Here is a 143,875-nt window from a genome sequence, read left to right on the forward strand (position 1 = left end):
AGGGAAGCCAGAGAAGAACTAGGGAAACAGGAGAGGTTGGCCAGGTTTGGGGGCTCAAGGATCTTGTCTCTCAGAAAGCCCACTCCAGCTCTGTTCAGATTTTAGAGAATGAGGGGCTGGAGACAAAGGAGGCCCAGGACATGTTAGAAACATCAATATTCCCAGTCTGGCCTGCATGTCTCTTCCTGAACCCTGCTTTCTTCCATTCTCTGCTTTGCGCTCAAGCTCAATCTCTCTCTCTCTCTCTCTCACCTTCCCAAAGCACTCACCTTGGCAATGGAACTGTGAAAGAGGAGGCTGGCTATTCCATTCTCCCAAGCTCAGCCTCTCTGACCCCCATGCAAAGCCAAGTCCTGCCCAGAAATGGAGGAATGTGGCCACTCCTCAGTATCAGATGCACAGAATTCTGAGATGGACAGGTTCACATAAGCAGGCCTTGGAGCACCAAAAACTGGAAAGCTGTCCCTTTGGACATGGAACCTGTCAAGGCTAACTGGCCCCAAGGATCTTTAATAATGGATTTAGGACCAGGTGAGTTGTCACTGGGGAAAGGAAAGGAGAGTTCAGAAACATGCAGAGCATCAACACTGGAGGGACCTGGATTACAAAGCAGAATCTCTTCTCATTGGTCAGAAAAGTGACACCCCCCCTTCTAAAGGTTTCAAGTGGAGCAAAGGGGGCCGCTTCACTGGAAAGTTCCTATCCTACACTCTACTGCCACCAAGAGCAGCCATTTCTCCCCAAGCTGGACAGATAGAGCCCCCTTAGCACAGCCTGACACATAGTAAGTGTTCAATAAATATTAGCTGTTGTGAATAGCCACATAATTTCCAGATAGCAAGTCTCTGAGGCTGGTCCCTACAGAGAAGGCTGAACCTCTAGGGCCCTGGGAGTCAGGAAGGGTGGAAGCCAGTGGAAAGCAGGTTTGGTGCCAAGATGCTCAGCTGGAAGACCAAGGAGTCTGGGACCCTGGCCTCCATCATGGCCTCTCATTCCCCTGCCCTGGCCTCCCAGGACCTCTGTCATCCCCTGCGGGAGTCCTCCCTGTGTCCCAGGCAGGCCCAGTGACCTCTCACTCAAGTCTACAAATACATTCTTGGCGAGTCTTGGAAATGAAATTGTGCTCAACATTTGTATGGGGCTTTTCTGCCGCCCAGCCCTTTACAGACATTAGCTAATTAAATGGAGGAGGAACAGAAGGAGGAGGGCCTGGCCTCTGTAGTTGGGACTCTAGGCCCTCCTGACCTGAGCAGCTCCAGTCTCATTCCTCCCTCCTTCTTTCCCTTCAAGGTTGGACTTAGTTTAAAGGGGAAGCAACTCCTGGGGAGCTGGCCACTGAGGAAGAAAGCAAGGTTGGAGGGAGTTTGGCAATATACTGAGTAGGTTGGTGTCTTCCTGAGGTCATCGTGTCCCACTGCCAGCCAGATCCAGCAACCGGCTGGGTCTGAAAGTGCAGTTATACATCTGCCATGAATGGGTCAGCCACTTTCTCCCCCTTTGGAGGAGGGCATGAGGACAGACAGACAGTACTTAGAGCCAGAGTAGATTGTCAGAGATCCTTCCCAGAGGGCTAAGGGATGCAGGGCACACAGATGTTCGGCCTGGTCTAGGGACAGGACAGGCCACTCAGACGACCTGGGAGTCACGAAACTGTACATCAGATCGTACCCTGGAGAGAAGCCCATAAACCTCTGCCCCCTCATTCCCTGCTCTTGCTTTCCCTGAGGGTTGGAGGGGAGCCATCCCAGTTTCAGTGGAATTTCTTGCACTGTCTACTCCCCATCGCAGACCCTACCTGTGCCAGAAGTAAAACCCATGAGGGAGCTGCCTTCCAGTGGACAGCAAGTCTATTCCCACCTGGGAAGGAGAGAAGGGGAGAGAGAGAGAGAGAGAGAGAGAGAGAGAGATAAAGAGACACACAGAGATAGAGATAGAGATATTGATCCTGGACTAGGACAGAGGGAGAAAGACCAAGAGAGAAAGAGAGATCAGTTATAGAGACTGGCCAAATAAAGATGCCATATTTCAGACTCAGACTATAGGAGAAAAGAAAGGAAGAAGCCCAAAACAGAGAGGGGGGCGGGGGGAGAAACAGTTCCACAGGTGACAATGGTGTCAAGATTAAGGATTTCTTGGCACAGCCAGGGGCAGCCCCATGTAGGAATCCCTTAGGAAGCCTAAGAGAGCTGCCAGAGGCCCCTGGAAGGAGAGCCACACCTCTCTGTCTCTCTCACCCAAGGACAGCATCTGCAGGTACCCACCTCAACTATGTGCCAGGTGTGCATTCGCCTCCTTGATCCCATCACAGGGACTACAAGCCTGAAGGCTTGGCTCCTTGTCCCATGGTGAGTATATCCAGGCCCCTCCCCAATGCCTAGGCCTGCTCCTGCCCACCCAGATCCCATCAGTCTGCCTGGGTGCTGACTGGGGAGTCAGGAGTACTGGAGGCCCCGCAAAGTCCAGCAGAGGAGGGCCTGACCTCCCCTTACCATAAAATGCTCCTCTCCGCCCTGCCCCCCACTCAGGCCCGGCCTCAAAAGCTACGAAGCTCCTGTGGAGGCAACAGAAGAGGCTGAGGTAAAACCCAAGGAAGGACTGTCTGTGTGGCTGGTAGGGGCAGCAAACACGGGGCTAGTTTCTTCCCTTTTATGATCGGCAGCCCAGCAGAGCCTCATTCCTCCCTCCACAGCCCTCTCTGGTTTTAGAAAGCCTCAAGAGCTTCCCAGCAAGTTACCAAGGCAACGACAGCCCAGCAGGATTCACAGTGACAATGGAGAGAAAGCAGAGACTGACAACAGCCCCACATCTCAGGGTGAGCAGGGAGGCAGAGGCTTTGGACCAGAGCAAACATCCTCTGCATCCCTGTTCAAGGAACTGTTTTCCTGCAGTTTGTGAGTTTACACGGCCCATTACCAGGTGGGTGAGAAGACGGCATTAAAGCTTCCCTCACTGCCCAGTGGGAAGGGGCGGTGTCTCTCCCACAGCTTCCCATAATGGCAGATTTTGTAGCTCCTGGCCCAGCTCATAAGCCAGGGTACCTCTGCTTTTAAAGGCCAATGGGATTCTCTTCCATAACCTCCTGTCCTCGCCATGATGGCCCCCTTGGGAGGTTGCTAAGGAATTGTGGCTTCAGGCTGCTTTGGAATCAAACAGAAGCGAGTTTGGCTCTTGGCTCGGTCACTTTCTGAAATCCAGTGACCTCAGGCAAATCACTTCCCTCAGTCTGTTTCCTTAGCTGAAAATGGGAGTAATATGATGAACTGTCAGGACTTGATATCATACATATATAATATGCTTGCACAGGGCCTGGCACTGGATCAGTGTAAAAAACATTAAAGCTGTTAAATTTTTCTCATTAATATTACTATTTTAATTTTTATTATGATTAAGTGGGTGCCTAGTTTACTCATCTATAAAAGAGGGATCACAATTCAGTGAGTCGTTTGAAGATTACACAAGGCAAAGCATGTGAAATGCTTAGACCAACACTTTATCTATAGAAAGTGCTCAATGAACAGGAGTTGTTATTTTTTTTTTTAATTTTTTTTTCAACGTTTTTTATTTATTTTTTTGGGACAGAGAGAGACAGAGCATGAACGGGGAAGGGGCAGAGAGAGAGGGAGACACACAGAATTGGAAACAGGCTCCAGGCTCCGAGCCATCAGCCCAGAGCCTGACGCGGGGCTCGAACTCACAGACCGCGAGATCGTGACCTGGCTGAAGTCGGACGCTTAACCGACTGCGCCACCCAGGCGCCCCCAGGAGTTGTTATTTTTGATTCCTGTATCCCTCTTCCCCTAAAGCCTCAGATTATATATCAAGGAGCCATTACTGAGATGGCCCAAACTCCTAGTTCCTTAAGCAGTAGGGGCCTTGAAAATGAGGCTTCTGGAATCACAAGGGTTGGAGTGGTCCTTCCCAGTGGCCATGCCAGTGAATGCTCAACTTGCTTCTGGACCAGGAATGACTTTGACTTCTGCACTCCTTCATTTCCATCTCAGGAGCCTGAGCTTCTGTGAGCAGGCTGATGTCCAGCTAATGCCTAGCATCCTGCAGAAAAGGGGTAAAGGGTCATTTAGAATGGAAAAAGGTTTTATCTCCACACAGAGGGTCAGATGCCAGGCTAGGGGAGGGGACACCAGAGAATGGATGAGAGGACCATGTGGGTGGGGCTACAATCCCTCTTAAAGGCATCTGTCTTTTGTCCATTGATCCACCTGAGATCTCACTTCCGTGAGTTCTTGGATATGGCTGAGTCAACTGCAGACTGATAACCAAACTCTCAGATCTTCCTCCCTGACCAATATCAATGGCCTTCGGGGGCCAGTCACACTTCTGACCTTTGAGACCAATGAATAAGGATAATTTGTGATGCAGTCTTCTTCCTGTCAGCCTGCTTCACACATCTGTGCCTCACTTGTCCAACAGTGTGAATTGCACAGGTGGGTGTCCCAGGGGTCTCCAAGGTGTGCCACAAGCTAAAGGGTGGGCTAAGACTGCAAATGGAAGAACTTCACGTGAAATCTCAGAGAGTGTCCTAGTTGGCAGAGTTGGGAGACATAGGGAAAAGGCTACATGCAAACTACAGATTTTGCTTCTCTGCAGATTTCCAATCAAAGAAGATCCCATCCCTAATCTCAACTGCCCTGGAGAGCTTGAGAGTGAATGACTCCATGGGGGTGGGGTGGAGCTGTGGGGTGGAGCTGCTCAGGACCCCTAAGATATTAAGGAAAGTGAAGTACTTCTCATGCTGGACCCAGCCAGGGCCCCCAAAACTGTCTTTGTCTTTCCCTTCCTCTTATCCCCTTCCTCCGTATCCTGGAAGACCTAATGCTTTAATGTTCACAGCACCCCTGAGGCCTTGTGGGATGAGGTGGGGCTCCTGCAGAGCCAGACTCTAGAGAGAACCAGTGATTCTGGGTTCTGATGTTAGAAACCAGGTCTGAGGATGACTCAGTCATGTCCTTCCCCAGAATAAATTCACAGATTTGGGCCTGTGTCCTCAGCTCTGCTGGCAACAAAGCCTTTGTTTCCAGCCCAGAGATCCTATCTTCCACACCAGCCACCATGCCCTGGACTCTCCCCTCATTATTTGAACAGAGAAAACTTGGAGGTGCTAGAAACTAAAGGCCAGGCTTTTCTTCTGGGGCTGTGTAACATGATACAGGTGTCACCCTCCCTGTGCCCATACATCAGTGCCCACACAGGCCCTGTTACTAGACAGGACGAACTCTTGAGGGCCAGTGGCTTTGGGATGACTAAGTAGGGATAAGGAAGACTGAGGGACACATGGAAAAGAAGCAGGAGCTTGGCCTTGGGAAGCTGCCCCCTTCCAAGGTTTCCCTGAGAAAAGTGGTTGCCCAGAAAGCCCCTGGTATGTCACCTTCAGGTCAGAAATGTACCACACCCTGCTCAGCACTCCCTGCTTCACCCCACCTCTGACTCCTAGATATGTCCAAGAGGACAGATCTGAAAGAGAAAAAGGTTGTTTGTTTTGTTTCTGTTTTTTTTTTTTCCTTGATGAAGAACCTAGTAGGCAGGGCATGGGCAAGAGCAACACAGATTAGGGGCGCCTGGGTGGCTCAGTTGGTTAAGCGTCTGACTTCGGCTCAGGTCACGGTCTTGCAGTTGGTGAACTCAAGTCCCACGTCTGGCTCTGTGCCAACACAGCTCAAAGCCTGGAGCCGGCTTCAGATTCTGTGTCTCCCTCTCTCTCTGCCCCTCTCCCACTCGTGCTCTGTCTCTCTCTCTCTTTCGCTCAAAAATAAACATTAAAAAAAATTTTTTTTAATTAAAAAAAAAATGGCAACACAGATTAATCTTGAAGTCATTGAGAAGAAAATTCAGCCCCCCAAAGATGGCCAAACCAGGGACTATCTGGCTTGGGACTGCTAGGGACTGGCTGCTAGGGACTACCAAGAGGCCAGGAATTACACTGTTCCCAAACTGGGACCCACCTGGGCTTGGCCATGGTTCCTAGATGGAGATTTGCCCTACAAGCTGACCTCCTAGGGGCAGTTTCCTTCCAGCCCAAGGAGTCTCAGGGACAAGCTAGAAAGGCCTCTTTCTCAAGCTTCTCTCTCTGTTTGCCAAAAAAAGATTGCTTCCAGTTCCCAAAGGGCCTGCCCTGCTCACCCTCAGATTGACAAGTGGACAGACAAAATTTCCAGTGTTCTCAGAGTCTAGGCTAAAGACAGCAGCCCAGAATCCTCTCCTTGGGATGACCCAGCAGCGACCCCTGCTGTCTGACTTGGCTGAAGCCAGTTCAGGGCTAGAGGAAGGAAGGAGTGTTAAAGCAGATCATACTTGTCCCAACAGAAGGGGCCATGCTTTATGTTGCCTCCCCTATACAATGCCAGAGCCTGAATCAGAGCTAGAATTCCCTAGGGGCCACTGAGGAGAGGAATGAGCAGAGAGTTGTTGACCTGGGGGAAAGACACAATGGGACCCTGTAGGGTCCCCCCCGGCTGTGGCCTAGGCTAGGGCCTCTGGGCACATGCACAGTGCTCTGAGGAAGGTGTCCAGTTTGCAGATGTTTCTGGCTTCAAGAGACAATTCATGTTCTGGAGCAAAATCAGTTGCCTCATCTGAGCCTCAAGAGAGAAAAGGCTGTGCCACACTCAGAGAATCATCTCAGTCAGTGTATGGTTGGACTGGGGCGGGGTGGGGGGTCTCTGCCAGCCTTGGGGAAGACAGGAGAGTTCTCCCCAACAACTCCCCCAGGTGCCAGTGTGACACATCCAAATTTACTATTGATTATACAGATCAATAGCTGTTTCCCAGAAGACCTCTGGCTCTATGTCTGTAAGCTCAGGAGAGACTTGAAGATTCTTCAGGTCTCTGTGGAGCTCCAACATTCTATGAGCCTATAGGATTCTACAGCCAATCCCTAGTGGTTGTCTTCTGTCCCAACCACACACTACTCCCTGCTCCCAGTTCTTTTTTTAATCGGATTTAAACCCATCTTGCTGCATCCTAAATAGTGGCAGCCAGGAGACAGGGGCTTCTTCCAACACTTCCCATTTTCAAGATCAGAGATGGAAAGACGGGGGAAAGAGACAGGACTTGGAGAAACTGACGAAAGAGGCAGAAGCAAGATTAAGGAGTGGAGAGATGACCAAGTAAGACCCAGCAAATATTTGAAAGAAACAAGTGACAGGCTGGCGAGGTGGGGAACAAGCCGCAACATTATGTCCAGTCATTCTCCCTCTAACAGTTCATAGCTGCATCTCTGTGCACATGCGAAATGTAGGTGTAAGTATACTCATGTGAACACTCACACACACACTCACTCATGTACTCGCTCACCCTTACATTGTAAGGAAGGCCTGGCTGGGTGTGGGGTCAGAGGGGGTAGCAGTCCTCTCTTGCCCCACCTGCATAATTATCTTCCCCTCTTCTCATCCCCCCTGCCTCCCAGCCTCCAAGCTTTACAGCACTAGGTCTTTGTGCTTTCAAAAGAGCTCCCTGCCTGAATGCCACCTCCAGGAAGTGCTGAGGGGGAGGATGGGAATGGAAGGGAGGAGAGCTAGTTCTCTTCCTTCCAGAGCACCACCCCATCAAACATTCCCCCTCTACCTCCCCTCCTCTCCACCTCTTTCATAACTGCCAACAACAGCTGCAAAAACAGCCCTCCTCACCCTGAGCGGTGGGCTGCAGGGGTTTGTCTACTTCCCAGGGCAGGAGACAGCTGGGGGCTGGGGTGGGGGGGTCTGGAGTAGCAGCATTCTCCGCAATGCCAATACTCTCTGCCTCCCTTCCCCCCATAAATTAAAGAACAAAAGGGAAAGAAAGCACTCCCAGTCAATCCCTCAGACACTTTGCACTTTGTGGTCATCCCTGTGGCCCCAAATCCCTACTCAGCCTGCTACAACCCTGCCCTCCCAAGGTAGCCTTTATTCTCCAGACCTTGGAAAGTCACTCTAGGATATCTCGCCCAGAAAGACAGATCTGCTCTTGGAATGCAGGGAGACAGTGATGAATTCACCCGCACACTAGCAACCTACTTCCATTAACTCTTATGTCCAAATAATTTCTTTAAATCACCAAGGATGAGGCTGGGGGAGGGGAAGGCAAGTCTGTGACATCAATCTTCAGTGGGGATTCCTCCTTCAAACCCAGCCAGAGCCAGGCAGGAGAAAAACCTAGCACACACACACTCTGGGGCCTCCAGGGCAAAACAATGGAAATGAGACCTCAGCTCCCCACCCTACCCCCGCCCCCCCCCCAAGGCCTTCCCTGACCTAAATTCTTCCCAACCATCCTCTCTACCTCATCCTTAGAAAAACAAAACAGATAGGGGCTCACAGTAATTAATCCTTCCTGGAAGTTTCAGGGCTCTGGCTGCTCCTAGGCAGGATGCGGCTGCCTCCTAGGAGCATCCTGACCCCTCAGGCAGACAAGAGAGCATCTCCTGTGTGACCAGTATCCTGGGGGATCTAAAGGGACAGGGCATGAGAAGGATAACTAAGATCTGTGCTGCAGTTTCCAGTTTATCACTCATTCTCAAATTACCCTACTTAATGCCTTTATTTTACAGAAAAGGAAGTGGAGACCCAGAGGGGTCAATTTGCCAAAACTAGCAGCTAAAAAAGGGACAGATCTGAGTTAAGCACAAGTCTTCCAAGTCTACAGACGGCTTCAGGCAGATTATGTCCTGGTAGAAAAGGGAGCCAGGAAGCAGATGACATTTCAGTTGCTAAGTGTGCCTACCCTACCCTTGGCTCTAGAACACAGGATCATCAGCTCAGACCTACGATTCTAGCCCCTGCCCTGCTTATAATGCCTGCCTTGTGCAAGCCAGCCTCCAGCTGGGAGGTTCATATCTTGGGAATGGGCCAGGTGGGGCCCCAAAGGCAGAGGGTCAGAAAAGAGAAATGCTGGCATTTCTCCAGGTCCCAGGAGCAGGAGAAAGGATGAGAGCTGGGCAGACTGGCCTGGGCAGGCCATGTGGGAAGGCTGGGCTGTGGGAAAAGCGTACGTACAAGTGGCCTGGCAGAAACATGGCTCTGCCCAATTGGTGACTTGAGCACTTGTTCTTTCATCCATTCTCCCCATTGCTTTCCAAACTGCCTGCTTCAGATGTGATTCTTTCCAAATGGGCCCCCCTCCCCCGATGAAGGGACTGGCATGTAGGGGGATGCTGTGGACTGATTCTAACATCATAGTCTTCTTCCAGCAGCAGCAGCAGGCTGGAGAGCTGGCGGCCCAGACCACAACAGGAGCAGCTTGTGATGTTCTGTTCCAGCAGATTGGAGAGGGTTCCCCATGGCTCAGACCTGAGGCTGAGGAGCCAGGATGGAAATAGTGAAAAAGAGGAGGCTCCCAAGCTCTTGGCCAACCAGCTAGTTAACTGGTGGCCTGAAATACAGGCGCCTGTATGAGCTCTCCGTGCCTAGAAGGAGAAAAGTCAGCATTATCTATCCCTGTGATTCTGATGGCTATTGGGGCTCAGTGTTGGGGTTCCCATTAAAAATGTTCAGGGGTACCTGGGTGGCTGAGTCTGTTAAGCGTCTGACTGGGTCTCAGGTCATGATCTCATAACTTCTGAGTTCAGGCCTCACATCTGGCTCTGTGCTAACAGCTCAGAGCCTGGAGCCTGCGTCAGATTCTGTGCCACAGTCTCTCTCTGCCCCTCCCCCACTTGCACTCTGTCTCTCTCTCTCTCTCTCCCCCCTCCCTCTCTCTCTCACAAATAAACATTAAAAAAAAAAAAGAAAGAAAGAAAAAAAATGTTTAATCTGTTTTAGCCCCTGAAGTTTGGAGAAATGAGGAGAGGGTGAACATGAAGCAGTCAATGGCACTTGCTGGCTCCCTTCATGCCTCTTAATAACGGAGACTCATGGGGCAGCTGGGCGGCCCAGTAGGTTGAGCGCCCAACTTCAGCTCAGATCATGATCTCGCGGTTCGTGAGTTTGAGCCCCACATTAGGCTCACTGCTGTCAGGGCAGAGCCGGCTTCAGATTCTCCACCCCTCTCTCTCTGCCCCTCTCCCACTTGTGCTCTCTCAAAAATAAATAAAACATAAAAAAAATAACAGAGACCCACCCCTGTTTCAAGTGCTTCATTGAAGGGGTGTGTGTTGATGGGCCAGGGGTGGTATCTTTGCCTCCTAGCATTTTATGGAGCTGCCAGTAGTTTGAGTTATCTAGTAGGACCAAAAACATCATGAGATGTCAAAGAGGAGCAAGAGAAAAATACTTTGAGAATGGATTCAAGTCTGGCCTCCTGGCTGGGATCTGGTCACCCTTAAATGAAGGTACTCCAAATATTCCCTCTGTAGATCAAAGCCACAGAACCCAAACTCTTCAAGAGTGTCTGTAGAAGAAGCAGCAATATAGAACCACAGAGTCTTAGAGTTAAATGATTCTCAGGGATCCCCTAGATTCTAGGCCAAAGGCCCTCATCACCTACGTGGTGACAGAACAAAATAAGGGTTTTTGGATTTTGAAGGGGGAAGTGGGTAATGCAGAAGAGAGACTTTCATTCATAGGAGTACTCAATGAATGCTGAATGAAGGCCCCTGATGCAGGAATATGTTTCCAAAGGAGCCTATTATCCTCGAATGTGAAGACAGAGAAGGCTGGAGTAGGACTGAGGGGTCTTGCTATTTCAGCCAACGTTATCAGAGGGCATACTATGGCATGTGTACCAAAATGGAGGCAGGAGGTTGGATTACTATTACATGGGCTCCCAACATTGGCATGAATCATTCTCAGGACACCTCTGAGTCTATCTGGGCCTTAATCTTTGTCTAGACACTTCCTCTCCAGCTGAGGCTGGGAAGTTGGTGCAGACACTCACAGTGTCACTCTTCAGAGCCCTGCCATTAAGGAGCCTGATTAGCAGAACCCCATGCCGGGCAGCTAATGGGTTGGAGACATTAAGCATAAATGGTTTCCCAGACATTGGCATGAGCCAGAGCCCAGGAAGAAACAAATATTTTAATCTGAAAGAAACAGAAGTGTGGGAGGGGAGTTCCCTCTGCTTACTCCACATCAGTTGTTCTCCCAGCCTTCACCTGTAACAGTTTCTGCTATTCTCAGGTCTTGGGATTCCCTGTCTGAGGAGGGTGAATTTATGGCAGGAGGGGAACAGACATTCACTCACCCCGACACATGGCAATGGAAGAAATTCTCAAAGATTTACAGGGAGGGAGATTCCTGGGTCTGACTTGGCCACAACCCTATTGGTCAGGAAATCCTTGAGTTAATCTTGTGACAACTCAAGGCCAATCTCTCTGTGGCTGGAGAATGGGGGGAAATGACTGGAACAGACTATCAGGGATGAGGTACCTTGAGACCCAAATTAGTTGCTCTAGTCCAGTGGTTCTCCCAACATGGTTGGGACTAGCAACATCAATATCATCTGAGAACTTGCTATAAATATAAATTTTCAGTCTCTATCCCAGATCTACTGAATGAGTAAACTCTGGATGTGACAAGATTGTGTTAAAAAAAATTTTTTTTAAGGTTTTATTTATTTTTGAGACAGAGAGAGACAGAGCATGAGCAGGGGAGGGGCAGAGAGAGAGGGAGACACAGAATCCAAAGCAGGCTCCAGGCTCCGAGCTGTCAGCACAGAGCCTGACACAGGGCTCGAACTCACAAACCGCGAGATCATGACCTGAGCCAAAGTTGGACACTTAACTGACTGAGCCACCCAGGCACCCCGACAAGATTGTGTTAAAACAACATTGTTTTAACAAGCCCTCCAAGTAGTTGCAATGTGTGTTTAAGTTTGAGAACCACTGCTTTTGGCTCTAGTTCAATGGAAGGGGAATGTCAAGAGAAAGAAAAATTAGGAGAGGATGCAACAAGCAGCCTCATTAAAAGGAAAAAAAAAATCAATTCCCAGTGTGGAAAGCCAAACCTAGGCCACCTTCCTCTGATCTTCTTGGGCTATAAATGTCATAGCAATGTCTAAGCGGCCCTGCACGAAGGAGTCTGGGGAAAATAACTAACCCTGATCCTTTGCATTTTGCCAAGGGCAGGAAAGGATAATGGACAATCATCTCATGTAATATATCTCCTACTCAACTTCTCTGAGCTACCTTTTCATCCAGCTGGGCCTCCTCAAGACTCTCATCCCTCCCCTCCATCTCCCTACCCTTCTGGCTACCCCATTCATCTCATGTCTCTTTCCTCATCCACTGAATGATAACTGGTTCAAACAGTTTCTTAAGCATGTGAGTAGTGAGGCCCTATTCCTCAGGGAGTAAGAGGAAAAAGCCCACCATAAACTACAACTATAACCTATAAGGGGGCAGCCTTTCTTCATACCCTCTCCTCTTTCCCCATTCAGGTCACACCAGTTCATGGTGCTGCCATAAAAAAAGAGAGGAGCCACTTTTTCCATGACTTTTTATACCATACCTGAATAGGTACCTTTAGACCTTGCAAAGAAAAAAAAAAAAAAAAAAAAAAAAAAGGACAAAACTTAGGCTCCTAACCAGTCTGTAAGTTTCCTGAGGGCCAGATCTGGTCTATAGCTTATTCTCCTTTTATATCTACCATACTAGATACCCTAACACACGAGATGCCTAATGAATATTTGATAAATTGAACCAAAGGAAGTGCCCAGAAGTAAGACACTAATGAGTCTCTGCTGTCACACTAGAAATACAAGAGAGATCAAGAAATGGGTCCTCTCTGAAATGATTAGGAAGGAAACCCTGTCCTGCCATCTTTCTGCCCAGGCACTGCTATCTTCATCCATTCACTCATTCAACAAGCACACCTGCTCTATGTGGACCCTAGATCTTGTGTTCTAGTGGGGAGAAACAAATGTAAAGTAGGTAAACATATAATATTTCAGGTGGTGTCAATTGTCTTGGTAAAAACAAAGTAGTGTGAGGGGGCTATGGGCAGTGGGAATTGGAGTCAAGAAAAGCTGCTGTGAGAGGCGGCATTTGAGCAGATACCAGAAGCGAGTGAAGCAGCTACACTGGCAGCTATCTGGGAGAAGAGTGCTCCAGGCGAAGGGAACAGCAACTGCCAAAGCTCTGAGGTGGGGGCATTTTGCAAGGAGTCAGCCCGGCAGGAGTGGAGTGAGCAAGGGGGAGAGAGGCAGGAGATGAGATCAGAAAGAAATTGGTGCCTAGGGGCACCTGGGTGGCTCAGTCAGTAAAGCGGTTAAGCGTCCAAATTCGGCTCAGGTCATGATTTTGCAGTCTGAGTTAGAGTCCCGCGTCGGGCTCTGTGCTGACAGCTCAGAGCCTGGAGCCTGCTTAGGATTCTGTGTCTCCCTCTCTCTCTGCCCCTCCCCTGCTCGCACTGTCTCTTTCTCTCAAAAATAAACATTAAAAATTAAAAAAAAAAAAAAAGAAAAGAAATTGGTGTTCAAATTTCATAGGGCCTTGCAGATAATAATAAGGATTTTAGATTTCATTATGAGAAAAAAAGTCATTAGAAAGTCCTGCACAGAGGAGTGACCTGTTCTCATGGTACAGGACTATTTTGGTTGTTTTGAGGACAACCTACAGGGGGTAGAGCAAAAGCAGGGAAACTACTTAGGAAGCTATGGCAGAGCCTATACATTTTTGCCCCAAATTCATTCTCTTTCCACATTTTAGCTGAGCACAAGGCTTCTCACAAAGAGAACTACATTTCCCAACCCCTCATGCAGCTAAGTGTGGCCATATGACAAAATGCTGGTTGATGGAATGTGAGCAGAGGGATAGGTGCAACTTTTGGGTCATGTTCTTAAAGGAAGAGGGCTGCCCTCCACTTCTTCCCTCTCCCCTCTCCACAGGCTGAAACCTCATGGGCACAATAGTGCCAGGTGGACCAGCTATCTTGTGCCACAAGATAGAAGTCACATGATGAAGATGACAGAGCCTCAAGCCCTGAGAAGCTACGGTCCCTGAGAGTGTGGAAGGACTGTATCAACCTGGCTATTATGCACAGGTTCACACTGGAGAAAGAAGAAATCTTCTATCTTGTATAAAACCCTGTGTTTCAGAGACCCTGAAACAGCCTAATCTATACTGAAACCAATTCAGAAGCGATTGCAATTGTCTAGGCAAGTAATGATGGTGGCTCTGATGAGGGTAAGAGTGGTGTATCTAGAGATTAGTGACAGGATTGTGGCATAATTTAAAGGGCAGAACTTATACCATTTTCTGAGGAATTGGATAAGGGGGCACTAAAGGAAGAGAAGAACCAGGAATGACTTTGAAGTTTGGGGCCTGGTAGAATAGAGTTGCATTTATCACAAGGCAGAAGACTGGGGGACCAGTGAGTCTGAGAGGTCCATGAGTGACATTTACATGGAAATTTCAAGTAGCAGCTGGATATGAGTCTACAGTTCAGGGGAGAAGTAGGGGCTGAAGATAGTCATTTGGGATTCATCAACATACAGCTGGCTTTAATGCCCTGAGATAGATGTAATTACTTAGGGAGTGAGAGTGGATAAGGGAGAGTGCCAGGGTGGAGAGGGGGTGGTGGTGGTGATGACAGTCCCAGGTCATCGTGGAGATGTGGAAGATGCTATGGAGCCAGCACAGGAGACCATGGAGGTAGGAGAACGGAGGTAGGAGAACGGAGGTAGGAGAGGTGTCGTGGAAGCCAAATGAAGAGGGTGTTTTAGGAAGGAACGAGCAACCATCCATGTCAAGGTGGCTGCCAGAAAGACTAAGAGATGACCATGACTGCTGAAATTGGCAACAGGGAAGTCATGGGTCACACTGACAAGAAAATTTTCAGAGGAGCACTGAGGACAAGAGAGAGAGGAAGAACGGAAGTGAGACAACTCTGAATTCCTGGCAGGTAGAAATCATCCCAGCAACCTAACTTCCACCCTTCCTATCACAGTTGCAAACATTCTGAAGTACATGAGGACCCCTAGCAACCCTACCCAGCTCTCCCTCCCCACATGTCTGAATGACCCTCCTGTCTCTCATCTCCCAGAGTCCTCAGGTTCTGGAGCCTAGGCCTCCCTCAGCTCTGCCTCTGCCCTGCCGGCTCCCAAGGCTGCTCTCAAGGACTGCCTGGGTAAGCTAGGCAGCCAGGCCTGACTCTCCTGGATCATAATTAGTGCTGCTGCTGAGGATGTTTGGCCCCTGTGGAATAGCAACCTGGGAAATTCTGATACTTCCAATTTTCCCCCTCAGTGCTTTCCCGGATACAATTTCCCAGCCAGAGCCTGTGCTCCAGCCCTGGGCCCTGGCTGCCTGCTCATCAGGGAGAGTTAAGACAGTGCCCTGGATGCCATTCCAGAGGGCTTAATCAGATAGCTGAAGCCATCTCCTGGCCATTATCACAGCATCATCATATTAACACAGGCACCGACTTTGGGGGAGGTAGGGGTGGGGGTTTCTGTGAGGAAGGGGTGGGGGCAGCTCCACAGAGCACACAATGAGTATCGCTAGTGATGTGATCAGAAAACTGATGGCTAGGAGAAAGAAGGCCTCCCAGAAGAGCTCTGGAATTTCCAGCAGAGATTCACTCTTTCCTGGCAAGGAGACCCCCTCCCCGGTGCTCCTCTATCTAGAGAGAGAGCCTCAGCAGTCAGAGCTCTGGACACTGCCCCATGGCCCAGCATCCCCAGGCGGGGCCTGCTCAAATCTCCAACCCAGCTCCGCTCTGCCCCAGCAGCCTCAAGAACTGGCCTCTTGCCCTGGGAAGTGCTCAGCTCAAAACAGTCCTATCTCCCAGGTCTGGACACTTTATTTCAGGGCGTCAGGCTCTCTAGGGCAGGGAGCTGGGCAGGCAGAGGGGAGCATGCCTCAGGGCCTTGGTAGAGAGCTAATGAGTTGCCTTGGATTAAGGGCACTGGGATTAATTGGACCTTGGCTTCTGCTACAGAGGATAAAGACAGAAACTAGCATTTATAAGGCCCTGCTACATGGGAGATCAACATAAAGTCTTTATTCTTTCATGTAAAAAACATATAACATAAAATTTGCCATTTTTAAGCATGCAGTTCTGAGGCATTAAGTGCATTCATGTTGTGCAACCATCACCACCATTCCTCTCTAGAACTTTTTTGTCTTCCCCAACTGAAATTGTGTCCATTAAACACTAACTCCCCTTGATGTAGGGTCTTACATATTTATCTCTGGTAATCCTTATTGTGGAATAAGAATTATCTCCATTTTTACCCAGGAGGACACTGAGGAAAAGTAGTGCTGCTTTTCTCAAGCACAGACAGGCAAGGAGAAGACTTGAATCCCAGTCTGCTCAGTCCGAATGTGTGCCTTCTGTGCTTCCCAACCTGAACTACCCAGGATGGGAATGGCATCAATGAATGACGTCACTGATGACTAGTGACTTCATACATGATGTCGCACACCAAACTATGGCTGGCAGTGCGAGGGCTTCTAGCCCGTGTGGTTTGTACTTCTCAGAAGGATTCTCAAAGCAAGGCCAGGCACTATTCATCAGTCTTTTGATGACCTCACAGCACCCAGCAGGAGAGGGTCTCTGACATATCCTTCTTTAAACTGGTAGCTCCCTCCAAAGTTGACTTTGTTCATTTCCAGGGTGTTGGGCCCCTGACACTCTTTAGGGCCTTCCCGGCTGCAGTGTGAAATAATGAAAGGAGCTCAGGGTGTGTAGTCAGATGGGCTTCAATTGGGATTCTGACTCTGTTACTCTATAACCATTTGAGTCTAACTCTTATGGACAAAGAGACCCCCTCAAGTTAACTCAAGCATATAAGGTTCATGTCAGTGTGTATGAGGAACCAATGGGGCCTCTCTGAACACTCCAGGGGCAGATGCTGAAGTTGGGAAAGAATCTAGATTCAAGACTCCTTGTTGGCTGGAGATCCTGGCTCTTCCTTGTCAGGCCCTACCCACCCTTAATGTGATTCAGCTACACTGGGCAGGTCGGCTTCTCTTCCAGCCTCTGGATGCTCCTGGGTTACTCTATGCTTTAGACTCTGAATCTGATTGGCCTAGATTGTCTTTTTTATATCAGGCCATAAATTAGAGGCAATTGGCCAGCCCATAAAATGACTGACCTTGGATCAGAACTTCCTCTGGTCCAATCACTTAGGGCAGAAGAGGGTAGAGGTGGGTAAATGGAGGTTTAAGCAGGGGTTGGGGGGAGGTGTCATGTAGTATATAATATGGCCTACAGCCAAGTTTTGGCCAGTACAGAAGCTCTTAAAGAGGGCTGTGGAATGGGTAAGTAAACAGATCTAATATACTATATTAAGTGTGTAAGTTACTTAACCTCTCTGGGTCTCTGTTGTTTCCTCATTTATACAAATGGGACAATAATTCTTACCTCATATTGCTGTTGCGAAGACTAAAGTAGAGAACAAATCTCAAAGTGCCTGACATGGGTCAATAAATGCTTGTTTCCCTTTCTTCTTTCAGGAAAGGCCACTTCCAGTGCTATATTGACCTCAGCTGAAAAGGACTCCAAGAAGTGGTCCTGTCTCCTGCAGCAGATTGAATTCTCCCTGAGGACAAACATCATGACTCATTCTCTTTTTATTTTCCTCTTGGCACCTCCACTTGATATATTTTATTCTCTCTTGCTGAAGTGGGCCTCCCAGCCAATCATCTAGTTGGGGAAGAGATGAGGAATCGTCTTTTCTATTCCTGAAGGGCCAGTATTGCTAGCTAACCCTCTCCAAGAACCATGGGCAGCATGAGTGATGGAGAACAAAAAGGGCTCCTATGTCAAAAGGAAGATGAATGTGCCCCTGTGATTAGGAGGACATTTTGATGGAAAGCATTGGACAAGACAGCATTTTTCTTTGAAATGCTAGGAGACAATAAAAATAAAAATGGGTCTTCCCCCAACTCAAGGGCCTGGGGCAAAAGATTTAATTTTTCAGGGGTTAATCTATGTTCAGAGGAATTGTCCTAGGCCTCATTCCATCTTGGACTCAGCAAATATTTACAGAACGTCTGCTCTCATCGAACTTACAATCTCATCAGGGAGAGACACTAATCAAACAATCCTGCATGAATATATAAGTACAAACCAAACTATGATGAGCATTATTAAGGATAAGAATCTTTTCAGTAGAGCATATACCAAAGAACCTGACCTAGTTTGGGGAGTTAGACATATTAAAGATCTTGATCTTTGTCTTGAGAGCAATGGGAGGTCAAAGCAGGGTTTTGCATGATTAGATTTGTGTTTTAAAAAGATCACTCACTACAATAAAGGGGGACCAGTGTGGTAATTCCAGCAAGAGATAATGATGTCTTTGACTTTGGTAGTGGTGGTAATGATGGCTATAGAGAGAAGTTATGGACTAAAAAGATATTTAGGAGGTAAAATTAGCAGAACTTGATGATAGACTGGATATGGGGGTAGAGCGAATGTGGTCAGGATGAGAATTCCAGCTTGTATAACTGTATAGAAGACAACATGGAAGAACACCACAAGTTCTTAGACAGGGTGCCCTTGGGGAACTTTTGTGATGTCCAATACCAATGTTAAATTGGCAGCTGGATACATGGGTCTGGAGCCTAAGGAGAAGTCAGGGCTAGAAAAATAAATGTGTGGGTCATTTGCATAGAGGTAGTTCAAAGACAGTAGAGGAATTCACCCAAGGAGAGTAAAGAGTGAGAAGAAAAGAAGATCCAGGGGCAAATCCTAAGAAAGTCAGACATGTCATTTAGAGCTGTGGTTCTCAAAATATAATCCATGGACCCTTTGGTGGTTCTCAAGACCCTAAGCATCCACAAGGTCAGAGCTATTTTCATAACACCATTAAGACATTATTTGCCTTTTTCACTGTGTTGACATTTGCACTGATAGTACACAAACAATAGGGGGTAAAATAGTTTATACCTTAGCAGAAATCAAAGCATGGCACAAGTACTAACAGTCCTTGTATTCTTCACTGCCATGCACATTCAGTAAAAAAATAAATAAAAATAAAAATAAAAATAATAAAATAAATTTACTGTCACTTAGGAATGTCCTTGATAAAACAGTAAATATTAATTTTTACTAAATCTGAACTCATTTTTTTCTTAGCAGGCTCTATGCTCAACATAGGGCTTGACTTCATAACCCTGAGATCAAGAGTTACATGCTCTCCAGACTAAGCTAGCCAGGGGCCCCTAAATCTCAAATCTTTTTTTTTTTAAGTTTATTTATTTATTTTGTGAGAGAGAGAGAGAGAATATGCACATGAACACACCTGAGCAGGGAAAGGGCAGAGAGAGAGAGAGGGAGAGAGAGAGAGAGAGAGAGAGAGAGAGAGAGAATCTCAAGTAGGCTCAGCTGTGAGTGCAGAGCCCAATGTGGGGCTTGAACCCAGTAACTGTGAGATCATGACCTGAGCCAAAATCAAGAGTTGGACACTAAACCAACTGAGCCATCCAGGTGCCCCCTAGATCTCAACTCTTGAGTATATCTTTCTAACATTCTGGCTGCAGAAATACCAAGTACACATAAACCACTTCTGCTGTAACCCAAGTACAGTGGCTGTCTCCAGGGAAATCACTTCTGCAACTGTTTCAGTTTCAAGCTCAACTAGCCTCTTTTCTCATGGAACATCATTTTTACTTGAAAGAATGACTGAAAGACAAACTAAGATTATTCAGATAGGAGTGTATGGCAGACAGTTTCCCCAAAATGAACAAAGTAAGCCTGTCACTTCAAGGAAAACAACCAACAGTATTTGTTGCCAATGATAAAATGTAGGCTTTCAAGCAAAAATGAGAATTTTGGAACACTTGTATCTGCCACAAGGAGCTTGAGAGTTCCCAATGCTTAAAGGTTTCTCTGATGAGATGATGGTGGTAGAATGAATATGATTTTTAAAATATTATATAATGAAATGTATTAACATTTGGAAGATCTGTGTAACTCAAAGGATCTATATTTTCCAAATGACCAATGTGTGATGTTGAAAAATCTACTCAAAGCATAAGCCAATGGATTTTACTGTAATAGAGTAGGAATTATTTGATATGGTTCGGTTCCACATCACAAGTAACCCTTAAGAAACTGCCATGTGTTGAGTTTTGGTGTAGTATCAAAGAAAACGATCCACCATTATGTGAAAGCTAAAATATTCCTGTTTTCAACTCTTCATATACTTCAACCAAAACAACAGACTGAAACTAAAAGAATGCAGAAGCAGAAATAAGAATCCAGGTATTAAAAAGATTTGCAAAAATGCAAAACATGCCAATCTTACCACTAATGTTTTTGGTTTTAAAAATTATAGTTCTGGGGCACCTAAGTGGCTCAGTCAGTTAAGTGTCCGACTTTGGCTCAGGTCATGATCTCATGGTTTGTGAGATTGAGCCCTGCATCAGGTTCTGTGCTCACATCCTGGAGCCTGCTTCAGATTCTGTGTTTCCTTCTCTCTCTGCCCCTTCCCCACTTGAGCTCTGTCTCTCTCTGTCTCTCAAAAATAAATAAATGCAAAATAAATAAATAAATAAAATAATTTTTTAAAAATATAGTTCTTTTCAACAAAATGTGTTATTTATTTTAACATATAATGGGTTTTTGTTATTTTTAAATGGATTAATATTCTTTTAATTTCTGGGTTTTAATTTTTTTCAACTTTTTAAAAGTTTATTTCTTTATTATTTTTTTAATATTTATGTATTTTGGGGAGAATGCAAGTAGGAAAGGGGCAGAGAGAGGGGGACAGAGGATCCAAAGCGGGCTTTATAGACAGCAGCGAACCGGATATGGGGCTCAAACTAACGAACTGTGAGATCATGACCTGAGCCAAAGTGGGACACTCAACCAACTGAGCCACCCAGGCTCCCCATTAAGTTTACTTGTTTTGGAGAGAGAGAGAGACAGAGAGACAGAGAGAGAGACAGAGACAGAGACAGAGAGAGAGGGAGGGAGTGCACATGTGAGCAGGGGAGGGGCAGAGAAAGAGGGAGAGAGAAAATCCCAAGCAGGCTCCATGCTGTCAGCATGGAGCCAGATGTGGGGATCAACCCCATGAACCATAAGATCATAATCTGAGCCAAATCAAGAGTTGGAAACCTAACCAACTGAGCCACCCAGGCCCCCCTGGGGTTTTGATTTTTAATACAGCAAATGTCAGTGGATATAACCCACATCAACAAAAGCTCTGGGAGACCCTCAGTAATTTTTAAGAGTGTGAAGGAGGGGCGCCTGGGTGGCGCAGTCGGTTAAGCGTCCGACTTCAGCCAGGTCACGATCTCGCGGTCCGTGAGTTCGAGCCCCGCGTCAGGCTCTGGGCTGATGGCTCAGAGCCTGGAGCCTGTTTCCGATTCTGTGTCTCCCTCTCTCTCTGCCCCTCCCCCGTTCATGCTCTGTCTCTCTCTGTCCCAAAAATAAATAAAAAACGTTGAAAAAAAAAATTAAAAAAAAAAAAAAAAGAGTGTGAAGGAATCTTAAGACCAAAAAATTTGAGAACTGCTGACTTACAAACTGCAATCCCCTCATTTTAAGAGGTCATTTTATACAACTCCATGAACAAACTGCTTGGAATAAGGTGTATCTCCTAATTCGTAAATATCTCTAGGGAAGAAGAAACACCACAATTCGTACATAGGCACAATGTTTTGGAGCTGCAGAGATGGGCCTTGCCAGGTTTCGAAAGGGACCAGGAAAAGCCCCCCATCAGAAACCCCCCACCCTGTCCCTCTCTCTTCCCTGGAAAGGTAACGGCTCAAGTGGTAAGTCAAATTTAATATCTTACTCTATAGTGCCACCACCTCTTCCCACCAGCACATCTAATCCTTGATTTTTCAATCTAAGGCTGGTGGAGGCAGGTGCTAAGAGGAAGGGAACATGAAGGGGCAGATAGGGTCAGATGTGTTTCTGAAATGCCAGCACATTCAATTTGTTGGGTATTTTGCGTGAATTTCCTCTTGAGTTCACAGGCTCCTAACTCAGCAGAATTAAAATGGAATGAAGTAATTAGAGCAGCAGACTGCAAGGATGTTCTGGGCCTGGCACACACAGGAAATGTGGGGCAGAGAGAAAGGAAAGAGAGAAGAGGGCCTTAAAGCAGAGGGCTATGCAAGAGACCCATCCCAAGAGCCAGCTTCTTAAGAAAGCCTCCCCCTACCTCTCTAGTCCCTGGACCAGCAGCTCTTTCCTTAGCTGTGCTTCCTGAGAAGCTACTCCTGGCCTGGCTCCTCTTAACCAGGCCCCAACCTTCCTCTCTAACACCCTTTTCAGACACTCCCACCAGATACACCTTCCTACTACTCCTACTAAACTCATCACTCTCCTCCTACAACATGGTTCTTTGTGCCTTTGGACATGCATTTATTACACTGCACTGAAATAATTGCTCACATGTCTGAGTCTCCCATGAGAGCAGTGCCTCTCCAACCTCTGGATGTCAAGCAAGCATTGCATCCTATTCACTAAACCACCCTCCACCTCAAAATAAGACTTTCTATGCTGATTCCTAAATTAGTTTAAACCGACAAGCCTTACGTTTTATAAACAGGATGATGTGGCTTTGCTACAGCATGGTGGGTTGAGCTTAGGTGCTAATGCTTCCTTGCTAGCCAGTGTGATTGGCTAGGTGATAGGACTGCAGGGATTGATGTATGAGTTATTTACATCTGGGTCATGAAAACCTCGAACGCCTGGCTAATTGTGATAAAAACTTGACCATTCCATTATACCATAAGAGACAGGGCCAGAGGCCCCCTACTCTGAGGCATCCCATTTCTAGTTCACCAGCTTTTCCTGTTAAACTTGCTGGATCCGTCTATAGAATTGCTGCCCTTTTCTCAGCCAGATGAGATGAACTCGGAACTCCTGAGCCTATAGGCTCCTGGAACATCAGACATACCCTCTTTCTTCTGTCAGGAAAAGCAACTGCTCTCAAGAGAGGAAATTCCTGAATCCTGACTCTCTTGCAACCAGGGACTCTCCCTCCCCACCCCACCCCCCCCATTCCTGACTCTACAGTGGGTGGGAAATGGCAGGAGAGTCCACTTTTGTCTCAGTCATTTCTGGTAAATCTATGTTCCCTTCATAGGTTTACTCCTTTGGATGAAAAAGGCCTTCTCTTAGTCCTACCATGGTAATGAGGAACTAAACCCTTAACCAGTAAATTTCCCTCATGTACACAATTTTTGAGATATGACAAAATACTGCTGACTTTCCATTTTGCCAAGTAAACATAAAACAAAGCAAAACGGAACCCTTTTTCATCTTTTCAAGGAAATATGCACATATGAATATAACCTCCCATTAGAAAGGAAAGGTATCATATGGAATATATTTAGCTTTATTTAAAGACTCACTACATTGCCCTCGTTTTTTCCTCAATTCACCATGGTAGTGAAATGGACTCAGGAATACTCTAGTATGGTGTTTGGGAAAACTAAGCCAGACTGTGAGCTCCTCTGAGCAGAGAGTGGTTTTTCTTCATTTGTGTTTTCCCAGGACCTAACTCAGAGCCTGGCTTCTGATAGGTGCTTACCGCATTTCTGTGGAATAAAGAAGAGAGGAACAGAGGAAGGAAAGAATTCCCCAGTTGGTGCACCACGACAGGAGAGAGATGTTAAGACCTATTGTACATGGGACTCTGGAACAAATGGTCTCCACCCCAACTCTGCTCTGTGACCTCTTTATAGAGTGAATAGCTGATTATCCCACTCCCTTGTTTAAGTCTTCACTAGCTCCCCACTGATATGTGATAAAGTCCAGTCCATCCTTAGGAGAGTACACCAGTCACCTCATAGTTGGTCTCCAACTTCTCATTCTAGTCCTCTTTTCAGACACTCTCATGGAACATCCCTTACCTCTACTCATATGAAACTCACTATTCTCCCCCTTCCCCTTCACTGTGCTCCTTTGTACCTTTGTAATTCCTGTACCCTCTGCCTGGAATCTGTTTTCTCCCTCCTTTCAGATTGGCCAACTCCCATCTCATCCTTTAAAAATATGAAGTTTAAGTGCTTCTTTCCCTCCCTCTTTCTTTTTTTTTTTTTTTTTAATTTTTTTTCAACGTTTTTTATTTATTTTTGGGACAGAGAGAGACAGAGCATGAACGGGGGAGGGGCAGAGAGAGAGGGAGACACAGAATCGGAAACAGGCTCCAGGCTCCGAGCCATCAGCCCAGAGCCTGACGCGGGGCTCGAACTCACGGACCGCGAGATCGTGACCTGGCTGAAGTCGGACGCTTAACCGACGGCGCCACCCAGGCGCCCCACCTCCCTCTTTCATGTTAGCTGTTCCCTCCTCCCAGATCCCATGTTACCTGTACAGTAGCAATTAGCAACCTGGATTATGATTATTTCTATTCCTATGCCTATATCCTCTACAAGAATGCCTCTTAGAGGACAGGGACCATGAATTTCCATTCTCACATCTCCAGTGTCTGGCACTGTTTGTGAAAAAATGAATGAATGGGGAAAAAACAATGAACTAACCAGCTAACCTCCCTTTCTTGCTGGGCAGTCTAGAGTTAGAGTCAACTGTGGATCAGGGTAGTAAATTCAAGTTCCTTCTCTCATAGAGTATGAAAAGCCATCTGAGACATTCTCAGTCCCTGACCCAAACCCCACTGCATCCTTCATTACCTTTAGTACCTGAGGAATTGCTAAGGCTAAGCAAAGTCCCACAAAGTCACTTACACAAACCCATTCAACTCTCCCTTGAAGTTACTAATGCCAAGAGCAACCATTAGGTTGATAAGGGAGCATAAGGCAAGCAGAGGGCAAAGTACAGGATAACAGCACCCGTCTGCCCAGGTGGGATATATATGATAATCCCCAGACAATCCTGGCTGCCCAAGAACAGGGGAAAGGAAAGAAAGCAAATGGTTGACTGATAGAGATCACAGTCATGCAGGACAGGAGTCTCCTTCAGTTTATAGATAACTTAGTAAACTGCAAGAAAAAGTCAATCTTATCCATAGCCTAATCTCCAGAAACCTATAGACTCTGTTTCCTGGAGCCCTAATTTCACCCTAATCAAGATGTAAGGGGGTTTAAGTGCTTGCCATGGTGATATGGGCAACAAAGGCAAATGAAAAATCAAATTCCCTAACTGCCTACAGCCCATTGACAAGTCCTTGAAATCAGCAGAATGACCTTCCTCTAGGAGCTCAGCCACCTCGATGATGACACTTTGCTAGGAGCAAAAGGGAATCTTGGCTTAACATTATCCTGACCTCCCAGGATCTTGTGAATCTCCTTAAACACATAAAAACTCCTTTGCAAACCTCCTTTATCTTTAACTCCCTAATATATGTTGGCAATTATACTCCAAGCATATGGCCCCTGATATACATCTGAAGAGTCTCATGACTGAGGTTTTACTAAACAGTAAACAGGAAATTATATTTTCCTAACAACAGCTAGCCCCTCAAGGTCCTGGAAACCTTGCTTCCAAATTCCTTAGAGACTCATGCTGTCCCTAACCTGAAGGTCTACAATCAGTCACTCTTTACAACCCTAGGGTGGCTCTTTCTGACCACAGGTCCTGTCCCTGTGCTTTAATAAAGTCACTTTTTTGGGGGTGCCTGGGTGGCTCAGTTGGTTAAGTGTCCAACTTCAGCTCAGGTCATGATCTCGCAGTCAGTGGTTTGAGCTCCACGTCGGGCTCTGTGCTGACAGCTCAAAGCCTGGAGCCTGCTTCAGATTCTGCGTCTCCCTCTCTCTCTGCTCTTCCCCTACTCATGCTCTGTCTCTCTCTCTCTGTCTCACAAAAATGATTAAATATTTTTAAAATTTTTTAAATAAATAAAATAAAATCACTTTTTTGCACCAAAGATGTCTTCAAGAATTGTTTCTTGGCCATTGCCTCATAGCCCCCATCACCCCAAAACCCCATTAAGGGAACTTGATGCTCCATAAAGGAAAAGTGAGTCTGGGTTGAGGGCTTCAAATTTAGGTTTTTTTGAAACTGAAGGTGTAGCTGAAGAGTGAATGAAGTCTGGGTATGCTGATTATGCTCAAATACACCCCCCCCCCCAAAAACTACCCTTTCCTATATGGTCTTTCTTGCTTGTTCCTAATTATGATTCTAATTTTAGTGATTCACAGTCCCATCAATTTCACAATAACCTGTTCCATGTCTTTTAGCCATTGTACTTAAGAAGTGGGGGCAGGATGTACTTCTTCACTCATATGTTTAGTATAACTTGGGCAGAGCTAAGACTCCTCTGACCCAGGCTCTACTTGCCTCTAACAGATTAGTTCATTCAAACAATTTCTAAATTTGGGGAAATCAGGGATACCTCTGCCGTCCAGGTGCAGGTACACTTGCAGGATGACAGAATTTTAACCTCCCCTGGAGCCCTGGAGCAGGCTGAAGCCAACAGAGGAGCCTGCTTATCAGCATCCCAGGGCAAGAAGGAAGTTGACAACACCAGGAGGTAAAATACACAAGGGTTAGGGAAGACCAAGTGGGTCTTTTGAGAATAAAGATATTCAGAGAGGAAAATGACCAAAGACAGGGACAAAAGGGCCAGAAAATAAAGAGGACAAGAAAAAGAGGAGGGAGAACATATAGACAGGAAGGATCACACAGGTGAAAACAGTGAAGAGGGGAAGGGCTGAAGGGCTGGAGAAGGGCCAATCCCATCTGTCCACATGCTAATTTGCTTGAGAGGAGGGGCATTCTCATACTTTTTTACTCCTCATATAGCCCCCCTTCAAAGTGCTCAATAAATACTTATTAATTCTAGCATTGTTAATGGACAAAGCTTTCAAGAATCCAAGTGTCTGGTTGGTCATAAACCTGGGCCTGGTTCTGGCCTTCATAGCACTGTCTCATTTTTCTTTCCATCCTAGGCTCTCAAATGTGTCTGTTAGAGGCAGGATTTCAGGCTGTGGTAGATTTGGAGTCAGCAGGGTCTACAAAGGAGCAAAACGGCTTTCTGTGCTGGGCCCATGCACCACAAAGGAGGCCACAGACAATGGCTAATTCATCGAGTTATGATATTCCCCCACTTCTCCCAACTCAAAATAAATAATTCCCTTTGGCTGGATGCAGAGGAGATTGAAATGAAGAATTGTTCACAAGGATGCCTGGTCTCCACTTTGTCTCCCCTTGCAGAGAGGGCGTCTTCACTAGAACTCCACATCAATTTCAATACAAGGGGCTACTACCCCAGGCTATGTCCTTGATCCAGCCTCTCTCTCTCTCTGTCCCCTTCAGGTAGCTAGTGGCTTCACTGTCTCTTCCCTGCTCTCTGGCTTGGCTTCTTCTAAGGGAAATTAGGAATGCTCCAGATATTATCTGCTCTGCTAGGCTTCTCAGTGGCTTGGTGAAGTTTCCAACTCTTTCCCTTGTAGTTCCCCACACCTACCTACCCCTTGTGTTATGTTATGTTGGTAGAGATCTCCTTTTTAATAAATTCTTATTTGCTCTCCTTTCAGTTCTGTAGTGAAATCCAGGGCTAATAGTGAAATAAGACATGTAAAAAAAGTCCTTCATAGTCTAGATGACTAGTCCCCAACTTCCAGCCCTCTTTTCTCCTAACTAAAATATCCTAGAGCCTCTGAGTTTTCAGTATAGGCCCCATTGTAACCTCTTTGAGTTCTGCCATCTATCTCTGGAAAAGCACTGAATATAGCAAGAGGCTACGAGCATGCTGACATCTGCTCGTCAGCAAGCCAGAAATGATGGCTTCAATTTCCTTTCTCATTTCATTTATTCCCAGGCTGCTCCCTCCCCACCTTCATAGGCGAATTCTTATTCCAAACAATCAGAGTAATAAAACTATTCTCCATCATTCATCAAGTTGCACGCTTCCTCCCCATCACACATGCCTTCATGCCCTCTCTTCGCCTCTTCCCATCACCTTCCTTTTTTCCCTTTGCCTCCTCTCCCTCACTCCTTCCAGAGGGAATTCACGGTTATTGCCCTTCCTCAAAGTCCTACACTCTTAACATTGGCGATCACAATGCTAAATACACTCTTTATGATATGCTTTGCATTTACTGATTTCCTCATGCCAATGTCTCAGGCTATATATCTATCAGCCCTACAAAACCTGCTGTCCCAGGGTGGACTGAAAAATCCCAAGGGCATTCATGAGCCATAACCCAGTTGGGTTTATCCTCCCCCATTCCAACAATAGGAATTATCATTTCTGAGCTTGGCTAACCCCAAATGCCAAATCATTCACCCTATAGACTGAGTCTATATCAGAAGCCAAGAATTTTGTGAGGAGAGACCTTCTGTAGGTACCTATGTAATCATTCCTCTTGTCAGCAAGCCTTGACATCCTTGGGCAGTAAATATAAAGAGATGGAATTCAGCATGTGGGGTAAGGCATAGCGCTTGGAGTCAAAACCCATATTTAAGTTCTTCCCTGACACTTATTACCTGCATGAACTTGGTTAAGCTATTTAACTTCTCTATGCCTTAGTTGTAAGAGTAATACCTCCCTGGTTGTAAGGACTATATAAGAATATGTATGTGTGTAAAGCATCTAATGCAGTGCCTGGGACGTGATGGCCACCCAAAAAATGTTAGAAATTATTATGATCATTAATAAACATGAAGAAGTCAGATAAACTGTTCAAACACATTATAGACTCTTAAATACAGCCTCACTTTTTTCTTTCAGTATTGACTTCAGGAGTTGCTTTAATGAATTGCTAGAAAGGAGTGATTTATAAGTACCATATTGTTGCAATGCAAATCAATACTTCAAAGAAGTGAAAAGTAACTTGTTTTCTTGAGCGGGGATAAACATTCCCCTTAGGATCTTGTTTACAAACTCAACCATTTTGTAAGCAAATAGCACTAAGATGAACTCCAGCTCTTATTTAGGTGAAATGATCACAAAATTATATTCCTGAACTCTTGACTAAATGAGGGTCTTACCCTATCAAAAAAGGAGCCATTGTTCACTGAAATGCCCTAATTTCAAAAGTACAAGAAAAAATGACAATCTTGAGGTTTTTCCTTTTATATATCTTTATTTTAATCTTGCAAAATTGGGGCAATGGCCAGACTATTACACAAAAGCTGTCAATTTTAAGTTGTTCATGTGTGAGTTATCCAAGGCAGATACCTAACCACCTTGTGTTTGCTTGTTTCTGTTTTATCTGCCCTTTATCTTTAGTGTTCCTCAAGTGCGCACACACACACACACACACACACACACCCCAAAGCAAAAGGAGCCCAGAACTGCCTATTCTTGTAGCTATAGAAGAAGATGTTAATCCCTGGGAAAAGTATCTTTATTCCTTTCCCCCACCTAGCTCCAGGTCTCCCTTTCCTGAATACCACGCAGGGAAGGAAGAGAAAGCAGGAGGAAGGAAGGAAAGGAAATCATGGTATATGTACCCCAGCCCAGTAGTGCAGGCTGTGAGAAACAGAAGGCTCCTTCTCCCTGTGTGCTGGCATCTCTCTTGCCATTTTACTGAAACTTTGGGTGTTTTTCTCTCTGCAGCACCCACGCTCCCTCCCTTTCTGCCAAACCTCCTTGTTGTGACAGAATGAGAGGCTGGTGGGTTGGGGGAAGGGGAATGAAGCTAGGTAGCCTGAGGGCTGAGTTACAGCTCCCCCTCCAGGAATAGGGTACGGGGGATTGAGCTACAGACAAATCCTAGACGCCCTCTAGGGCTGAACCTCAAACATACCTAGAGCATCTGTATACACACAGAGCTGTGCACACCCCCAAATCACCAGCCCCTCGCCCAGAACTGGAACTCAGCCTGCAAGGCCATGCATTCAATTACACTTACTCAACCCTCTCCTCAAGAGTCTCCACTCAGGGCACCCAAGGGATCCTTTCCAGGGCTCCAGAAGCACATAGACATAAGCCCTGGGAAGTGTGCTGGGCCTCCTTGTTCCCCTCAGGCTCAGCTAATGTCCAGGGCTTGTCTGAGGGAAAGGCCCCTCTATATGAACAAAGGAGAAAGGATTCGAGTTCCTATCAAAGCTCTCTCAAAGCTCCAGAAGAACCAGCCTATGAAATACAGGGGATGCATCTGAAATCTAGGCTGAAGTAAAGAGGACCCAACATTGCCAGGCTAAGATCCTAATCAGGAAAATCAAAAGGACATTCTCAACTGTTTGCAATGAGTCTATACAAGTTCTACTTCTAGGAGTCAGTCTAAGATGGACCCAATCTTCCTTCCTAGCCGCTGCTAGGCAAGTGTACTACCTTCCTGCCTCCCTAAATCCTTCTCTTTATTATGCATCTACACTATTCCTTGTACTTTATGCTTTTTTTTTTTTTTTTTAAGTAATCTCTATGTCCATCACGGAGCCTGAACTCACAATCGTGAGATCAAGAGTCACATGCTCTCCAGAAGAGCCAGCCAGGTACCCCATTATTCTATTTTACTTCAAATAACTCCACAAGGTGCTATTGTAGAGAAAGGTGAGAAAGTTTAAGGCTCAAGCTTGAGGGATTTTTCATGCTCCAAATTAAGCAGCTAGCAAGTGAAAGAGCCAGTATTCACCCCCATGCCTGGCTAACTCCAAAACCTTTGCCCTTTCTACTGCTTCTCCAGACCATTCCACTGGGGAGCCCTCTCACCTGCCTCTGAGTCAATGTGAGGCCACCATCAGGTGGTGAAGATAGTGTTGGAATAGGTAGAAGAAGAACCTGCTTGTTGACATTCTTCTAAGAAAGAAAAAAGGTAGTACAGCTTGGATCTGCTGACCTTCTGCTTGACCTCCAAACATTATAGGATGGGGTCAGCTCCTTTGGATCAGGGCCCTGCCCAGGGTAGGCAGTAGTACCCAGTGTCAATGGGTGGTTCACTAACGGCTATTTCTCCTTCAGGACCCCACATTTTCTGGGCTGGTATATGCTGCATGGCTGTAAAAAGCCAAGCCCCGGACATGCAAAGAATGTGTTGATTCAGAAACATTTAAAAAATTAATCAGCACATGGTGATGCAGGCTGTTTGTTCAGGGCAATGTGCCACCTAAGCTGCAATGTGCCAAACTCCCTCCTTTCCTTTTCCCCAGCTCCTCCTCCTCCCCAGGTCCTGGCTGTTACTCATGTCATTCTGGCAGTCAGAGTCCTGTTCCCTCATCTCCTCAGGGGTGACTATTTGCAAAACTCAACCTGCCAACTCAGCAGCTTCTCCAGGTAGGGGTGGGGGGGGGGAGGGGGGAATGGGGGGAGTGTGTCTTCTTCTTAAACTGACAAGTGGTGAATCCATTGCTTTCACTACCTTCTGGAACAGGTCTTAGGAGGACAGGTATTCAGTTTTGCATCTGCTTTCAGGAAGCAGGCATGAGCGGCAATCCTTGAGGCAAGAACTACAGATTGGGCTTTGTGGAGGATGACCAAACTAGACATTATTCCTTCTGGAGGGGCTGCCATCAAAAGTTTATCTCATCTTATCTCCTTCCAAATAAGGGTGCTTTTCCCTTCAGCCCAAACACAATTCATTCAACTACTCAGTTATTCAACAAGTATTTATTGAGCACCTAAGTATTTATGAGACAGAAACTGTTCCAAGTGCAGGGATATGCTGGTAAAAGACAGAAAAGCATCATGCTTTCATGGCACTTGCATTCTAGTGGGAGAAGGCAGATAAGAAATGAGTAAACCAATAATCAGTGCCAGGATGAATATCAAATAAGAGGATATTATAGAGCAGGGATTCGATCAGCAAACTATGGCCTGCTTCCAGTTTTGTAAATAAAATTTATAAAGTAAATAAAGAATGCTCAGCAGGGGCCTACTTTATTTTCTCTCTTTTTCTTTGTATTTTTAAATTAATTTTTGAATAGATAATATATTCAATGAGTCTAAATTTAAACGAAAAAATAGAAAACGATATGCAGAGAAGCCTCTCTACCAGCTCTGTTTCCTAGCTCTCCAGTTTCCCTCCCTATAAACAACGAATGTTAATTTCTTGTGCACCCTTCCAGAGAAATTTATCATATAAAAAGCAAATACATGTGTATAGTCTATATTTTCACCCCATGGAAGCTATTTTAAACTGGGAGATCAGGAAAGACTTAGAATTTAGTTTAAGACTCAAATGATACAAAGGTGGCAGCCAGGCAAAGATCTCAGAGCAGCAGCTCCCAGGGTTCTGGAATAGCTAATACAAAAGCCCTGAAGCTAGAACGGACTTGGCAGGTCCAAAGATGAGAAAGGAGGCTAATGTGTTTGGGGCACACTGGGCCAGAGGGCAGTGAACTGAGATAAGTTGGAGAGAAATTAGGAAGCAGAACAAGTCTCCTTTTTAAAAAAAAAAAAAAAAAAGTTTTTAATGTTTATTTTTGAGACAGGGAGAGAGACAGAGTGAGCATGGGGAGGGGCAGAAGGAGAGGGAGACACAGAATCCGAAGCAGGCTCCAGGCTCCGAGCTGTCAGCACAGAGCCCAATGTAGGGCTCAAAACCATGGACCATGAGATCATGACCTAAGCCGAAGTCGGACGCTTAACTGACTGTGCCACCCAGGTGCCCCCTTTTAAGGGTGCTTTAGTGTCCTTATATAACCCTCTGAGTTTCCACACTGGGGTGAGAGGCAAGTCGCTCCTGACATCTAACTCTAGTCTTCTTTGCATCCTCTTGTGCCTTAAAAGGGAACCACTCTGTCTTTTAATAACAGAATTCATCTGTATCTGCTGCATACATCTGTATGAGCATGGAGAAAGGTATGGTGCAGGACAAGCATATGGAAGGGGGTGCAGGGCTAACATGATTAGTGTTTCTAGAAGCAGGTCTTGCAATCAAAATTCTCAATCTAGGGGCTTGGTAAGGCTCTGTAAAGATGATGATTATCAATCTGAATTGAGCAGATGGGTCCTTTCCTGGTGGTGAAGACAAAGAGTAATAACTCTCCACCCAAAGCTCTGCTTTGCACAAAGCAGGGAATTTTCAACTTATGTGATAGTTACATGACCACAAAGTTTCAGTCTCAGGTTTTCTGGAACACCTGCCATGTGTTTGATATTTTAGGAAAATCAATTGAAGTAGAGAACCTAGTCCCTAAACTGAAGGAGTTTATAATCCAGCTGGGGAAAGAGAACTTGAACTTGAGAAACAATAGTACATTAACCTAGAGGGTGCCTCCTAGTTCAGAAAAGCTAGAAACCAACATGATCAAGAACTGTCAAAGAAGCCCTCATGTGAAGGTGAATTAAGAGCTGAGTCTTAAGGGCGAGAGCAGATATGAATAAAAATAATGATATCTTTAATGTTTATTTATTTTGAGAGAGATAGAGAGCCTGCACAATGGTGAGGGAGGGGCAGAGAGAGAGAGAGAAGGAGAGAGGGAATCCCAAGCAGGCTCCACATTGTCAGTGCAGAGCCCAACGTGGGGCTCCATCTCGTGAACCATGAGATCATGTCCTGAACCAAAATTAAGAGCAGCACACTTAACCGACTGAGTCACCCAAGGGCCCGTTTGAGAAATGATATCTTGATTAAAAGGAGATCATATGAATAAAGAGACAGCAATTGGTACAGTAATGCTCAATAACTGGAAGCCGCTGCTGCTTCTTCTTCCTATTATTGCTACTTACAGTTTATAAAACACTTGCTAATATGTCACTTCATCTTATATTTACAATAACACTGTGATTGGGTAGGGCAGGTGTTACTGTTTCCATTTTACAGGTGAAGAAAATGAGGCTCAGGATGATTAAATACATTGCCCAAGTCCCAAAACAGAAACTAAAACCCAGGTGCTTTGAGTTTAATAGCACAAGATTTCTTTATTGTGGGGAGGAGAGCAGCAGGAAATTTAAGCAGGAAGAACAGGAGGAACCAGAGAAAGAAGCAGGGTGCCTTGCTACACTGAATTACATGTCATTTGCACCAGGAGCTCTCACTCTGTCTCTCTTCAAAGGAGCCTACAATCTCTCTGCCTTCTCCCCTCCATTGGCCCCATTTTCCCAGATCACAAGTCCCAGCTCAGGAAAAGGAGAGACTTATTGGTGGGCAAGCTCAAGAGAGTAGGAACACTGAGCAAGAGAAATTCACCACTTCTACAATCTCATTAGCACTGCAGACATACACACACATGCCATCACATCTGCAAGTTGTCAATGGTAAGTTATTAAGCCTGAGGCCTGAAGTAAATTAGGCCATGTCTCACAGAAACAGGTTATGTTACTCATATTAAGTATTTGTGTGGATTAAAATGCCATCTACTGTTTTGTGAGTCTTGTCTCAGGATCCTGCTGAGTGGCTGGAAGGGCTATCTTCCACACCCTGGCTCCAACCTACCTGAGCACATTGGCCGATGCTCCCAGAGGGGACTGGCTGAGATGAGCTACCCACCACTGTCTACCAGAGTCAGGCTATAAGGCCCCGGGGCAAGGGGCTTCAGTGGCTGCCTTTGGAATGAGGCTGCCTTCCAGGGTTGCCCCTGGCAACCAAACTGCTCCAGTAGCAGTTCATTTCTTAGAGGAGACTTGGGACCTGGAGGAGGTCGCTAACCTACAGGATGCAGGGAGTATATCAGTCGCGGTCCTCCTTTCCTCCTCCCAATCTGAGTTCCCACTCCCATGAAGAGTGTAAGTGCTTTCCCTTTACCTGTCTACCTCAGCTCAACAGGATCAGCCTGAGATTCTCCCTGAGGACAGGGAGAATCTCAAACCAGTCTGGTTTGCCCTGCAGCAGAGATCTGGGTACCCGACACATCCTTGGCCAATTCCTGCCATACACCACATGCCCTCAAATGACTAACACCTTTTCACAGTTTCACTCTTTCTCCAGGAAGCCTACCTTGACTTGCCCCCTGGGCCCCAGGCAGGGGGATAGGTGCCCACCCCCACCTCCCCGGCCCCACCGTGAAAGCTTAAGCATCACTCTACCATAGCACACATCACTCTGTGTATTTATCTATTTTTATTAGCTCCTTAAGATCAAGGTACTGTGTCTTATCCTAGCAGAGGGCCTGGCATACAGGAGGCAGAAATAAATACTTCTTGAATGGAAAAATGAATGAATGAGAACACAAGATTCTGACAGAGGGAAACAGGGGAGGTGGGCAGGCGCTTTTCAAGCACTGGCTGCATCATATACAGAGCACAGAGGGGCTTTAGAATGATTCAGCTTCATCTAGAATGTAGGACATGAGGAAGGAGCAATGAAGGTAGATCAGGACCATGCAGGACAGTCTTGAAAACTGAATTAAACATTTGGGACAGGAGAGTGGCAAGCTCGAAGCAGTGTTTTAAGAAGACATATCTGGGGGCGCCTGGGTGGCACAGTCAGTTAAGCGTCCGACTTCAGCCAGGTCACGATCTCACGGCCCGTGAGTTCGAGCCCCGCGTCAGGCCCTGGGCTGATGGCTCGGAGCCTGGAGCCTGTTTCCGATTCTGTGTCTCCCTCTCTCTCTGCCCCTCCCCCGTTCATGCTCTGTCTCTCTCTGTCCCAAAAATAAATAAAAAACGTTGAAAAAAAAAATTAAAAAAAAAAAAAAAAAGAAGACATATCTGGCCAGGTGTGCAGGATAGACCTCAGGGGAGAGCCAGCTGGGCAGGGAGACTGGTCAGACGGCTGTTCTGACAGTCCAGATTTGACATGTAAAGGGTCTAGACAAGAGGAGGCTTGGGAGCCGGAGGGCGTCACTTGTCACTACAAGGGAAAATGTAAGCAAGAAATAAACCACCTAGCCCTGGTGGATGGCTTCTTCATGATGCCTAGGAACGTCAGCAACTGCCTGACCTTGCTTAATTAGCATCATGTGGTTGCCATCTGAGCAGACTGGCCACTGAGCACTTTGCTCTCTGCAGAAATCTTAGCTGCCATCCTAAGTGCTGCTGTTACTTGAAGGGCACTTAGTGATAGTGGGGTGGAGGGGAAGTTGAGGAGAGCATTTTCCAAACCAGTAGTCCTGGAACCGTGGTCCACTGTATATTAGTAGGCATCTTGCAAAGAAAACAATTGAGTTCTCTGCTCAGGTAATTTTGGGAGACTCCGGATTCAACAAAAGGCAAAGGTGTTTCTTTCCTCTAATATCTCAAGGGGGCCATATGCCCCCTCCCTGCACCTCATCTTTATTGACTTACATGGCAGTAGAGCCTTTTCCGTGCCACACCCATTTGCAGCCCCTAAAGGAACATCACAAAACAGCTGAAGACTCTGAAATCAAATTGGTTGGCTTGCCTCCCGAAAGATGCTTCTGGACTACATATGTAGAGCACACTGCCCGCGTGCCCACAGCCCTGGCTTAGAAGAGTAATTTCACCTACCGCCCTACCTCAGAAGCCCTACAAAATCTGCTTACTAGCTGTGGCTCTGAAGCCACTCTGCCTGGATTCAAATACTAGCTCTACCATTTACTAGCTATGCAGCCTCGCTGTGCTTCAGTTTCCTTATCTACACAATGGGGAAAATAGAACCAACTTCAGTGGGGTTGTTTGGAGGATTATATTAGTGAGATAAGCCCTGAAGAGCATGTAGCACTGTGCTTGGTGCATAGTAATCCCTCAGTAAATGTTAGGTGCTCTTTTTATCTTAGGAAGCCAAGTATCCTGTGATGACAGCCCAAGCCCTCCAGCCATAGCTCTGAAGTGAGGCATCCTAGTAAGGCCTGTTGCAAACAAGAGAGGGGGGGGGGGGGTCGTCTCATCCTCTCTTTGCAGAAGCAGGAAGGGAACATAGGGCTATATGACTAACAGGGGAGTGAAATCATAGAACCAGGATATATGGCTGGGCCTGAAGAGTCACAGCAAACAAAGGGGTTCACAATCTGTGTCTCCCTCTGCATGCCAAGATTCCCACCTTCTGGTGTCCCAGGTTGCCCTTCTTTACCAGAGAAGCATCAGACCCTCAGGTATTTCAAGCCAGTGGCTTCCCAGCTGGAGTACTATGACCAAGATCTGTTTCTACGGACAGAACATTCCAACATCAAAGGAGTGTTTTTCCTTACACCAACAACCAGTTCTCCAACTCTCTGGACACCAGCCAACTGTCCTAAACTTAATTCTGATACTACCTGGAGTTAGCCTCAGATCTCACAAGGGCTCAGTCTCATAAGACTGCCCCCACTTCAAATGCCAATCACAAATCTCTGGCCACCTCTACTTCTGACCAACCAGTTACAAATTGGGGGTTCCTACAGCCCCCTCTCCAGATGCAATACTTTGCTATAACAGCTCACAGAACTAAGGAAAGCACTTTACTTACCTTTACTGGTTTATTAACAGAGGACATTATAAAGGATACAATGAACAGACAGATGAAGAGGTACACAGGGTGAGGTCCAGAAGGGTCCTGAGCATAGGAGCTTCTGTCCCCATGGATTTGGGGTCCATCATCCTCCTGATACAAGGGTGCATTCACCAAACTGGAAGCTCTCTGAACCTTTTCATTTAGGAGCTTTAATAGAGGTTTCATTACATAGGCATGATAGATTACTCAATCTCCAGCTCCTCCTCCCTCTTCAGAGGTTGGGTGGAGTACGGATGAAAGTTCTAGGCCTCTAACTGAGGCTTAGTCCTTCTGGTGGCTAGCCCCATCCTGAAGCTATCTAAAGTCCCACTAAGAGTTGCCTCATTAGAACAAAAGAGGCTCCTGTCACTCTGGAAATTCCAAGCAATTTAGGAGCACTGTGTCGGAAACAAAAAATGCTGCTATAACCCCCATCAGTCAGGAAATTACAAGGGTTTTAGGAGCTCTTTGTCAGGAATTGGGGACAATGATCAAATATATGTTTCTTATTATGCCACAAACTTAAGGTACAAACTTAAGAGGTGTTTACACACTCTGTGTGGGTAAGAAGTTCATGTCACATCCTCCATGACTACAGGAGACACCACTTCACTGCGTCTTTTACTCTCCCTTCATCTCTCCTTGCCCTCACCACACAATATCTTTCCAGTGTTTAACTTGAACCCAACAGCTTTCACACATTCCAAGGAGACGCCTTTGGATTTGGAAGGCAGAATGAAGGAATAGGGAAGTAATTCTTTCTACCAATTTAGCCTTTTACAAAGGGCTTTTTTTTTTTAAGAGAGAGAGAGAGTGGACGTGTGAGCAGAGGAGGGGGGCAGAGGGGGGAGGGAGGGAGGGGGAGAGAGAGAGACAGAGAGAGAGAGATTGAAAATCTCAAGTAGGCTCCACGCCCAGTGTGGATCCCAAAGTAGGGCTGGATCCCAAGACCCTGAGATCATGACCTGAGCCAAAATTAAGAGTCAGGAGGCTTAACCAACTGAGCTACCCAGGTGCCCCTACAAAGTGCTTTTATGCACATTACCTGATTTTGATAATAGCCCTCTGATAAAGGTGTTATTATTCCCATTTTAGAAGTAAAACACTGAAGTTTAAATAATGTCAAATAATGGGACACCTGGGTGGCTCAGTCAGTTAAGCGTCCAACTCTGGTTCAGGTCATGATCTCACATTCCATGAGTTAGAGCCCCGCATCAGTTTCTGTACTGTCAGCACAGAGCCTGGAACTGTTTCAGATTCTGTGTCTCCCTCTCTCTCTGCCCCTCCTTCACTTGCACTCTGTCTCTCTGTCTCAAAAATAAACATTAAAAAAATAAAATAAAGAACTAAATAATAGCCCAAGGTCACACAGCTATATGAAGTAGAATCAGGACCTGACCCCAGCACTTTAGACCTCTAAGCTAGGGAACTGTTCACTATACCCTCCAATGTGGCCTCCCCCCCATATTCAAGAAGCACGGCCTTGATCTGACTGAGACCTTGTCTCTGGGCAGGTCACATTCAGTTCTGTGGATTTGTGGGGGTGCAGCACCCCCAAATACCTCGCTCTGGCTCCAGAAATGACTTTTGAGAGGAGGTGAGCTGGTGAAGGCATTCAGGGATGCCAGAAGCAAAGTCTTGGATCAGAGCTGCTTTGTTCCCTCTTGTAGCACATTCTCCTCTGGGGAAATCTCCAGCAGCTGTGATATGGTTGGGTTCAATATTCTGCCCTGATGTGGTCTGACAAGCAGCTAAAAAGCTGGAGTGGGAAAATGCTAAGACTGAAAATCCCTCTGTGGAAATGTGGTTACTTGTTACTACCCTCTGTGTTCTGTGTACCAGGGACTCAGGAAGTCCCAGGCAGGACTATCTGATAGGTTCTGAATCTCATTCATAAGCCACAGTAAGAGGCATGCACCCTTCTCTAGCCTTCAGAGCGGTGAACCCAAATGCCCTCAGGCAAAAGATGGCTGTCTGCTTCCTTTGTTTTCATCTTTAGATATGTCCCTCCTCTCCTCCTACAGTGGGGACCAGTTTCTTCTCACTCAGGAACCAGCTTCTAAATCCTGAGACTCACTTTCTTTCTCCCCTCACCTCTCCTCAACTACCAGCTTTGTCACAGAATCTCTCAGAGGGATCCCCAAATCCCTGTTTTTATCCTCTGAATTCCAGGACCTACAATTTCTTCATTACAGTGAGAGAGGATAGATTCCTTCTCATCTTGCTTATGCTGTGGGGATGAGAAGACAAGTCGTTTGAGCCCTCACTCTACCTTACCCATATTACTACCCTTTACAGCTCTACCTCAGCTGTCAAAGCCTGTGATGGCACACAGACTAAGGGAAACACACAAGTTCCCCCAAGGGACATGGAGGAAAGCTCCAAGCTTTTTACATTTCTCCCAACACACATACACATTCAACTCTCCCTCTCTCTCCCTCACTCCCTCCCTACAAGGAGATGTTAATGGAGTCGTCTATTGAATGCAGCAGCTGCCAGAAATGTTAGGCTGACTGGGCAGAGGGCCTGAACCCATTTATTCCAAACTACAGCCCCCATCACATATCTCATGTTTTTATCTTTTAATTTCCACATTGTGCCTCAGCCACGTCACTGAATGCTAACTCCTGGTATGAGAGCCCACATGTTTCCCTGGAGTATACACTGATGTCTGCCTGTCTACCAGCCACAAAAGTAGTGCATGAAGATGTGGGAGGGAGGATGGGAGGAAGGGTAAGTCCACACACATCTCCCAAAGTCCATTCATATCCAAGAAAATGTTCCTTAAAAAGCCCCAATTGTGGAACCTTTCTTTGACATTTGTCTATAATTGTGACAATTTACTAAAATGTCAAAAAGTCTAAAAGCCACTCTCAAGGAAACACTGCCTGTTTCTGAAGACTCTGAACCTGAGACCAGCCAGCACCCACCAGTCATTGCCACCTCGTAGCTGCCTTGTCCTCCATCTTGAGTTATTTGAAAGTCATACATTTTATCAGCTGTTCAGAATAAAGACAACAAAACAATTTTAATTACAGGATGGGAAAATCCTAGAATATTAGCTGTGTATAATCTGGCAAATTATGGGAACATGACTTGGTCACGGGCGGAACTCTTGCTTAACACAGGAATGTGCTTCAGCTCTTGGTTCTTCTTTCTCCCAGCTTTTTCTTTGACCTACAATTCTCAGAGGATCTATTCCACAGATATAACTCAGTGCCACTATGTTCCAGCCTGCTCCTCCTGGCACAGCCCTTGGATTCAAGATAAGATTACCTCTTCCTTGTGGTTTTTCTGACACTCCCAGCTGATTCCCTGGATACTGTGGTCAGAGGCTCCTCAAACCAGCTAGACTGACGGGAGCCTTTCTTCAATCTGAGCTTGCCTTTCTTCACACCTGAGTCTACAAAGTGCTGTTCACAACTGACTGCTGAATCCATAATCTGTGTTTCATAAGAAATTTCATTTGAATGAGCTAGATGTACTCTACAGTTAAAAGGAGAATGGACAATACACACTGTAATGGGCACAGATTCCCAAGCATCACTTCCTTAGGGAATCAGTCTCTCCCATTCCCTAGTTATTCTAAGACCACATTATTCTGGAGGGACAAGACGCTTCCTACAACTCCAGGGGTAAGGACACAATCCACACCTAGCCCATTAAATTACTTTGCAGCCAAAAAAAAAAATTACTTTGCAGCAACTGGTTCAGAGAAGGATATACGACCCAGACCACACTAATCATAGTCTTTTCTGTGTTTTTGCAGGAGCTATGGGAAATGATACATGCTTTCTCCCTCTAGAATGGTGAGTTCTAAGGATAGCACTGTTTTGGGGCTGCTGGTGGCCATATGGCTGCCACATGTAGAGAACCTGCCTAAGAGTAAAGCTATGCAGGAGTAAGCAAAGCTAAGTGATGGAAGTAGTCTACACCTTGATGCACCATTTAAACTCATGGATTTAGTCTTCCTGAAGCAAGTCTACTCTTTGCTGGAGATGTTTGGGAAAAAGGCAGATAGCTGCCTTTCACTCATCTGTTATTGGGTCCCTAACTACCTCGGTTTTATTCCCTCTCACAAAATATATTAGGAGAAAAGTTATGGAAATGGATGAGAGTTGTCAAAAATTGCCCCCTTTACCTCCATATCTAAACACAAGATCCCAGATCTCTTGAGAACAAGAATGAGGAGCCACTTTCATTCTAAAAATACTGAGTCAACTCAGTATTTGAGGCATGTCCCTAAATCAGTGGGAATATCTGGAGAGAAGGATTTACTGTGCTCTCACATTTTCCTTTGGCCACTATCAATGTAGATGGGTCAAGATATGGCACACCAGGACTCAGTGATATGTCAGAGAGTTCGCTGCTCCTTTGCCAACTCCATCCCTTCCTATCCTCTCTGTTAATGTGAAGGAAGTTAAGTTCTAAGGGGTTACCAGAAGCAGTTAAATAACTGTTTTGTAGAGGCTTCCTTGGAAGAATCTAAGAATTCACCCTTATTCTCGCAAGAGGGAGCCAGTCCCAAATCTCACAGACTCTGATGATGAAGCCTGGACTTGGAGAAGAAAGCAGGGAGTACAGAAGGAAGAAAGAGGGAAACCAAAGAGAACAATTACCAAAAAAGAGTGAAAAAGAATCTCCCAAGCACAAAATAGCAACAAGGAGAAGCCAACAGATTGAGTGAAATGTACCAGAACCCGAGCACCTAAAGCCCCCACAACAGCAGGCAGTTCCTGGGCAGGTGCTGAGCTTCTCCTTTCAGATGATTCTGGACCCTGCTCTGGGGAGGTGAAGCCTGGCCAGCTCCCAAACAGAGCACAGACCTGCACAATTGACTAGCTGTCTAGTCATGGCTCCAGGGTTCTTGCAATCAAGATGCTTCCATAATTGGTTAAATGCGTGGAACCTCAGCCTGTGGTTCTGAGCTAACAAGGCTACTTAAATCCTTGCTGGCACCACTGTCTGCCAGATGCCTGCTGAAGAAGCCACCTATTGCTAGAACACATCCTCATCTTCTCTCAGCGGACCTCTACTCATCTATACTTTTTGGACAGAGGAATAGAGGGTATTGTTCCCAATGTTCATAATCATTGGGCATTAATCATCATCACTAAAATCACAAAGTTATTTGGGTTACTCAATACTCTACCACTTGGGAGAGGTGCTGTCTTAAGTTTGGTTCCCTAGAAGCAGAGCTCAAGAGAGGATTCAGGTAATATGATTTATTGAGGTGTGCCCTTAGGAGAAAGAATGAAAAAAGCAGGAGATGGCAGGAAAGAAGAATGTGGTTGCAGCTTTGTTTGGCTTCTGCCTGATCCCACAGGGGAGCTCAAGAACATAAATAACACCAAAGAATTGATCCTTCCTTGAGGTGAAGGGGGTGAAAGCGATAGGGAAGTACAGATAGGGTCTCCCATCCACCAAGCAATTTTCTTGAGAAGGGGGCATCTGTGAGCTACTTAGAACCCAATACAGCAGCTGGAGACATGATACTCTGATGTGGTAAAGATGCATTCTGGCAGGAGTACTGACAGTATCCACCAGGGCTCCTGTATTAGTCAGCTCTGGCTGACATCACAAATTATCATAGAGTGTGTGGCTTCAATTTATTTTCTCATAGTTCTGGAGGCTGGAAATCTGAGGTCAGGGTATCAGTGTGGCTAAGTTCTTACAAGGGCTTTCTTCCTGGTTTGCACATGTCCACCTTCTTGGTGTGTGCTCACAAGGGGCCTGGGGAGGTGAGTTAAACAACAAGCCCTCTGATGTCTCTTCTTATAAGGGCACTCATTCCATCATGAGAGCCCCACCCTCATAACCTCTAAACAACACCATCTAAACCTAAATACCTCTCAAAGGCCCTTCCCCAAATACCATCACATGGGGGGTTAGGGCTTTAATCATCTGAATTTTAGGGGAATACAATCCAGTCCATAGCAGCTACCATTCTGTAAACAGGGAAAAGAGACAAGAGTTAGCCAGATTTGTTCCAGAAGAGCCATTTCCCTTGCACCTAAGTTCTTCTGGAACCCCATCTATGGACTGACGCAGAAGAAAGAAGTTAAATCTTGACGGGCTGAGCCAGGCCTAGGATCTCCCAACAGCTTCTTTTGTCAGCAGGTGCTGTTTCCTGTCCTGTGATTGTCTGCAAGCCTTAGTCCTTGGTAAGTATTCTGTAGGTGACAGCAGAAGCATCTGTGTGCCATCCTATCTAACTTAGTCTTTGAAGCTCCCAAGCAGAGCCATTAATATTCTCTTCAGTCACAGACAGTTCTCTTCAGCCTTTGTTAGTCTCATTTTCTTCCCTTCAGACTTTCTCATCAAGAGCAGAAGCTTCCTTGTTCTTAAAACCTTTTCTTCTCTTCAAAGAGCTCTGGGCTCCAGGGAGGCCTGTGGCCAACTTGCCAGACACCTCTGGATTCCCAATGAAGAACAGATTGCCTCCTGCTCTGCAGCTCAGGACCCAAGCACTTCTGACTCCCTTCACCTAAGGATTGAGCAAAGGACCAAGTAGGATGCCCCCTTCCCTCTAGGTAGTCCTCTAGGTAGGATTAGGCATTGGGTTATTGAGGCTATCCTGCTTAGTTCCCCAGTCTACCACTACTTCTGGATTTGGGTTATTCAGACAGAGGAATTCAGCAGGAAGTATCACTAGCCCTGCCCTTGAGAGTAGGAATCCATCCACTGGCCACCCTCCATTTTGGAGCCCCTTTCCATTCATTTGGGAGGAGATGGGGAGGACCCTCCATTTCACAGATGGAGCCCTATAGGGGCAGAAAAGAGTTCTCAATGAGAATGCCATTCATGCCTCTTGTATTTATTAAGAGCTATCACACACACAGCTGTGTGGTGGGTTCCTAGAAAAGTAAAGAAGTAATCTCAGGGAAGCTTAAATGCTACTACTGGCCCCAAAGTAAATTTCCTTAGCAATCTACAGATTTTAATAAGAGGGACTCAGGTGCTGGCAGTTCACTCAGAGATGAGTAAGTCAGGCAGACAGTAATTCAGTTTCGTTGTTGAAACTCTCCTTTGAAGGCTTCTCTTTCCTTCCAAGAACTACTGGTTGTATTCCTTTATCTTCCCCAAGGTTTTCCAGGATGAGAGGACTGTGACATATTCCCCCACTGCCCAGGACTTGATTCTGACATTTCTACATCTTTCCTTCACTTATGCCCTGCAGTTGTCTCAAGCATACAAGCACTCACTCCTTACAACTGCTTCTGCAGTAATTCCAGAGAGGCACATGAAAACAACTTTCCCAGGATTATATTTTACTAAATTCCTCTGCAGACAAATGGTTATAGCAATAGGGTGCAATCATTTGTATTCATTTCACTGTCCCAGTGGATCCAGCATCACTGGGCATACCAGCCCAGGTGGACACAGAGGCACACAGAAAAGGTCTGTGACTCCATCTGCTGGCTTGCCAGCAGCTCGGGGTGCAGCCTTTGAATTCCTTGCAAGACAGGCTCTGGCTCTGAACCAGGAGACCAAGATGTCTTTTCATCATGATAGAATACAGATATTCAGCCATTTTATCAAAAGTGATGACATCTACCCTTCCAAACTTAAACCCACAGACACAGACAACAAATACAGCTGGAAAACACAGAGCCAAGGAATATTGATCTAATAGGAGCTGCCTCTGCTCTGAGAAGCATTGCTTTGCGGCTATAACAGGGACCTGCATCGAACAAGAAGACAGCTCCAAACCAAGGGGGGGTGGGAGGGGTTAGGATGGAGTTGACAAAAACACCGATGAAATTGGGCATTTTCTTTTCTTCTTTCCATCAAGCCCTTCATCTCTACTTGCCTTGTGTATGAAAAATGCTGCTTCTGCAGATTATTTAACTATTCCCCGGGGCCTGTGATCTATCCAGAGTCATCTTTTATCCTCACAATTTCTAGTTTATCTATCTTACTGTGAGGTAGGGAAAAGATGGGGGTCCATTTTATTTTATTATTTTTTTAAGTTTTATTTATTTATTTTGAGAGAATGAGCATGAGTCGGGGAGAGGGGCAGCGGTGGGAGGACAGGGAGAGAGAGAGAGAATGAATCCCAAGCAGGCTCCACGCTCAGCACAGAGCCTGATAGAGGTCTTGATCCCATGACACTGGGATCATAACCTGAGCCAAAATCAAGAGATGGATGCCTAACTGACTGAGCCACCCAGGTGCCCTGATGGGAGTCCATCTTACAGATAAGGACAATTAAGCTTCCTTAACAGAAGACAGAAAGAGAAAACGATATTACCTACCATTACTCAAAAATTAATTACTTGGTTCTTGGGGCACCTGGGTGGCCCAGTCTGTTGAGCGTCCAGCTTTTGATTTCAGTTCAGGTCTTGATCTTAAGGTTGTGAGTTCAAGCCCTCAATTGGGTTCCACATTGAGTGTGGAGCCTATCAGAAAGAAAGAAAGAAAGAAAGAAAGAAAGAAAGAAAGAAAGAAAGAAAGAAAGAAAGAAAGAAAGAAAGGAAGGAAGGAAGGAAGGAAGGAAGGAAGGAAGGAAGGAAGGAAGGAAGGAAGGAAGGAAGGAAGGGAGAAAGAAAGAAAGAGAAGGGGGAAAAAAGAAAGAAATTATGCACTTGGTTCTTGATATCCCTACATGGTATTATGTATTTGCAAGTTTCAACAGAGACTCTACTCTGCAGTATCCATGTCATAGTAAAGTGAAGTGCCAGCAAAGATTCTGGCAAATTCTATAAATTTTCATACAAAACAGTTGAAAGGCAGTTACGAAACTCTAAAACCTTCACCCAAATCAAGGGTAAAAAAAGTTGTTGGATATTAAGAGAAAGTGTTTTTTTTTTTTTAAATGTTTATTTATTTAGAGAGAGTGTGCAATCACGAAAGAGCAAGTTTGTTAATAAGGGAGGGGTTAGAGAAAGAGAGGTGGAGAGAGATTCCTAAGCAGGCCCCTCGCTGTCAGCACAGAGCCCAACGTGGGGCTTGATCTCACGAATCATGAGATCATGACCTGAGCCTAAATCAAGAGTCAGACGCTTAACCAACTGAGCTACCCAGGCACCCCAAAAGAAAGTTTTTGAAAAAGATGTATTTGGTGAGAAATTTTGGTGTCCTGTGGGTACTCCTCTCCAAAGAAAGAGGGGTACCTGCATTTCACCACAAGCCTAATGAGAAGGGCCTCAAGGGGACCCCTCAGAGAGCTTGCTATGTGTCTCTGTCAATTAGAGGGGCAGAATGGACTAATTTCTGACTCCAGCCCAAGAAATACAGGGACCACTATATGGGCTGGCAGCTGCTTTGTCATGCTGGGATCTGCCCATAGTCACAGGGCTTGAGTGAGCAAAGAACCTGTTTCTCATGTAAAAACTGGAAATGGAATGTTGAATTATTAGGGGCTATAGAGGAAGAAAGCAACTGAGAGAGGACAGTGTAAAAAAAAAAGCAGTGTCGCATACTTGTCCAGGTCAAGCGTGTATGTGCATATGTGTGGAGGGGACTTCAGATCTCTGAAGAACCCACAAGAGTACCCCAAGAAAATGCCTGATTTAAACTTTGGCCCCTCCTACACCTGTTGGGATGAGCACGGGGTGTTGTATGGAAACCAATTTGACAATAAATTTCATATTAAAAAAAAACACCTTTGGCCCCTCCTGGCTTTAAAAAAAAGCCAGCTTCAACAACATGAAATAAGTACAAAATTTCTTGCCACCTCTTACTTTCTTGCTGTAGTCCTGAATGGCTCAGAAATTTCAGGGAAGTAACAAGGACCATACTTCCTCTCTTCACTGTCATCAAGCCCCAGATTGGGGAGCACAAATAACTTAATCTTGAAGAAATCTGCAAACACTGACAGTACCTGGGCTGAACATGTTAAGTACGTAACTAGATCATGTTTTACTGCATAAAGTCACTATAGGGCTTCCTGATTACCTGCAAGAAAAGCATTTGTTCAGAAGTGGAATTAGGACCATCAATGCAGAGCAGTTTTAAAGTAACAGTGGGAACCAAAAACAAAGTTTCTTTTATGATTATACCTTATGAGTCCTACTTGTCATTGTTCCAATTACAATTGTAAAAGCTGTTCCTCCACCTTTCCCCCACCCTCAACCTTACCTTTACTATAAAAATAATAAGTGTGCCTGGGAGGCTCTGTTTTAAGTGTCTGTCTCCTGATTTAGGATCAGGTCATGATCTCATGGTTCCTGAGATCGGGCCCCACATTGGCAGCACAGAGCCTGCTTGGGATTCTTTCTCCCTCTCTCTCTCTCCCCTCCTGCACTTGTACTGTGCTCTCTCTCTCTCCCCCTCACTCTCAAAAAAAAAAAAAAAGTAATAAAAACACCACCAAAGGGGTCATAACAAGAGGAGCTATTGTCAGAACTAATAATTCTCTTTGACTTAACAGCACTCTTAATGTCTTTGTGGAAAAGGAGGCCTATGGACTCGAGTTCTGCCTACTTCTCCATTTCTTCTTAATTTCCCAAGCATCCCCTATTCCTTTCTGTCACTCCACAGTATGTACCACAGTTTTGAGGGAGACTACTTCTACTTCTTCTTTTTTTTAAGTAAGCTCTACACCCAAAGTGGGGCTTGAACTCATGACTCTGAGATCAAGAGTCACATGCTCTACCGACTGAGCCAGCCAGGCACCCCTGAGGGAAACTACTTTTAACAGTGTCCTAAAATTTCCTGTGTTGTCACAGTCCTGCCCCACATCCTGCCCATCCTCAGGGATAACACAAAGGTCAGAAGATATGATGACAGCTTCACACCCTCTTCCATGACAACATTTATCTTCTCAATTTTCCCCAAGAGTCCACAGTGGATGAGATACATACACATACACCCACATACAAAAATTGTATACATGAATTCTCTGCCCTCCAGGGAAGTAAAACTTAAGACAGCTAACATTAAACACACACGCATAAATGTATAAATATGTATAAATAACAGAAAACAAATACATGAACAGCAGGGGTAATGCATGATTGAGATGGGAAGCAGAATCCGCCAGTCAACAAATGTTTTACTGAACAGTTACTAGATGTTAGACATTGAGCTAGGTTCTGGTAATACAATTTTGAACAGAAAAGACACATTCCCTGCACAGACATGGAGCTTTCAAAATGCCAGAGAAAATAAACACTAAACAACTATTTACTAAAAAGTAGGTTAATGAATGAATAAAAGTGTATGAGGTGCTGTGTAAGATAATACATGGGACTGGCCTGAGCATTAGGAACCTAATCTAGTGGGGGTTTGAGAAGCTTGCCTACACCAGTGACATTTCAAATGGGTCCTGGAAGCTGAGTAGGGTTAGACAGATGGCTGGTGGGGAGAAGAGAGACCTAGGAGAAGAAAGGGCAAATGGGAAGGCAGAAGCTACACATTCAAGGAACTGAAAGAAGGCCTGTGTGGCTAGACTGGGTCTTTCTATGAAGCAGCGGGAAAGGGGCCAAGTAAGAAGACTGAAGAGATCAGCAGGAAGCTGGGGATTTTCAGTGTTGATTCAGAACAAAGCAGGTGAAAATTATAGGATAAAAGATTCAAAGGACTGGAAGGAACTTTAAAGGTTATCTAGTCCAACCACCCAGATGCTGCTGGAATCCTGTCTGCCCATTCCCTACCTCTGGATCAACATGAATGGAGGCCAGAAAGGGCCTACATGGGATCACAGGAGACTGGTGTCAGGGAGCAAGTGAAATACCCATGGAGCCCCAAAGGCTGAGGCAGAAGGGTTCTTGGCTTCATTTCTCTGTCCCCAGAGTAGGAGTTGGAGCTGCCAGGTTCATCGGTCTATCTGTGTGAAGACACCCTGACAGCATTAGCCAAAGTGAAGCGGATGGCAGCCATTCATGTTTATTAACCACAGCTTGGTGGGCGGAGAATTACTCTGAGCAGGTGTCAGGGAGGTTGGTTTGTTCAAGAGAGTTTGGCTAGTTTGCACTCACAACAGAGAACCCTATTGTGGAGGGCCAGGCAAGGCAGCCTATAGTAATGCCAAAGGAGAGCAAAACCAGTGTGCCCATCACCCAGAGGAGTTCTGGCCTATTCACTCTAATACTGGAATTTGTTCATCACTGCTAGGGTGCATGTTTCTTGTGCTAGAGGCAGGACATGGAGGCTACTCCTTCATGGTACAAAGCAATTAAACATTCATGTTTCCATGGTAGTAGTGAAGCCTGCTCCCCCCACCCCCACCATTTCCCTTCCTTTTCCTGCTTCTCACTATATGGCAGGGTTTGGTATGCTCAGTAAGGGTCCCATGTCCTTGCCATCATCGTCACTAATCAGCATTTAGTAAGCACTCTACACTATGAAGAGCTTCATGGTGGCTCGGGATACAGGAAAGTAGAGGTCTCTATACTTAAGAGGCTCATAAATCTAGATGAGGAAGGCATAAACATGCACCAGAAGATGAACCATAACCTCAAGTACCAAATGGATATAGAAGGAAAAAACGAGGCTTTATGGAAAACTAGATGGCTGTAGAATCACTATGGAACTAGATCACTTGATAATCCCCAAGCTCTCTGAAGGAGCTGGCACTTGATCTGGGTCTGACATCAAAGTCAGGTGTGGTGAGGAGGTGGGAAAGCATGTGTGTGTTGAAGGAGGGATGGGAGGCACGGGGATAGAGGGACAGGGTTAGACCAGGGGTTTCTGACAGAGTAGTAATGGGAAGTCAGATTTGAAAGGTGAAGAAAATCATGAGAAGCCCTAATGGTAGAATAAAGTGGTTGGAGCTTTGCTTTTATTCTGGAGATAATGAGACACCACTAGAGTTTTGGGGCAGAAGTTTTAGAACAACTCTGGTGATTGGAATGTGCAAAATAATTTGAATGGAGAAGAGGGGGAAAAAAGGCAAGGAACCCAGTTTCAGATCAGCATATGGCAGAATTTGATAACTTTTAGTTTTTTTTCTATTGCTTAAAGAACTGGATGACAGACATTTCCCTTAACCTCCCACTGAAATTAAAGAAAAAGAGATGAAAGTTTTGGTTGCAGTGATATGGGTTTGGGATTTATAAAACCATTAAGATTCCCGTAAAAGAGTAAGATAGAAGCAAGAGCTTGAAGAAACTGGCCTCAGAGCAGCATGATGCAGGGAAGTGCTCCAAGCAGATTAGAAAAAGATTCTCCTGGGTTGCAGATGAAGATGAGTTTGTAGGACCTGGAAGGGACCTAAGACCCTAAGTCTTGCTCCCTGGAAGCACCTGAGCAGGGAGCATGACCCTTGAGAAGATGGGCCACATGAAGCAACTGGGAGACAGGACTCTAGACAGCAGGATTCACAGCCTTACAAGAATCCTGTGAGTCAATGATGAAGAGCAGACACTCATTCCCTGGACCTGAAGGGAAGGTCCAAATGATGGGACAACAGATGTGTCAGGAATAACCAGCAACTCAGAACCCTCTCTAGTCTGATGGCAAAATATAAGATCCTGGAACCACAATTCAAACCTGAAGATGAGAAATAGGTGAGGTTAAATTTCCCACCATTAAGGTGGGATAGGAGCATAAAACTGGAGTGTATCTTTATTTAAGATTATAAATAAATGTGATACTTCCCCCACACAGGAATTTATAAACTGAGAGTCATACCTGCTATAAACGTTGCAGTTCAAGTGTGAAGGGATGACACCTAGATTAGAATGATTGCGAAGAAAAGACAAAAGACATAAAAGTCCTAGATGTATTATGCAGGAATAAAGAACAGGACTTGATCTGCCCAGAATCTACAGAAAATCCCACGGCATGTTGAGAATGCAGGAAGTTTCTCCTTGCCTCTGTCACTCTCTACCCTTAGGCATTCCTATAGGGGACTCAAGTAAATGCTTTATGAGTTAGTCCTAGCATCCATAAATTATGATGAAATGTAACTTAAAAAAGCTTTGTGTTCTCCCAAGGCTGTTAGTGCTCGGGTAATAAAAAAAATATGAGATTTAGTCACTGAGTTTCCACTTTGTATCAGATATGGAGAGCACCAGTAATACCTAGATTAACATTACTCTGTTCTCATCCTTGAGATGCTCACAATCTAGTGGAAGGATGGACATGCTGTCCCTTGTGTGTGTCACAGCAGAGCTGGGTAAATCTAGCAGGATCAAGTGACAACCTACGCTTCAGGAAGCCAGAGAGGGCTTTACAGAGAAGCTGAGATTTAAGTGGGTTTTACAGGAGGAGTAGGAGCTCAACATTTTGGTAAGGAAAAGAAGAGCACTCTGGGTAGTACACACAAGGCATGGAGGAATAAAGAAATCAGGAGCTTGCAGTGGGGACCGGTGAGAAGGGATGAAAAAGAACTTGGAAGAATGAGCCCCCCAATATTTTCACAAGACTAATGAAGTTATAAAGATCACATAAGTGATTTTGCAAATTCACTAGTAGGTTAGGACCTATATTCTAAGCCTGTGAGTTGGGACTCACAGAGCTAAGTGGGATTATCATAACAAAGAACAAAATTCAACTGCATTCAGTGAAAAAGATGTTCTACCTAGAAATGGATCCTACAATCTTTAACCAAGGGTAGGCTACCCACATGATGGACACAGGAGGAGCAGCTATTAACATATTCACCCCAAAAGGACTTCTGAGATACACAAAGTCATGTGTCATCTGGTATATGGCCCTATGCTGGATACTACACAAAGGGATATGGACATTTAACTACCCTTAGAGAACCTAACAGCCTGAGACCAAACTTCATTTGTCTCTCTGAGGACATGTCACCAAAATTACTAGCATGTTTTCCTTCCTCATTAATCTCTAACCTCATAGCCTTCATCTACCACACGAGCAACTTTTACAAACACTTTATCTTAGTATCCATATTCCAGGAGTCTGGATAAAGCCTGGGAACTTAGAGGGGCCCATCATACTGCACAGCTTCAAGCTTTCTGTCTTGGGGGTCACTGTTAGGCCACTTCTCTTTAGGCACTACTCCTTCCCCACCTTTGTCCTTCACGATAAAGACAGTGTCAAAGAGGGCTATGCTTGCCTGCAATCCATGGTAGCTTCATTTGAAATATGGCACAAGAAGAAAACACCCCTCAAAACTTGAGAGAGTTTTTTTCCTAATAATGTGTCTGAAGATTTATTGAAACATCTGAAGCTCATTTTCAGCACATTAAAGATCTGAATTGCAAATGTACAGGTTATATATTTTGCAATGTATTTCTGATAGAATTCAGGAATCAGGGGAGAAAAGATATTATTGACACATTGTTTGAGAGTGACGGGGGGATCTTAAAAAAGTGACTTCAACTAAAAAAAGAAAAAAAATCTGGTTTTACCCTTCAAATAAAAAGTGCATTTGATTTTGAAAAACAATCATCGAGACTCACATTTTTGTGTTTAACAACCACCTTGAAATTGCTCTCCCTCAGAGGACAGCATGATTCTGGGCCACCTTCGCATGAATGATTTATGACATTCATGAACTTGGCAACTACATCAGTTTTTCTAAACCTGGCATCCAACACCAGCTGCATGTTAAGTGAAGATTTATGATTTATAAAACTTACCTCATTATGCAGAGGTACATGAATTGTCTTATGTGTGCAGTCTATAACTCCCAAGACAGATAAGGAGGCAGCTATGTCACAGAATTTATGGCTCCTTCTTGCTAAAGCTGAAGTTTTGAAGAAAAACTAAAAAAAAAAAAAAACAAAAAAAAACTGGCCCTTTGGAGAAAAATAGCTTTAGCTAACCATTACACTCCCACATGATAAACTGGCCATAGCTCACTACTATATCTTACGAGAACAAAGAGGCTAACAGTGAAAGTCACTTTAATCACAGCACTGAACTATGTCTCCATTTTGAACACTGCAGTAATAGACAGAACTTAAATGACTCTTTGGAAATATCAAGCAGTTTGTCAGCTTAATTTCCCCCAGTTTGGTGTGTGAGATCTCTTGCTGAGATTTCTCAAGTAGTCCAGCCAGAACCACAGACATGGACTTCAGAGAAGAGTATTCAACACGTTGGTGTGCCCAGTGGCTTCCTGTATGTACCTTCAACATGAGGAAGAGTAAATGTTGGCGTTGGTTATGAAATACAGCTTGTTTTCAAAGATATTTTAGAAATGCAGCAAATCTCTCCCCATATCCTGCTAAAAAGTGGGAGCACAGAGGATTCTGTGAATCTCAAGAAAGAATAAGATTGTATAGACAGTCATCAAAAATGACAAGTATAGGGGCACCTCGGTGGCTCAGTTAAGTGTCTGACTTTGGCTTAAGTCATGATCTCGCAGTTTGTGAGTTCGAGCCCCGCATCAAGCTCTGTGCTGACAGCTCGAACCCTGGAGCCTGCTTCAGATTCTGTGTCTCCTTCTCTCTCTGCCCCTCCCCCACTTGTGCTCTGTCTCTGTCTCTATCAAAAATAAATAAATGTAAAAAAAAAAAAAAAAAAAAAAAAGACAAGTACATGGGACCAGGTTGAGAAGCAGATCTCTTTAGACAAGATAAACACAAAAAGCAGAATATGAAAATGGTAAGCACACATGATGACAGGGAAAAGGCAAAGGGATGGAAAAAAGGATGTTTCCAGCCTAGAGATTTTCAATAGTATAAAATGAAGAGAAAAACAATGAAATTCGTAATAAAGTATTTTCAAATATGCCTATGAATATACCTATAGAGATATACACATGGTTGTTAATGTCCCTGAATGCAAGAAGTATGCCCTCTGTCTCTCCTCTGCAGAAGTCTCTAAACAGTGTTCTACCCTTCCTGGCCTTCGACAGTATAGAAGACCAGCACTCAAATACCTGAGGCAATGGAAGAAAGCTGAAAATGTAAAAAGTCTCCAAGGAAGGGTAAGAAAATTACTTGGACAAAGGAATGTGAGGAACCCATTTCCAACTTTAATAACTAATTATTAAGTCACTTGATTTTTGAAATGTGTCTGGTATTTCAGTGTACTGGATGCACTGAAATGTGTCCAGTTCTTAGTAACACCTTATCTGCTCATTGAAATGCAGTTACTCTAACTCAGTTAAATGATGCTCTTCACACAAAACGGTGCCCTGGATCACCTGGGTGGCTCAGTTGGTTAAGCATCTGACTCTTGATTTCCTTCGGATCAGGTCATGATCTCACAGTTCCTGAGATTAAGCCCCATGTCGGGGGCTCTGCAATGGCAGCAAAGAGCTTGCTTGGGATTCTCTTTCTTTCTCTCTGTCTCTCCACCCCCCCCCCTCCTGCCCGCCCAACTACATAAATAAACTTTAGGAAAAAAACCAAAAGAACAAAAACTGGAGCACCTGGGTGGCTCAGTCAGTTGAGCATCTGACTCTTGATTTTGGCCCAGGTCATGATCTTGCTGTTTGTGGAATCAAGTCCGGCATTGGGCTCTGTGCTGATGGTGTGGAGCTTGCTTGGGATTCTCTCTCTCTCTCTCTCTATCTCTCTCTCTCTGCCCCTCCCTCGCTCACACTCTCTTTTTCTCTCTCAAAATAAATAAATATTTTTTAAAAAGTTAAAAAAACAAAAACAAAATTATGTCCTAGGGTAAGAGAACAGTATCAAAGAACCACAAATGCATTAATTAAGGTAAAGCCTCTTTGGCCACTGGGAGTATATCCAAGAGCAGAGTATGTGTACAGGGAAGAATTTCATTTGAGTTCAGAGACTCATTTACTACTTCTCATTAAGCTACCTATAGATTTGACCACTCAAACACAGGTGCTGTTCTCCAGGGCTCTGGGTCCTGGCATTCTGTTGACTGCCTGTAATCCTGAGAACTACCTCCCAAGCTCAAGCCAGGGAGTCATGCTCTAAATGGAATGAGAGAGAAGTGGGCAAGCACCATACACACGTACACAACATATACATATACAACAGCCCAAGGCAGACCAAACTTCCTTCTTGGAAGCCACACAAAGCTGGGGAGAACACACATACATGGTGGTCTGAATCGCAGCCTCTGTAGAGTTGCCTTTGTACTTTGCCACGCTCAGTAGCAGTTTGTTATTCTATGGTGGAAGACAGGTGTTCATGAACCCCCCAGCAACTATCATGCTCACAGATTCCCCTTTCCCCTAAAGAATGGGTCACAGGGCTCTTCCCAGGCAAACCAGCTTGCTTCACATCATGTCACATACATAGTCACCACCCCCACCCTACCCTCAATTGCTAAATAAAACAAGGAATTGGCACCTAAACCAAAGGTCTACAAACTGACCCAGTGACCCTTGAGACAATTTGGCACTTTTCTGTGCCTTTACACAATAACAGAACTCCCTGTGGATGACTAGTTCAAGCCACGTAGGAAGGTAGCCAGGATGGTGCAAGCAGCCCCAGGAATACACTGGGGTACAGGAAGAAAATATTCAAATATATTTACATTTTTTTTTCTTTTCTACTTTTATTTTGAATTTGAAATATGTTTAATAATAGTACTAGATATATGTAAGTGTATAGTTTATAAATACATAAATATATACATAATTGAGGTGTGTGCTCAAATATTTTTCTAATAGGAATGTGTAACAAAAAAGTTTGGAGACCAGAGGACACTATGGTGCTTGGGGGTATTTCTAAGTAAGATGTGGGTCCTTAAGCCCCACCCCACCCCCATCAGAATTCCCTGTGGAACTTAAACACACAGATTCCTTGACCCACCTCAGACCTACAGGACTAGAATCTCTAGGAGTGGGATGCTTAGAGCTTCCTACTGATGTTTGGGAACTAGAACAATAGAAGAATTAGAGAAGCAGGCATGAAGAAGCTGAGCCACAAAAAGGGCCGAATCAGTACAAATGGGAATGTCAGAAGCCCATTTCTTTCTTTCTTTCTTTTTTAAGAGTGGGTTTTTGTTAAATATTTATTTTGGAGAGAGAGAAAGAGAGAGAGAGAGAGGGAGCTTGCGTGTGCATGAGCACGAGCTGGGAGGGGCAGAAAGAGAGAGAGAGAGAGAGAGAGAGAGAGAGAGAGAGAATCCCAAGCAGGCTCCAGGCTGTCAATGCAGAGCCCCACATGGAGCTCGATCCCACAACTGTGAGATCATGACCTGAGTTAACATCAAGAGTCAGATGCTCAACCGACTTAGCCACCCAGACATCCCCCAAAAGCCCATTTCTGAGGGAGGACCAATAACTGGTTGCTATAGGCCAGGTCCTCCTGTGGCCTAAGGAAGAGTAGTCACCCTCCTTGTTCTTCCAAAACTCTAGCTTTATGGATACTGAACAATGCGTGTATTTCCCCAAGTAGCCTTCAATTAAATCTTCATCACCTAAGGAAACCTGGGCACATCCTCTCCTGATGGCTGGGGAGCAGCAGTAGGGAAACTTAGAAACCAACAGCCCCTCACATAGAGAGCCTGTAATCCAGGGAAACTGAAAAAATAGTGGACATAATCTCCCTAACTCAGTACTTTCAGGAATGAGGACAAGATAAGATAAAGAATATACAAGCCAGAGTTGTCTGTAAGATTTTGAAAAAGGTTCTGTACTGATTGAACATTTAATTTGAAATCATGTGGGTGATTTCTAAAAACCATACCAAGTAAAAAGAGAGGCTATGGAGCAGAAGCTAACACTGTCTGTGTGACCTTGGGCAACACAGTTGTTCTTTATCTTCCTCATCTATTAAATGAAAGGTTAGACTTTAAAAGAGATCTTAAGCTCCTTTCCGTGTTTCTACAACCCAAGTTCAGATTCAACTTCTAGCTCAAGGGTCCTTTCACTATACCATGCTAATGAAGAGTAATTAAAATTAAAACCCTTTAAGCTAGAAAATTCAGAAAGGCCTTCTTTACCTTTAAAAATTAACTATTAAATGGCTCATCATGAAAAGCAAATCTCTGCTTTTGGTGACCCTCTTCCCTCCCCAAATAGGTGCTTCAAAACATTGGTTCTGGACCTATCCAAGAGCCAATTGTTTTCCAAACCTGAATGAAAATCCAGAGTGAGGCTGATTTTTATCCTGTGCAATGAGACTGCAGTATCAATGGAATGCAAATGTCCTATCTAAACAGAGTGACACTTTATTTTCATTTATTGCTGGCTTACTCTTCTTTCAGGGTCATCCTCTATTTTTCTTTTCTCTTTTTGGAAGGAGGGCAGGTTGGTGGGTTACCCAGGCTTTCAATATAAAATGAAACCTAGTAATTGTCACCTCTGGGCACAGAGACATCACCTGACATAATACTTCCTACGCTTCACTGGGGCAAGTTCTGTTGAATCAAACTTGAATGGAGTGACACCATGTAATATGCTCCAATATAGTGTAGCTAATGCCAGCATGGAGAAGTGCAAACTGGCTCCTGAGACCTGCTACAGGTACATGAAAAATTCCAAGGAGAACAAAAGTGAAAAAAAAATTCCAAAACTGACAAAAGTGACAAGGAGAACAAAAGTGACAAAAGTATGCCACATTTTTATTTCATGAAGATGGAAGGTGCCACAGCAGGATATTCGTCTTTGGGAAAAGTGAATAAAACATCATCTGAGTTACCAAGTTAAAGACATTTTGCTTTAAAAATATAAACTTGATTCTATGAGTTCTATTATAGATTATACTTTACAGTTTGTTCTGCAATCTTAACTACACAAAATTTTTAAAAAATATTTCGAACTCTTCTATTCCACTGACTAAAATAACTGTTGTTAATACTGGATTAGGCTGATATTATAAAATTGAACTTCTGCATGTATGTGGAGGTAAAAGATGAGGCCCATTTCGGCAGCAGGGCCTAGTGGGAAGCAACAAAGGTTCTGGAGTCAGATAATCTAGCTTCAAATTCTGACTTTACCAGTCAGTTGTTATGTGAGCCATATAACACATCAACCATTCTAAACCCTAGTTTCCACATGCAAAATGGGAATATTGATAGTATTCTACTTAAAACCACTGTGGTAAGCCTTCATTAGACAATGTATATAAAGCATTTAGGACAATATGTGGCATTTAAGTAAACAGTTAACAAGTATTAGTGATTACTATCTAATAACAATTCCTATTAACTGCTGGGAGTTAAATACTTAACAATTGAAACTAGTTTTCAATCTTCAAATATGCCAAAAAAAAAAAAAACCCTTAATCATACTAATTAGAATATAATTTAAAATATAGTATGCACAGGTATTGGGACAGCTGCCTGTTCTGTCTGGGAAACATTTACCCACATGCAACTCGTGTACTGGCTCCTTTCACTTTCCTGTGTGACACTGAGATGACAGCAGAGAAATGAAATACAGTACTGTGCTGTATGGTGAAGAATTATATCACCTGGCTGTGGATCTAACTGTCCATTCTTATTCATTTGCATCCTATTTCTTTTTAGACTCAGGCTCATTTCTTCAAGCCTTCAGGCTATAGGCCATGTTAATTTCCAAGCAGTCCAAAAACCTGTCCTTCACACTGGCAAATACAATACAGCCCCATTCTCAGGGTCTAGCTTTGAGTATCTAGAGCTTACCACATCCCCCTTGTGGTCATGGAAAATATTTGCCAGGCTCTTGGGGAAACCACCAGGAACCTCTATCATCCACAGTAACATTGTCTCAGACACTCTAAAGATAACACCATTTGATTCCAGGATTCTTTTGATTAATACTTTGTGGACTTTAGAAATATGCAACAACAATAACAACAACAACAATAACAACAACAAACTCTTAAGAGAACCAGTTGATAAAAGAAGGAAAAGAGGAGACTATAGTTACTCCAATTATTGCACTTGAACTCTTCCCTCCCCAACGTACACAACACAAAGATGCAAAATTATCAATTACTACTTTGTTTCAATGTTTAATACCATTCCTCCTTCCCCTCTACTGATGTGGGGAACAAAACCAGAAAGAGATGTAGATAAAATTAAGTTTCCTTCTAACCCACAGCTCACCGGCAAATATTTGCAACAGGCAGAATATGACATTCCTCCAGGAAATCCCAACTGTCTTAATGTTAATGCTTTACTAGAGAGAAAAGCAATCTTAGCTTGACGATAGCTGGGCCTCCAGGATCCTGTGAATCTTTAGCACACAAAAATCCTTTTGGAAACTTCCCTGGTCTTTTGCTTTCCCCAACTCCCAAGCATATCATCAGTCACCCTTCACAACACCAGTGCAGCTCTTTCTGCCCACGAGTCCTGTCCCTGTGCTTTGATAAAACCTTTATGCACCGAAAACATCTCAATAACTCTCTCTTGGGCGCTGGCTCCAAACCCCAGCATTTTCCACATCATCTACATTCTTTTCCATCAGTACATTGTTTTAGAATACAAATCCCTACCAACAGGGGTCAAAAGTCTACCTCTCAGGGAATTAAAAAAACCGAAGAAATGAGGGTATTAAGCAGACTAGTAACAATTAAAAAATAATAGTTAAGACTTAGATAAGAGTGTAACTTTTATTACAATGTTTCATCTGTTATGACCAATGTTATGTTTGCCTTTTCTGTTTCTCACTCCCACTTCCATCCTCCTTACAATGTACACTCTTTAGTTATCTTCTTTCTCTCCCAAACTTCCCCCGACATTTCCTTCACAATTCCTCACACAACTGTGATAGCCTAAGAGGAAAGCACCTCCTTCGAAATAGGACTTAAAAGCCAAGTTGCTTCATCTTCAAAATCCAGGACACTGTCAACTCATTAGTGAATTCACGTTTTGCTTTCACTATATTTCCACCACTTAAAACAGTGCTTGACACATGGTAGGCACTCCAGTACCTGTTTGTTTCATCAGAGACTCCTACCTCTTTGCAAAACTGAAACTGATCACGGTGCAGTGGCCACTGACATCTCGTTACAGAGCCCACAGTTTCTGTTCCTGGAAACCAGCAGGTTTGAGACGGGATTGAGGAGCTTCAGTGAGGCCTAGCAAAGCAGAGGCGGCGAGGGGAGGGCGGGACGGGGGCGCAGGCAAAGAACCTAAGGTCAAGTACTTTTTTATTTTGAGGGTCTGAACGATAATTAGCTCAATTCAACCCAATTCTCTGAACAAAAGGCTGCGTTAGTAGCTCAAAACCAGAGATCCCCGTGGTAAACGGCATGAATTTGAGATCTGCACATCCAGGTGTAGTTCAAATGACGGCCAACAGGTAACCAAAAGACGAACAACAGACGGAGCAGACCAACAAATCTGCTCTGAGCCACAGATTTTCAATGAACAAACGCCCAGGATAAGATGGCGCCGTTACTCAAAAAATTAGAGTGCGGGAAACGACCACCCTAGCGGATGCTGCACGCGCCCGCGCTCGCCCCGGGATACAAGCTGAGCCGAACTCACGTGCGCTGAAGCATCCAATGAGTGCTGTAGTACCTCGGTTTCCACCACGCCTTGCGCACATGCGCCTTAGGCGTGCGGCAGGATGCTAGCTGCGCAGGCGCAGCAGGCTCCTCCTCTCACGCAACTGACGCAAGGCCTCTGTAATCGGTTCGCAATTTATCCGTGTGACCTTGAGTCTTTCCTGTTTTCCAGGACCGGGGCTGCCCAAAGTGCTGCCTTTAAACCTCTCCTAGCCCTCTCGCCACTTACTGAGCCCAGACCTGCTGCAGCCGGAACGAAAGGTCATACTTTTTCCAGCCATCATGCTGCGATGCGTATTAGCCATGTGCTCTAACCCAGGGAGTAGGGGTCCCATACTCTCTGGTCAGGCAACCCGGGCGACGCTTCAGCGGAAGAGTGGTCCTCCAGGCGTCAGCAACTAGCCCCCACCCCCCCCACCCCACGTGGTTGGAGGTTTCCAGAAGCGCTACCACTACTGCGCCGCGCTGCTCCCGCCGTCCGAGCGCATTTGCTGCTTCGTACTTCCACCATCTAGCCGCCATGATAAGTGCCAGCCGGGCCGCAGCAGCTCGTCTCGTCGGCGCCGCGGTCTCCCGGGGCCCCACAGCCGCCCGCCACAAGGTGAGGGACTGCTGGGCCTCCTCCGGGGGGGCTCACGGCCTTGACCTGCTACGGTAGGCCTAGCCGTTCGGGGACAGAATTGTGCAGCAGAGATCAGGATGGGGAGAAGGTAACTGGCCTTGAGTAATCTCTGTTACGGATTCAGGGCCTAACTCAGGGTTTTCTCCTTCCATGTCTCGGGCTCTGCTGAGTCACACCTCTTGCGAGAGAATAGTTTTATTCTAGGAAGTAACGGGTAGTGGTCCTGACGGCCCGTTCACTTGCTGATTCGACGGGTTTGGCCTTGGGGCGAGGGACGCAATTTTAGTTGGGAGGGAACCGATATTTTAGCCATTACTTACATATACAAGTCGAAGGACGAGTGTTCGCCTCCTCTAAAATACAGCGTGTGCAAGGACCCCGTAATCATGAAAAGGAGGATGAAAAGCCATTTCAGTAAATCAGAAGTTAGGTGCAGATTTTCTTGCTTAGGAACATTTGTATGTAGTTCTCTAAGAGTCTTTGGCGTACGGTTGGTTGTACTATTTGTTATTTCCATGTGCCAACAATGGAGTGGTTGGTCATTATCCAAACATATCTTTGGAGAGCGGGAACTGTGTCTCTGCACTCAGCATGGGGTTAAAAAGAAGACTTGGAAGTATCCTGAGATTAGATTTGATCCTGAGATTAGATTTGATCCTGGTTGGAGGCAACTTCTGAATTTTTTTCTCTAAACTGACTGTCCAAGATTGCCAGTCTTAGTCCCCTTAAATCATTTGGTTGACAAACTCTGGAAATGTTTCTGAATGATTTAAATCTGGAGCTACAATACATACCTGTGTGGGGCTTTGGTACCTGTACACTGCTGCTGACAGTGAAATTAAGAAATATCTGAATAGTGTTTTGTACTGTTGATTCTCAACCAGGAACAGTTTTGCCTCCTGAGGGTATATTTGGTAATATCTGGAGATAATTTGTTACACCTTGGGGAACCTCCTGGCTTCTAGCAGGAGAGACACAGGACACTGCTAAAAGTCCTACAGTAAACAGAACAGTGCCCCACAACAGATTTGGTTCAGAAATCCATAGGGCCAAGGTTGAGGAACCCTGTTACAATGTAATTCAAGACAATTTTATGTGTACTTTTTTCTCCTGGGTCCTTTGGAAATTTCATACTTGATTAAATTTGTTTGGTGTTTAAGTGGCACAGTATCTCTTATACGTAAGATCTTGTTTTACATATACCGTTACCAGAATGAAACTTCGTATTCTTCAGAAGAATAATGGGAACAGGCTCTGGTTTTAATGTTGGTTGATTTTTTTTTTTTTTTTTAGGATGGCTGGAATGGCCTTAGTCATGAGGCTTTTAGAATTGTTTCAAGGCGGGACTATGCGTAAGTCTAACTTTATTTTCTGTAAGAGATAATAAATGTTAAACCCTACAGTGATGGTCTCTAAATTTGTGACTAACTCTTACACTGAGAAAAAAGTGATGTTTCTGCTTTAATTTATAGATTCTGTAGTGTGCCATGCTTGCTTCGGCAGTACATACACTAAAATTGGAACGATTCTGTAGTATGCCATTATTCCCACAATATCAAGTATTATTTATTTTTGCAAGCATTCTGGAAACCACTATTATGGTAAAAATAACCATAGCATTATTTTATATGTGTTGCAGATCAGAAGCAATCAAGGGAGCAGTTGTTGGTATTGATTTGGGCACTACCAACTCTTGTGTGGCAGTTATGGAAGGTAAACAAGCAAAGGTGAGCACTATTGGAAGTTCTGGATCGTATATTAGTAGTCAGTAGTCTATCTGGCTTTCTCGGCCCTGTGGCTTAGATAAGGGGTATTTTAAAAGCTGCATTTAAGTTCTTAAGATTGTTTTATGCTTAATTGCAATGTGCTGTAAAGTGAATGGATTTGACTTATCAGGATTTAAATGTGTCCTAGTATAAAGACTATTAAGTTACTATTAGCACCAATTGGTATGACTTGCGTTGTTGATTATTTCTGTAATCAGAGTCCTACATTTCTGTAAGTCAGTTGAACCATGGTTAGAGGTACAGGAAGAGTCTAGAAGCAAGTGAAGCTCCACATAACACATAGGCTGCATCTTAGAAGCTCTTGCTATGGTAGAGGTTGTTCCCCTGAAGGACCTCCTTAGTTCACAAAACAGTTTATTCCCACTGGGTTCTTCTCAAGATTTAGAGTTGGGATTTCTGAATGGTTTCTTGGCAGTTTCTTTTACCTATGCATGAAACTTGTAACCAGCACAAAAAAATTTAGAAGTAGATTTAATTCCCCCATATGGAAAGAAGGATGATCTGGTTTCAATATCTTAGTATGAAAGGTGTGATTTATATTATCTTTCCATTTTTTTGTTTTTAGTTGTAACTTGTTTCAAAGTGAAGGACTAAAAATACTTTAAACATCTACATCTGTCTCCAGTAGTAGGTACTTGCTATATCAGCATTCACAGAGCAGAAAAGCATGGTTATTAGTGCTGTACTTGAACGTTTGTTTTGTGATTTGGCAGCAGTTTTGTGTCTTTAAATGATTGATAAAAAAAAAAAGTGGTGGTGACTAGAACCTCATTCTTTGTCTTACTTTGGGAGTTTTAGGTGCTAGAGAATGCTGAAGGTGCCAGAACCACCCCTTCAGTTGTGGCCTTTACAGCAGATGGTGAGCGACTTGTTGGCATGCCAGCCAAGCGACAGGCTGTCACCAACCCAAACAACACATTCTATGCCACCAAGCGTCTCATTGGCCGGCGATATGATGACCCTGAAGTACAGAAAGACATGTAAGTAATAGGAAAAGCATAGTTATTTCCAGAGGCCACACATAGGAATGGTTTCAGCAAAATCCTTGGAGCATCTGACCTTAGTAATTGTACATATTGTCCCTAGAGGCATGTCCTGCCCTACTGAAAGGATACCTCCTTCAAAAACATTAGCTTCTGCCTTCACATATTAGGTCTTTTCCATGTATTGATGTGACATGAAGATTTGGCTAGTCATTTTTGGACCATGTAAATTGGTGTTAAATTCATAAGGCCACATCATGTGCGAATCAGCTGTTTTCAGAGTCTTTCCGTGCTAAAACACCTATCCCTGCTTTATTCCTTTTCATGGCCAACAACTTGTATGAACATACAGTTGATCCTTGAACAACACAGGAGATAGTGGTGCCAACCTTTTATACAGTTGAACATCTGTGTATAACTTCTGACTTCCCAGAAACTTAGCGACTAAAAGCCTACTGTTGACCAGAGCCTTACTGATGACATAAGGAGTTAATTAACACTCATTTTGTGTGTTGTGTATGTTATATATCATATTACAACAAAGTACATTAGAGAAAAATCATAAGGAAGAGGAAATATGTTTATAATACTTTATATAGATTCAAAAATATCCACATATAAGTGGACTGGTGGAGTTAGAACCTCTGTTAAGGGTCAGTTGTATACAGCATTTTGTTTGTCAGTTAATGAGCATTTGAGGGCTATTAAGAATACTACCATAGGGGTACCCAGCTGACTCAGAAGAGCATGCAACTCTTGATCTTGGGATTGTGGGTTCAAGCTCTATCTTGGGTGTGGAGATTACTGAAAAGAATAAATAAACTTAAAGAATACTGTTATAAATTCATGTACAGGTTTTTGTAAGGATGTGTTTTCATTTCTTTTTTTCTTGGTAGATTCTTAGTAATGGACTTGCTGGGTCATTGGTAACTCTTAATAATTTCCAAAGCAGGGGCACAAATCTTTAGTTTGGTGGAAAGAATCTTCAGGTGTAACCAGGATGTTTTTAGATGTTAATGATTGCTTTCTAAACGTTTTCATTAAATGGATTTCTTAAGTCGTCATTTTTTGGCCATGGATCTCTTGGGATGAAAGATGGACATTCATGGTATATGGTAGCCTTGTCATGGTAGGTTGCACTGGCACATTTTTATCAAATAAAATTTTTGTGTCTTTCAGTAAAAATGTGCCCTTTAAAATTGTCCGTGCCTCCAATGGAGATGCCTGGGTCGAAGCTCATGGAAAACTCTATTCTCCAAGTCAGATTGGAGCATTTGTGTTGATGAAAATGAAAGAGACTGCAGGTGAGAAGGTTTGGTTCCTATCTGTCAAGTTTGAAGAACTGGATGGTTCCTAACTTATATACTCCAGTGTCCCTTGTGTGAGTCTGGGGTGAATATTATGCAGAAAACCTAGAATTGGCAAAATTTTGTTACTCTTCACATTTTCCCTACATACTGAATTTGTCCTCAAAGTTTTCCTAACAGGGCTTATTTATCTTCTCCAATATAGAGGAGTGGTGTTCTGTATTGAAAGCTGAAAGACTACATATTAACCTTTTGGCTCTCTTGGTAAAACTTCGTATTTGGAGAAATTCGTGGCTATTTTAAGTCTAAGAATAGGTCGTTATAGCTGCTGAACCTTCACTATAATGTTAAAGGTGAGATCTTGGGTTTTCAACCATTGATTTAATTGGAGCATTTTCCTACAGGGTTTCTCTGTGTTAGGTCACATGCAGAAAAAAACTGATGAGCGCTGTCTGTGGCTCCAGGATGACGACCCAGGTTGTTAGGCTCCATTAGTAATTCTTTTTTTTTTAATTATTTTTAATTGTTTTTTTATGTTTATTTATTTTTGAGAGAGAAGGAGAGACAGAGTGTGAGCGGGGGAGGGGCAGAGAGAGAGGGAGACAAAGAATCCGAAACAGGCTCCAAGCTCTGAGCTGTCAGCACAGAGCCTGACAACGGGGCTCGAACTCATGAACCGCGAGATCATGACCTGAGCCGAAGTTGGACGCTCAGCCGACTAAACCACCCAGGCGCCCCTACATTAGTAATTCTTTTACCTGTTTCATAGGACAGAATGCCATGAATGTATTTCATTTTTTTATTCTTTTCTAGAAAATTACTTGGGGCATACAGCAAAAAATGCTGTGATCACAGTTCCAGCTTATTTCAATGACTCCCAGAGACAGGTGAGTTCATTTGACATTCTGAAAATATCAAGACTGTATTGATGATATTTAGGACACAAGGTGGAAAATGCTTTTTTTCTTTTTTTTTAGGCCACTAAAGATGCTGGCCAGATATCTGGACTAAACGTGCTTCGGGTAATTAATGAACCTACAGCTGCTGCTCTGGCTTATGGTCTAGACAAATCAGAAGATAAAATGTAAGTTTGTGCAGTAAACTCCACCCAGGTTTGTGGGACTTCACCTATGGAAGTACTGGGCTGTGATCATTTTTCCCCCCTTAGCATGCATATTGGCAAGTATTTGTTCAAAAGTATGGTTTTGGGAATGTCTGGCTGGACCATTTGGTTGGGCATGCGACTCTTGATCTTGAGGGTGTGAGTTTAAGCCCAACACTGGGCATGGAGCCTACTTTAAGGAAAAAGTGATTGAATATCGTCAATTTTGCTTTATTTTTTTAATGTTTATGTTTTTTGAGAGCACGCAGGAGCGGGGAAGGAACAGAGAGAGAGGGAGACACAAAATCCGAAGCAGGCTCCAGGCTCTGAGCTGTCAGCACAGAGTCCATTGCAGGGCTTGAACTCACAGACCCTGAGATCATGACTTGGGCCAAAGTCGGACGCTTAACCGAGCCACCCAGGCACCCCAGTTTTAAAATGTATTTCAGCTCTATATTTTACAGTTAGCTATTCGTGCCACATGTTCATATACCTGTCACTTAGGCAGTTATCCAATTTTATAATTAACTATACTACAGGGAAAATAATCAGGTTTATGTTCCTTTGGTTGTTAAAATTTATACCCTAGTGATAGGTGTTCTCCCTTAAGACCACCTCTTTTGTCTTTCTAGAATTGCTGTATATGATTTAGGTGGTGGAACTTTTGATATTTCTATCCTGGAAATTCAGAAAGGAGTGTTTGAGGTGAAGTCTACCAATGGAGACACGTTCTTAGGTGGTGAAGACTTTGACCAGGCCTTGCTGCGACACATTGTGAGGGAGTTCAAGAGAGAGGTTGGTTACCAGTATAGTTCAAATGTAGACATTGGGATGGTGAGAATTTCTTTATTCAGATGACTGTTTGCTTTATGACTTTTTGCCCTTAATAGAACATGGAACAGCACTGAAAGAATTGCGTTTCAGTTTCACGGGTAGACTGAACCATTCTGGTTGTTGTAGCTTTAGCTTGGGAATCCACAACAGGTTGAAGAGGGTATGGTACTCTGTATAATATTGGAAGAGGAATTCTGGGCACTCCTATTTGGATCCAGAACCCAATGGCTCGAAAGAACTAAGATTAGATCAGCCCTCTGGCTCCAGACACAATTTGAAGAATAAGATTTCTTTTTCCTACAGATTTTTAAGGGCAGCGAGTGATTCATGTTTGTTTATAAAGACAGGGCTTTACTTTAAGTTATCATACCTTATCGTTGTAATCTAAATAGTATTCGTCACCTCATTAACGTTAGTATTACGTGTTTTCATTTTGTAGACGGGGGTTGATTTGACCAAAGACAACATGGCACTTCAGAGGGTTCGGGAAGCTGCTGAGAAGGCTAAGTGTGAACTCTCCTCATCTGTGCAGGTGGGAAGTGGATGAGTCCCAACAGTCTTAATGTTTCCAGCCTTAGTTTATTTGAATAGCATATTCTTGGTGCAATTTCTATCTAATCTTTTATAGTTTTCTAGGTGGCAGTAAAAGCCTGTCCGTGAACAGAGGAACAGTGTATTTTTGTTTGGTTTTGGTTTTGGTTTTTGTTAGAAGTTTATTCTTAGTACACAATCACAGGACGGGGGGAGAGAGAATCCCATGCAGGCTCCACACTCACTGCAGAGCTCGACATGGGATCGATCTCAACATCATGAGATGCAGGGCTTGAACCCATGAGCCATGAGATACAACCTAAGTCTAAGTGGGACACTCAACCTACTGAACTACCCATGTACCCCTAAAGATACTGATTTAAAAAAAATTTTTTTTTTACATTTATTGATTTTTGAGAGAGAAACACAGAACACAAGCATGGGAGGAGCAGAGAGAGAAAGAGGGAGACACAGAATCTGAAGCAGGCTCCAGGCTCCAAGCTGTCAGCGCACAGCCTGATGTAGGGCTTGAATTCACGTACTGTGAGATAATTACCTGAGCTGAAGTCGGATGCTTAACCACCTGAGCCACCCAGGCACCCCAAGATTCTGATTTTAAAATCTAGATTTAGTAGTGTGCAAAATGGGAATCACTAGCCTAGAAATAATAGGTTTCTCTCATAATTGCTAATGTCTTCACTTAAGACATGTCTTTGTGTGAGTCTCCAATTGTCTCATTTAATTATTTGGATCAGCAATCCAGAAAGTGAGCTATGAAACCTGGCTGAAGGCTGGGGTATATACACTTGGGCACATTTATTTCTGTTAGCATTAGAGTTGCTCAGCATCTGTTTAAGTGTTAGGCTGTGTTGCTCCAGTTCTGAGAGGTGAAGCTTCACTTTGCCTTAGGCATTAATAATAGAACTATATGAACATGGTAGTTGAAAGGCAAATTTGTTTCTGGTTTCTCAAGTGACAGCAGGAAAGCGGAGCATGTCACTCCTTGAGTTGATGATTTGATCACCCATACTGAGTGATCCAATGTGGAAAAACTTGGTTTTTGTTTTTTGGGTTTTTTTCTTTTGAACCTGGATTTTTTTTTTTTTTACGTTAAAAAAATTTTTTTTTCTTTCAATTTGTTTTGAGAGAGTGGAAGCAGGGGAGGGGCAGAGAGAGAATCCCAAGCAGGCTTCTTTCAGAGCAGAGCCCGATAAAAGGCTCATACTTAAGAACCACAAGATCATGACCTGAGCCAAAATCAACACTTGGACACAACTGACTGAGCCACTCAAGTGCACCTTAAAGAAATGTTTTTTAAAGTAGCTATGACGAGTTAAACAAGAGTTATCCATGGTGTTAATGGTGTTACTTTATCCCTGCCGTCATACAGAGTGGCAGAACTTTGCAACATACAATGGTTAGGATTAGAATTAAACTATGGGATGCCAGAAGATAGCTTAAAATTCGTCCCAGGAGTTGACAATTTGTGGAGGGTGACGTTGGTTTTTACTGTGACTGTATCTTACTGGTAGAGTTTGGATTGTTTTCCAGCATTTTGATATTACAACAAAGTTTGTTCAGCATTCTTGTATGTTAATATTTGTGCATGTGTAATTGTAAATCTCCAGAATAAATTCTTAGAAGCATTACCTCTGTGGGTTTACAGTGTGGTGTGGAGAGATAGGTATTAATTAGGACGTGAGATTAACAACAAACCAGAAGTAATGTGATAGGTTAAGAGTGGCTCCCTAGGCAGACTGCTGGGATTCAAGTCCTATTTCATCACTTACTATCTGTGGCCTTAGGTAAATTATTTAACGTTTCTGTTTTCTTACCTACAAAATGAGAATAATAGTGCCAGTTTCTCTCTTTGATTTGTGAGGATTACTAAATTGAAACGTGTTTAGGACATGTTATAAATAGTATTCTATAGTAAGTTACTAATGTGGTAAAAAAACAAAGTTTGGTTTCTAATTGTAAGAGAAAGCTGACAGAGGTGTTTGACCTCACAAGGAGTGCTCGGTGAGATGAGTTGATCAGGAAAAGATACTAGGACAAGTAAGTATGAGGCTCTGAGAAAAGGCTAGTGTGTTCGAAGAGCAGATAGGCAGGGTAAGTGCAGAACCTGAGGGTAGAGGCTTGATAGATTTGGGATCTGGGTCCATTCTGAGAAGAGGGAATATAAACCAGTGAAAACTTTTTTTTTTTTTCTTTTTTTAAGTAGTGCCTACATCCAACGTGGGGCTCAAACCCACAACCCCAAGATCAAGAGTCGTATGATCCGCCTACTGAGCCACCCAGGCACCCTAGTGAAAACCTAAATTAAGGGCAGTAACATGGCCAGATATGGGTTTGTGAAAAGTGCTCTGGCAGAGGTGGAGTGGAAATTTGTTTGGGGTCAGGAGGGGTCCTGTAGCAGAGGTAGCCTGAGTGGAAGTGGGAGAACATTGGGAGGCTGTAGCACATGGTCAGGTGGTGGTGAGAGGAAGGACTTGGACTGGAGTGAAATAGAGGTAGTGTTGAATTTGAGAAGCGACAAAGCTTAGTGACAACCTGGGTTTTGAGGATTGAGAGTCCTGGAATTGTTCAGATTGTCATTAACATACAGCATATAGAATTGCATTGATACAATGTCCGTGTGTGGGCTTTTACAATTAAATAAAAATTTAAAATTGCATTCCTCAGTTGTATTGCCTGTATTTCAAATGCTGAGCCATACGTGGCTAGTGGCTGCTGAATTGAACAGCACAAATACAGAACATTTCCATTGCCACAGAAAGTTCTGTTGGATTTCATTGGTTTAAAGTTTGCTTGGTTGTTTTTTTTGTTTTGAGAAAGCACAAGTGAGTGAGGGGCAGAGAGAGAGAGAATCCCGAAGCAGGGCTCTAGCTCACCCGATGTGGGGCTGGAACTCATGAACGCTGAGACCATGACCTGACCTGAAGTCAGATGCTTAACCAACTGAGCCATCCAGGCACCCCCTGGATTGAATTAGTTTAGCTAATTTAATTGTTTTTGATTTAGTTTATTAATAATGTTGCAAAGAAAGAAGGAAATCGTCAGTGGTGTTCTTTACGCTTGAGCTTAGCCAAAAGGCTGAGAAGTGATGGATGGTGTTCTTTAAAGCAATACTCAGTAGCACTGTTCCTACAAAAGATGTGTTAACTCGTTCACTATTTATTAAGCATTTAAATGCCAAAAGTAGTTTACCTGATGAGAGATGGTAATGGGTTTGCTCCCTTTCAGTCTGTTTCCTGCCAGCCTTACTTCAGCCTTGCTTTGACATGAAATTGGAGGGGAGGTACAATTTTGTTCCTGAGGGTCCACGTTGAGACGTGTTTCCGCATGTTTAGTGAGGAGTTTGGTTAGTCTAAATAGTCTGAATGTAGGCCCTATTAGGATACCTTTATTATGGTATGGCTATAGCAGCGTTTGCTGCTTTCCATGAATGTGATGGCAGTAAAGTCAATCTTGGTGTAGGTATCTTTAGTATTTCTATAGCTTCCTTACCATCTTCCTGAAACTTAGAAAGCCTTGGCTTGAGGCAAGTTATTTGGTTCAGAGCATGCTTTTGACTTACTTTTTGTGTGTGTACATTTTTAAGTTTATTTTGAGAGCGAGAGAAAGCGTGAGCAAGGGAGGGTCAGAGAGAATCTCAAGCAGGCTCCACACTGTCAGTGCAGAGGCCAGCATGGAGCTCGAACCCACAAACTGTGAGATCATGACCTTAGCCAAAGTTAAGGGTCATAGATACTTAACCGACTCAGCCATTGAGGTGTCCCACTATTTCATTCTTCATTGTTGATAACAGATTCTAAAATTTTTGCCTCTGGGAAGATCATAGGTTGAATCTTTTTAATTTTGAAAAGGAGGGGTGGTGTAAATGAGCAAGGCGCAGTGAGAGAATCCCAGGCACAGAGCCAGGCGCAGGGCTCGACCTCCTGAACTCTGAGATCATGACCTGAGCAGGAGTTGAATCTTAAAGAGTCATTGTGTTTGTGGCTGTTCCTTCAAAGTGGGTTTACTCTCTCTATAGCTTTCAAAGTCTTCCTCGTGAGGGTATGGTCTTATTTTAATTGAAGTAATAAAGAAACGTCACCAGTATTGCTTTCCCTGCTACCTTTGCAGACCGACATCAATTTGCCATATCTTACGATGGATGCTTCTGGACCCAAGCATTTGAATATGAAGCTGACCCGGGCTCAATTTGAAGGGATTGTTATGGATCTAATCAAGAGGACAATTGCCCCATGTCAGAAAGCCATGCAAGATGCAGAAGTCAGCAAGAGTGACATAGGAGAAGTGATTCTTGTTGGTGGCATGACTAGGATGCCCAAGGTATGGACCCATGGAATCCTTGGCATGGAAAGCAGAGAGGGCAAGCACATAATGTTTTCTCTGGATAGATGATTTGTGTAGGAACATGAGTACATGGCCTTTCTGCCACAGTGACCTGAAGGGATCTTTGAACGCAATTTATGCCCTCACTAGAGGTCTTTTGTGGCCTCTTTTTAAAAGGGTTTCAGAAAAAGGATCAGGAAGGGCAAAATGTCTTTGGGTGGTAGCATGGAAGATCCTGAACTTCATTCTTGGGATATTTTTATAAACCAAGTATTTCTCAAAGTTGGAGATCAGAGATAGCTTAAAACCTTGGTACTATCTAGTCTCTACATGCAGTTTTGGATACATGTGTTTACAGCATAATATTTTGGGTTTCTAACTGCATCACCTGAACAGAGATTTGTGCGATGATGCATATTATTTATCAACACATCATTCTGATAAGATAGGTGTGTGGAAAACTAATGACTGAGCACAACCTGTTGAAGGTGTCATTTTTGCTGTATAGCTTGAATAGAATAGTAATTTCCTTTGGAGTTCATGGGCTTAGGAAAATCTGCACAGAGTAAACATGGAGAAAAAAATGGAGGCTTTGGACCAGGAAAATATCTTTATGTTAACAAATTACCCCAGATGCTGTTTAAGTAGCAGTTTTTTCTAACATTAGTAAAATAAGCTGGAGAGAAGAACATGCCTCACATTAGCAACAATGTTGAATTATTGAATTAGCACTGCTCTTTTAAGGTGGTTTTTAGTTGATCTGTAGAAGGGGAATTGAACTATATCTAAGTCTTGATGTCTTGCAGCCTGTATTTCTAATTTAATATGTTGTATAGGAAACCCAGTAACAAAAGTTAAGCAGCTCCTTCTCAAATTTAAAAGGACAAAATGGGGCGCATGGGTGGCTCAGTCCGTTTTGCGTCTGACTCTTGATTACAGCTCAGGTTATGATCCCAGTGTCGTGGGATTGAGCCCCGCCTCATACTCCACGCTGAGCATGGAGCCTACTTGAGATTCTCTCTCTGCTCCTCTACCCTGGTTGAACTGTCTAAAAATAAATAAAAAATTTTTAAAAAGGGCTATGACTGATGCTCAAGTAAAGGATATGAGTGTTGCCCGTATTTGACACACTGAGGTCATTAAGAAGAACTCAAATATGAAATAGTAACGTGAGTGAACATTCTTGGATCTGAAGCAGCTTATCCTGAGATTTGTTGTGGTCTTGGGACACATGTGCTCTTTTACCCTTCCCAAGGGTAGCTGCCCTTGGTAGTGGGTGACGGGTTCTTTTTTCTTGGTGGCTTAGGTTCAGCAGACTGTACAAGATCTCTTTGGCCGAGCCCCAAGCAAAGCAGTCAATCCTGATGAGGCTGTGGCCATTGGAGCTGCCATTCAGGGAGGTGTGTTAGCTGGTGATGTCACAGATGTGCTGCTCCTGGATGTCACTCCCCTGTCTCTGGGTATTGAGACTCTGGGAGGTGTTTTTACCAAACTTATCAACAGAAACACCACTATTCCAACCAAGAAAAGCCAGGTAAGAGTCACCTACTCCTCCGTTGTCACAGAGAATATAGGTTCTGTGAGGGACATGATTATACCCACTTTTTTTAGTTTTTCCTAGGACATTTTGCTTTTTGTTTTTGAGTCCATACTAGGTGAATGTGGGTGCTAAGAATCTTGCTTTTTGTTCGCTTTTTTTGTTGGTTCCTGAATATGTTCTCCTTACCTGTTAGCTAGCAGTAATTTTAGGGAAGGTATCAGTGGTGTCCTTCACCGTATTAAAATAACTTTCCAAAAGGAGCTTCATCGTTTGGGACTAGTTTCCTTGTTTTCTTCTGTTCTCAAAGGCAATAAAAAGAATGGCCTGGCCAAGATTAGGGGAGGGTGCTTGTCTTATGGGTGAATGATGGAGATGCTGAGATACCAAGCCAGGGCTATCTGGACAATGGCTTGCTTAGTCTTAGATTCTGAATTGTTTACTGACTTTCCCAATTTGTTTTTCTGAAAAGCTGTTATAGCTAATGGCTGTTGCTATTTGTTCAGTGATGTATTGCCAATACATCATTCTGAAGAAAACTATGTGGTGACTTCCTGTGACTGAGCATAAAATACATGTCATGTCTCTGACCTCTTTCCTCAAATGAGCATGTTTCAACATCCCATTTTCTTTAGCTCCTTTTGAGGACGCCTTTGCTAATGCTGCATCTTTGTTTAGTGCATTTGCTTAGCTGAAACAATAGCTACTGTATACTCTTTGGCTGTACTAATCCTATTCCCCTGCAAAAACAAAAGCCTTTGTTCTGAACACGGGATTCTTAAGTGTTGAGATGGGAATTTCTTTCTTTGGCTTGCACTTTTCTAAGGGGAGTAGCCTAAACAGACTGCCAACCCAGAGTTTTTTTTCTCTCTTAGGTGTTTTCTACAGCTGCTGATGGTCAGACTCAAGTGGAGATTAAAGTGTGTCAGGGTGAGAGAGAGATGGCTGGAGACAACAAACTTCTTGGACAGTTTACTTTGGTAGGTATCAGGAATCCTGAGTACTTTGCTTTTTCTATAAACTTAGACTAAATTATAATTCTTAATAACATTACCAAAACTAAAACACAGGGACCTTGTCTGTGTTACCTTAGTTCAGTGTACAGATGCATTTTGCAACTGGATACCCATGGCTTCAGTTTTTCCTGAAAGTTTTGCTTGTTCCTGATGCCTTAGGAAGTTGGTAACTATAAGAGCTAGGGAAATAGAATGTTAGTTAGGAAAAATTCCCCAATTATTAATTTAAGGCATTTGATATTGGCTCCTAGTGAGCATTGTTTATTGGTTCTTAGTGAACAATGATGGACAGTTTTCCTCTCATTCAGCGTGTCCCTTAGGTATACACGGTCATTATGGTTACTTGCTGTAGCCAACTTCACTGGCTTAAGCCCTGGTTCTTTCAGGTAGTAATGAAACTACTATTCTTATTTATAAATGTGTGTTTTTATACATTTAAAAATTTTTTTTTTTAACGTTTTTATTTTATTTTTGAGACAGAGAGAGACAGAGCATGAATGGGGGAGGGGCAGAGAGAGAGGGAGACACAGAATCAGAAGCAGGCTCCAGGCTCTGAGCCATCAGCCCAGAGCCCGACGCAGGGCTCGAACTCACAGACCGTGAGATCGTGGCCTGAGCCGAAGTCGGACGCTTAACCGACTAAGCCACCCAGGCGCCCCGGTTGTTTTTTTTTTTTTTTTTTTTTTTAACGTTTTTATTTTATTTTTGAGACAGAGAGAGACAGAGCATGAATGGGGGAGGGGCAGAGAGAGAGGGAGACACAGAATCAGAAGCAGGCTCCAGGCTCTGAGCCATCAGCCCAGAGCCCATGTTTTTATACATTTTAAGTATTGTTTGTTGCTCCCAGGAACAAGTTACTTTACCCAGAGACTGTATATATAGGTTTGGAAATAGGGCACCGGACCTCTTGTGAGAGGAGCTTTTAATGCTGCATATTTCTCTATTTTAGATTGGAATTCCCCCAGCCCCTCGTGGAGTCCCTCAGATTGAAGTTACATTTGACATTGATGCCAATGGGATTGTACATGTTTCAGCCAAAGATAAGGGCACAGGACGTGAGCAGCAGAGTAAGTGTTCTTATTTATCAGACTCTAAGAGACAAGGGACCTTGAAGTTCCTCTGAGAACTAGACCTTCTAGATTGTGCGTGTGTTTTCTCCCAGCCTCGGGGGGATTGGGGGAGGCAATGAGTCCTTTTTGCCCCTTTTCTCCTTGGTCATCAGATTCACATTAACAGATGTATTTATTACCACAAATGGGCAAGCACTGGGCTTCTGGATTGCTGAAGTTTTGGTAGGCAGGCAGAACAAATGGTCTTTGTGGATTTCAGATCCTTGGTTTCCTTCTGTTTGTTATAGGACAATGGTATTTCTCTTATTCGTAATATATATATATAATACTTCATCATCATACATCAAGATTGGCTACTCTGAACAGGAATATTTTTTTTAAGTTTTGGTGGGGTTTTGTTGTTGTTTTTTAAGTTTATTTGAGAGAGTGCAAGCTCCAATGTGCAGAGCCTGACATGGGGCTCGAGGTTCCATTATGACCTGATCGGAAATCAAGAGTCGGATGCTTAACCAGCTGAACCATTAGGTGCCCCAGGAGTGTTCTTTTTCTTAATACAGAGAAAGAGGCAGATAATTTTATCTGGGAAGTAACAAGATGCTTTTATTTCACTCTAGTTGTGATCCAGTCTTCTGGTGGGTTAAGCAAAGATGATATTGAAAATATGGTTAAAAATGCAGAAAAGTATGCTGAGGAAGACCGACGAAAGAAGGTAACTATTTTCTGTCTCTGCAACTGGGAGGTGAAAGTGGGAGTTTGGACATGTATTATTGATTTTCTAGTCTGTCTTTGAATCTGTCCTTGCTCTCTTTTTGTTCCTAACTTTTGTGTGGAATGCTTTTCTTACTCTCATTTCCACATCAAAATTTTTGTGTTATACAATAAGATAAAATCACTTACAGACATCCTAGACTACTTCAGACCACAGTAATTTGTCTTTATTATGTAATTATGTATCAGCATGTTCTAACTGGTTGGTTGGGAAGTCTTCATACTAAATTTATAATTTCTCCTAGGAACGAGTTGAAGCAGTTAATATGGCTGAAGGAATCATTCATGACACAGAAACAAAAATGGAAGAATTCAAGGACCAGTTGCCTGCTGATGAAGTGAGTCCTCTCTTAAAATAGTTCAAGAAGTTAGGCATTGTCACCAGTGTCAATGAAGTTTGTTTTTCTGTGTGAATCTTGATAGGAATCTAGTGGTGTTTTTGTTTCTCGGGCTTTTTATTCACATTTTTCAAACAGACTTCAGTTGGGGCCATTTGATAAATAAGGAAATTGAGATACACTTTGAAAGAGGAGTTCTGTCAAGGATAGAAATTTGTTTTTTAATGTTTCTGAGTATTACTGTACATAAAATGGGATAAGAAACCCAGAGAAAGAGTTTGGTTTTGTTTTTAAGTGCAACAAGCTAAAAGAAGAGATTTCCAAAATGAGGGAACTTCTGGCTCGAAAAGACAGTGAAACGGGAGAAAACATAAGGCAGGCAGCATCTTCCCTTCAGCAAGCATCACTGAAGCTCTTCGAAATGGCATACAAAAAGGTACAAGGACATTTTGTTGAGTGAATTTGTGCCTAACTTCATCTTCAACGTTTTTTGTTTTTTTTTTTTTTTTATTTATTTTTGGGACAGAGAGAGACAGAGCATGAACGGGGGAGGGGCAAAGAGAGAGGGAGACACAGAATCGGAAACAGGCTCCAGGCTCCGAGCCATCAGCCCAGAGCCTGACGCGGGGCTCGAACTCACGGACCGCGAGATCGTGACCTGGCTGAAGTCGGACGCTTAACCGACTGCGCCACCCAGGCGCCCCAAACTTCATCTGAATAGAACTGCTGTTAATTACTGTCATTGGTGGCACTCTACATGGCCGTTTATAGAACTGGGAATATTGGAGTTGGAAATACTCTGGCTTTCTTGACTCTGCTTTGGGAGGGGGCGGTGATGGCAGTCAAAGGGAGGGACTCACAGAAACCATCAATAGAGTACAAGAAGGGAGGGAGAGTAGAATAGGCAGGATATGCCCCCTTTTTTAGTTTATCAAAGAGCAAACTGTCCACTTTAAATGAGTTGCTCTCCAATATTTTCTTAACAGATGGCATCTGAGCGAGAAGGCTCTGGAAGTTCTGGCACTGGGGAACAAAAGGAAGATCAAAAGGAGGAGAAACAGTAATACCAATAAACTTTGGAGTCAAATTATGACGCTTGGGAGTGAAGAAACTTCCTGAGCAGAAATGGGCAAATTTCAGTCTTTTACTGTGTTTTTGCAGTATTCTATATATAATTTCCTTAATATGTAAATTCAGCAACCATTAGCTAATGATCATTTAATGAGAATTCCAACCATACAAAGTTCACAGTACTCTGTCCCTAGTTAATTTTCAACTGCATGTAAAGGGAGGGGAAGATGATTTATTGATCATTATAAAAACACTGTTTTGTGCTTTAGTAGCCATATTTTCAAGAGGTGAAACCATCTCAATAAAGAAGGCACTTACCCATAAACCTGGAATGCCCTCTCAGACCATATGGGGATGAGATCCTTCCAGTCAGTTGAAACTGCTAAACCAGCCTATGTGTATGAGGGATTCTTCAACTGAGGCCTTGCAAGGCAAGCCAGCTGTGCCATGTTGGGAGGTAGGGCAGGAGAAGGTAGATCAATGGGAAAATAGATGTTAGGTGCAGCTTTAAAAAAGGTAGTAATAGGGCTCCCTAACTTTCCTAAGGCATACTTTTCTAGCTACCCTCTGGCCTGTGTCTGGCACCTGTATCCTTGATTGCTTTTTTGATCCAGTATGGATTTTTAAAAATAAATGAAAAGCATCTTGATCTCTTATTTATGAGAAGTGAGGTTCTGAGATTTAGCTTCAGGAAAAGGACATGAATCGTATTTCCCAATTCCCTGACCTAAAGCCATTCAACAATCTTTTTGTCTAGCATCGAAACTAGGGCTACTATTTTCAGGTTGCAAGAAGCATGTCCAATAGTAAGCCCTAGGATTTCAGTGGTTTGATAACATCAGGAACTGATTAGTGTTAAGATTCATTTCCTAACCAGTGGTCTTCCAGCGGACTCCCCCCTCCTTTCATGGATTACTGCCCTCTACCATGCCCAAAGGAATGTCAGTTGAGAACATGGGCTTAGACTTCATCAGGTGTAATACCTCCTTTTATTTTGTGATTATCTAGAAGTGAAATTCGTGTATACTTAAGTCAATATGATGTTCTAATGTAGATTGTTTATACAACCACTACATTCCTGGAAAATTAAGTGTTCCTAACACCCATGTAAACACTTCTGGGGATTCATTTGAAAAATAAATTCTAGGCTCAAGTTTTCAGCTACACGAATACTTGCGAACCTTATGGGATTATATTCTTTGTGAAGGATTGTTTTATGGCATATTGGAAGATACTTAGCACCTTTGTCAGCCCTTGCCCACTGAATGCTTCTGGAGTCTCCTAATCATTGTGATACTAAGCCCCTCAAGGACTTCTAAAGCACCCCTTAAGAACTAGTGGCTTTTTATTAAAGATTTATCCTTGGCATCAGGTTAAAGCAGTGCTTGAAAAGACACTGCCTCAGCTACCCCTTGTATATTGAACACCTAGAGCAGTATTTCAATTCCTACCAGTAAAACTGATGGTGCAAACCTTCAAAGACAAAAGGTTTTTTATTTTGCAAATAGTCTCCTTTTTGTGGTGACAACTGCTTGATAGGTTCCAAAAGAAACTTGTGGTTTCCCTTCCTAAGGGATCTTACCAATTATCCTAAATGTGCTTCTTAATTATCCTAATGTGCTTCTTGCCTAATCTAAAAAAGTCAAATTTTAATGACCATCAAAGTACATCCAGAACCACCTTATCCACTTCTACCACTTAGTATAATTTACTAGTTGGATTCTTCTAAGTAGTTTTCCCAACTGAAAATCACATCTTTGCCATTTTGGTGATTTCCCGGAGTAGTCAGCAATCAAAAATCACATGTGGCATTCGTCAGGGGTTACATTTCATTTTAGCTAGGAATAGTTACTTTGCCATATCTTTTTAGGACACTGCCATTTTTGAAGAGTATTGGCCATTTCATTTACAGAATAGCCTTTGTTTGGATTCACCTGATGATTTCCTTGAGTCCTGTACATATTACTGGTAGAAAGAAAGGCCACACATGTATTAGGTCTATTAATGCATCAATTACCAGGGAGATTAAGATGCTGTGCTCCACACTTCATTATGAAGACACTTTCAATAAGTAATTTATGGATGTGGCTTAATTTTAGATATAACCTAGAGATTACATAGCAAGAAAGATAAAAGCAAATTCTTCTAGATGGTATATGAGAAGATTAGAAGTGAAGAGACAGCCTAGACCTTGGAAATACGCTGATTCAGGCAAAGGCACTTCACTGTTTCACAGACACTTCAACTGACTCCATATAAGGGCTGTATTTCTTTTTTGTCCTCTAGTTATCAGGATGGTAAAATGGGTGAAAACTTCAGATAGAGGAAACTATAGGGTGACCTACATTTGCTGTACATCTGTGTACAGCATGAAGGTAATTTAGCAATCCCAGAAAGAACCACTGAAAGCCATTTCAGTTGGTCAGCAACAGTTGAGTATCAGCAATTTGAAATGGTTAAACCTAATACAAAGCACAATCACCAACCCATTTCTGCTGCAGCAGGTCAGGAAACCGAAATCTTGACCCTAAAAAGGACATTGCAGTTGAACCAACATTCAATAATTCTGAACTTCAACTCTGAGATCAGGAAACAAGCAAATAAGATGCTCTGCCCAAGGGCATCTGGTTTGCTCAGTGGTGAAGCATGGGACTCTCAATCTCAGGGTCTTGAATTCAAGCCCCACGCTGCATGTGGAGCCTACTTTAAAAAATTTTAAAGTTCCATCTAAATCACAGGCTCTTAGGTTCTTAGAGCACCTGTCCCAGAGGGTGGAAATTTGGAACAATAGGGGAGTGGGGAGTCCACATGAGCAATTTCAGGAGGTCCATAAAACATAAAATGCAAGACTTAATTTTTCTGGAAAAAAAAGTCCATTTAGTTACTGCTTTTTTGAAGGAATCTGACCAAAAGAGGATTAAGAAACAGCTTTCCTAAATGGCAACTGCCTCTACCTTCCTGGTGTAGCTTAAATTCAAGTCCTACCCTTCTAGTCCCTGTCTACCTTGCTATTTGCCAGTGCATATTATGCCTTTTTATTTCTCAAACATCCTTGATTTACCCTCTCCATGAAGCCATTCCCACTGATGGTTTCACTTAGAATTTTACTCTAACATTTCAATGTTTTCTAAAAGGATTATTTTGTGGTATATAACAATATCATGATCACATAAAAAAGGGCAACTCCTGGGGTGCCTCAGTCGGTTAAGCATCTGAACATGCCCCTCTCCCTGCATATTCTCTCTCAAACAAACTTTTTTAAAAGTGAGCATTTCATTAATAGCAAACAGATGTCCAAATTTTCCCACTTGTTTTTAAGATTTTACTTAAAAAAAAATTTATTTGGGGCAACTGGGTGGCTCTGTGGGTTCAACATTCAACTTAAGCTCAGATCATGGTCTTGCTGCTATCATCGTGGAGCCCACTTTGAATACTCTGTCCCCCTCTATGCCCCTCCCCAGCTCTCTCACTCTAAAATAAATTAAAAAAAAAAAGGGTTGAGAGAGTGAGCACTTGCGCGTGCACAAGAAGGGGATGGGCAGAGAGAATCCCAAACAGGCCCTGCACTGTCTACAGCAGAGCCCGACATGGGGATCAAACTCACAAACCATAAGATTGTGATGAGCTGAAATCAAGAATCGGATGCTTAACTGAGCCACCCAGATGCCCCCAAGTTCAGTTTCTTTTTTTTTTTTTTTTTCCAACGTTTTTTTTTTTTTTTTGGGACAGAGAGAGACAGAGCATGAACGGGGGAGGGGCAGAGAGAGAGGGAGACACAGAATCGGAAACAGGCTCCAGGCTCCGAGCCATCAGCCCAGAGCCCGACGCGGGGCTCGAACTCACAGACCGCGAGATCGTGACCTGGCTGAAGTCGGACGCTTAACCGACTGCGCCACCCAGGCGCCCCTCCCAAGTTCAGTTTCTTGATGAGAGCAGTTGGTATATACATCCATCCAATGGTACGTAATTCTACTTGGCTCATTTGTGATGTTAGCAACCGCTAATGATCATTGCCTACATCTCTTAATTTCATTAATACTTGTCTGTTCTTCACTTTTTACTTGGAATACCTCTGTAGAGAAAAGCTTTCCCTCATAAGTACCTAGTTACCCTGAGGTACAGTTCATACAGAAAAGGATTCTTCATGTACTGCTTTTATAATGAGTTGGTTTTGTAATATTAATCAAAGGTTAAACCAATGAGGTTTCTTAGGGGTCACTGTGAGGTCACAGATTTTTAATATTTTTTTTATGTATTGAGAGAGACAGAGACAGCGTGAGTGGGGGAGGGGAAGAGAGAGAATCCCAAGCAGGCTCGGCACGCTCAGCACAGAGCCCAGTGCAGGGCTCAAACTCATGAAATCGTGAGATCTTGACCCGAGCCAAAACCAAGACAGATGCTCAATCGACTGAGACACCCAGGCACCCAGTGTGAGCTTATGGATTTGTGTGTGTGTGCGCGTGCATGTTTTAATATAATTTATTGTCAATTTGGTTTCCATACAACACCCAGTTGAGCTCATAGATTTTTTTTAACTTCTGTGTTTCAATTCATTGTAGTTCTTAATGATGCTCAAGTTGTTCTATTTTTCGCCTGTGGAAACTCTTCCTGTTGGCTCTTAAGTTCTTTTGACAAGACCCTCATAGTCCAGAATAGTCTCTTTAATAAATGGTGTTGGGAAAACTGGACAGCCACATGCAAAAGACAAACTGTACCACTATCTTACACCTTATACAAAAATCAACACAAATGGATTAAAAACTTGCATGTAAGACTGGAAACCATAAACACCTAGAAGAAAATACAAGTGGTAAGCTCCTTGACATTGGTCTTGGTGATGATTTTTGGTTTTGACACCAAAAACAAAGTCAACAAAAGCAAAACAAAACAAGTGGGACTACATCAAACCAAAAAGCTTATGCACAGCAAAGGAAGTTAACAAAATAAAAAGGCAACCTACCTGAGAAGGGATTAATATTCAAAATATATTAAAAACTCATACAGCTGAATAGTTTTTAAAAAAATCCAAAAAGGGCAAAGAATCTGAACATTTTTCCAATGACAGATGGCCAACAGGTACATGAAAAGGTGTTCAACACCACTAATTATCAGGGAAATGCAAGTCAAAAACAATGGGATATTATCTCATACCTGTCAGAAAGGCTATTATCAAAAGGACAAGAAATAACAAGTGTTCGCAAGGATTTGGAGAAATGGGAACCTTTGTGCGTTGTTGGTAGGAATGTACGTTGGTGCAGCTACTTCAGTATGGAGGTTCCTCAAAAAATTAAAAACAAAACTACCATACAATCTAGCAATTCCACTTCTGGGTATCTATCCAAAGAAAATGAAAACACTTAATTCAAAAGAATACGTGCATCCCTGTGTTCACTGCAGCATTATTAACAATAGCTAAGCTATGGAAACTGTCAAGATGGATGAATAAAGATAAGTGATGCACGAGTATGCACACAAAGATACACACATATATACAATAAAATATAGCCATAAAAAAGAAGGAAATCTTGCCATCTGTGATAACATGGATAGTTCCCAAGGGCATTATGCTAAGTCAAATAAGTAAGAGAAAAGCAAATACTATATGATCTCACTTACATGTGGAATCATAAAAACAAAGTCCCAAGCTCATACATATAAACAACAGATTGCTGGTTGCTAGAGGCAGAGGTGAGAAATGAGGGGGGATGAGAAGAGGGGGTGGCTGACATAAGTGTTAGAGGTCAAAAGTTAAAGTAAGTCTTGGGGATGAAATGTACAGCATGGTGACTATAGTTAATGCTATATGGCATATTTGAAAGTTGCCATAAAGCAATGTTAAAGTTCTCATCACAAGAAAAATAAATGTTAAAGTTCTCATCACAAGAAAAAAAATGGTAACTACTCACTATGGTGACAGATGTTAACTAAACTTACTGTGGTGATCATTTCACAATATATACAAATATTGAATCATTATGTTGTACATATGAAAATATGTCAATTATACCTCAATAAAGAAAAGTCTATTAGGATGTTACAAGTACTCATACAAGGAAAAAAAAAAAAAAGACCCAGTAGTCTTTAATTTCCTTTCTTACTCATATAAAAGTGTGTTCAAATCTATTCTTGTTCATTTCTGCCTGTCCTGTGAACAGCAACTTTTTATACTGTTATATATTTAACATTTCTTTGGGTTTTTTTCCCCCTTAAAAAGACTGCACATGTAAGGACTACACTATATCTAAACTTGTTCAGCACATAGCCTGGTGTGAGAAAATTGGTATCCAGTAAGTATTTATGGAATTGAACTAAAAGATTGTCATCTGTCTCACTATTCTACAAGTGTCTATTGAGTCAAAAAAAAAAAAAAAAAAAGGCACCACTGGAAATATTAAGCACTTACCTTTCCCCAAATGATCCAAGGGCATTGTTCAATCTCACCTTCCTAACTATTCTTTCATGTTACTGGAAGACCTACTTCAGCTAGTGAGTGTTCTTTGGAAAAGGGATTCTAAAAAATAAAAAAAATAAAAATTCTAGAATAAAATGAGAAAAAATTCTCTTGAATTTTTTTAATGCTTTTAAAAAAATTTTTTTTAATGTTTTTATTTATTTTTGAGACAGAGAGAGACAGAGCATGAGCAGGGGAGGGAGAGAGAGAGAGAGGGAGACACAGAATCTGAAGCAGGCTCCAGGCTCTGAGCTGTCAGTACAGAGCCCGATGCAGGGCTCAAACCCACAGACTGTGAGATCATGACCTGAGCTGAAGTCGGACACTTAACTGACTGAGCCACCCAGGCGCCCCTTTAATGCTTATTTTTTAGAGAAAGAGAGAATGCAAGCAGTAGAGGGGCAGAAAGAGGGGGACAGGATCTGAAGCAGGGTCCGTGCTGACAGCAGAGAGCCTGATGCAGGGCTCAAACTCATGAACCGTGAGATCATGACCTGAGCCGAAGTCGGACACTTAACTGAGCCACCCAGGCACCCTGTATGTGCATTTTTTTTCTTAAGGCTGAAAATCTTTATAAGGTAAAGAATATAATGGTAGGGGCGCCTGGGTGGCGCAGTCGGTTAAGCGTCCGACTTCCGCCAGGTCACGATCTCGCGGTCCGTGAGTTCGAGCCCCGCGTCGGGCTCTGGGCTGATGGCTCGGAGCCTGGAGCCTGTTTCCAATTCTGTGTCTCCCTCTCTCTCTGCCCCTCCCCCGTTCATGCTCTGTCTCTCTCTGTCCCAAAAATAAAATAAAAAACGTTGAAAAAAAAAAATTAAAAAAAAAAAAAAGAATATAATGGTAAATGCCTGCTTAATTTAACAAAACTACAAATTCATGTACAGATGTTTGGTCATTTATAGAAAAAAACTGTCATTCCTTAGTTGTAGTCCCCCACTCTCACTAGGTTACATTGCACCCCCTGTATCCACAGGGGAGTAAATGATACTTTGCATTTGACCATTTCAAGCCACTTTCACACAGTGTACTCCACAGTTAAACAACTGTGTCTTTTATCAATTTACACAAATCTTAAGAGTTTCATATTACACCACTATGGCTTAGGTTTTCTTCATTGGTTTTTACTTACTGTAAGATTTCTTCATTTATTTAAGAATGGAATGGGTAGAACTGCATTCCTCAAACTCATTATGCTTAAGTACATCCAAGAACTTGAGGACAGAGTAGATATTCCTTTACTGGTGTTTACCTACATTATGCAGTTGTAAGCACTTCAAAGACAGCCTAACCCAGAGATTATTTTTAACTATTTTTAATTGGTTTTTTTAGGCATAGAAATAGGTTTTTTTCCTTTTTTAAAGAAAATATCTTGGGGGCGCCTGGGTGGCGCAGTCGGTTAAGCGTCCGACTTCAGCCAGGTCACGATCTCGCGGTCTGTGAGTTTGAGCCCCGCGTCAGGCTCTGGGCTGATGGCTCGGAGCCTGGAGCCTGTTTCCGATTCTGTGTCTCCCTCTCTCTCTCTGCCCCTCCCCCGTTCATGCTCTGTCTCTCTCTGTCCCAAAAATAAATAAAAAACGTTGAAAAAAAAAATTTTAAAGAAAAAATCTGGGGGACCTGGGTGGCTCAGTCGGTTTTTGTGTTTACAAGTCTTCATCTCACAGTTTGTGAGGTCGACCCCCGCATGAGGCTCTGTGCTGAGAGCACAGAGCCTGCTTGGGAGTCTCTCTCCTTAAGGAAGGAAGGAAAGAAGGAAGGAAGGAAGGAAGGAAGAAAGGAAGGAAGGAAGGAAGAGAAATAAAGAGAAGAAAGAAAGAAAGAAAGAAAGAAAGAAAAAGAAAGAAAGAGAAAGAAAAAAAAGAAAGAAAGAAAAGAAAGAAAGAAGAAAGAAAGAAAGAAAGAAAGAAAGAAAGAAAGAAAGAAAGAAAGAAAGAGAAAGAAAGAAATTAAAAGAAACAGGAAAGAAAAAGAAAAAATTAACTTGAATAGTTTCCATTTAAAGTAAGAACAAATCAGGGGCACCTGGGCGGCTCAGTCAGCTAGGCATCCGACTTCCCGCTCAGGTCACGATCTTACGGTGATGAGTTCCAGCTCTGAGTCAGGTTGTGTCCTGACAGCTTAAAGCCTGGGGCCTGCTTTGAATTGTGTCTCCCTCTCTCTCCGCCCCTCCCCTGCTCACACTGTCTGTCTGTCTCTCTCTCTCTCTTTCTCTCTCTCTCTCAAAAAGAAACATTAAAGAAAAAAAATTTTTAATAAAATAAAAACACATCATATAAAAATCTTGCTACAAAGGAACAACATACTTGTGATCTCATGTCCACAGACTGGAAAGGGAGGCATTACCCAATGACTATCAGATGTTGACCAGCCCAAGGCCCAATTTCTAGGCCCTAAACCAACACACACACACAACCTTGGCACCCACACAACCTTCCCCATATAAATATCCAATATTTTAAACTCCCAACTGTGCAAAGTTCCGAATTTCTAACAATTATTAACACACCAGCCACTGAAACGGGGAAAGATCCCACAGGCCATTTTACTGTCTCCCTCTTTCCAGCAGGAGAAAAAAAAGTCCCTTAAGAATTGTAATTTGGACATGCTCTACCTTTAGGCTCTCAACTTTATTTTCTGCCGGAAGTAGTCTAACAGGTCAACAGATGGATAGTGAAAACAATGGAAGAGGACAGAACAAATTAGGAGAAACTAAAAGAGAATCAACATTGTTGACACGGGCACTGTAAATGGTACTAGGCACTTTGCACTAATTTTTTTTTTTTTTAACGTTTATTTATTTTTGAGACAGAGAGACAGAGCATGAACAGGGGAGGGGCAGAGAGAGAGGGAGACACAGAACCGGAAGCAGGCTCCAGGCTCTGAGCCATCAGCCCAGAGCCCGACGCGGGGCTCGAACTCACGGAAAAGATCATGACCTGAGCTGAAGTCAGACGCTTAACCGACTGAGCCACCCAGGTGCCCCAGCACTAATTATTTAAACCAACAATAGACCTACAAAACAGGCAGTATCCCCATTTTATAGATAAAAAACATATTCTGCAAGATTTAAATGACTTGCCCAAGGTAAGAAGCAAACTCAGGGTTCAACCCTAAGGCTACCTAGCTACAGAGGGTTTTCCTTTAACAACCCTACTGACTTCCTTAAGAGTCAAAGGATACAGCCCTTAGTATGTTTCCACAGCCATTCCTTCCCTGCTTTCTTTACCTTGGCTACTCTTAAAACTGGCCTCCATGGGGCATGTGGATGGATCAGTTAAGCTTAAGCCTCTTGGTTTCTGCTCAGGGCAAGACCTAAGGAGAAATCAAGCCCCAAGTCAGGCTCCACGCTGACAGTATTGAGCCTTCTTGGGATTCTCTTTCCCTCTCCCTGCCCCTCCCCTACTCACACACTCTCAAAATAAAACAATAAACTTAGGGGGAAAAAAAAAAAACTAGCCTCCATCTTAGCAACCAAGTACCTCATTACATACCTAACACCACTGTGCTGTCAAGTTGCTATTGGTGTTTTCAACAACATCAAAACAATCCATCTCTCTCCTTCCCTCCCCTACCTCTACCCATTAACTAGAAATGTCATCTATACCCCAATATTTAGCTTTATTATCTAACATTAGATCTGGAGAAGTAGTCTGAGGTCAAGTACAAATCCTTCATTTTTCAGAAAAGGACAACCTGTGCCTAGAAAGGTTATATTTTGAAAAAATCTGTATCTTCTAATCGCAGTAAGTTCTTCCTGGACACTGATGGTCATGGCTGCATTTAAAAAGCTTCCTCTCAGGGTGCCTGGCTGGCTCAGTCGGTTAAGCTTCCAACTTCGGCTCAGGTCATGATCTCATGATTAAAGCCTCACATCGGCTCTCTGCTGTCAGGACGGAGGCTGCTTTGAATCCTCTGTCCTCTTCTCTCTCTGCCCTTCCCCTGCTCATTCTCTCTCTCAAAATAAATAAATAAACTTAAAAAAAAATTTTTTAGGGGCGCCTGGGTGGCGCAGTCGGTTAAGCGTCCGACTTCAGCCAGGTCACGATCTCGCGGTCTGTGAGTTCGAGCCCCGCGTCAGGCTCTGGGCTGATGGCTCGGAGCCTGGAGCCTGTTTCCGATTCTGTGTCTCCCTCTGTCTCTGCCCCTCCCCCGTTCATGCTCTGTCTCTCTCTGTCCCAAAAATAAATAAAAAACGTTGAAAAGAAAAAAAAAAATTAAAAAAAAAAAAAAATTTTTTAAAGCCACGTCTTTGCTGAAGATAATAGCATTCTATTCCATTCTCAAATCTGTTCTATTCTCAAATCTCTTCTGCTAGAGATCAATGCCAGGATTTGCTTCTAAGACACATATTTTCAATTCTAAATGCAGAGATCGTGAATTTATAGCAACTAAGCAAGTAAGCTTTGGGAGCTATAGTTAAACTGCCTGGGACTAGAATATTCTAAGAAACAAGTTACATTATCTCAATAACCACAAGTCTGAAGGATTCAAAGGCTGACAAATAGCAGTTCTGAGAGGTTACCAATTTATTTCAGGATGAATCACACAGAAAAGCAAGCCTGTGAGGTGGTCTAGAAAGCCTGTAAAGTCATGAAACATGGACCTGTAGCAAGACTATAAACATAAAAATGAAGTCAGGTCCATCAAGGCAACCAAGTGAAGAAAGTAGAGATTGGGGCAAGAGGAATGAAGTGGGGAAAAGCTTGGGACCTGGTACACACCTCATCCGTAGCAGTGTTTATGACTATTTAAAAAGGTCCATTACTAAACACAGTGAATAGCACACAGAAGTACAGTATTATGTAATGAATGAACATATGCGGCCAATTACGAAATGGTACAAAAGAACACCCTGGGAACTCAAAATTTGCTGGGAGAGAGACCCGTCCTGTAGAAAATGTGTCCTCATGCTATGGAAACAGGAGTTCATGGGATTGCTGTATAACAAACTGCACTGGACACTGAACATGGACTCTGGAAGCCATACACTAGCTGTGTTATTCTGAGCAAGCCCCTTTCACCTTTCTTTGGTTCAGTTTCCCACTCTCAAAAGGTGTGGGCAAAGTTGAGATAACATGCAAAAAGGATTCAAAGCTGACACAAATTCAACTGCCTGAGTAACATCACCTCTTGCAAGTCTCATAAGCAATCTCAAATTTAATAGGCCCAAGAAGACATTTTCAATCATCCCCCAAAACCTGCTCATCTTTCCTGTCTCAGTTTCCATACTCTAGAAGCATTCTTGCTTTCTCCACATCCAATTCATCTCCCAGTCCTATACATTCTGACCCCCATATATCATTCACTTTTACCTGCACTGTCATCACCCTAGTTTAAACCACAATTATCTCTCACATGAATGACTGGAGCAGCCAAAATGATCCCTAGGCTTCCACTTCAGCTCTCTCAAATACAAACAGAACCATATTCTTAAAAACGTAACTGTACTTTCATGTCATTTCCCATCTAAACCCTGTAAGCTGTCCACTGTTCTCTAGAGAAAGAGGTCAAACTCCTAAACCTGGTTTTCAAGGCTCTAAATGATCTGCCCTCTGTCTCAAGCCACTTTCCCCATTCCTGATCTTGCTCCAGCACATTGGCTTTTATGCAGTCACTCGAAAGTGTTATGCTCCCTCCCGACAAACTCCTCATTCTTTGGGGTTCATTCCTAAATTAGGCTCTTTTTTTACACGCTTTTATTACATTCTCACAGCATTCCGAAGTACCTACGTTATTTATGCAATTATTATACAAAAGTGTACAATAACAAATGGTTATAAACCCAACGAAACTAAAATCTTCATGAAGGTAGGCACTATTCTATCCGGTTCACCTCAGCATCCTCAGGTAAACTGGATCTGGCACACAGCTCGGGCCTAAATATTTGAATAAATCCACTGAGGTGAAGAGGGGCATAGTCAACCAAAAATCTCAATTAAAAAAAAAATAAAGTTCTAACTTATACAGTTGCCCATTTTGCTTCAACGCTCCCACCTCCGTTCTCAAAAGCTCAGACCAAAATCAAATACTTCAAGGTTTCCAACCTCCCGTAACCCCGGCTTTCTCCTCCCATCACCATAAAGTTCCACGTCCAAAATGAACCCATCCTAGCACTGAGACGAGCTGGAACCTGCTCCCTGCCCCTGCGGGTGGCGGGGACATGGTCGACCCGGGGAAAGTTTCCTAATCCAGACACCCGGGCTGGGAGCCTGAACACTAGTCCGCGCAGCAGTGACGCACGTCGGCAGAAGCACTTCGTCAGCTACGAAGCCACGAAGCCTAAGTTGTTTCCTTCAGACTTCTCAGACGCAATTCAAGTCGTGCGTCCCAGCCTGAGCGGTTGGCCGCGCGTCGCAGACCTTCAGACGCCCACCAGAATCACGAAGGAAGGACTGAAAAGACGACGACCCTTGCGCCTCGCCCTTTAAAAAACACCCCCAATCAAGGCTGGCCGGGAGCTGAGTAAATCCTCGCGAGAATCACCGGCTTCCGCCCGCTTCCTCCACCCGGCTCGCGGGACCGGAAGGAAGGCGCCACTTCCCCGCCCCGGGACCTACCTCACAAGGCAGCGCGAACCCAGCCGTGACCAATCAGAGGACTCATTGTAGGCCGCGGCGCGGAGGGCCAATGGAAAGTCGCGACGCGCGCAGAGCTTCCCCTCTTCCGCACCGGCCCCCTCCCTTCCGCCCGCCGACTTCCACTTAGCCTCTGGCGGAGGAAGTGATGTCACAGGCCCCATGTGAGCGGATTGCAACACATGCAGCTGCCTGGAGAGAGGGAGCCGGTGTTCTACGTCAGAGCCGCCGCCGCGGAGCCGCCGCCGGGGAGGAGCAGCCGCTGCCGCCCAGGACTGGGCCCTTAGGTAAGCCGAGGGAGGGAAAAGCCAGCGACCGCCGCGGCGGGCTGCGCGGGGCAGGAAGAAGAGGGCCTCTCGGGGGTGGCAAGGAAGGGGGCCGCTCTGCCCCAGCGGCGGCGCTAACTCTGTGGTCTTGGTGTCTCCGGGCCCCGCCGGGCCGCTCTAGGGAGGAGGAGGCGAGAAGATGGCGGACGACCCCAGTGCTGCCGATAGGAACGTGGAGATCTGGAAGATCAAGAAGCTCATCAAGAGCTTGGAGGCGGCCCGCGGGTGAGCGCCGCGTCCGGCCCCCCCGTGCCCTCTTGGTTCCCGGACCCCTCAGGATGGCCGCCCCCGCGCCGCATGGCCGGATGAGGAGAACCAGGCACTAGTCAACTCCCGCCTTCCGGATCTCTGGGTAGTAGCCCCCGACCCAGGGGCGAGGGTCTGCGCGGTTGGCCCGAGAAAGGATCCTTCCCCTGCTTCGGGGCATAAGGGGCCCCGCTCCCGGGTCTCGGACCACTTAACCCCTTACGTGAGAGGTCATTGCTACTATTGAATCTCTCCCAGGCACTTGAATCCAACACTTCCCTGTTCGACTCCAGGTGCTGCCCCCCTACTCGGGTACTTGGGGAGAAAGGGCTCGGCCTTCCTTCCTTTCCGAACGCTCTTCCCTGATTTCCTTTCTTCTTCCTTCATGTTTCTCAGCCATACCTTATTAAAATGGCCTCTCCCTCCTGTTTTTCTGAGACCCGAGTGGGTGAAGTTTGGATGGGACAGGACGGAGACGTGGTCAGGGACAACCTCTTTCTGACTTCCTCTGACTCTGGGTCTTCCAGCTCTTCCCAGATGACTTCCCCCAAGTCCTCTAATTACCCCCGGAGCTTCCTGGTTTTAGCTGTTAAAGTACCCGCCTATAAATTGAAAATGCCAACATATGCGGGGTCGGATAGAAGGGACATTTTGGTTGCCTGGGTCTGTATATCCAGGAGAAATCCGGATTATGGGGCAGTTGATGTGAACTGTTAACAGGGTCATTTTTCTCCTCTCTCTGGAACTTTCAGGGATAGAGGTTCCTGATGTACTAGTGCTTGTTGAAATTCAGAACTGAATTAGATGGGCTTTGGGTCTCCTTTTGTAAATTTTGTGGATGTGCACTATGGAAATGTTATATTGAAACTGGGTATATATGCTCCTTTTAGGTTAACAAAGAATTACTTGGTGAAGTTGTGTCAGAGGTACCCCCCTTTTTCTCACTTTATTTTGTTCTTTTCCCAGTTGTAGGAACTTTTTGGTTACAGGAAGTGGCCCAAAAAAGCATTTGGAACATGACATATTTGTATGCTTGAGCATTCTTAGAATAGCAGAGTGCCTTGCCCCAGGCCATTTTGAAGGTTTGTTTTCAGCACAAGAATTGTGCATTCTGGTTTCCAGTCCAGGTTTGTCTTTGATTGGTTGGCTTACAATGATAGGGTTAATTAAGCTTTTAATTGTTACCATGTGAAATAAGGTGTACTCAGTTACACCAAAGACCTAGGGTTGATAATTGGTTTTGCCATTGTGTCTTGTTCTTACTAAGTTAGTGACATTTCTGCTTGAAATGAAGCTTCTGAAAGTTTGGCTCAGTTCAGTGACTTGGGCTTTTGCTAACTCTTTCCCTGATGGAAATTGAAGGTGGCAGCTTATTTTTTATTTAATTTTGTTTCTTTGAACTTAATAAAATACTCAGACCTATATAATAATCTTACAGGAACTTGAACCCAGATGGTTCTGTGCCATATGGTAAATTGAATAATTATTCCCCAAGTGTGAGCACATTAGTACAGGAGGGGTAATACAGGTCCTGACCCATTATGTCTGATGCATTACTAGGAATTAGCTAGCCAGGTTCTTTCATTTCACTGGGATCTTCTGTTGTGTTACTTTCAATTGAGTATGGCTTTTATGCATCATTGATGCAGTGTTTAAAGTTGGATATGACCTGTAGATTTGTTCTCTTACTACTTTAATTTGGAGGCAGGTTCACACATTAGAATCTGCATACGTTATATTCTCTTAGGAAGTCTAAAATAAATTAACGATTATAATTTATTGTCTGAGTGTAGTAACATTAAAAATAAAACACTGCAGGGGCGCCTGGGTGGCGCAGTCGGTTAAGCGTCCGACTTCAGCCAGGTCACGATCTCGCGGTCCGTGAGTTCGAGCCCCGCGTCAGGCTCTGGGCTGATGGCTCAGAGCCTGGAGCCTGTTTCCGATTCTGTGTCTCCCTCTCTCTCTGCCCCTCCCCAGTTCATGCTCTGTCTCTCTCTGTCCCAAAAATAAAACAAACAAAAAAAAACGTTGAAAAAAAAAATAATGAAACGCTGCATGTAATAGCATTTCTTTCTACGGCTTGATGAAGGAAGTTAATTCTTACATTTGTCCCTTGCCATGTTACCTAGCCACTTGAAACCTTTAAGCTCCTCTTTACAGCTTTTAAAGGCTTTATCCCTTTGATTAGCAAAGTTCAGTAAAGTTTAAAGCTCACCAAAAAATGAGGTTCTTAGTGACTACTTTTTAGTGATGAAGTTAGTTTGGACATTTTAGACCAGAATTAAAGCTTTCTCAAATAGCTGGGAGTAGTCTTCCTTTAAACAAATTATGTGGTTGATAATCATTTCCTACTTTGCTTTTATTCAGGATTTGATTGCATCTTGATCCCATGAAAATTTTAAATCTTGGCTACTTCTGGGTATTAGTAAAGAGTCAACAAGTGTATTCAGCTTGCTTCATAAGTTTCCCAGTACATACCAATTTCTTTTCAGGAATAGCAAGATTTCATGTTCATGGCTGAACTGTATTAAAGTCTGACTCAGATTATCTTAGTGTATGTACAGTGAGAAATGTTTTCTTAACACTAAGATATTTTAAGAAGTGTAATGACATTTAAAGGCAAACTGAATGACCAAATGAATCTATACGTACTGGTGTTGGGCAGCCTGTGGATTTAAGGAGAAAACTGAAAATGTTCAAGCATGGTTATTAGCACTAGACAGTGAAATTTACTGGTGGATAATAGAATTGTTTTTGAAACAAATTTTTCCCCCTCCCAGTAGTGTAGAATTCTGGGCATGAAAATCAGATTGGTTTGTTTTTAACAGCTATAAAGTATGGTGTGATAAGAGTAATTTTGAAATTGAGTCAATTTGTGATTATCTTTCGATAATATTACGCATATTTAGCTTTAAAAGGGAACTGCTGCAAAATGGACTCACTAATTAAGTACATCTGAACAGAGTGAAGTTTCTAAGCACATACTTTATGGAGTAGTTAGTATGTTCTAGACACGGTTAAGCAGTACGCTACTTCATTAATCCTGGCAGAAAGTGTTGACACCATTTGATAGCCAAGGCAATGGGGGCCGAGAGGTTAAATAACTTGGTATCTGAAGTGTAGCAGAGCCCAGGGCTTGAACTAGTGTGTAACAGAGTGCAGTGGGTATATTAAATGTTTTCAAAAAATATAAGGCTGGATTGACTCAAATTGGAATCTAAGCTATAACAGCCTTTTAATATTGTCATATCTGTGGAAGAGCATTTATAAGAGCCAAAATGACTAACACAGGGAACTTGGCCAGAAGTCTTTTTGTAGCCCACAGTGTACTTAATTTTCTGAATTGAAAGAAGTATTAGTCATATAACTTAAATTTAAGTTAGCTGAAACAGACCTATTTAGTATCATGTAAGTTTAGTTGAATGTTAGTTTCTGTGTGTGTGTTAAATAATATGCCACTTTTTTTGGTATACGTAGTCCCACTTAATGTTAGTGGAAGTTCTTCCTGGTTTATGATTCTCTGTTGTTGGCTTAATGGGGACAAATGTGTATGTAAGCCAAAACTGGAAATAGAGCCATGTGAATGGAACTGTGGTTGTGGGTATTCTGGGTAAGGAACTAAAGCAAGTGGAATATAATGTTACATAAAAGGTAGGTGGGAAATTTTGGGGGGGGTGGGTTGTTTTTTTCCTGCTAATGTTTTTTTGAACCGTCAAGAAATAGCTCCAGAAATAAGGATGGAAGCTTTATAGTTTTCAGGTAATAAAATCATTGCCAGAGCCTGTTCTAGCCAAGGACAATGGTACATGTGAGAGACAAGGTTAGTTTGGGCTAAATTGCATCTGTAGGTGTCAGAATACTTTTTTCCCTTATTTTGATGAGGGAAGCTTGTAAATGTCAGAAATAATGAAGGCTCAAAAAACCCTTGTTTGAAGATCTGCACAGTTTGTAAACTTTATTTAGGTCTTCTGTAGTGGTCTTTGGCATTTTTAAATTTTCCTGTTTAATTAAAAAACAACTTGTATGGGGCGCCTGGGTGGCGCAGTCGGTTAAGCGTCCGACTTCAGCCAGGTCACGATCTCGCGGTCCGTGAGTTCGAGCCCCGCGTCAGTCTCTGGGCTGATGGCTCGGAGCCTGGAGCCTGTTTCCGATTCTGTGTCTCCCTCTCTCTCTGCCCCTCCCCCGTTCATGCTCTGTCTCTCTCTGTCCCAAAAATAAAAAATAAAAAATGTTGAAAAAAAAAAAATTAAAAAAAAAAAAAAAACAACTTGTAGATATTTTGACTTTGAAGAAAATAGAAATAATTTGGCTATATACATCACTGTCTTTTCTTTCCCAAAATATAGCTTCTTTTCTGCTCTACTCTTAAATAGTTCTGAAACCAAATTGGGAAGAGGGTCCCACACCAAGCATTTTTCCAGTCTTAGAGGATAACAGCTGAGTGTCCTACAGTTTAATTCTAGTATTACATAAACTTATCATCTGATCCCCTAAGGTAAAGTGTTCAGTCCCATAAGACTGCCCCCATTTGTGGTAAGTCTGGGCTTCCCCTACTTCTGACCTACAGGCTTTAAATTGGGCGCTTAATGATTTGCTAGAATGGCCCACAGAACTTAGGGAAATACTCTACTTAGATTTACTGATATATTATAAAAGATACAAATGAGGAGTACTTAGGGTTAGGTCCAGAAGCATCTGAGTATAGGAGCTTCTGTCCCTGTGGAACTGGGGCATACATCCTAGGTTAACCAACCCAGAAGTTCACTAAATCTTGTTCAAGACGTTATAAAACTTAATCTGCAGATTGTCCCTCCTTCCATGCACCAAACCTTACCCAGAGGTCTTTGGATGGAGCTGAAAGTTCTAACCCTCAGGTAGTTACCTGGCCTTTCTGGTGACCCCCACCCCATTCTGAGACCCACCCTTAGTCACTTCATTAATAAGTCTGGTGTGCTCTTTAGAGACTCCTTATGAGTAACAAAAACCTTCCATAACCTAGGAAATTCTAAGGGTTTCAGAATCTTTGTCAAAAGCTGTGGATGAAAACCACATACATTTCTTATACCATATAATCCTTTTTTTAATAAATCTGTATAAAATTCTTCACATTATGTTGGTATATTATATATACCATATAACGCTTTTTTTAATCTCTATAAAATTCTTCACATTATGTTGGATTAAAAGTAATTTTGTGAGATTGTTGAATAGGTTTTTTTTTAACCTTGTAGACAAATAATTTGGACAGGCTATGAATATGATTTGAATCGAGTAAAGTATATTAAATGTGTTTGAATATCTTCCCCAATTGGTTAATAGAACATTCACCTAAATGACATGTGTAATGTTCTCAAAGCCATGAATTTTAGATACTTTTATTTTTACTTAGGTAAAAAAAAAAACAAAAAACAAAAATTAGAATGTTTTTAATTTCTTGAGAAGAGATGAACGTAGACTAAATTACAACTACAGACAGAGGTCTTAGCCTCTTACTAAGAGGTCAGGATACAAATGCCACCAACAGGTCTGAGCCATGAGAAGAGAAAAAAGGGAAGAGAAGATATTTGATAGGGTGTGGTAGCCTTCATGCACTCCTGAGTGTCATTGGTTGCCTGCCTCAACTCAGAACTAGTTCTAACAGCTGTTGATTCAGAAATGATGTTTTATGCACTGTGAACCTAATGAACAATTACTGTCTTTGAATTTCAATCCTTGACAGACTTCTCATTGTAGTAGCAGATATACTTATCTTTCCAGGAAGGGAAGGCTTACTGTGGACACACTCCTAGGTAAGCACAAGTGTCTAATTAGAGTAACTTTTAAGGCCAAATGCAGTGTGGATTATAGGTGTCTCCCCCCCCCCCACCCCCATACACACAGACCAGTTGGAACCTTTTATCAGAGGGCTCTTTTTCTTAAAAACTTGGAGTTTGAGGGTGTGCTCAGTGTGGTCCCTTGTGCCGGATGTTCTCTTGTGAGAAAACTTAAAATAAGTTTGGGAGCAGAGCTGAATGGTCTTACATCCTATTTGAAGAGTCCGAAGGAAAAATTTGCCTCTTTTCCCTAGACCCACTGCTGAAACTAAGAATTAGAACAGCAGAAATTTCTTCAGAGTCTGGCGTGTTCTCTATGGATCTCAGAATAGAACCTTTTTGTAGGATACATTCTATAGGTGTCTATTAATTCTTCAGCAGCCTGTTATCTTTTTTTTTTTTAACATTTATTTTTGAGGCAAGAGAGTGCACGAACAAGGGAGTGACAGAAAGAGAGGACGACACAGAATCCAAAGCAGGCTCTAGGTTCTAAGCTAGCCACACAGAGCCTGATGTGGGGCTCAAACCCACAAAGCACGAAATCATGACCTGAGCCAAAGCAGCTGCTCAACCCACTGAGTCACCCAGGTGCCCCTCAGCAATCTGTTACCTTAATGAGGGGGAGAGGGATTAGAGAGAGGGCTTTGAGGCCCTTCTTTCCAGCAGGTTGGAAATTAGGTTTCTTGTGGGCACTTTACCCAAAGAGCATGAAGTTTCCTTTGATAACAGCTCTATCTAATGCCACTGGACACACTTTAAACCTTTGCCTGCTTTGTATTAAGAATGGAGACTTCCCAGGGTGCCTGGGTAGCTCTGTTGGTTAAGCATCCAGCTTCAGCTCAGGTCATGATCTTGCAGTCTGAGTTCAAGCCCCGGGTTGGGCTCTGTGCTGACAGCTCAGAGCCTGGAGCTTGCTTTGGATTCTCTCCCTCTCTCTCTGCCCCTCCCCAGCTTGCGCTCGCTTGCTCACTCACTCTCTCTCAAAAGTAAATAAACATTAAAAATTTAAAAAAAAAAAGGGAAACTTCCTTGTTTCTTATTTTTGTCACTTTCTGAACAGATACCTTTTCTTTCTCTCAATATCAGTGAATGAAAATTAAGAGAAATAATTTTTTGCTTTCTTCTCACCTCCCCCAAAACATAATTGAGTTTTTACAAGCCATAATTTCATTATTCTCTTACAGATACAAAGATGAAAACAGATTTGATTCTTACATGTTATACATTGACCGTGTTTACTATGCTTTAATACAGCTCTTTCAGTCTGCTTAATTTGTATGTAATTAACAGCAGTTTTCAAACATGAAGTTTACATCCACTATATGCTTTGTCTTTTGTCCCCATCCTTCCTATCCAGTTCAGAGGACTTGCTGTCTTCAGATGCCTGAAAACTACCTCTTGTCATGCAGATTAACTTGGGGATATTGTGCCTGTGCTCTTCTGTTTTCACATTTTCATTTGATGCTCTAAGGTCTCCTTGAGAAGAATGTTCTTTTTTTTAAAAATTTTTTTTTTTTTCAACGTTTTTTATTTATTTTTTGGGGACAGAGAGAGACAGAGCATGAACGGGGGAGGGGCAGAGAGAGAGGGAGACACAGAATCGGAAACAGGCTCCAGGCTCCGAGCCATCAGAGCCCCAGAGCCTGACGCGGGGCTCGAACTCACGGACGGTGAGATCGTGACCTGGCTGAAGTCGGACGCTTAACCGACTGCGCCATCCAGGCGCCCCGAGAAGAATGTTCTTAGTCAAAACAAAAGATTTTTTTCCCTGCCGCATTTGTGGCCCTCTAAATCAGATATTTCTCCAAACCCACATCCAGAGTTCTAGATATATAAAAATTGAAGCCTACAAATGCATTTTTACTACTAACCAGTTAGCTTACAAACTTGAATATCTGTAGGTTGGACACTGGACATTTTGAAAGAAATGTGTAATGCAGTGAGGACATGGTCTGACACACAACCCTGAATTGATTATATGAACCATTTCCAGACCCATGTTAGTAAGTACAGAATAACACAGTACATGTTGAAGAGGGGTGTGCTGTAAGATGATGATTAGGGTCTAGAATGAGGTGTTGGACATTATCAGAAACCAAAAGTTGTATAACTACTCAGGCGGATTTCCTAGGCAAGGCAGGTACTGTCATAGAATGTTACCTTGGGCAGTAGTATTTGGCTGATAAAGTATCTTTGATACATTGATGGAGTGAAGCTGTAACTGCTGTGGCTTTGAAATTGTAATTGAAATTCATTTTTGATTGAAAGCCAGTTAGTCTAAAATTAGATCCAAGAGCTTTGTGTTGGTTGATGGTGAGCTGTCAGGGTATTGAAATAGCACAGAGCATTTGTGCATGTGTGCCTTGTTCGTAAAGTTGGCATGACAAAGCTTAAGACAGTCCCAACAGTTTGCCTTTCAACCTAAATAAACTTTCATTTGCAAGTAATGAAAAGTGCTGATCCCCAAACATTAATTCCTTAATACCTCTGGGTGTTTTTAGATTTTACTAAAAAATTTTCTTCCTTTCTTGGCTCCTATTTTCTGGCATCTTCTGGGCTTAATGACTCCATTTAAGCAAAGAGAATCCTCAGGAAAGACAGGGTTAGAGGTTCGTGGCTGAGATGTGTTTTAATAAAACAGTTTTCTAAAGATGAGGTGAATAGCCTACATTTTGACTCCTCACAGCAATTCTGTGAGGAAACTATTGCCATTTCACGGATGAAAAAATTGAAATAAAGAGTGATTAAGTAGCTTGCCTAACATCACGCCCCACCCTGGTGAGGGGCAGTGCTGGATTTTCTGTTCCTACTTTCCTGATTTCAAAGCCTGTGATCCTATTATACCACGCTGCCTTCCTCTTTGATTGGTATTTCTTTGCTAAGTAGAAACATCTCCCATTCCCTTCTGAAAGGAGGACTCTTGTCCAAGGAGATTTGCATTTCACTAGAGGGAGCAGGTGTGCTGAGACCCAGGAGCAAAGATAAAAGTAAAACAGACATGCTATTTGCAAATCTACCCAAGGAAGAACTTGAGTACCAAACATATTTACTCTTAATGAGCATCTCTGGTGAGGGAAGTAACTTGGGTTTAAATCCTTCCGCAGAATTTCATTTTGTGTATTAGAACAGTAACAAGAAGGCAGTGGCTTTTGTTTTATGTGAAAAGTACTTATAGTGGTGGTAAAGAAACATCAGGTGAACTATCTCATTTCTAGGATTCCTTGTAGAACACTGGTGCCTAATGCTGGTTGTGACTGATACCTGTAGGCTTTGCCTTGATGTGAGACTACTAGAGAAATTTTCCAGCTTCTGCTGCTCCCTGGTGGAATATTCCACTAGGTTAACTTTGTGAAGTTGTTAAAATTTTTCTTTTTAAGACCAAACGAATGCCTGTAATTGTATAAAAAGGCATCAGATACATACATTTTTGTTTTGGGTAACTAAGTAATTGTAGTGCTTTTGAGGGTAAAATACTAAAATGAACCTTTGTAAGCTTTCTGCTGGAAATTTTTGGGACATGTGAGTTATTCTTTTCTCTGTAGAAGCTGCTTTAATGTCTCAGTATATTCAGATCTTGGACTTTGTCCCATCTGGTAATGGCTTCTGACCCTAAGGTCAATTGCATAAACCAATTTCTGGTAATTCTGTTTAGTCTTTTGAACAGTAATAGAATCCTCCCTCCTAGTTTGGTATTCTCTGAGCTCTTTATAAAAGGCAGGCCCATCCACCTCCAATCTTCCTCATAGATGATGAGGGGCCAGGGCATCAAGTTCAGGATGAACAAAATTAAGCAAAAGAAGACACTTTGGAAGTATTGGTTTTGTTATGTTTAAAGACTAATGGAGTGATTTGGGTTTTTTTTGTTTTTTGTTTTTTTTTTAATTTATTTTTTATTTTTGGGACAGAGAGAGACAGAGCATGAACGGGGGAGGGGCAGAGAGAGAGGGAGACACAGAATCGGAAACAGGCTCCAGGCTCCGAGCCATCAGCCCAGAGCCTGACGCGGGGCTCGAACTCACGGACCGCGAGATCGTGACCTGGCTGAAGTCGGACGCTTAACCGACTGCGCCACCCAGGCGCCCCGTGATTTGGGTTTTTTAACGAAGCGAAAGCTGGGACACTTAGTCATTTCTAGGCAAATGTTGGTTCCTCTCCAAAGACTAGCAAAGTTTTAAATGGTAGTTTAGAATAAATCTCTGGTGTTTGCCTAGAGGAGACCAAATATAGAGGATCCTTTTTCTGATGTTAAGAATTAACCGTTTATTCATCAGATTCATGTGCTAAAATGATTTGTGCCCTTAAGAAGCTTCTATAGACCTAGTGTAAGCAACATGTTATCTTACTATTTGATACTTGATGGAAGAGAAAATGGGGTTAGATCTTTGAAGTGACTGACAACTAGACAGAAGTAGTGGCTAACTCTGGGTTATATCAAAATAACGTGAACCATGCCACAGCTGTAGGATAAAGCTACTTAAGCTTTTGTATAATAAAATTATTTAAAGTGTTAGAGGGGAAAGGATTTCTGCTTTTCTTTATACAAAATTGCTTCTACTGCTCTAGCTATATTAATTTGAACTGCATTTTTGGTTTGGTTCTTTTCTGTTGGAAGATTTGATAAATCCTGTAATCTAAGAATGGTAATTGCCCTACCACAAAGTCAGCTTTTATCTCTGGACTTAATCAGATTCAAATAAAACTTAAACCACCATCTGAAATACCCCCCCCCCCCAACTGTGCTATCATGTTAATTCTTTCTGATTATACTACTAAAGAGCAGAGGGGTAGAGTACATGGAGCTACAGTTCCATCTGGTTACGTTTCAATGAGCACTTACTATCTGCTATCCATGCTAGGTACTTCACCTGTATTACAGAACCCTCATGACCTTGGGAAGAAAGTAGAAACTGAGGTCCAGTCTGTGCTCCTGGGGCACCTGGCTGTCTCATTTGGAAAAGCATGTTGATTCTTGATCTCAGGATCATGGGTTCAAGCCCCACATTGGATGTAAAGAGTACTTAAAAATAAAAAATCTTCAAAAATAATCTGTGCTCCTAACCAACCTCCTACTCTGTTCCCATATTAAACCCATATCAGAAAGACTGCTGTAGTCTCAACGTTTAAACTTGGTTTTGTATGTTTGGTAAAAGAAAAATAGAAACCCCATGGTGAATAAGAAATACAGACAAAGGCAATAGAAATTGGAGAGGAACTCAATGATTTTTCAGCTGGTGATCCATATAATGTGGCTAGCTTGGCAATTATCAGAAATGATTTGACTGAGATTTAAGTTGAGTTTTTCGAGCTTGAAAAGGGGATGGTGGGAATCCTTGGGCATCCATATCCTAGGCACGACTCCATCAAACATTGAGATGAAAGCTCCTTGGTGAGCACATACTCTAAATCGTAATTACAAAGTATTATAGGCAGTCTCTAAAGTGTTCTGGTTCCTAGCCTGAAAGTAGTTCCATTACGTAAGAGTGAGGAGAGGGGTAGCAGGACATTTGTGTTCTATCTGGGAAAAGTTGGACAATTCATTGTGGTTGTATTGCTGCCAGGAAGGGTAAATGACAGCATCTTACCTCCTGCAGGTGGGTTCTGTGAGTTAATCTTCTTTAGGTGTGGATGAGGTCATGGAATTGAGTTCAGCTGGCCAAGAGATCCTTCTTGCAGACGCAGAAAGCTAGCCAAACCAGTGATTCTCAGCCCTAATTACACATCAGAAGTGAGGCTGATTCTGTTGAAATCAGTCATTCTGAAAATTGAGACTCCCTCTTAATCACAGTCACCACCACCGTCACTGTCCCTATTGGGGGAGTGATGGAATCAAGGTGGAGGAAGGGGAAATTTTGTTGCTGGGCATTTGTTTTGCTCCTTTAGAAAATTTTCCAGAGATTCAGGGTTCTCATGCAAATAGGTCACTGAACTATGAGGTTTTTTCTTTTTCCAGTTACCTTTCTAAAATGTTCTTGAGCATTATTGATGAATCTTAATAAGCTCTTTACAAGTGAAAGAGTGCCTAGATTTTCTCTGCGTGTCATTCATCAGAAGGTACCTTGAATCCAAAGGCTGGAATTCTGAGACCTAAACTTACACACATCCCATAGTCCAGGCTTGTTCTGATTACCTTGCATTTTCTTCCTGAAATATATTTTAGTTCTGGTACTTCAGGTAACCTTATAAATGTCTCTGTGTTAATAGTGCTCAGGATTCACGAAACCTTGGATGGATAACTGGTGGCACTATCATAACCTCTCATCTTAGGGAGAGAAACTTTTCCTTCAACCATCTATTTGAGACTGAAGGAAGGAAAAGCTGTCAGCTCTTTATTTAAATTCTCTTCCTTCCTGAGTTTTGTCTAGTTTGATTTACTGTCTGCATTTAGTCTATTTACAACTACTACTTCCTTCTGTCTCCCAAATATTTTACTTCTCAGAAGTTAGTCTCTGAAAACATTGATGAACTCTTCTTTGATAAGGGAAAATGCCCCTAAAATGGTGAGAACAAGAAGGAATCTAAGAGCAGAAGCCCCTCGAAGCCCTATGTGGCACATTGTTGTGTATTGTCTGTCTTGCTTTGCCCAGTTTTTACAACCTGCATGTGAATCATTGCTGTACCTTATAATTCACTAACTCTTAAATGAGAGCCTTTTGATTTTTGAAAAAGGATATAGTGGCAAAGCAGACCAGTACATGAAAACTCTTAAATTTAAAAAGGTAGTAGTTTGTATATGTAGCCAGCAACTCCTTGGTGAGAGTTTTACTTCTTGTTCTTCCCTGTGGGTTGTTCGGGTTACTTTGAAATAATTCAGCTTCCTTGGGGAGCCTGGATGGCTCAGTCATTTGAGTGTACAACTCATGATTTTGGCTTAGGTCATGATTTCACAGTTCTCAAGTTTGATTTGAACCCGGTTTGATTTGAACCCACGCTGACTGTGCAGAGCCTACTTGGGATTCTCTCTCCCTCTCTTTCTGCCCCTCCCCTGTTCTGTGTTTCTGAAAGAAAAAAAGGAAAGGAAAATTCAACTTCCTTGATTTTATTTTTGTGTTTACACAAACTGGTCTAGCGACCTTGAGTGGCTTGCCTTGGGGGTAAATGAGCGGTTATTTTGTTTGGAAACTTTCCTGGTAAAACTTAAATATGCTTCTGTTAAACCCAACATAAAAAAAAAATTCAGATATTATCAAGTAGCCTTTAAATTTTAAAATAGAGGCCATCCTTTTAATAAAGATGAATTCAAAAATTTAAGGTGCTCCCCCTCACATAGGAGAGAGAGACGTAAAGAAATTTTTTTTTTTTTTTTTGCAAGCTACATTTCTGAATTACTTAAGTGGAAACGTATGGCAAGATAATGTTCTCCGGTTTCTTCATTACTTTGTCCTGTAGAATGTTACATGGTTGTTAAGTGTAAGGTTGGTTGTCCAACTCTGGTGCTATAACAGCAAAGTTGCTTAATGAATACTTATCTTCTTAACCTATCTGCAGTGGAAAGTAAATAGCTGCTTATCTTAAGGTCATTGCTTTGTCCTCTGCATGATTATCTTGCTTTAAGGATTTCCTTCAGGCATTTTGGGTTCACTCAGTGAATTTGTCCCAACATCCTCTTTAGCCTTAAATTTTCCATCCTTTGGGGTCTGGTGCCTGTTGACTTCCTGAGCTGAGCCTTCACCCCTGCTATCCTTGGAGCCCCTTCTCTTTCCATTCCCTACTGATTGCCTCTTTGCTGGTTCCATCTCCTAGGAAACTACTCTGTAAATCAGAGCACGTCAGCTTTTAAAAACTGAGCCCTTTTGAGAAATAACTCCTTTGATCCCTAAAGATTCCAAGAGCCCGTGGGATAGAGAAATACGTTCTTTTGAGAATTGTTAATCTGAGAATAAGCACAAGCTAGTAAAGTCCATATTAAAACTTCTCATATATATCTTCTTTTTTCCCCATTTTGTACATTTTCCTATTGTGCATAAATTGACAGCCCCTGTTTAGAGACAGGTAAATGGCAAGTACAGTAGAGACCATGTTTGAAGTTAAATTTACGTGTCTAATGTTTCCAGTCCCTATGAAAGCAAAGTCTTCTCTCCCTTAGCCTATAGTATTTGACATAACTCTGTAAAGACTTATCTGAAAGGTTCTTAGGAAATTTCCTTTTTAGAAACCTAGAAAGATAAATTACTGGAAGAAAAGCAGTTTGTTACAGTTGGTTGCTTAAAAATAGGATCCAACGAACTCACTGACGGTAAAGAGCATTTTTCTTTTTTTGTAATTGAAGATACCCATTTGTTTCATTTGGGAATTCTTTTTCCATCTAGTTCAGAAACTGGAACATGGCCACAGGTAGAATTTTATGTAGAATTTTTTATTTCTGGGCACCTTCTCCTGGTTTAGAAAAATTCCTTTTATGTAGTTGTATTGTGAACATTAAAATGAAAAACATTTTAGAGAGTGATACATCTGACTTAATGTGTATTTGTGTGTGCATGAGCAAAGGATTGTCCGGAAGCAGTTTTGTTTTATGATCATTTTGATTGTGTTTGTGATGCCAAGTAAAGCTGCTCCTCATAAATTTGCTTGCTTCTCTGGTTTGGCTAGAATACTTGTTCCCCTGCCCAAGGGGTGGCAGCAGAGCACACACCATACTTTACCAGGTACTGTCATTTGTCATTGATCAACTTGTAGTTCATTGAGGAAAGTATCGCAAAGGTTATGAACTGATCTTCTGGGTTTTAAATAGAAACCCCAACAGATGGGGCGCCTGGGTGGCGCAGTCGGTTAAGCGTCCGACTTCAGCCAGGTCACGATCTCGCGGTCCGTGAGTTCGAGCCCCGCGTCAGGCTCTGGGCTGATGGCTCGGAGCCTGGAGCCTGTTTCCGATTCTGTGTCTCCCTCTCTCTCTGCCCCTCCCCCGTTCATGCTCTGTCTCTGTCTGTCCCAAAAATTAAAAAAAAAAAAAAAAAAAAAAAAAAAGAAACCCCAACAGAAACAGTGCCAGTTTCAAAGTTAGAAAATAAGCTGATAATCTGAATAACTATTTTGATAGTTGGAAGGGCTAGATAGGCAGCTTGTCTGCTTATAGAGAAAACTTGTATTGCAAGGGAACTGAGGGATTTACCACTTAGAAAACTTTAAAAGGGCAAGGTCTTATGTAAATGAGGTCCCTTTCCAACATTAATACTGGGAAAAAACAAATTTGCGGGATTAATTTTACTATATGAAGATATTTTCCCAGACATTTTAAAATTTCAGATACCTGTGGATAAAGGTTTTCTCTACATTTTATTGTAGAGTGCCCCAAGAACTGCTAATTTAAAGAGAATGTGTGTTTTAAATTTTTGTGTTATCGTAAATGAACTTTTAGCTTTTGTATTGTGGCAGAGTACACACAACATAAAATTTAACCATCTTGGCCAATTTATTTATGCAGTTAATAGTGTTAAAAATACGTTCACAGTGTTACGCAACCAGTCTTCAGAACTCTCTTTATCTTAGAAAACTGAAACCATGCTAAACAACAAAACACCCTATTTCCCCTTCCCCCCATTCACAGCAACCCACTGTTCTTTTTGTCTGTTAATTTGACTACTTTTAGATACCTCATGTAAGTGGAATCATACAGTATGTGTCCTTTTGTATATGGCTTATTTCTCTTAGCATAAATTGTTCAAGGCTCATACAGATTGTAGCATGTGTCAGAATTCCCTTTAAGGCTGAATAATATTTCACTGTATCTATATATGTACCACTTTTTTGTGTTACTATTGATCCATCAAATGGATAGATGGACGTAGGAATTCTAGCCATCTTTTGGCTGTTGTGAACATTGCTGCTGTAAGCATTTAGTGCCTAAGTATCTGGTTCCCAGTTTCACTCTTTGGAGTATATACCCAGAAGTGGCAATGCTAGATGATGTGGTAATTCTGTGTTCATGTGAACGACTGCCATGCTGCTATTCATAATGGCTGTGTGATTTAACATCACCCAGCAAGACATAGGGTTCCAATATCTCCATGTCTTTGCCAACACTTGTTATTTTGTTTTTTGATGGTAACTATTTTAATGGGTGTGAAGTGTTTTTGTGTGTTGATTTGCATTACCCTGATGATTAGTGATGAGTTCATTTGTTTTGATAATGTAGTTTTGTGTTTGCTTCAAGTAGAAGTAGAAATATTGAAATGAGATCTTGTTAATAAATGTCTGGAGAATGTAGCTAAAAAAGGTTTTGGCATCAATACTGAGGTTATACCGAAGTTGGTGGCTGCTCGAAAGGGACCTCCCACGTGGCAAGGCTTTGATAGTAGTGTCCTTCATAGTTCAGAGTTTGGTCCTGGTTTTGAATTTTAGAAGCTGGGATTTGTTTGAGCACCCTGAATTGGCCAATTTCTCATATATGGGGTGTGTGTGTCTTAGATTGAAAAATGATTAATATGGGGGTGCCTGGGTGGTTCAGTAAGCGGCTCTTGATCTTGGCTTAGGTCATGATCTCACAGTTGGTGGGATTGAGCCCCACGTTGGGCTGTGTGCTGACAGCAAGGAGCCTGCTTCAGATTCCCTCTCCCTCCCTCCCTCCCTCTCTCTCTCTCTCTCTCCCCCCCCCCGCCCCCCCTCCACACAGTGTCAAAATGAATTTTTTTTAAAAAGTGATAAATATGTAAAATACGTTTAGAGAAACACATAGAGTAGATGTATGATTTCCTAATTGGGATATTTGTTTGAATTCCAAGATTCTGCTGTTCCTATTAGGAACTAGTTTAGTTCCTAAGGATGCTAAACTAGTGATTTTAAATTTTCATGGTGAGCCTGGAATTTAAAGAAAAGGAGAGACACTATGATATTCAGTTATTTCATCTACACTTTGTAAAGACTTGTATCATCCTGTGGTGGCTTCTCCCACTGAAGAACCACCAGATTCCAAGCTTCTACCATGGACTCACTGTCAGATTCCAGCCTATTATCACCCCCTTATGAAAGCTTCTCTCTTTGCCCTTGAAGAATGAGGTGTTTCCCAAGCATCCTTTAAAGTGCCTTACTACTTTTTCTTTTGGCTAGCTAAAATTGATTCAAATAATTGAGTACCTATCACATTCTGATCACTTTTCCTAATTCTGGGCATACTTTGATTACACTGGAATAGTCCCTATCTTCCTAATCACTGAGAATGATATATTTCTATTTTAAGGGGATTTCATTAGCTCCCCTTACTAATGATAAGCATGAATTTAAACTCTTGACTTATGTGGTACTTGAACCTCTGATGTTACTCTTTCTTTCACAGCAATGGCACAAGCATGATATCATTGATCATTCCTCCCAAAGACCAGATTTCACGAGTGGCAAAAATGTTAGCAGATGAGTTTGGAACTGCATCTAACATTAAGTCACGAGTAAACCGCCTTTCAGTCCTGGGAGCCATTACATCTGTACAACAAAGACTCAAACTTTATAACAAAGGTAATCTAGAATTTGATCATTTTCCTCCTCTATTGTGTTTTGGTTATATTTTCCACTTTGATCCTGCCATGATGCTTTTGGTCACTATTGTATCTTTTTCAGATAGCCATCAGCAATTTACCTTTGGCCTTGGAACTTACCCTCTCTCCCCTTTTTTTTCCTTTAAAGCAAAGTAGTAGTTACTTAAAAGTGTAAATCCTCCTTTTTTAAACATCTCAAGTATTTTTAAAATTAGGGAGAGAATTCTGCCGGAGAGATTTACAGATATTTCTGCTTTATTTAAATTATGACTTAAAGGAACCAGGGACACGGGGCACCTGGCTGGCTCAGTCATTAGAGCATGTGACTCTTGATTTCAGGGTTGTAGCCTCAAGCCCTCCATTGGTTGTAGAGATTACTTAATAAATCTTTAAAAATAATAAAGGAGTAGGGACAGAACTAGGAACATTTTCTATTAATTGAGGAAAATTAGCTATAGATTTAAGTAGAGAAATTGTGTGTTTTTTGCAGTACCTCCAAATGGCCTGGTTGTTTACTGTGGTACCATTGTAACAGAAGAAGGAAAGGAAAAGAAAGTCAACATTGACTTTGAACCTTTCAAACCAATTAATACGTCATTGTATTTGTGTGACAACAAATTCCATACAGAGGTAAGAAGTTCAAACAGTATTTTCATCATCCCAGAAAGAAACCCTATATCCATTAGCAGTCATTACCATCCTCCCCCCCACCCCCCATCCGTACCCCCGCCTCCCCAAGATCTCTCACCTCTAGGCTACCGTTGATTTTGTCTGTCTCTCTAGATTTCACTTATGCTGGGCATTTCATACAATGGGTGGATTTTTGTGACTTGTTTCTTTCACTTAGCATCAGTACTTCATCCTTTTTTATTACCAGATCATATTTGCTATATTTGATTTATCTGTTCATCAGGAATATTAGGAATAATAGTGCTCTGAACATACATGTACCATATGTGTGACCATACGTTTTCATGGGAGGGCAGTATATATACTTAAGAATGAAATTGCTGGGTTAAATGGTAACTGCTGAACCTTTTGAGGAATTGCTAGACTGTTTTCTAAGTCATTGTACCACATGGCTGGCTATTTAAAAAAAAAAAAAAATTATACATTAATTGTGACACACTGAATGACCATCATTATGTTTGAAGAAAGTGCTAAACTGGGTTTGGAGAACTGGTTAGAGGTGAAGAAATAATTGCCTATCTCTCCATCTCTCCCTGTATACCCATGATACTTGCCTATATTTCTTGCATCCTTAGTTTTCAGTTCACAAATTATAAAACCTTTAGGACTGTAAGAGCTTTTATTTCCCCATGAAACTTTTGAGTGACAGAGATGCCATAAGATAAAATTCAAGGGTGGAAAGGAAACCTCATTAGAGTGACCTAAATCAGTCAACAGTAGAACAATCAGGAATTCACAGCTGGCTCCTAGTTCAGTCTTTTGCTTTTCATCAACCTAGGGAAAAACCTCTACAGTGGAATTAGAACTGACATTTGTCGACACAGTTTACAATGGATGATTTCTGCTAACTTGACAGGAAGTCCAATTCCAGTTGGATCTTGGTTCGTTGCATAGATGATTGAGACTGTTCTCTGGGCTATCTTGCAAGCCTCTTTTTGGCAAAAGCTTCATTGGGAAGGCTCTTAGCTACCATGTCCCACTTACCTGTATCTAGTTTCATGAAAGCAGATTTCAAGTCTTAATTTAAGTAGTACCTGTTACTTGTGTTATCTAGCTTTTATTAAGCTAGCTTCATTGGTATTTCTAAACCTTAACCCTTCCAGGTACTGTTTAATCTTGCTAGCTTTGTTTATTTTGGCTTCAGCTGATATGTTGATAACTAGATGTGAATGTGACATGCTGTACAACACAATTTATGTCGCTTCATCAGGACAATTATACATTCTTAAGAGGGATAAGTATTCCCTGATGAGCAGAATTATTGAAAACCTAAACTAATGAAGCCACCTAAGAGATTGTGACATAATGGCACAACATTCATGTCTTAATGCTAATTTTCAGATATGGTATGATTAAAGATTGATTACTAATGATTAATCTGCTTTCTGGTCAATTCTTAAAGGAAATATTTTCTTCCTTAGTTAAAATGGAAAGGGTATTTCTTAACTCCAAAGAAGCCTGGCACCTAGGAACTAGTCATCTACCAGGTGTGCACATTCCATCATGAAAACTCTTGACCCATCTATATGAGTTCCAGGACTATTTAAATATTTGTTCTTTGTGGGGACAGAACTATGGGATATAATTATAAGCTAACCTAGAAGGGGAATTGTCCCCCAGAAAAACTCCAAATCATTAGCTATATAATACCTTTAAAATAAAATTGAGTTTTAGGGGGTGCCTAAAATTGAGTTTTAGGTGGCTCAATCCATTAAGTGGCCAACTTCAGCTCAGGTCATGATCTCACCGATTTCTGAGTTTGAGCCCCATGTCGGGCTCTGTGCTGCCAGCTCGGAGCCTGGAACCTGCTTCAGATTCTGTGTGTGTGTGTGTGTGTGTGTGTGTCTGTCTGTCTGTCTCTGTGTGTGTCTCTCTCTCTCCCCGCCTCCTCTCCCTCCCCCCCCCCCACTCACGTCTCTCTCAAAAATAAACATTAAAAAAAATTTTTTTTAATAAAATTGAGTTTTAGATCCTGATACCATTAAGGGTGTTCAAGACATATATGTTAAATGAAACATTTCAAATCTAGATCTTTTTGTAGACTTTCTGGGTTTTCTCCTCATGGACTCCTTCTCTAGAGTTGATTTACAAGATACCCTTATTTGCTATAATGAATACTGCCTGCTAATGATGGGATAATACAGAAAGTGACCTGATGGAGGTTAGCTTTTTGTACTGTTGTTGTTTTAGAGTTTGGACTTTTCATTTGAACATTATGTTCCATGGATTGCCATCAGTCTAAATCAAATCAAGGATAGAATTAATCTGAACCCTATACCTCTCTTGGTTTTCTATTCATGTGTCCAGGTCAGGTTTGTTGAAGGGCTTTTCTATCATTATTGTTGGTGTTTTTCCCTGCATCTGTTTCAAAATTGACCGTATGGGTTACATATTTATAGCTATAGTCTAAATCATTCCATAAAATGACTTTAAGTACTCCTACCATTCTGGATGGGGTGAAAGGGCTTGTATGTACATCCTTTTGGATTTTGTCTTGCCTAACAAAGCTTTGGGATTTATTTATTGTGTGATAACTTATGTTTGCTTTTCAGGCTCTTACAGCACTACTTTCGGATGACAGCAAGTTTGGCTTCATTGTAATAGATGGTAGTGGTGCACTTTTTGGCACACTCCAAGGAAACACAAGAGAAGTCCTACACAAATTCACTGTGGATCTCCCAAAGAAACATGGTAACACAGGAGGAGAACATGAGCCCATTTTGTGTCTAGCAAAAAGGAAACAAATAGTACAGTTGACCCCTGAACAACACATATGGGTCCCAACCTCTGTGCACAGTTGAAAACCCACATAAAACTTTTTTTTTTTTTTTAAGTTTATTTATTTACTTGTTTTGAGAGGAGAGACAGAATCCCAAGCAGTCTCCATACCCAGTGCAGAGCCTGTTGGCAGGGCTTACTCTCCTGAACTGTGAGATTGTGACCTGAGCTAAAATCAGGAGTGAGTCAGATGAACTGACTGAGCCACCCAGGCACGCACTTTCGCCCCCCACCCCCACCAAACACACATATAATTTTTGACTTCTCAAAAACTTACCTACTGATAACCTATTGTTGGAAGTCTTTACCATTAACATAAACAATTGACTAACACATGTTTTGTATGTTAATTATATTTTGTACTGTATTCTTTAAGTTAGGGGAAAAAATGTTAATGAGAAAATCATCAGAGAGAAAATACATTTACAGAAATATACTGTGTTTTTCTTAAGGGTCAACTGTACGGGCACCTGGCTGGCTCAGTTGGTAGAGCGTGCAACTCTTGATCTTGGGGTTGTGATTTCAGTCAAGCTGCACACTGGGGGTAGAGATTACTTTAACAAATAAAATATTTTTTTAAGGGGTGGTCAACTACATAAAGGGAATAACTCCAGATGAGAGGCATCATGAAATGACACATGACTTATTGGTGCTTATGATTCTTCTTTTGATAAGATAATTGGTATTTATTCTGAAAATGTGTATCAGTTTGTGCCAAACAATCATTTAAAATAAATAGTAATTTTTCTCTGTCGTTGTGTTAGATAATGGCATGATTCGTTTTTAATTAGCAAGTTATTTTGTACTTCTTACTAATTACCCATTTTTTCCCACATTTTGTGTCAAAGGTAGAGGAGGTCAGTCAGCCTTGCGTTTTGCTCGTTTAAGAATGGAAAAGCGACATAACTATGTTCGGAAAGTAGCTGAGACTGCTGTACAGCTCTTTATTTCTGGGGACAAAGTGAATGTGGCTGGTCTTGTTTTAGCTGGATCAGCTGACTTTAAAACTGAACTAAGTCAATCTGATATGTTTGATCAGGTAAGTGAGAAGTAGATGCTCTGTTAAGTTGCTAGGTGAGAGTAGTGGGTCCTCTGAGCACTGGGACATGCACATCTTTTTGGTTTTCAAGTGATAGATTTCATGTTTAAAAACAAGTTGACAGAATTTCATGTTTAAAAACAAGTTGACAGGTTTTTATTAAGAAACATTCCTCCACGTTTTTCTGGGTCTTTTTTCTCTTTGAAAACCAACCATTTTTAGATAGAATCATTATGGTCTGGTGGCAGCTTCTGGTTTAGTGAATTGCTATAATTAGCCTCAAAATGGAATGTGATTTCAGAGAAAGTAGGGGTTTTTCTGGTCTTCTTCTGATTTATTTCTGGAGGTAAATAAAGCAGTGAAACTCCCAGTAATATGATAGAGCTGATTAGCCTAAAGCATTTAATCCAAAAAAATCTTTTGGTCTATGACATGGACTCAGGCATAACACATTTCAAAGTGCTCTTGAGAGGGAGTAGCATTATATGGTAGAAGTCTCAACCAAAGAAGTGGTGTTGTATTCAACCACTTTATATGGCAGGAACCAATATCCTGTTTCCTTAACAAGGAACTTAGTCTTGTTGGTGATTAATGAGTTGTCAAATCTAATCAAATGTGTGATATGACTGGCTGGGGAAGTTACACTTTACAGTGTTGCTCACTGAGACCTGCTCATGAACATACTGGGCTCTTTCCCTGTATTCTCCCTCTTTAGACTTTAGTTAGAAGTGGTTAAAGACCCATTAAGAAGAAGTGTGTCTTGGTCAAGGAGTTTTTAAGTACTAATGATGCTTTTTTTTTTTTTTTTTTTTTTTTAAATGTGTGTATGTCAGAGGTTGCAGTCAAAAGTTTTAAAATTAGTTGATATATCCTATGGTGGTGAAAATGGGTTCAACCAAGCTATCGAGCTATCTACTGAAGTCCTCTCCAACGTGAAATTCATTCAAGAGAAGAAATTAATAGGTATCAGTGAAATGCAACTTACTTATTATGTGAAATGTATTTGTATGTATGTTTGTGTGTGATTATATATATGTAACAAAATGCCAAAACGGTAAGAGGAAGATTGAACGTTTGTATTAAAATCTTCCTCAGTGGAGTCATTAATCTTCCTTTATTCTTGAGTTCTAGTAAGTGTGCTTGTATTTCCACTCTTTTTACCCTTTGGCAATAGGAACCAAACTTCAGTTTTCACATATTATCTTTTATAATGCAGTGGTGAATAGAGACCAAATTAAAGATTAATCTGGCCATTGGGGCACCTGGGTGGCTGAGTCGGTTAAGCATTGGCTTGGGTCTTATTCTTACGTTTCCTGAGTTCTCCGCTTGGTTTTGTGCTGACAGCGTGGAGCCTGCTTGGGATTCTCTCTCCTCTCCTCTCTCTGCCCCTACCCTGCTTGTGCTCTCTCTCAAAAATAAACAAACCTTAAAAAAAAAAAAAAAACTGGGGCGCCTGGGTGGCGCAGTCGGTTAAGCGTCCGACTTCAGCCAGGTCACGATCTCGCGGTCCGTGAGTTCGAGCCCCGCGTCAGGCTCTGGGCTGACGGCTCGGAGCCTGGAGCCTGTTTCCGATTCTGTGTCTCCCTCTCTCTCTCTGCCCCTCCCCCGTTCATGCTCTGTCTCTCTCTGTCCCAAAAATAAATAAAAAACGTTGAAAAAAAAAATTAAAAAAAAAAAAAAAACTGGCCATTATTTGGCTTTGTTTCTGATTTATGGAGCACACATTTTTCCAAGTGGTTGTGTATTTGGCCCCGCTATTAACTCTTGAGTCAATTTCTAGAGCCTCAACTAGAGTGGTAGGACTTTTCACAGCTTTTGGCTCTTATTTTAAAGTTGTTATTTTCTCTCTCTTGGGTTTTTTTAAGTTTATTTTTTTATTATTTATTTTGAGAGAGTGCATGTGTGCGCAAGCCGAGGAGGGGCAGAGAGAGAGAGAATATCAAAGCAGGCTCCACGCTGTCAGAATGGAGCCTGATGCAGGGTAATCTCACAGACCATGAGATTATGACCTGAGCCAAAACCTAGAGTAGGATGTGCAACTGACTGAGCCACCCAGCCACCACTGTCTCTTGGATTTTGAGCTAGAAAGTCTATTTCTACAAAGGAAACTTAATATATGTGCTTCCTCACCTATCCCTCATCACAGGACGATACTTCGATGAAATCAGTCAGGACACGGGCAAGTACTGTTTTGGAGTTGAAGATACACTAAAGGCTTTAGAAATGGGAGCTGTAGAGATTCTAATAGTCTATGAAAATCTGGATATAATGAGATATGTTCTTCATTGCCAAGGCACAGAAGGTATGAGAATTAGAAAGTTAAATAAGATTATGGTTTGTTGGTGACCTCTGTGTTCTGGAAACCTGGGGTGGAAATTTGGGAGAGGTGGCTTCTGTCTGCGTAAACTGTTTTGCTTGAACTGATAAATGTCTGCTTAAGACTGTTAAATTTCCTGAGGACAAGAACTGTATCTTGAGTATGTTTGGTGTTTACTTACGGTAGGAGCAGTATACCTAGTAGACATTAAGTGCATGCTGACTAATATTGCTTATAAAAAGAAGGTTGAAAGAATGAATTCAGAAGCCCTTTCATCTAACCTGACTTAATGGGACTTAAATCTGCTAGTGTATAAGAGCTAGGTTAACATACTTTTTCCCCCAATACTACAGAGGAGAAAATTCTCTATCTAACTCCAGAACAAGAGAAGGATAAATCTCATTTCACAGACAAAGAGGTATGTGATTGTTTTCCTAGTTTGGTAATAAATGCAAGGAAAGGAAATCTATGTTAGGGCATTGGCAAAGTAGAGTATCAGCTTTGAGATACCAGACTTCATACTCTTGGCAGTGGGGGGCAACGGGAGGTGGTCACGTCTTATATGCTACATGCCTGTCTGATTCCAAGGAAGGAGACCGTGCCATGAAGTAGTTAAATATTCTCATTCTTGAAATAGTAAAGAGGAAGATTTGATTGACTAGTGCCTCTTCTGCATTGTGAATCCTGTGCTACTTTCTTCACTCACTTTATAAGCTTTTGTACTGAAACAGCTTCTGCAGCTTTGGTCTATATGCATCACCACAAAAGTGTCACCTGGCCAGCACAGATCACTTAAAGTTCCTCAAATTCTGAGTTGAATGACTTTGTTTTTCACAAGGTTGCTCTAAAAAGTAAATTTGGCTTGTCTCTTCTGGGCTGTTAAATGAGTGCAGCCTGGAGACACTTTACAACAGCCTGACTTTAGAGACAACAACAGGAACCAGAAGTTGAAAAACTGCTAAGTGTGTGTTGACATTTTATCATTGAGCCAGAGCCTGAGGAGGAATGTTATTTGAAATAGAACTTCTGTGCTATTAGAATTATGTCATTAGAAACCAGAATTCACATAGAGCATGGCACACCCACTTAATAAGGAGAGAGAATGAGAATGATCGTGGGTCCGGGAGCTAGGGTGGCTAAGTCTTGATTACATCCTAATCCCATTTTTTCTGTATCTTCATGGTCACCCTTGCAGACAGGACAAGAACATGAGCTGATCGAAAGCATGCCCCTGCTGGAATGGTTTGCTAACAACTATAAAAAATTTGGAGCAACGTTGGAAATCGTCACAGATAAGTCACAAGAAGGATCCCAGTTTGTGAAAGGATTTGGTGGAATTGGAGGTAAGTAGCAAATAAGAAAACTAAACTTACGGCCAGGGTCTCAGGCCAAAGCTTTCCTGGCTATCCCAAAATCAAGCTATGAGATGAAGTGTGCTCATCCAACGAGGCAGAGGCAGGAAGTTGAGGCAGCACATGGTTGCAGGTTCCTTGGTTGGAACTGTATTTTTTATCATCATCTCTTTGTTTTCTGTAATTCTACAAGGGAATCGGACTTTCCTTATTGAAGTGAACCCTCCCCATCCCAGGAACACTGGTGATTTACTCTTTGATTTGCTTTCCCAGGTATCTTGCGGTACCGAGTAGATTTCCAGGGAATGGAATACCAAGGAGGAGATGATGAATTTTTTGACCTTGATGACTACTAGGTAGTCGACATGGGTCCGGCAAAATGTGCCTCACCCTCCAGCATCCAACCCAAGGAGCATACCCGTGGTGGAATCCAAACAGATCCCTGCCTTACAATTGGAACATTTCCAGAACTTAATCCATGAGCATTGGATATTGAAAAGAAAACCGAAACAAAACCAGACCCAACCCTACACTTTGGTTTGTCATGGTGTCAGTGCAGCAGCCTACAACTAAGTTCCTAAAATGCCACTTTGGACTAATTTAAAAAAGAATCCCAGTTTTTACTTTTACTCGATGGTGAAATTGGTTGCTCTTGTATTTTATGAAAAAAAAAAAAAAATGATTTTTTTAACCTTCATACATAGAATCAAAAATACTTTAACTGCTGTAAACCTTCAAAAGTTAATAGAAATGAGATCATACTGGTTTGTTTCTTATTTTGATTGGAGAAAAATTGCTGCATTTCGCAGTGACCCATTTACATGGCATTCTCAGCTTAGACTGCATAAGAAGAAATACATGCGGTGAAATGTTGGAACCATTTTTTCTTGGTCTCTGTTTAATGTTGAAAGGGTGAGCTAATAGGAGGCAATTTCAACTTCACTCCCTCACATTACTCCTCCCCCTCCAGACTGTCAGTTTCAAGGATGCAAATTGCATTGCAAAGTCAAACTGACACAGGAAGCATTTGGGCCAATGCACTGTTCCCTTTCATCTGTTTTGCAGGCGCATTTGTGCCCGGGGTTTGGGAGCCCTTGGCATCAGTTGCATTGATAAGGGTTCCCATAATCTTAGCCTACTAGAAACCAGTTTGGGATGGATATGATGGGGCTTCTGTGCTATTGCTGGGATTGGGAGAAATAAAACATGCAATTTAAGTGGAAGCAAAGAAATTTAAAGAATATTTTATTTTGCTTGGGTCTGTCCTTGGTAAAAGGGAGATGGTTGTGTTTTCCTTGTGTTGGATGGCATGATTATGTGAATGTTTTGATTTTTTTTTAAGTGAACTGCAAGGTTTTTCACAGGAACGACTGACAAGACATGTATGACTGTGCATGTAATTATAAACCCCTGACCTCCTGGTGGGGTTGGAGCATCTGTTTCAAATATGGGACTTACAAGCACCTCTCATATGAGAAATTATGGGAGGGGGGTGGGAAGGGCAGGGGTGGGAAGGGATGGGACACAGCTTCTGGCACCAAGGACTTAACTATTGTTGGATCCAAAAGTGGGCCTGGAAACCTGAAGCTCACGCTTCATAGCTGGGTTCTAAGTTGGGTTTGACCCCAGCTGACATGCAAGGTCATGGCGTGCCCGAGGTGGTGACAGTGAATAAAGTGTATAGGATGTGCCCAGTGGTAGCAATGGAAAAAAGTATACCAAATGGACTTTGAAGGACCAAAGGTTTTTAAAAGTCAATTGGTATCGTTCCCACACTGATAGAGTAGTGGGGTACATTTGGTTTTCAAATTGGGTACTTTTAACACTTTAGTGCCTGACTGCTGTTCTTCACTGACTTGACTCAGTCACTCGTAGCTTTATTGGTCTGAACCAGCTCCTTGTTCCCAGGTTGCAGACCTGCCTATCGTTCCAATAATCCTGTTTCACTTGAATGAAGGGAGTATGTCTTAATTGTAAAGCTTCTGGTTCTCACACTGTATACTCTGAGGTCCAAATGACTGTCTTTTAATGTATAACCTGATGTCTCAACCCCCAGTGAGAAGAGTCCATTCTTTGGTATTCACCAACGTGGGAGGCTTCACCGGAACAGGCTTTTGCTTTGGGCTCTGCTGTTTGTTTGCAGAACACCCAAGAGCGAGCAAACATGCTCTCTTCACAGCAGTACCTTAGGGTTTTGCCATTGTAAATGGGTCTAATGTGATATGACAAGACCAGAGAAATTGGATGTAAATTTACATTTTTGAATATGCTTGTTGTTTCACATGATACATTTAGGGTATGCAGCTCCTTTTGTAGTTTTTATTTTTACTATTTAAGTTTGGAAATGATGCCAAATTTTTGTATTTCTTTAATCAATGTGTTCTCTTTGGTGATATATATTGCATTATATATTGATGTGTGTATCAATATATACTGATATGTATTACACTTACACATACAAACACGTAAATAAGAGGGGTGAAAACCGTAGCCTTTGCATTCTCTATAGCCTCTACAGAGAGATCCTAAGCAGCGAAATCTTGGTGTTGTGATGTACAGAAATGGAGAAGAGTATTAAACCATATTTAAGAATACACTTTGTGTGCTTGAGATTCTTTAGGACTGTTCCTTGTCAGGGCCTGCACCATGGAGACAATATAAGCTCTCCAAGGCATGTGTTAAGTTTAGTAATGGCTAATAACTTTTCAGCCTTAAATTTTAGTTGTCTTTGTTACATTTGCCTATGGAAGGGTATATGCAAAGGAGGCCTGAGGACATGGTCCCAAAATTACCATGAGAGGAATAAAGTTCAAGTTGTTGGGGTGAAACTAATTTGTAGCTTCCCTTATTCTACATGCCCACCGAAGGGAAATCTTGCGCTTTTTAAAAAGCTGTTTCAAGTATGTTATGCCATGCAACTCAACATTTCATGGAGGTACATGTTGTGCCCATTTTACAAGTGATGAAACAGGCCAAAAGACATTAGACAACAGCCCTATAGTGGTGAAGCCAAATCTTACCCCAGGCCTAATCCCACATTTGATTCTCTTTCTACATCTCATCACCTTTGGATGGTCCAGATGGAAGAGCAGAAACGAAGCCTCCTTGATCTTGTATACCTGGTACTGTGTAGGAGAGTAATAAATAACTTCATCCAAGAGCAAGCCTTCCAGGTTGTGTCAAGAGAAGATAATTTTGTTTTTCCCAAAGATTTAGATTCTTAAGAGCTCCTAGTTGGTGGTTTAGAAAGCCTACTTAAAAAGTCAAGGTGTGATCCGTGATTTGCTTTCTCCAGATTTAAGAAAACGTATTTAACAAAAGTGTCCAGTAATGGTACTTTTTAGCATACTTTTGCCCATTTTCCAGCAGATTTAGAGGATAGCTTTGATGAAACCCAGTCACCCTCTGGGAAGGGCAGACATGCCTGTGCATGGTGGAGATCTATAATTTTTCCTCCTAATGCATCCCTAGGTGCTGCTAAAGTCAAAAGTTGGAAGGCAGCACACTGGTGCTGGGTGTGTGGGCTGTTGTGTTTGCCTGTCTGGGCCTGCAGCGCTTGCCATCTTTTGTTCTCTGGCTCTGGTTCTCATGCGACGCTCCCAGACAAGCACACTGGATTCAGGGCTGAGTGCCAAAGTGGAATTTAAGCCTCATGCCAGCTTCTCCCTTGTTGCCAATTTGAGGGCCTGCTGGGACTCCCACCTGCCAAGTCCCACCCTAGTGGGACTGTGCCTCCAGGGACATAGGAAATGACCAGCCAAGGAGTATAGAAGCACTGGATGCCAGAGTTGCTGAGCACATGGCTGGACAACAGGAACTACAAGTACATGTGAAAACATTTCATTTCCAGGATTCTTGGGTAACTAAATCCTGTCTGTGAATGTGGTTTCAGGTAAAGTTTGAAATTCGTTTGGGGAGGCTTATCCTGGGTTTCAGTTAAGAGCCCAGGTCAGAGTCAAATTTTTAGGACAAACATTTCATTCTGGCTTTGCATTAGTTGGCCTTGTGATTTTCAGGTAAGTCCCTTCTTATCCCTCAGTTTCCCTATCAGGGTAAGGAAATCTGTGAGTGAAAAGAGACTTTGCAGCTTTAAAGCCATAAGGACAGCATCATGGCGAGCAAGCAAATCTCACTTCTGACTGGGGTAGAAATCCTGCCAGTGATACTTTGGCAAATTATTTAATGTCTCTGAAAAGCAATTTCCCTACCTGTAATAATGCCTACTCCACAAGGATTGTTAAGGATTGAAGGCATGTGACATGCCTTTGCAAAGATTCAGACGGGAGCTGCTCTGATCCTCAGTGCCACCACTACCAACCTTGGTCCTCTGGAAGTAACTAGGGTGAGTTTGCACTGGCAGCCGCCAGATGGTGCTAGAGTTAAGGATACTGGCTGTGGGATAAATTTGTTGCATCTGGTGGGGAGATTTTTGATGAGCATTATTAAATCTTGACAAGCTGAGACAGCTTGATTGCCCTTAAAATATCGAGAAATAGGGCAAACTACTAAAGGATGTAGGGATGAGTGAACACCAAGGAGAACTCAAGAGTCTCCATCTGGGCTTTGAGCTACCAATCTAAAATAACTACAATCCCCAACATTGGTTAAATAGTTAACACTAATGCTATGTCACATCATCGTGTTATTTAATCCTTAGAAAAGCAATGAGGTGGATATTTTATATCTGCACATTCAAGTTCATAAGCTACTACGTGGAAAAATTTGGGACTCAAGTCTAATTGGTTACAAAGCCAATGTAACTGCAGGTCATTCATGACTCAAGAAGGGAATACAAAGGGACAGGACCATTGCTAGTACTGCTAAGAAGATTTGTGGGTTCACCTCACCAACCCTTGTGCTTTCAGAGACCATCAACAGCTCAAATTCATTTCAAAGACACCCATCTAGCAATCCTGTCCTTCCCCCAACAGCATTTTGACTGGTCAGCCCAGCACAACTACAGTTGAGGATGGATAAAAAGAGCTCCCTTGGACTCTGTACAAGATCCCTATAATTGATCCAGCACCTTCATAGAAGAATGTACACACATAATGGAATTTCTCAGAGACTAGGTCATCTGTAGAACAACAGAATTGGAATATGGACTATAAATAAAAGTATCAATCTTAAATCTCCTGGATTTGATAACTCTACTGTGGTTATGTAAGAGAATACCCTTTTTCTTAGGAAATATATATATATTGAAGCATCAAGGGATTTTAAATAAGATGAATTCATTAAGGAAGATCTTGAAATTTCAGAAATGTAAAAGAAAAACGGATCATTTATCTTTAACAGTTTAGAGTCATCATGAACATCCATTATAGAATAGTGCGATAATGAGTGCTTAGGTTCAAACTGGTTCACAAGGTATTTAAAACAACTTTGGTTTGAATCTTCATTCAAGTTTGGTTTTCACTGAGAATGTGGGTTTGACTCAGAGGTCGTAATTTAGAAGTTCTGCTACAGGGTTTACAGCTCAGGAGAAATCCTTACGCAGTCAGCCAGTGGGGCTGGGGGACTGCCTGGGAGTTGGGCCCAGACTGGAAAGCAGAGCAGAGGCAGGGCCAAGAGAGGAGCTACTGTCACACACCACAGAGAGAAAATCACTTTGGAGTGGGGGCACCTGGTAGAGCATGTGACCCTTGATCCCAAGGTTGTGAGTTTGAGGCCCTCATTGGGTGTAATCTCTACAGAATAAAAATAAATAAAATCTTAAAAAAAAAAAAAAACACTCTGGGGTTGGTCTGGTGCTGCTAGATGGATGAGATGAGGCCATGTAAAGAACAGGGCTTCTTGGGGATCGCTTGACCCCTAGCTTAGTGAGCAACTCAGGCATGATGGGAAGGAGGCAGAGCTGTACCTGGGAGCCTAGAGCCCTTTCTCAGGACAAGAGTATCATTAGACACTCTAGTCCTTTGTCTACAGTCACACACAGCTCTTCTATTGCTCCATACTTTCACTTCTTAAGGAACCATAATTTTAGTACTTAAAGGGGACCTTGCTACTCCAATTAACGTTGCTAATCCAATCTCATTAAAGACAGAAGAAAACTGGGGGCGCCTGGGTGGCTCAGTCGGTTGAGCGTCCGACTTCGGCTCAGGTCATGATCTCGCAGTTCATGAGTTTGAGCCCTGCATCAGGCTCTGTGCTAATAGCTCAGAGCCTGGAGCCTGCTTCAGACTCTGTGTCTCCCTCTCTCTGCCCCTTCCCCGCTCACGCTCTGTCTCCTTCTGTCTCTCAAAAATTAATAAACGTAAAAAAAAAATTGTTTTTTAAAGACAGAAGGAAGCTGAAGCCGAGAGAGCAACCCAATGACCTGTTATGCTTGTGCAGCAGATTAGCAAAGCCAACATGAACACGTGACGTTACAGCTACAAATTCTTTGCTCTTAACACATGGATGGTCTTGTTATTCTTCATCACAACCCCATTCTTCCCCTTGTTAAGGATGAGAAAAGGGAGGATCAGAGAGTGGCTTGATGCCAAAGACATTGGGGAGGGGGAAGGTGGCCAACATCCAGAGGGGTTATGAAAGCTGTTTTGAAGTCACTTCCCTGTGAGTCAGGGTTGGCTTGGGTGTGTAGATTAACTTGCTTCTCCAGCCCCCAGGGTTCCAAATTAGCCCCATCTAGGCTTCCCTGTCAGATTTTCAGCTCTTCCGCTCTGCTGAGAGACCCTGACTGGGCTCAGCCCCTTCTGCTCAGTTCTCCTTCCCCACATAAAGGAAACCTAGAGGGTAAATCCATTTCCCAGGGAACGCTGAAAACTAGGAAAGAAGAGTGAAAACTTCAGAGAGAGGTTCTCTGAGGAATGGCAAAGATCTTCTAAGGTAAAGGCAAAGATGCAGGGATATTCTGCTACTTGGGAGGAAGGTAGGTGGGAGACAGTTTAAGGAGGAAAAATCATGGGAGTGAGGTGGGGACACCTGCCCCATGTTACATGGCTGTCCAGAGCCAAGTACATTCTCAGCCTAGGCTCCCCAAGGGGTGGAAATGGAACAACCAGCTCATGATACAATCCCCACTGAAAAGCCTGCAGAAGAGGACTCTATCAGTAATATGGCAGGATGTCACCTAGGGAAGAGGAAGTAAAGTTCCTCTAGATGAAGTTGCATTCCCTCCCGTGCTCAGCACTAGAGGCCCTCCCTTGCACCTGTGTCAAAATCTGATTACGAAGAGATGTAGCACCGAAGGGGCTCTGACTCTCCCTGGGGAACTGAGCAAAGGGCCTTAGAAACCCAGTCTCCTTAGCTTTCAATTTCCACAGACAGAGCCCACTGCCTCCTCTATTCCTTAAATGACACTTAGATTAACCCTGATATAAATCTTCCGTTCAAGCATTTACAGACATTTCTTGTGTGCTGCGCCTGTGCTAGATGCTGGAACACGGTGAACAACACAGGCACTATCCCTCCCCTTCAGCAGCAGAGGCAATTAGCAAGGAATGACAGAGGAAGGAGTGTTAGAATATAAGGGTGGCTCCCACATCATCTGGGAGTGCCTGACCCACCTGGGAAGCAGCAGGGCAGCTTGGACACATGAGAAGTGAGTTTGGAGAGGCAGATGAGTTGGTCCTGTCTTGATCCAAAGGCCAGGATGCCACTTAGATTTCAGGACACTGATTTTTTTCATCTTGCTATCACTTTTTTTTGTGGTCTATTTATTGAGGTATAATTTATATACTATTAAAATTTGTCCACTGTAAATATAGTTTAATGGCTCTCTGGAATAAATCTGTACAGTTATGCAAACAACATAATCCAGTGTCCATCACCCCCAAAAGGTCTTCTGTGCCCTTCTGCAGTCAATCCTGGTCCCACTCCCAGCCTTAGCCAACGACTGATCAGCTTTGTCTCTCCAGTTTGCCCTTTCCTAGAAACTCTGTATTACTGGACTAATATAATACGTAGTCTTTTTTTTTAGTTGTACTTTTTTTCTAGTTTATTTTATTTGAGAGCGCGCACACGAGTGTGGAAGGGGCAGAGAGAGAGAATCCCAAGCAGGTTCCTCACTCTCAGTGCAGAGCCCAACCTCAAGACTCAATCTCATGAACCATGAGATCATGACATGAGTCAAAACCAAGAGCTAGATGCTCAACCAACTTAACCACCCAAGCACCCCTATGTAGCCTTTTATATGTTCATGCTTCTTTGACTTAGCTCCTTCCATTCAGATGAATTTTTTTTTTTTTAATTTTTTTTTTTCAACGTTTTTTATCAGGTGAATTTTTTAGATACATCCATGTTGTTGTATGTTTGTTCCTTTTTATTGTTGAGGAGTATGATACAATAAGAAATATGTATTAAAGGGCACCCAGATGGCTCAGTTGGTTAAGCATCTGACTTTGGCTCAGGTCGTGTGTTTGAGCCCCCACATCAGGCTCTGAGCTGACAGCTCAGAGCCTGGAGCCTACTTCAGATTCTTTGTCTCCTGCTCTCCCTGCCCCTCTCCCCCCCCCCCCCCACTCTCTCTCTCAAAAAATGGATGTTAAAAAAATTATTTTAAAAATCTATTTTTTTAAAGAATTTTTAATTATATATAATTTGGTTTCTGTCCCCAGTTCCAGGTATACATACAGTTCCTAAAACCCTTGGAATTTGCATAGTGATAAGAGTGTTGTGTATGCTAATGAGATGAATTGGTGTCTGGGTGCCCCTAGATGGCTTCAGGATGGAGCCTGGTTGGCAGAAAAGTGTGATTACAGGGTTGGAACTTTCAGTCTCAATTCAAGGGAAGGGAAAGAGGCTGGAGGGTAAGTTAATCACCAATGGTCCATGATTTAGTCAACAATGTCTACATAATGATGCTTCCCTTAAAACCCCTAAATTATGGGGTTCAGAGAGCTTCCAGGTTGGTGAACATACTGAAGCATTGGGAGGGCTCCTTGTAATTCTATATGAATCTGAGGATCAGCTTTTCCATTTCAGCAAAAAGACCACTGGAATTTTGATACAGATTGCACTGAATCTGTAGATTGGTTTGAGTAATTACCATTTTGAAGATATTAAGTCTTCCAATCAACAAATATAGTATGTCTTTCCATTTATTTAGGTCTTTAGTTTCCTTCAACTGCGTTCTGTAGTTTTCTGTGTACAAATGTTTTACTTCCTTGGTTAAATTTATGCCTAGGCATTCTTTTGAATGCTAATGTAGAATTGTTTTATTAATTTCCTTTTTGGATTGTTCATTGCTGATGTCATTCTGGTTTTTATTTGCATTTTCCTGAAGGCTAATGATGTTGAGCATCTTTTCAAGTGCTTATTGGCCATTCATATATCTCTTTTGGCAGAATGTAATCTTTCTTTTTTTTTTCCTCCAGACCTATTTATCCTATTCCAGTGTTTTCTTTTGTTTTAACTGAAATACGGTTGACAGACAATATCACATTAGCTTCAGATTTACAATACACTGATTCCAAAACTCTATAGTTGCTATGCTCACCACAAGGACAGCTACCATCTTAATCTTTCATTCTTTTAAATTTTTTAAAGTTTATTTATTTTGAGAGAGAGCGAGAGAGAGCAAGCAGAGAAGGGGCAGAGAAAGAGATAGAGAACCCCAAGCAGGCTCTTCGCTGACAGTGCCACTTGGGGCTCCAATTTACAATCATGACCTGAGCCGAAATCAAGAGTCTTATCTGACTACCCAACTGAGCCACCCAGCCCCCCCCTTAATCTTTCATTCTTAATCTCCAACTCTTAATCTCCAACTCTGAGTGGAGACAGGGAATCCCTTTGTCTCAGATACCCTTACTCCCTTCTTCCCTTTCCCTTTACTTTCAAAAAGTACTTAACAAGTAGAGGAGTAGCACAGGTCAGAAAGTTAAGACCACAGGGACTGGAACCAGATGACTATTGTCCCACCCTGCCACTTACTAACTGCATGACCTTGGGCATAATTTAACTTAACCTTGCTTAACTTCTCTTTCATTTCGTTCAAGTTTAACAGTTTATTCCATTTGTTACATAAAATAAGTGGCTACCCCAGTCAAGCATTGTGCTAGACCCTACATTACAGTCAGAAGCAAAAAACACACAACTGCCATCCCAGTGGGTTTCCAGGCCAGTGGACCACCCCAATGAATGTGAAATCCCTATTACAATTAACACCTGTTGCACAGGACTTTGACCTGGCCAGAGTCCAGAGAAAGCTTTTCAAAAAACACTGATGCTTGAACTGAGCACAAAGGAGTTAACTAGGCAAAGAAGAGAAGAGCATCCCAAACAAAGTGAGAACACTTGGGAGGTGGGACAAAGTACAGCTGAGGAGGTAGGTGAAAGAAGCTCAGTGTGGAAGTGTGGAAGAAGCTCAAAGAATGGAGACATGCGATAGAATATGAAACTGGAAGAGAGGCCAGCAAGCACAGAACAGGCTAAGCTTCAAGGCCTTGCTGAGAATTTGAAATTTTATTCCAAAGATTATGAAAAGCCATTCAGGGGTTTTAAGCAAGAAGATGAAAACTCAGATTTGTTTTTCAAACTTCAAATCTGTTTTATATGTGAGAAGAGAGCATGGGGCTGAGTCCTGAAGCACTTAATATCCAACTAGAACATTGTTCAAAACATATAAGCCAAGAGAGAGAGGGTATAAGAGATGAACAGGGGCACCTGGGTGGGTCAGTCAGTTAAACATCTGACTTCCTCTCAGGTCATGATCTTGGGGTTCATGAGTTCGAGCCCCACCTCGGGCTCTATCCTGATAGCTCACAGCCTGAAGCCTACTTCGGATTCTGTGTCTCCTTCTCTCTTTCTCTCTCTGCCCCTCCCCCCACTTGTGCTCTGTCTCTCTCTCTCAAAAATAAGTAAAAATATTTATAAAAAAGAAGAGATGGTCACATACAAGTCAAATGCCGTTGAAAATTACTGAAGGAAGAAGAGGACTAAAAAATCTACTCAAGAAACAAGAGGTCCCTGGTAACATCTGAGGAGCCCCCCAACACCACTGCTCAGCCCTCAGAGCCTGTCTGCCATTTCCAGCCCCCATGGCACCTGCCTCAGAACTTTCTCTCTGGCAGATAAGGGCAGGTCTTTCTCATTAAGCTTCTGAGGATTCCCTGGCAGCTCTCCTGGCTGGTTGCACTAGCTGTGTCATGGGGCCAGGCCAGGTCAACCATGTCTGCCCACCTCATCTAACCACCTCACCCATCTATCTGCTTGGGAGCCAGAGGTACCTACTGGGTGCCAGCATAAAGGCAACCTCTTGCCATGGCTAAGCAATACTCTGAAGTCAGACTAGTTCATATCACAACTCTACCACTTAAGATCTTGGTGAAAGATACTTAAACAGTTAGAGCTGTTTTCCAACCTGTAAAACCCTGTGATTAAATGTAACAGTGAAGGGGCTCCTGGATGGCTCAGTTGAGCCTCAGACTCTTGATTATGGCTCAGGTCATATCTCACAGTCCCTGGGATCAAGCCCCATATTTGTCAGCATAGAGTCCATGTGGGAGTCTCTCTCTCTCTCTCTCTCTCTCTCTCTCTCTCTCTTCTCCTCACCCATTCGTGCTCTTTCTCAAAAATAAATAAATAAATGTGACAAGTATGTATCAAGTACTCCACAAACAGTACTGGCTATCATAGTCTCATATTCATTCATTCATATTCATTCATCAATTATTTATGATGCTAGGCAATGGGGCTATCGTAGTCAACAAGACAGACCCATCCATGTCAATAAGGACTGCCCAATCTGGTGAAGAACCCAGTCAAATAAAAATTTGGTGCTCCGATGAGAAAGGCACAGGGCACTGGGAGAAGAATTGGGTAGTGGTGGGAATAAAAATCACACCCAACCCATTCTTGGTAGGGAGGGTTTGGTTTTCCTTTTGGCAAGATCACTTGTTATAGCATGAAGACAGCATTGGTGTTACCGACAAGAGGTTTGGTTCCTGTCCTTAAAGATAATAACTTGGTTGAGAAAGCAAGCACAGGAAAACAATTGAGAAGAAAAATGTATATAAGTATTAGGTGACCATCATACCGGCTGTCACACTGACTTTTGCAAAAATCTCAGCTTATCAGTTTCCGGGTTCCAAATATCCCCACCCTTAGAGAGGCCCAAGTAGTAACCTCACTCTCTCAAAGCAAGAAGCAACCCAGTATCCCTAGTGCTTCATAGGCTTTCTGAGGCTCAAAGCCCTTTCACCCAGAATAGAACACAAGACCTGCCCAGCAGAGGCCTGGAGTTCCTGTAAATTCTGTAGCTGGAGAGGAGGCTGCTGGAGCTCCCTGGTTTCTCTCTCAGGCCTTCCCCCTCTGCTAGGCTCAGCTATAAATAGCTAGTTGGTTTCCAGCAGGGGATCTCCCAGCCCTGCAGGAGCAAGCACCGCCTTCTCACCCAGCGCTGCCCTCGGCCTGGAGCAGAAGGGGGTGGTGGCTGGAAGGGGGAAGGAGAGGAGAGGAGGGAAGGGCAGGAACAAGCACCACAAAGAAGCTGGCCCCTGGACTACATTACCCACAATCCCAGACAATAGTTGGGAAGAGGAGGCTGCTAGGAGCCTGAAGCCTTAGAAGGGAAAACAAGGCCAGCGGAATCCTAGGCCCTGGGTGTGCAGTCCAGGCCCTGAAACCCAGTTTTTTTTCCCCAAAAGCTAACCCCTAAACCCTCAGTCCTGGACTTCAGAGATCATCTCCTCTCCATGCATCCAATTCACAGGCACTCAGCCCACCTGGAGTCAGGGAAACCAACAAAGCTCCTTATCTTTTGACCTTATTCACTGTGTGTGTGTGTGTGTGTGTGTGTGTGCGCACACATATACACACATGTGCACAACCAAAAAACTGGAAACCTGTGAGTGATCAAGTCTAGAGGCTGCTTGGTGCTAGAAGCCCCTTCCAGGGCATATTCCCTACTGAGCTTTTCTTTCCCTGCCTCACCTGAAGCAGAACAGTCAGGGTCTCACGGGTTGGTCCACCAGAATGCCTGTACGTTGATGATGTGTTGCACTTCTGGAAGAGCTGGAGGGTGGCGTTTGAGCTGCTGCTGCTGGTTTGGTCTGTGCTGAGGTCTGGTCCCTCACTCTGACCTGTGCTCATCTCCAGGCAGACAGATCAGAGTAACCATGTGATTGAACCACGTTTAAATCTCTGGAGGTGCTGTTGGAAGGGCCTGTAAGGACTTGCTGGTTCCTGCAGTGGATAAACCAGAATTGTCAGGCTGAGCAAAGGCCATTCTGGGTGGTAGGGGCACCCAGTGTGCCCTGCTCCAGACCTCATCCCCACTGCAGCTGTATACCTGCCCCAGCTCTGGCTGACCCCACACCATCCCTCTAATTTTCTCTACAGAGTCAAACTATTGATGTAGATAGAGTTCTGGGGCTCACAAACTTCCAGACCACAGGATGCACCGCACAGCGTGTTAGGGGCCCAGCCTTAAGTCAGGGACGCTTGTCCAAGGTGAAACGGCCTAAAAAACGGTGTAGTTGGCCTAAAAATGGGGTCCTTTCCCCCTCTTTCTCCTCACCCAGATATAACTCACTGAGCTAGGCACCAGGAATGCAAAGAGGAGTAAGATCAAACAGCAGTCTCAATAAATAAAAAGGTATATAATACTGTGTTAAGTGCATAACGTGCCTAGGAGTTGGGGGCCGGAAGGATTTCCAGAAGGCCGCATGTCTCAACCAGGTAAAGGATGAGTAGCAGTTGTACCTGGGAAAGGCACTCCAGGGAGGGCCGACAGCTTGAGTAAAGGCAGGAAGGCTCAAGAAACAGCAAGGAGGGCGGCAAGAACAAATAACAAACACCCACTTGCGACACGTAAGGGGAGCAGTGAGGGAGGAGCGGTAGGCCCTCACACCGTTGTTTAGGATTTGGGGCTTCAGGCCCGGGGTTGGCAACCGCGGAGGGATCTCCAGCAAGGCGTGCTGTGTTCAGAAATGGGGAAGAAGAGGGGGGCAAAAAAATGAAACCGGTGGGGCCGGTGGGAACCTCAGACCTGGGGATGGAGCAAGACACCATGCCTACATACAGACTCCTCAGTCCGCCTGTCCGCGTTTACCTCAGCCAGGCCCGGCCGCGAAGAGGCCAGGCCGCGCGTTCCCAGCGCCGCCAGCCGCCCCCTCCTTGGCAGCGGATCCCCTGGCCGCTGGCTCCCGCCCACAGCCGCCCGCGGGCCGTCTGCCAGACGCGCCGGGAAGGAAGCGCCTTGTATGGGCCTAGGACCGGGAGGAAGCGCCTTGTAGGGCCCGGGGAGGAAGCGCCATACTTGGCGAGGGGCGGGCGGGCATGGGCCGGGGGCGGGCAGTCCGCCCGGAATGGAGCGAGCTTCCGGCGCCTGTTCCGCACCACCCCCACCGCGCGCCCGGGCCTCTGGCCCCTCCCCGGCCGCGGCCCGCGCCCCCTACCCCACCCCTCCTACTCCATCCCACTCCTCGGGCCCGGGCCACAGGAATGGGGGGGCCGCAGGGGACTCTCAGGGGCCGGCGCGGCGGGGGATCCAGCCCGGCTTAGACGCCTGGCCGAGCCGAGCTGGATTCCCAGCTCCACCATGCCCTCGCTCTGTGACCTTGGGCCAAGCACCTTGTCTCTCAGATTCCTCTTCCGAGGATTGTGGGGACAAAATGAGAAGACACCAGTTAAGCAGTTCCTCGAGCGAGCCAGGCCCGCAGTGACAGTCTGTCACCCTAACAACTGAAGGGCTGGGGGCGCGGGGGGAGGGGGGGCGGTTTTCCCAGTCACCTACGGTCTGTGTCCCTTAAACCCCTCCCCCGCCAACTACTGGGGAGCCTGAATGAAAGGCTGTATGGGAGCTGACGGCTTCAGAAGAGACCGCTCCAGAAGAAAATAAGGCAACTTTAAGGTCTAGAGTTTTTCCTTCGAGTCTGTGAGGTTCACATCGAGAGGGCTCCAACCCCAGCTTCTCTTACCAACTGGTTGATGCTGGGAAGGTACTTCCCTTTCCTGAATCTTAATTTCCTCATAGGTAAAATGGAGAAAATAATTTCTGATTTGCAAGGCTGTAATGATAATCAAATGAAATGGAGCCTGTGTGTGCATAACGTACCTGACATTGAGTAAATGCTGAACTGATGTCAGTTCCTCAGTTCTTGGTGCGCTTTCCCAAATGGGAGGTGGGAGAAGATATGAAGGGATTGAGTAGTTGGCCATTCTTCTGTCCCTTCTTTGGCATCTCTGGGGCCTTATTGCCAAGATATGATACCTTTGCCAGAAGTGTGTGTGGCCCTAATGCCCCCCTTTCTCAGTTCAGCCACCACCCAAATAACCTGTCTTCCCTGCTGCTGCTCTTCTCTACCTACTCCCAGAGCACAGGTGACCTGGACAGTCTGGCAAGGGCAAAAGAACTTATAGGAAGTTGAAGTTCCCATCACAGCCAGAACCTGGTATCTAGGACACCGTACCCTCCCACAGCCTGTCACTACCACACCCACACATTTCAGCAAGAGATGGGTATCAATCTCAGAAATACATTTCCCAATCCTCCCTTGTCCCTGCCCTGCCCTCATCAGTTTTCCCTGTCCTGGAGTCCCACTTATATCTAACCTGAATCTTCCTGCCTCTCAGTCGAAGTCCCATCCTGCTGAGCTGCAACCCTAAGAGGTTCCAGGCAAGTTTGTGGACATAAACAATAGATGTGTGTCACCCACGGCCTTGTTTCCTTTCATCCTTGTTGGGCAAGGAGGCTGTTGTTGGCATGGTAACCTTCCCTATAAAAGTTGCAGCCCTCAAGGATGTTTTTCAATTCCAGCAGGGACATAGCTCCTTCCCTGCACTGTAGATCATTGGGTGACACGTAGCTGTGTCATTCTGGCCTCCTCCAGAATGGGGACATGGTGCTGGTGGCACAAAAGGAGGTTTGGTTCAGGAGAGCAGCAAAGGGCCTAAGGCACACGCTGATTGGATCTCTGAAGAACAGGTTCCTTCTGTCCTACATGTTGATCCTCTGCCACCCAGAGAAACCAGTTCTGAGGCCCAGAATATGTAGGGGGCCTCTGGACATCTCATAGTGAATGGTAAACACACATCTTCACTAAAATCAGGCACCCAACAAATGGCATGAGGCCCAGTGCTTAATTCTGTAGAATAAGCTGATAAACCAGAAAGCCTCCAGAATCCAGTGATTTCCTTTCTCCTCAGTCCCTCTGTGGAATAAATGAATATTTATTAACCATTTCCTGTGTTGCAGTTTCACATACATTATTTCAACTAATTCTTCCCACAGTCCCTATGAGAGAGGTATTAGGACATTTTACAAATGGAAAAAACTAAAAACAAAGATCTTATACAACTTGACCAAAAATCACATGGCCATGGAGTGGTGGCATCAGGACTTGAACCCTGGTCTTCAGATTCCCAATCTCGCACTTTTTACTAGGTTTTGTGTTCCTTTGTATTTACTATCCTGCTACTGAGAAATCCTTCCCCCAGGAACCCAAGGCACTGCCCTTCTATGAGGTCCACAGGAACAAAATGGGCATTAGCATCAATCTCCATGGCCACGAGGTCCTGTGTGGCTCTGTGTGGCATTGCAGCAGCAGCAGCAACAGCAGCAGCCTCAAACTTGAGGCTTCCCCCTGCCAGCTGCCTTGTCTCGTCATGGAGTTTCCCCGGCAGAGGGCAAGCTGAGGGAAAGTGGTTCCCAGCTGCCAGCTTCGTCTAGGCAAAATTGCATTACAGCCAGCCCCGGCTTCCCTCAGTCCCTCCAGAGTGAGCACATTCAGCTCCCCCGCAAAAAGGAGGGGGAGAGAGACACACAGAAAAAAAGGAAACTTCCATTTTTTTCCCCGGCTGGGAAGCACTTGGCTTCAAGCTGTCAGTCATTTTGTAGGTGGGGAAGATTAATACTGATCCTCTCGAGATTATGGAAGACTCTAAAATGAACCCTTGGGCAAGAGCTTTGCCCAGGAGAGACATTAGTAGGAAAGCCTGGATTTGACTGTGGTGGGAGAGAAGAGGAGGCAGGTCTCAGGAGGGAGAGAGAATCCTGGATCTCCTCATGGTCTCCTCATGTACTACTTCATAGGTATCATTTTTCTTTCTGCAAGTCTTCTGTCCAAAAAAATGAGAAGAGTACTGGCAACTGGAACAGGGTGAGGAAGAAAGCAGTAGGAGGAGGGTACTACCAGGTAATGACCTCGAGCAAAACATAGGAAGTATTTTTATTAATGTTTATTTTATTTATTGTTGAAATAGCATGACTGAGGGAGGAGCAGAGAGAGGGGGGTGGGACAGAGAATCCCAAACAGGTTCCACACTGTCAGCATAGAGTTGACGTGGGGCTCGAACCCATGTACCATGAGATCATGACATGAACTGAAATCCAGAGTCGGATGCTTAACTGACTGAGCCACCCAGGTGCCCCAACATAGGAAGTATTAATAGTGTTAATAGTTAATATTTATTTATAGTGTGCTGACCATGCCTTATTTATTATCTGAATCCCTTCCCTCAAGTAGATCCCACCGTTATCCCTGTTTTGGAGATAAGGAAACTGAGGTTTATGGGCTCCTCAATAAAAATAGCTCCCAATTAATGAGAGTGGATCAAGCACTCTGTAGACATTATCTTATATAATCTTCACCACAAACCAATGAGATGAAACCATTGTGGCCATTTTCTACAGGTGAAAACTGAGGATCAGAGAAGTAGGGATCTTGTCTGTGATCACTAAGTGATATAAGTGGCAGAGTAAAGGATTACAATTTGATGTGTGACTCTAGAGCATGTGGGCTTGACTACTTGGCCTTGCTGACACCAAGGCTTCTCCACATCTTCCAGGGCTCCTTCTCACATAGGCTGAAACCACAAAAATCTGCCCACACCTACATTTCTGTAGTGCTGGCCACACAGGCAAAAACCTGGCCAAGAATGTTCACTTGCTTTAGTTCAGACTTGCCACCAGAGTATTTCTAGGGTCTAGACAGATGGGCCAGGGTAACATGGGCCCTGTGTCATAGGGCTCTCATTACATTCAATCCAGATTCCCAAGGCAAGAAGGAACCTTGAGAGGGCTTCTCTACCTTCCCCACACCTTGACATTTCCGGAAGAGATGCAAAAACATAAATTGAACAGCCCTCAGGAGGGCTCCTTAATGCCCAAGGGAGGTACTTTTTGGAGAAGAGTCTGGAGAACCCAGCGATCAATCAGGGAGACCACAGAGTGGCAGCCTCTCCAGCTAGGCGGGCTCCCTGGGCCCTCTCCCAAAGGCTCCTCTGCCTTGTTACAGGAGCCAACTCCACCACTCCCACCCATGCTGCAGGGCTGTGGGGGTGGGAAACACTTGAAATCCTGAGTCAGAGAAAAGGTTCCACTTCACTTTCCCTGGAATGTCAAGGATGCAGCAGTCAGTCTATCTAGAGAGGAAGGGGAACTGGAAAGTGAGAAAGTATAGTACTCATTTCCTTCCCTATCATCTCTTTTATGTTTAAAATTTTTTTATGTATTTTTTATTCCATTTGTCTTTTTTATGCATGTTCACTGCAGAAAATACACATGAAGATAATAAGACTTATTAGTATGAATGTTCCTCCATTTTTTTCTCTCCTCATGCCCATCCAGGAAATGTTTTACAGTTTAGAATCCTATCCCACTTTCTAGTTTAAAGTTGGATCTTGGGCACCTGGGTGGCTCAGTCGGTTAAGCGTCCGACTTCAGCTCAGGTCATGATCTCACAGTTTGTGGGTTCAAGTCCCACATCAGGCTCTGTACTAACAACTCAGAGCCTGGAGCCTGCTTCTGTTTCTGTGTCTCCCTCTCTCTTTGCCCCTCCCCCACTCATGCTCTGTCTCTCTCACTCAAAAATAATGAACATTAAAAAAAAAATTTTGTAAATAAATAGAGTTTGGTCTTTGCCAGACCAATTCCTGGATCTTTTAAACTGTAGAATCGTAAATGCTAGGGAAGGGAAGGGGGTCATTATTACTGGTTAGAAACAGAGAATGAGATGTAGAGCCTGAGAGGCTGGGAGAAGGAAAAATTGGGGCAGAGAGGCTAAATTGATTTGTATAATAAAGAACAAGGTGGGGCACCTGGGTGGCTCAGTCATTTGAGTATCTGACTCTTGAGGTTAGCTCAGGTCATAATCTCAAGATGGTGGGATTGAGGCCTGTCTGGCTTGATGCTGAGCATGAAAGTTGCTTGGGATTCTCTCTCTCCCTCTTTCTCTGCTCCTCCCCATCTCATGCACAAGCATGCCTATGCTCTCTCGCTCTCTCTCAAAATAAATAAACTTAAAAAAAAAAAAGAACAAGGGAGGGAAGGAGACAAAGAGATGGGTTGCAAAAGGAACACTAGGAGGAATTTTATCAAGGGTCACTGTGGGGAATTAAATGGATCCCCTGTAATTCCTCAAGTAGAGATTGAAATACCATTTTTATTCCCTGGCTCCAGGACTATAATTCTTTTTTTTTAATGTTGTATTTATTTTTGAGAGAGAGACAGAGACAGAGTACGAGTAGGGGAGGGGTAGAGAGAGGGAGACACAGAATCCCAAGCAGGCTCCAGGCTCCAAGCCGTCACCCCAGAGCTTGATGCAGTGCTCAAACCCATGAACCGAGAGATCATGACCTGAGCCGAAGTCAGACCCTCAACCAACCAGCCACTCAGGCGTCCCCAGGATTATAATTCTTTATTTGTAACTCCACCTAGAGACTTGACCATGTAGGGACCCAGAAATTACTAAGATTCCATACAGGAAATTATAAAATATCATTATTTGATAAAAGAAAGAGAACAGGCAAGTATTTATCCTGGCCTTTTTTTTTTTAACAGCTATGTTTTTGTTTTTTTTTTTTTAATTAATAAAATTCTAGGGGCGCCTGGGAGGCTCAGTCGGTTGGGCGTTCGACTTTGGCTCAGGTTGTGATCTCACGGTTCGTTGGTTTGGGCTCTGAGCTGACAGCTCAAGGCCTGGAGCCTGCTTCTGATTCTGTGTCTCCCTCCCCTCAGCTCCTCCCCTGCTCACACTCTGTCTCTCTTTCTCAAAATAAATAAAAATTAAAAAAATTTTTTTTAATTAATAAAATTCTACCCCCAATGCGAGGCTCAAACTCATAACCCCGAGACCAAGAGTTGTATGGTCTACTGACTGAACTAGCCAAGGAACCCTTAACAACTTGATTTAGTCTAAAGTCTTTATTGTCAAATTTTGGCTAATAAGTGCAAATGGAATGACAGAATAATAAAATCACCATTTTGTAACCTCTGTGAGATAAGGATTTAGACAAGGATCATCAATCATCAGGGATTCTATTGGGTCAAAGACTGAAGGAACTTTATAATACCAATCATACTTAAGCCCACCAATTAATTTTAACATCACAAAAAGAGACCACCCAAGAGAACTAAAAACACATTCACATAGAAATCTGTACATAATGTTCATAGCATTAGCATTATGTAATAGGCAAAACTGGAAACAATCCAAATGTCCATCCACTGATGAATCGATAAACAAAAATGTGGCATATTCATACAATGGAATATTATTCAGCCAAAATCAGATATGAAGTATTGATGAATAGTGTAACAGGAATGAACCTTAAAAACATTATGCTAAGTGGGGCACCTGGGTAGCTCAGTTAAGTGTCCAACTCTTGATTTTGGCTCAGGTCATGATCTCATGGTTCATGGGACTGAGCCCCGCATTGGGAGCCTGCTTGGCATTCACTCTCTCCCTCTCTCTCTCTGCCCCTCCTCTGCTCATGTGCTCTCTCTATCTCTCTCTCTCTCAAAAATAAATAAATGAACTTAAATATATATATATATATATATATATATATATATATACATACATATATATGTATATGTATATATATATACATATATATGTATGTGTGTGTGTGTATATATATATATATATATATACACTAAATACACTGAAGTATTTACACATGAAATTATATAATGTCCAGAATTTGCTTCAAAACAATCCAGTGTGTGCTGGTAGAGGAGGGTGGTAGAGACAAAACTAGACCATCTGTGAAATGACAGTTGTTGAACTACTTGATAGATACAGAGAGGTTTATTATACTATTCTCTCCTACTTTTGTGAATGTTTAAAAACTTAAAAAATATGAGACTTACAGGGCACCTGGCTGGCTCACTCGGTAGAGCATACAACTCTTTGGGGGTTGTGATTTCCAGCCCCATACTGGGTGTAGAGATTGCTTTAAAAAATAAAATCTTAGGGGTGCCTGGGTGGCTCAGTCAGTTGAGCGGCCGACTTCGGCTCAGGTCATGATCTCGTGGTCCGTGAGTTCGAGCCCCGCGTCGGGCTCTGTGCTGACAGCTCAGAGCCTGGAGCCTGTTTCAGATTCTGTGTCTCCTTCTCTCTGACCCTCCCCCGTTCATGCTCTGTCTCTCTCTGTCTCAAAAATAAATAAACGTTAAAAAAAATAAAAAATAAAATAAAATAAAATCTTAAAAAATATATATGAGGCTTGGATTATCCATTAAATTGGAGTATATTTAGAAAGTCTATCTTCTTTGAAGGAAAATGGGCTGAGATCGAATAGTTGAATTTGAGATGACTCCTACTTTATTAAAAGCTGAAATTAAAGAACATATGCACAATCTGAAGTGACCAGCCCAAATTATTGTAATCACTACTGTTATTATTGCAATAGCTAAATTGCAAGGGTACCAGGACCCTCCCAAGGAGCCAGGAAGTAGTATAGCCTTTCATACACCAAGAAACACAGTCATAGTAAGTTGTTGATCTTCCCTCTAACAACACCTGACTCCTTGTTGCCTCTAGGAAAAGTACAAGCTTCCAAATCTGGTCCTGACCTGCCTTTCCAGCCTTGTTTCCTCACCCTCCTCTCCTTGATTCCTGGCCGCCAGTAATTCACTGGTTTCTGAACATACTGACTCCCTTGCCTTTATTTATTTTTTTTTAATTTTTTTAAACGTTTATTTATTTTTGAGACAGAGAGAGACAGAGCATGAACGGGGGAGTGTCAGAGAGAGGGAGACACAGAATTCGAAGCAGCTCCAGGCTCTGAGCCGTCAGCCCAGAGCCCGACGCGGGGCTCGAACTCACAGACCGCGAGATCGTGACCTGAGTTGAAGTTGGATGCTTAACCGACTGAGCCACCCAGGCGCCCCGACTCCCTTGCCTTTAAATCCTTGCCTGCAAATCCTTCTGTGAACTCCCAATCTTTCTTTCACACCCTTTACACATGTCTCCTTCTCTTCGACAGAATTAGCCATTCCCTGTTCTGTACGTGCTTCTGATATATCACACTGTAAGGTATTATTTATGTTTAAATTTCCCCCACACCCAATTCTGTGCTGCCCCAGACTCTATCTTGTTTATCTCTACATGTTCAGGGTCTGACATAAAGTAGGTATTTGATAAATGTTTTTTGGACAACAGACGGGGGCTGAAGGAGCAGCATAGACTTTGGATAGCCCAGTTACCCAGACCTGCACTTGTCCCTTTATGTGCCTACTAAGTTAGGACACAACAAAGCAAACAGCCTGATCAAAGAATAACAAGATCACCTGGTTAATATCAACTCAGTAATAAGTAGAAGAAAGAAATTTAAGAGAAAGTTTCTGAGCTTAGTGGTATGCATGAATTGTATATTAGAAGTGGGAATGGGCCCCTGGGTAGCTCAGTTGATTGAGCCTCTGGCTCTTGATTTTGGCTCAGGTCATGATCCCAGGGTTGTGGGATCAAGCCCTGCATGAAGCTCCACGCTGAGGGTGGGGCCTGCTTGAGATTTTCTCCCTCTGTCTCTCTCACTCCCTCAAAAAAAAAGGGGGAAATATACCTGTCAGAATGGCTAACATTAACAACTCAAGCAACAACAGATGCTGGTGAGGATGCGGAGAAAGAGGATCTCTTTTGCATGGTTGGTGGGAATGCAAGCTGGTACAGACACTCTGGAAAACAGTATGGAGGTTCCTCAAAAAACTAAAAATAGAACTACCAGCAATTGCACTACTAAACTAAGTCTTAACTACTTAAACTTAGTCTAAACTACTAATACCCAGCAATTGCACTACTAAACATTTATTCATGGGATACAGGTGTGCTGTTTCGAAGGGACACATTCACCCTCATGTTTATAGCAGCACTATCAACAATAGCCAAAGTATGGAAAGAGCCCAAATGTCCATTGATGGATGAATGGATAAAGAAGATGTCATATATATATATATATATATATATATATATATATATATATATACACACACACACACACACACACAATGGAGTATTACTCAGCAATCAAAAAGAATGAAATCTGGCCATTTGCAACTACGTGGATGGAACTGGAGGGTATTATGCTAAGTGAAATTAGTCAGTCAGAGAAAGACAAAAATCATACAACTTCACTCATATGAGGACTCTAGGAGACAAAACAGATGAACATAAGGGAAGGGAAACAAAAATAACACAAAAACAGGGAGGGGGACAAACCAGAAGAGACTCATAAATATGGAGAACAAACTGAAGGTTACTGGAGAGGTTGTGGGAGGAGGAATGGGCTAAATGGGTAAGGGGCACTAAGGAATCTACTCCTGAAATCATTGTTGCACTAGATGCTAACTAATTTGGATGTCAATTTTAAAAAATAAAAAATAAAATCTAAAAAAGGGGGGGAAGATATGGGGGTAGAGATAATTCAATGGTGGGTTAAGATCTCAAGAGTTCTCTAAGACATAGTTGAGAGAGCTCAGAGAATTAATAAAATCACAACCCTTCCTGATTTTTAAAAAACCTACATCCCTCAAATTTAGAAGCCAGTAGCAGCTCTCTGGTATTTCCATCCTGTCAGTCCCAATAGGTGACCCACCTACAGGGAAACAGCCAACTTGTGTCCACATAGTAAAGGACCTAGAACCCTAAATCTCTAGAAAATCTTTCTTTTTTCTTTAGGACTCTTCTTTAACACCTTACAAATGAAGGGGCAGATCACTGCAGGGGGAGAGAATACTCTATCAGAGGACTTTCATGAAGACCTGTACATCACACCAGATACTAAAAAATAATTATTTTCTTAGTCTTATTTTTTTCATTTTCTTTCATAAATGGAATGACTTTCCTTTTTTCCCTTTTTTTCAAATATTTTATTTTTAAGTAATCTCTACACCCAACATGGGGCTTGAACTCACAACTCAGAAATCAAGAGATGTATGGCTCTACATACTGAACCAGCTAGGTGCCCGTCTTTTTTACATTTTTACCAGCTTTCTTAAGATGCAATTGATATGTATATATAACACTGTGAAAGTTTAAGGCATAAAATATTTTGTTTTGTTTGTTTTGTTTTTTAAGTAAGCTCTATGACCAAGATGGGGCTTGAACTCATGATCCTGAGATCAGGAGTCTCAAGTTCTATTGACTGAGCCAGTCAGGCACCCCTAGAATGATTTTCTACTGCTCAGAGGCACCTGGGTGGCTCAGTCAATTAAGAATCCAACTCTTGATTTTGGCTCAGGTCATGATCTCACAGTTCATGAGACTTAGCCCTACATCGGGCTCTGTGCTGACAGCGCGAAGCCTGCTTGGGATTCTATCTCTGCCCCTCCTCTGCTCTCTCTGTCTCTTTCTCAACAAATAAATGAACTTTAAAAAATACCTACTTATTTGAAAAATAAGGAAAAGTATAAAAATTAAATAAAAAGTTTCCATAAACCCATGAGAATTGGGGCACCTGGGTGGCTCATTTGGTCAAGCATTTGACTCTTGCTTTCAGTTCAGGTCATGATTTCACAGTTTGTTTTGAGCCTCCTCTCTGACAGCAGGGAATCTGCTTAGGGCTCTCTCTCTCCCTCTCTCTGCCTCCCCCTCTCTTGTGCTGTCTCTCTCCCTCTCTCTCAAAAATAAATAAATAAACTTACAAAGAAGTAACAACCATTAACATTTGATGTATGTGTGTGCACATGTGTATATTTTATAAAATTTAAATCATGCCATATAAAGTTTTATACATTATTTTATCACTTAAAATTATATTGTAGGCATTTTTTTCAGGTTAATAATTATTTTAGAACATGATTTATAATGATAGCCCATCAGATAACAATTTATTTCAGCCATCATCTCTTGGCCATTTATGTTGTTCCCAGTTTTTCTCCATTACCAAAAATACTGTAATTAACAGCAGTCCTGGAAGAATTGCTAGGTCAGAGGGCATGAACTTTTATAAGGCTGTTGGTGCACATTGTTGAATTGCCCTCGGGACAGCTTATACCAGTTTATCTTCCTTCCACCAGTGTGTGAGTTTCGTGGTCAAAGTGAAAAAGGTAAGACTTTCTGTATTCCTCACAATGAGTATATTTGTAATCAGGAAGAAAATTTGTTTTATTTGAAAAAGAAGAAAATACACATTTTCCCATAAGACAGTGGTACATGGGTGAATAACTTAAAAAGAACAGCTTTATGAAGCCTGACAGTTGGGTCTGAGGACGTTGAAAAAAGTGTTTCTGGATAGAATCAACATGCTTCTGAGAAGAAAATTCTAAGGACCTTGGCAGTCTCATTAGCCAAAAATGAAATCTGGCTTTGAAGAGAAAGAAATATGGTTCTGAGGAGATAATTCCGGGGAGTCATCACAAATCTGAGGGAACGAAATTCTGAAGCTGCTGAAATAGGACTGGAAGCAGTTACCACTTCAGGGTTTCTGTTTTATAGAGACTTGGGGGCAATCATAAAGTTGTGTTTACATCATTCATAGAAGATTGGGAACACTCACCAAGGTACTGCTAGCCTCATCACTGATTTGGGAAGGATTATTAAGTCAGGTGGACCTGAGAATAGTGAAGAGGTGGTTCTGAGAACACAGTTTGAGATGAACAATTGGTGTTGAGATGACTGAAAATTGGTTCTGATAAGAAAGCTGGAGGTTATTCACTGTGTCTGAGAAGCCAGTTTGAGGGAACCCAAAATTGGTTCTAAAGAGAGTCACAGGTGATTGGCAGGCTGGGATGGATTTGTTTCTCTTTCTCTCAGACCCCTGGGAGATGCTCCCAGGTAGCATTAGTAGATGTTCCACCAATTTGTTGAATAAATGAAGTACAGTTTGCTTCTCAGGAGTCTGGTTATTGGATCTGAAAAGATTCTAGGGTGAGAAGTTGGTTCTAAGGAGAAAAGAGTTTCAGAGAAGGCTAAAATCATTTTCTCTAAGCAGCGCACCCACTGTGGGTGGTTCTGTGGCAACTCGACTTCCAGGTTTGTTTGGGAAGTGAGGAGGCACTCTAACCCAGGTGGGCAGACTGATTTACCTGGGTCACAGAGATGGGACAAGACACTCCAGCAGAGACTCATTTCCATCCATTTGCCTCCTCAGATTTTTAAAGTCCCTTCCTTCAAAATGAGTCCCTAAGTGCAAGTCTTAGGAAGACCTCCACCCCCACTACCATAAGGCCTGCTCTTAGGCCTCCAGCTTGCAAATCAGCACCACAATCTTAGAGGGCTGTGTCCTCCGAGCAGAGGATCTTGTCAGAGCACAGGCCAAGGCAGGTGGCAGGAGAGAGGACCCAAGATGTATACCTATAAGGATGGAGGACAGATCTGTAGGGTAGAATTAACACTGCAAAGCCCACCTGGAGAATGGGCACTCAAAGACAGGGAAAGAAAAGATTTTTTTTTAATTTTTTTAATGTTTATTTTTGAGAGAGAGAGAGAGAGAGAGAGAGAGAGAGAGAGAGAGAGAGAGGAGGGGCAGAGAGAGAGGGAGACACAGAATCCGAAGCAGGCTCCAGGCTCCGAGCTGTAAGCATAGAGCCGGACATGGGGCTCAAACTCACAAACTCACAAACTGTGAGATCATGACCTGAGCCAAAGTCGGATGCTTAACCGACTGAGCCACCCAGGCACCCTTAAAAAAGATATTTTTTTAAATGATAGTCTTTACTTTTTTTTTCTTTTTTAAGTTTATTTACTTATTTTGAGAGTGGATTGTGAGTGTAAGCAGGGGAGGGACAGAGAGAGAGGGAGACAGAGAATCCTAAGCAGGCTCCGTGCTGTCAATGCAGAGCCTGACTTGGGGCTTGATTTCACGATGGTGAGACCTGAAGTGAAATCAAGAGTTGGTTGCTTGGGGCTCCTGGGTGGCTCAGTTGGTTAAATGTTTGGCTCAGGTCATGATCTCCGGGTTCATGAGATCATGACCTGAGCTGAAGTCTAACGCTTAACTGACTGAGCCACACAGGCATCGCAAGATAACTTTCTAAAATAAGTAAAGCCATCTCTCCTTACCCCAACCCCAACTCATACCCCAGAAGGCAACAAGTGCCAATTTATCAGAGTTGAGAACACAGAGCCTTAGCTGCCCTTTCCACTCTCAGGCTGCTCCTCAGTTCTAGGCTCCCTAGGCCCAAAGAAG

General features: G+C 43.1%; 2 protein-coding genes, 2 long non-coding RNA genes and 2 other non-coding genes across 7 annotated transcripts; 5 read left to right on the plus strand and 1 right to left on the minus strand.

Annotated features, from left to right (window-relative positions):
- Positions 1-34,216: 34,216 nt before the first annotated feature.
- Positions 34,217-53,943, plus strand: LOC131503848 (uncharacterized). The gene is made up of 4 exons (XR_009257665.1): positions 34,217-34,350; positions 40,764-40,803; positions 43,115-43,158; positions 53,677-53,943. It is a non-coding gene; the product is annotated as an uncharacterized LOC131503848 (long non-coding RNA).
- A 6,696-nt stretch (positions 53,944-60,639) lies between these two features.
- Positions 60,640-78,729, plus strand: HSPA9 (heat shock protein family A (Hsp70) member 9). The gene is made up of 17 exons (XM_058706104.1): positions 60,640-60,826; positions 62,141-62,199; positions 62,487-62,574; positions 63,433-63,614; positions 64,797-64,921; positions 65,738-65,811; positions 65,902-66,008; positions 66,659-66,821; positions 67,300-67,392; positions 71,520-71,729; positions 73,039-73,266; positions 74,145-74,249; positions 75,235-75,352; positions 75,970-76,064; positions 76,369-76,461; positions 76,757-76,897; positions 77,448-78,729. Exons 1-17 carry the CDS (start codon positions 60,746-60,748, stop codon positions 77,523-77,525), a joined length of 2,040 nt encoding a protein of 679 aa, XP_058562087.1. The 5' UTR covers positions 60,640-60,745; the 3' UTR covers positions 77,526-78,729.
- Positions 72,135-72,209, plus strand: LOC131489918 (small nucleolar RNA SNORD63). Its single transcript, XR_009250821.1, has one exon. It is a non-coding gene; the product is annotated as a small nucleolar RNA SNORD63 (small nucleolar RNA).
- LOC131489920 (small nucleolar RNA SNORD63) lies at positions 73,770-73,838 on the plus strand. Its single transcript, XR_009250824.1, has one exon. It is a non-coding gene; the product is annotated as a small nucleolar RNA SNORD63 (small nucleolar RNA).
- An 11,980-nt stretch (positions 78,730-90,709) lies between the features above and the next one.
- ETF1 (eukaryotic translation termination factor 1) lies at positions 90,710-117,455 on the plus strand. 2 transcript variants are annotated; one of them, XM_058715125.1, is made up of 11 exons: positions 90,710-90,842; positions 91,003-91,106; positions 108,207-108,382; positions 108,893-109,032; positions 111,645-111,783; positions 112,719-112,909; positions 113,743-113,872; positions 115,056-115,211; positions 115,580-115,644; positions 116,422-116,569; positions 116,852-117,455. In XM_058715125.1, the coding sequence occupies exons 2-11, from the start codon at positions 91,021-91,023 to the stop codon at positions 116,932-116,934; spliced, it is 1,314 nt and encodes a 437-aa protein (XP_058571108.1). In that variant the 5' UTR covers positions 90,710-90,842; positions 91,003-91,020; the 3' UTR covers positions 116,935-117,455. The 2 variants fall into 2 exon arrangements, with proteins under 2 accessions (XP_058571108.1, XP_058571194.1); XM_058715211.1 differs by lacking the exons at positions 90,710-90,842; positions 91,003-91,106 and adding an exon at positions 91,117-91,233.
- Positions 117,456-125,604: 8,149 nt separating this feature from the next.
- LOC131514872 (uncharacterized) lies at positions 125,605-130,731 on the minus strand. The gene is made up of 3 exons (XR_009263307.1): positions 130,575-130,731; positions 129,455-129,706; positions 125,605-125,936 (listed from the first exon to the last, which is right to left on the minus strand). It is a non-coding gene; the product is annotated as an uncharacterized LOC131514872 (long non-coding RNA).
- Between the last annotated feature and the right edge of the window lie 13,144 nt (positions 130,732-143,875).

Source organism: Neofelis nebulosa, chromosome 1 (assembly GCF_028018385.1).
Source record: "Neofelis nebulosa isolate mNeoNeb1 chromosome 1, mNeoNeb1.pri, whole genome shotgun sequence".
Classification (NCBI taxonomy): Eukaryota; Metazoa; Chordata; class Mammalia; order Carnivora; family Felidae; genus Neofelis; species Neofelis nebulosa.

Bases quoted from the DNA above. Each gene is read 5' to 3' on its own strand.
- HSPA9 (XM_058706104.1), top strand. From the start codon at position 60,746: ATGATAAGTGCCAGCCGGGCCGCAGCAGCTCGTCTCGTCGGCGCCGCG. The intron at 66,009-66,658 runs GTAAGTTTGTGC...TTGTCTTTCTAG, and splicing joins GACAAATCAGAAGATAAAAT to AATTGCTGTATATGATTTAG. The intron at 76,462-76,756 runs GTGAGTCCTCTC...TTTGTTTTTAAG, and splicing joins ACCAGTTGCCTGCTGATGAA to TGCAACAAGCTAAAAGAAGA.
- ETF1 (XM_058715125.1), top strand. From the start codon at position 91,021: ATGGCGGACGACCCCAGTGCTGCCGATAGGAACGTGGAGATCTGGAAG. The intron at 108,383-108,892 runs GTAATCTAGAAT...TGTTTTTTGCAG, and splicing joins ACTCAAACTTTATAACAAAG to TACCTCCAAATGGCCTGGTT. The intron at 115,645-116,421 runs GTATGTGATTGT...TCACCCTTGCAG, and splicing joins CTCATTTCACAGACAAAGAG to ACAGGACAAGAACATGAGCT.